At 43.3% G+C, this 140,378-nt stretch overlaps 5 protein-coding genes and 2 long non-coding RNA genes across 12 annotated transcripts; 4 read left to right on the top strand and 3 right to left on the bottom strand.

The window, feature by feature from the left end:
• Window positions 1–36,129: 36,129 nt before the first annotated feature.
• Window positions 36,130–65,250, top strand: rnf17 (ring finger protein 17). The gene is made up of 37 exons (XM_021597738.3): window positions 36,130–36,474; window positions 36,930–37,042; window positions 40,815–40,912; window positions 42,069–42,132; window positions 42,303–42,392; window positions 42,638–42,741; window positions 42,939–43,107; window positions 43,213–43,289; window positions 43,430–43,504; window positions 43,589–44,010; window positions 44,127–44,234; window positions 44,344–44,505; window positions 44,632–44,803; window positions 44,927–45,068; window positions 45,266–45,456; window positions 47,898–48,048; window positions 48,141–48,318; window positions 49,430–49,545; window positions 49,702–49,822; window positions 49,939–50,059; window positions 50,211–50,462; window positions 50,688–50,835; window positions 51,010–51,122; window positions 51,368–51,458; window positions 58,447–58,568; window positions 58,692–58,996; window positions 59,451–59,614; window positions 59,723–59,842; window positions 59,942–60,022; window positions 60,210–60,335; window positions 60,428–60,481; window positions 60,645–60,752; window positions 60,852–60,975; window positions 61,130–61,265; window positions 62,695–62,881; window positions 63,211–63,328; window positions 65,056–65,250. Exons 1-36 carry the CDS (start codon window positions 36,396–36,398, stop codon window positions 63,304–63,306), a joined length of 4,980 nt encoding a protein of 1,659 aa, XP_021453413.3. The 5' UTR covers window positions 36,130–36,395; the 3' UTR covers window positions 63,307–63,328; window positions 65,056–65,250.
• Window positions 65,251–65,296: 46 nt separating this feature from the next.
• LOC118964312 (centrosomal P4.1-associated protein) lies at window positions 65,297–80,719 on the bottom strand. Its single transcript, XM_090230598.1, is given in 19 exon segments — window positions 65,297–65,516; window positions 65,679–65,773; window positions 65,868–65,952; window positions 66,069–66,209; window positions 67,088–67,197; window positions 67,424–67,513; window positions 67,639–67,708; window positions 67,826–68,113; window positions 68,352–68,454; window positions 68,456–68,515; window positions 68,638–68,746; window positions 68,860–68,946; window positions 68,949–69,663; window positions 69,774–70,428; window positions 70,589–70,694; window positions 70,819–70,992; window positions 71,195–71,674; window positions 71,907–72,257; window positions 80,583–80,719. Coding segments are annotated over 13 exon segments (2,220 nt in total). The 5' UTR covers window positions 70,119–70,428; window positions 70,589–70,694; window positions 70,819–70,992; window positions 71,195–71,674; window positions 71,907–72,257; window positions 80,583–80,719; the 3' UTR covers window positions 65,297–65,516; window positions 65,679–65,756.
• A 32-nt stretch (window positions 80,720–80,751) lies between these two features.
• ttf2 (transcription termination factor, RNA polymerase II) lies at window positions 80,752–91,187 on the top strand. Of its 6 annotated transcripts, none has more exons than XM_090230199.1 (24): window positions 80,752–80,897; window positions 81,236–81,350; window positions 81,526–81,612; window positions 81,722–81,791; window positions 81,920–82,933; window positions 83,027–83,147; window positions 83,256–83,432; window positions 83,547–83,704; window positions 83,815–83,896; window positions 84,031–84,147; window positions 84,288–84,438; window positions 84,550–84,655; window positions 84,746–84,930; window positions 85,051–85,204; window positions 85,281–85,372; window positions 85,458–85,537; window positions 85,685–85,824; window positions 86,271–86,444; window positions 86,558–86,616; window positions 87,002–87,155; window positions 87,264–87,346; window positions 87,427–87,501; window positions 87,647–87,801; window positions 89,965–91,187. In XM_090230199.1, exons 1-23 carry the CDS (start codon window positions 80,870–80,872, stop codon window positions 87,789–87,791), a joined length of 3,567 nt encoding a protein of 1,188 aa, XP_090086325.1. In that variant the 5' UTR covers window positions 80,752–80,869; the 3' UTR covers window positions 87,792–87,801; window positions 89,965–91,187. The 6 variants fall into 6 exon arrangements, with proteins under 6 accessions (XP_090086325.1, XP_090086324.1, XP_090086322.1 ...); XM_090230198.1 differs by having other exon boundaries at window positions 87,647–87,836; XM_090230196.1 differs by having other exon boundaries at window positions 85,458–85,546.
• A 12,577-nt stretch (window positions 91,188–103,764) lies between these two features.
• LOC149984685 (uncharacterized) lies at window positions 103,765–110,870 on the bottom strand. Its single transcript, XR_016494816.1, has 2 exons — window positions 110,124–110,870; window positions 103,765–106,792 (listed from the first exon to the last, which is right to left on the bottom strand). It is a non-coding gene; the product is annotated as an uncharacterized LOC149984685 (long non-coding RNA).
• Window positions 110,871–119,109: 8,239 nt separating this feature from the next.
• On the bottom strand, window positions 119,110–126,334 carry LOC149984684 (uncharacterized). The gene is made up of 3 exons (XR_016494815.1): window positions 126,021–126,334; window positions 119,381–119,563; window positions 119,110–119,278 (listed from the first exon to the last, which is right to left on the bottom strand). It is a non-coding gene; the product is annotated as an uncharacterized LOC149984684 (long non-coding RNA).
• LOC110520422 (V-set domain-containing T-cell activation inhibitor 1) lies at window positions 122,650–125,330 on the top strand. Its single transcript, XM_021597734.3, has 5 exons — window positions 122,650–122,872; window positions 123,057–123,121; window positions 123,349–123,726; window positions 123,818–124,072; window positions 124,838–125,330. The coding sequence occupies exons 1-5, from the start codon at window positions 122,841–122,843 to the stop codon at window positions 124,963–124,965; spliced, it is 858 nt and encodes a 285-aa protein (XP_021453409.2). The 5' UTR covers window positions 122,650–122,840; the 3' UTR covers window positions 124,966–125,330.
• Window positions 125,332–130,701, top strand: LOC110520420 (E3 ubiquitin-protein ligase TRIM45). Its single transcript, XM_021597733.3, has 6 exons — window positions 125,332–126,338; window positions 126,559–127,310; window positions 128,460–128,589; window positions 129,583–129,697; window positions 129,798–129,924; window positions 130,254–130,701. The coding sequence occupies exons 1-6, from the start codon at window positions 125,848–125,850 to the stop codon at window positions 130,439–130,441; spliced, it is 1,803 nt and encodes a 600-aa protein (XP_021453408.3). The 5' UTR covers window positions 125,332–125,847; the 3' UTR covers window positions 130,442–130,701.
• The last annotated feature ends 9,677 nt before the right edge of the window (window positions 130,702–140,378 follow it).

Here is a 140,378-nt window from a genome sequence, read left to right as displayed (position 1 = left end):
CACAAAATGCCAATGTAAGTGAAGACAGACAGTATTTGTCTTCTGCTTTGGCACTGTCCACTCTTTTATGCAAGTCACACGTGCTTGACTGAGAGTATGTGATTGTGTCTGTTTATTTGTCTGTCAGGCATTATGTTTATGTGTATGTATGTGTGTGTGTGTGTGTGTCTCCATGTACTGTATGTGCATTGTGCGTGTGTTTACATACATGTTCAGTACTATACAATTCAGAATGGTGCAATGTCTCATGGAACAGGTGCCAGGTTGGACAGCCAGTCTGCTGGCACAGGAACAGGGTAATAAAACACATCCTGTGTCTGGAAACCTGTCTGTCAGCAGGGAAGATTAGGGGATCCCACCGGTGCCTGCCTGCCACCAACACAATGTCAGACTGACAGCCATGGTTATTGAGGTTTAGTGTGGAAACCAAAACACACAGAGGTGCATCCCTGTAGAGTGCAGACTCTCTCTCCCTCCTTAACCTCTCTCCTTACCCCTTCTCTCCCTCCTTTGCTCTGCACCCACCTGTGCGTGCCTCCAGTAAGAGGCTTGTGGAGACGTTTCAGTGAAAAATAGAGGATTAGCTACCACCACTCAGCCAGAGACATTTAGAATGGCTTCAGTCTCATTCACAGGATAAAGCAAATCATCCTGGAGAAACTAAACTAAACAAAACCAAAACAGTGAAAGAATAATCCTGGAGGGCTAATAAGGACTAAGCTGGAAGAAGAAAACGTGCACACTTTATGCAAACCTGTGTGTGAGATGTGTTGAGAGAACGAGGCTGGCTCTATATATAATTCTGTCACACAATAGAGATATTTATGATAGCAGACTTTTGTTAGTGTGTTGTCATGATGCAAACATACACACTGACATTACTTTATACGGTGATGAAGCCAAGGATTCTAACCCTAGAGCCAAGGTCCCCCTGACAACACTGCACAATGAACATGGACGGAAGGTTTGCCAAGACCATCTGAGTATCTGATATTCACTGTTCATAACGTTTCTCAATACGGAATCGTACATTTTAATTTAACTGAAATTAAGCTAGTAAAAATAACAGATCACTTGGCCTTAACCAGTCGTTCTTTCTAGGAGTAATCCTATTTCTGAGAGAGTTGCAAGAGAAAAGATCTGTGCTGGTAAAGAAGGCCATATTTTGATGACATTTGACTGCTCTGTGTATACTGTGTTGATTAAGTAATGTACCATTACTATAAACAAACTCTTATCACAACATGCATATGTTTACGTTCTCCAATTTCAATGGTTCATGAAAGCAATGTGAGTGTGTATGTAAGAATTACACTCCTATCAGCACGCTAAGAGGCAAATGTAACTGTTTGTGTAGTATAGTCATTTATTATGATGGGGATTTTGTCTGCCTTAAGTTTGGACAGAGATTCACTACATGCATGAAATTATGCCTAAAAACTATCCTTACACACACAAAAACATGCATATTTTCTCTCTCATATGCATTGCACACGCATTGGTGCATTTACCAACCCAGTATCACAGATTATTGTGAAATAGACATAAATTGCTTATTGGAATTTTGTGACAGGCACACCAAAAAGTATATATTTTTTGTGTGCAGTACACAATTATGTTTTCAGTTTATTTCAATCACAAATAAAGACTGTATGTTACTTAACACAGAAACGATAGGAGGGAGATTGGGTGGGCATGTAATACGATAGGAGGGAGGTTGGGGGGGCATGTAATGCGATAGGCGGGAGGTTGGGGGGGCAGGTAATGCGATAGGAGGGAGGTTGGGGGGGCATGTAATGCGATAGGAGGGAGGTTGGGGGGGCAGGTAATGCGATAGGAGGGAGATTGGGGGGGCAGGTAATGCGATAGGATAGAGGTTGGGGGGGCATGTAATGCGATAGGAGGGAGGTTGGGGGGGCATGTAATGCGATAGGAGGGATGTTGGGGGGGCATGTAATGCGATAGGAGGGAGGTTGGGTGGGCATGTAATGCGATAGGAGGGAGGTTGGATGGGCATGTAATGCGATAGGGGGGAGGTTGGGTGGACATGTCATGCGATAGGAGGGAGGTTGGGTGGGCGTATAACTCGAAAGTATAGCAACCTAAAGGTTGTGTGTTTGAATCTCACCACGGATAACTTTAGCATTGTCGCTAATTAGCTACTTTGCAACTACTTACTACTTTTGAGCTAACCCTGACCATTTAACCTGTGCCTGTCACAAATTTCGAATAAGTAATTTGTGTCTATTTGACAATAAACTGTGATACTGTGTTGGCATTTACACAACATGCTGATGTGGAGATTTACTTCCAGCTAAACAGTCTTATCATCGAGCAGCAGCAGCATTCTCTCACATCACATTTTAAACAACCACCTTTGCTTCTGTTTTTTTCCACTAATGGGATCATGGCCCATTGAAGCTTCATTAATCCCTAGCAGCCACCTGACAAGTCATGCTAACAATGAGTTTAAAGGGAGTGGGAAAGAATACATCTAATTAGGCATCTGTCTGTCTAGGCCACCCACGGCCCACAGTCACCCCACCACACCGTGTTTTGATTTAAAACTCTTCATGATATTCTCATTATTTTCCCGCAGGAGAACTAGGCCATTAGATAGAGCATGTTCTCAGACCACGGGGTGGTTGTTAGTGTAGCACTAGGCTAGCCGGCCTGATTAGCACATCAGGAGACAGGCAGGCAGGGTTCCAAAGGGTCATCCAGTAAGCTATGCGTTCAATCAGTTGGTTATGCTATAGAACTGTAGTGGGGTTATGAGATGTTTATGTAGCTACAAGAGGAACTATGTTTCTAGAGGTACTATGTTTCTAGAGATTGATTAAAGAACAAGTACACTGAACAGTTGTCTATATGCAGAGATGGGTTGACAATATCTTATGATTCAGGGCTAGACTGTAAAAAAAGATAGAGACACAGCTTTTGGTTAAGCTAGTGACTTACAAAAAATAACAAAACATAACAATTCTTAAAGGAGAAGTTTACCCAAAATACAGAAACTCCCAAGTGATTACATACATTGGAGAGAGCCTGGCATTACATTGAAACTAGTTCAGTGCAGTTCGCCCTCTCCCCCTTTCTGACGGGCCGCCCTCAGGTGGTGAGGGTCGGAAACAACATCTTCACCCCACTGATCCTCAACACTGGGGCCCCACAAGGGTGCGTTCTCAGCCCTCTCCTGTACTCCCTGTTCACCAATGACTGTGTGGCCATGCACGCGTCCAACTCAATCATCAAGTTTGCAGACGACACTACAGTGGTAGGCTTGATTACCAACAACGACGAGACGATCTACAGGGAGGAGGTGAGGGCCCTCGGTGTGTGGTGTCAGGAAAACAACCTCACACTCAACAACAAAAAAACAAAGGAGATGATCGTGGACTTCAGGAAACAGCAGAGGGAGCACCCCCCTATCGACATTGAAGGGACAGTAGTGGAGATGGATAGTTTTAAGTTCCTCGGCGTACACATCACAGACAAACTGAAATGGTCCACCCACACAGACAGTGTGGTGAAGAAGGCGCAACAGCCCCTCTTCAACCTCAGGAGGCTGAAGAAATTTGGCTTGTCACCGAAAACACTCACAAACTTTTACAGATGCACAATCGAGAGCATCCTGTCGGGCTGTATAACCGCCTGGTACGACAACTGCTCCGCCCACAACCCTAAGCATTTCGCAAGCATTTCGCTACACTCGCATTAACATCTGCTAACCATGTGTATGTGACCAATAAAATTTGATTTGATTACATGAAATAAAGGGAGGACGGCACCAAATTTCACAGTTTTCCAGTGAAAGACACATAGAGATGCTGATCTTGTTTTGACGTTTTTGCCTGTCCACGACCATTCTCTTTTTATATTTTATTTATTTATTCTTTATTTAACTAGGCAAACCAGTTAACAAATTCTTATTTTCAGTGACGGCCTAGGATCAGTGAGTTAACTGCCCTGTTCAGGGGCCGAACAACAGATTTTTTCCTTGTCAGCTCGGGGATTCGATCTTGCAACGTTTCAGTTACTAGTCCAACGCTCTAACCACTAAGCTACCTGGCAACCTGCCACCTGATCCTCTTGCCTACTCCTTTTAGATTAATAAACATTGTAAGACTCCAACCATCTGCCTCCTGTATCTGCATCTGGGTCTCGCCTTGTGTCATGATAATCCCTGCATGTGTGAGTAAAGCACTTTAGTGACGATGCATATGAACGAGAAAACCGAAGGATACTTAAACAATAAGGCCCGCCGTGTTGTCTTGTGCCTAAGAACAGCCCTTAGCCGTGGTACAGTATATTGCCCATATACCACAAACACCCTAGGTGCCTTATTGCTATTGGTTATTAACTGGTTACCAACTTAGAGCTGTAAAAATAAATGTTTTATCATACCCATGGTTTAAGGTCTGATAAACCACGGCTTTCAGCCAATCAGCATTCAGGGCTCGAACCACTCAGTTTATAATAAAAGATACAGCTGTTACTACTGTATTTCCATGGACTAGATCTGGTGCAGTGACAAAATACAAAGGTGTGTTTGAGAAGAGAAAACAACAAAGCAAGGGTGCAGAGGTATGTAGCCTGATCCTTGAAGTTCGAGGCATTCTTATTGTGTTATTACCACTGCACCATCATGTAGACATATAGGCCTAGGTGCTCTACAGGTTAGCATATCTTCGCTGTCTGATGATAACCTAGTAACTAAGTTTTGCCTAAAAACTATGTTTTTATTGAAAGCAGTAACTTCCCTCAATGTACTCTGAACATTTCATGACTCTATGCCCAAGGAAATGTATTCAAAATAGCTTCTGTAGTTTCATAAGTGTATGTTTGTTAATGGGAAAATATGGTTATTTAGTTGGCGATAAGAGGTTTTCATCAGACAGCAACGATATGTGCCCTATGCATTTATGACAGGTGGTTGAGAAGACAATTATCAGGTCTGAAGGTAAGACCCAGATGCAGACTGTGTCAAAGTAATAATGTTTATTACAGCAACAGGGGCAGGCAAACAACAGGTCAAGGCAGGAAGGGGTTGATAATCCAGAGTAGTGGGGCAAAGGTACAGGATGGCAGGCAGGCTCAGGGTCAGGCAGACTGGACAAGGCAGGCGGGCTCAGAGACAGGACAGGCAAGGGTCAAAACCAGGAGGGCGAGAAAAAGAGAGACTGGGGAAAAGCAGGAGCTGAGACAAAACGCTGGTTGACTTGACAAACAAGACGAACTGGCAATAGACAAACAGAGAACACAGGTATAAATACACAGGGGATAATGGGGAAGATGGGCGACACCAGAGGGGGGTGGAGACAATCACAAAGACAGGTGAAACGGTGTTGTGTTGAATAAACATAGGCTATATAGTGGTTTGAGATAATGTTAAAACATAAACCCACTAACGGTCCCGCTCATAGAGGTTTATTATAAGCGATCATTCAATGAAGTAAAGTTTAGCTACTTACTCGTTAGTGAACTGCCCATTTGGCACAGCTGGAACAGGGTTGTGTCTCCAATTCCATTTAGGAATATGGAGAAAAAAAAATTGTGGGCAGCAAAATGTATGTGGTTGCAAAAGCAGACTAACTACACGTCATCATCAATAAGTTCCTCCATGTCTGTAAGAATTGTAGTCATATATTCAAATTCTCGGCTGCACAAACATTCCTCATTTGTCAGCATTGGAGTGGAATTGCCAGAACTGCACCACCAGTCTGTATTGATCCTGGGGAAGGGTTGGGGCTCTGGTCCAGCTGTTGCTGTGGCCTCTGTCTCTAAAACTGTGGCTGACATCTGAAGTTCAATTCCCCTCAATTCTTCGTCAGAATAAATAAATAAGGTTCGACAACAATCACTCGCGACTCGTTCGTCGTTAGACATGTTCTTGTTTTTTTTGCAAGAGAACTGTACTGTCTTTAGTATCCTCACTACTTCTACCCCCCAAAATAACTGTAATCTATGCCATCAAGCTCCATATGAGGGCATATCCTGACTTTTCAACGTAGCAAAGTTTCCAATACGAGGGCAATCATGGACACCGTCTCCGCTGCTGTGGAGAGTCAGCTACATAAAATAATAACATAAAATAATGTTTTAGGTGCGAAAGTACACATTACCTGACTCAAAACTGCCAGTACTTTTGACAAAAATAGCTAATTATTCCATACGCTTTCAATAAAACAATGAATTTGTCCACAGTTCGCAGGTTTGTGGATCATGCATTCACTGACAAAGGAGCAGAGTGAGGCCTGCATCCAGCAACGTCACGTGTCATGTGACCAGTTTTTGCAGTTGTCTCAGTTCTGCACTCCAAAGAGAGAGAGAGGGGGAGAGGGAAAACTCGACTGAACTACAGTAGTTTGAATGTATGGAATGACTTGGGAGACTCTGGATTTGGGTAAACTTCTCCTTTAATCTCTAAATCGTGGCCAAACTGGCCCCCAGAGCACATTAAAACCACAGCACACAAAAACAATAGTTGCGGTCTATCAGTGTTGCAATTCCCGTCTCAGTAATTAGGCAGGCCAGGGGTATCAATCCTTCACTCACATGACCATGTTGACATAGTGATGACTGTAAGAGACAGGCGTGATCCTGAGCATGTTGAAAAAATACCACACATGCCTTATCACCCCAGATCCAATGGCAGAAAAACGACAAGTGAAAGGTTAATGTTATTCTTGGAGATGAGTGGTTTTAGCGAAGGCTTGGCAGGTGACCTGACCTCACCTGGGCCGGTCTTCATCAATAACGCTCCAGGAAAACATTCCTGAGTCGTGATTGGGAGGAGGGAAGGAGGGGGGAGGGAGTCAAGGGGTGCAGTCATCCAGTAAGAGACCACACACAAAGCACTGCCGTTCACCTGCCACTGCATGGTATGTTTTTGGGACCAACAACAATGGCGTTTGACTGCCATCTGATTTTGCCCGCCTTGCCGGTCGTTACAGACATTTTACTCTGCACCAATCAGAAAAGAGGATTTTTTTTAAATACGAAAAAAATAGGGTACTTTTCCCACCCCCTTGCAGCTTGCTAAATGAGCCAGTCACACTTCATATGCAATGAATGGGATGATAGCTAGCTAAGTGCACAGACACAATGCACATAACACTAAATCCTCATCTAAGCTAGCTATCTGGCCACTGTAACTAGCAACATTATAAATCAATCACAATGGATTAGTTTCATGAAGCAGCTGCCTGTTAACTGCTGATCGAGTCAGTGGAGTGTCTTTAGCTAGCTAGCTATGTTGTGCTAGCTAGCGAATTACATGCTAACCATTTAGCTAACATTAGCTAGCTAGAAATGTGCCTAGTTGGGCTAACACTGTCAGTATGGGATTATGGAGAGTGGATTAAATTATTTCTTCATCATCTTGCTAGCTAGCTATCTAGCTGTCTGGCTAGTATCAACAAGGGCTTTCTAACACAAGCAGCTAAGTGGTTAGCTGACATTGGCTACCTACAACTAGCAACAATGGGACATGCCAAACAAAGTTTATGAAAGTAATGCTACTGGCAATTTCTGGTTGGGAGTATTTTAACAAACCTGACGGATGATGATCTGTGCGGATCTGTGCTATGTAAAAACCAAAAAGATTTCCGACATTCTGTTCAGAGGTGCTAAGTAGTCCTACTCTCGGCAGGCAGACGCTCAACAATCCTACCGGTCTGAGCCATAAGGTATGCAGTCAATCAGTTGGCTATGCTATGGAACTGTAGTGGGGTTATGACATGTTTATGGAGCTACAGGTCAGTGGTAGTATGTCTCTAAACATTTATTAAAGAACAAATCCACTGAACAGTTGTCTATATGTTGTCTATATGCAAGATGGTTTGACAATACCATTAGTCTATAAAAAGTTGGACAGTTATGGTAAAGTTAGTGACCCCCAAAAAGGTATGAAACAAAACAATCCTTAATCTCTAAATTGTGGTCAAACTGGCCCCCAGAGAACATTAAAACCACAGCACACAAAAACAATAGTTGCGGTCTGTCAGTGTTGAAATCTGTGCCTCAGTGATTAGGAAGGCCAGGGATACGTATCATTCCTTCACTCACATGACCGTGTTGACATGGTGATGACTGAAGGAGATAGGTGTGATCCTGAGCATGTTGAATAAATATCACACATGCCTTATCGCCCCAGATTCAATGTCAGAAAAGCGAAAAGCGAAAGGTTAATATTATTCTTGGAGATAGGCCTAAGTGGTTTAGCGAAGGCTTAGCGCATGTTTAGGGATATCTCTATCTCATCTCTTCTGACCTAATCTTCACACATCTGCTCTCATATGGAGTGGAGGACAAACACATGAAGTGGAGGGCAAACACTGCTCTCGCATGGAGTGGAGGGCAAACACTCTCTGAGGAATCCATGTGTGCACCCCCCTTCATCCCCTTCCACTCACAAACATCTTTCTCTCATTCACCAGGCATGAGCTAGGGCTGAAGTCACACGGGACTGTTGTGCCTATTGCTGGTACAGGGCTCGCAGCAGGCTGGCACTGCCAATAATCATACTGGTTGTAATAATCTAGATATCTGCTTCAGTTTCCAGCACCGGCACCAAGACTGTCTCTCTGTCTCTCTCTCTCTCTCTCTGTGTGTCTCTCTCGTGATGTACTCTAGGAAGAGTACCTGCTGCTTTGTGTTAAATGATCACGGCTCATGCTGCGTTACGAACACCACTGATCCAGCACATAAAATTACAATTAGAACACATTTAATTTTCCATGATCTAGCATGCAATGTACTACCAAAAATCTGAGGGTGACTATAAACCCTAGCGCCTGATGTCGCCAGTAGCCAATAATTCCAATCACCCATGGCCTCTGGAAGCCGACTCCCTGCTTCTGCTCTGACTTCAGTTTCCATTGACCCATATTGTGTTTCATATACAGGCTAATGTCATCCCCTTCAGTTTATCCCTTAGCTTCATGCTGCTAGCGTGTTGCTGACCTAATTCTGAGGCCGTAGACTCATTCCTGTTGGGAATGGCTGATATACAGTATGATGCAGGGTCTCATTGATCTAATTTATAACAGCCATCATCCCGCCGCAAATTAGCCCCTTGTGAGAGAGGCTCTCTGGCTTCTGTGTTAATGGGAGAATTAGCGTCCTCCTCTAATTTGGCTAGCTCGAAGCGTTAAAAACATCACAAATGTCTAAGGATGCACAGATAACTACATAACATCTATTTAAATGTACCCCCCCCCCCCCCTTGTTTGTATACTGCTTCTACTTGTTGTTTATTATCTATGCATAGTCCCTTTACCCCTACCTACATATTCAAATTACCACGACTAACCTGTAGCCCCGAACATTGACTCGTTACCGGTACCCCCTGTATATAGCCTCATTATTATTTTATTTTTTACTTTGTATTTTATTTTTTTCTTTAGTTTATTAAGTAAATATTTTCTTAACTCTGTTTCTTGAACTGCATTGTTGGTTCACGGTAAGGTTGTATTTGGCGTATTTGGTGCATGTGACAAATAAAATGCGATCTGAACATATGCAAAACGAAATTGACATTTGAGTAGCCCACTTTAGTGTGGAAAAGAAACATATGGCTTGTCATCACAATATCTAGTAAATGTCAGAAGAAATTGGTCAGAATATGCTTTTCACCCCAGTTTTGCCGATACTGGGGAAATAATTCAATCCCAATTTACCTTAAATAGCTGAAGCAAAGTTACGTTTGGTCATTGTATGAATAAGAGAGATAAGGAGAAGAGAAGGAAGGGAGCAGTCCTTTTGAGGAATATTGCTTGCTTGCTTGTGTGTGTGTGCGTGTGCGTGTGCGTGTGTGTGTGTGTGTGTGTGTGTGTGTGTGTGTGTAGAGGTTTCTCCATGGCAGGGGCACATAAGCTCAGCCAGCCAGGCATGATGCTGATGATGACGATGACTCAAGTCTGCTTGGAGGGTCAGCCCAGCGCCCAGCACTCCTTCTTTGTCAACTACAATCCTCCTCTCATCCTGCACTCCCTGCTAACACATCACATGGCCTCTTACTCTTCATCTCTGGCTCAATACTCTGGAAATACCGTTTGAGCTGTGCTGTGGCCTATTTCAAAACAACACGGTCAGCAATTCCTCCCTATACAGCAGTACTCACTCAGGCTGACTAAAGTAAACTTGGCCATGAAGACCAAATAAACTGTTGTTTACAGTTTTGAGATGATTGTACTAAAAATCACAAAATGTGTTTGTATTGGTAGTGTGGCAGCACATTCATTACTTTGGATACATTGTGCTGTTTGTTAGACTCTGGCTGGGTCCTGCCCCAGATTCAGCTAGACGCCTCAAACCAAATTAATGAAACGGATAAGATTGGCAATGTATAAATGGGTGACATTAGGCGGTGCCTATCTTGCTCATTCATTTAGGAGGCATAGCTACAAGTACAGCATGGATCTGCACAACAAATGGCATTGGCCGTGGGCTCATCTTAACATTAAACCACTTTTGGGTTTGGAACCATATGAAAAACATAAAGTTTTGACTCAGCTATCACTTTAAATCTAGTTGACATCTTGATGGATACTTCAAAGCATATGAACTTTTCACTCATGAAGAAAAGCATGTGCAACACACTTACTGATACAGTAGTAGGCCTACATATCAAGTATATGTTCAAGCGTATGTTTAGGAGAATATTAGACAGCCAGCACATATTTGACAGTCAACACACTAACCATAACAATATATCTCCCTGACATCACATCATATTTACCATACCTTGATGCACAGTAGAAATGCAGGCCATACAGATGGTGTAGGATCTTCATTTGATCATCCTGTTGCAGGAGAACTTTATTGCAAAGCAGGAAATGTAAAACTTGTAGTGTAGTTTGTAATTTCAACTTTGAAGTTACATACATGAATTTCCCTTATGAAAAATGTATCAAGCCCCCCCAAAAAATGTAATTAATTATAATCCACACGATAATTCACATTTCCTGTTGCTGAAGGATTATGTTCCTGTTGCAGCAAACTGGCTCGAATTAAGATCCTAAAATGAAGATCCTACATCTCTAGCTAAAAGTATTATGATAACGATTCTGTAATGTCTTACTTCAACACTGTCTGTTCTGTAGGACAGATGTACTGCCCTCTGTAGAGACATGAGAATAATGTGATTTATTTGCATGTTTTTTCAAAAGTTTCTTTGATGATTTTGATGTGGACAAGGGGGCACACGCCTCTTGAGACTCTGAGTGTCACGTCCTGACCATAGAGAGCCCCTAATTTCTATGGTAGGGTAGGTCAGGGCGTGACTTGGGGGTTTTCTAGTTATTATTTTCTATGTGGGGTTCTAGTTTAGTTTTTCTATGTTGTTGTTTAGTATGATTCCCAATTAGAGGCAGCTGGCTATCGTTGTCTCTAATTGAGGATCATATTTAAGTAGCATTTTTCCACCTGTGTTTTATGGGATATTGTTTTAAGTTAGTGTATGTTACATCTCTTTGTTATGGTTCGTTGTTTGTTTCGTTCTTTCTTTCTTTGTTGTTTTGTGGTTTTCTATAAAATAATATGTGGAAACCATATTTCTTCACCTTATCCTGCTAGTAGCCAAGCCCCACACATAGGCAATCAAAACAATAGCTACACAATGTGGAGGTCATTAGAAGGAATGAATGACAAACCTCACTGGCAACAATGGGCTGGCACATTGGGCAATGCACCAGGAATGCCTCTGGGACTTGCAGCGAACCCACCACTAAGCTATGTGTGGCACCAGGCCCTTGCTAAAATCAAATCAAATTTTATTGGTCACATACACATGGTTAGCAGATGTTATTGTGAGTGTAGCTAAATGCTTGTGCTTTTAGTTCTGACAGTGTAGCAGTATCTAACAATTCCACAACCACTACCTAATACAAACAAATCTAAGGAATGGAATAAGAATATATACATATAAAATATGGATGAGCAATGACAGAGCGGCATAGGCAAGATGCAATAGATGGTATTCAATACAGTACATACATATGAGATGAGTAATGTAAGATATGTAAACATTATTAAAGTGACCTCATTAAAGTAATTAGTGATCCATTTATTAAAGTGGCCAATGATTTAAAGTCTGTATGTGGGCAGCAGCCTCTCTGTGTTAGTGATGGCTTTTTAACAGTCTGGTGGCCTTGAGATAGAAGCTGTTTTTCCGTCTCTCGGTCTCAGCTTTGATGCACCTGTACTGACCTCGCCTTCTGGATGGTAGCGGGGTGAACAGGCTTGGGTGGTTGTTGTCCTTGATTATCTTTTTGGCCTTCTTGTGACATTGGGTGCTGTAGGTGTCCTGGAGGGCAGGTAGTTTGCAGGTAGTTTGCGTTATGCAGACCCCACCACCTTCTGGAGAGCCTTGCGGTTGTGGACAGGGAGAAATGATGATGGAGACCAAACCCAATCTTAACTATGGTTTCAAGCAAAACATTGCCTGCATGAAGGAAGACATGTTCTATTATGTAATATCCAAGTCACATTCAACAACATCACAAACATTGGTGCTTTCTCCTCATGGAGTAATGGCCTCAGCCATCTGATTGTATTGTTTTACAGAATGGGTTGTGGAGACACCATGAGGGGCAAATACCAACATACATGAATACTAAAAGGGACACAGTGTGAGTCAAACCTCTGAGTCTATATGACAGCAACGGAGGATGATGACATATCTGACTAGCCTAATATAGTAAGCGTAGAAAGACACCTGAGCAGATATCCCACTCCCGTTTTTCAGGGAAATAGAAGTAGAAAATACTGTATCCCTGAAAAGCATAAACTTCTGCTTTCTGCCAACACCGCTATAAATTGTGCTATAAATTCTATATAAGTGCTATAAATTCACAGACAACACAAAGATTCCTTGATGTCCTTCCAGACTCCCTCTGTCTACCCAAGGACATCAGAGGACAAAAATCAGTTAACCACCTAACTGAGGAACTCAATTTAACCTTGCGCAATACCCTAGATGCAGTTGCACCCCTAAAAACTAAAAACATTTGTCATAAGAAACTAGCTCCCTGGTATACAGCAAATACCCGAGCTCTGATGCAAGCTTCCAGAAAATTGGAACGGAAATGGCGCCACACCAAACTGGAAGTCTTCCGACTAGTTTAGAAAGACAGTACCGTGCAGTATCGAAGAGCCCTCACTGCTGCTCGATCATCCTATTTTTCCAACTTAATTGAGGAAAATAAATACAATCCAAAATGTATTTTTGATACTGTCACAAAAATAACTAAAAAGTAGCATTCCCCAAGAGAGGATGGCTTTCACTTCAGCAGTAATAAATTCATGAACTTCTTTGAGGAAAAGATCATGATCATTAGAAAGCAAATTACGGACTCTTTAAATCTGCGTATTCATCCAAAGCTCAGTTGCCCTGGGTCTGCACAACTCTGCCAGGACCTAGGATCAAGAGAGACACTCAAGTGTTTTCGTACTATATCTCTTAACACAATGATGAAAATAATCATGGCCTCTAAACCTTCAAGCTGCATACTGGACCCTATTCCAACTAAACTACTGAAAGAGCTGCTTCCTGTGCTTGGCCCTCCTATGTTGAACATAATAAACGGCTCTCTATCCACCAGATGTGTACCAAACTCACTAAAGGTGGCAGTAATCAAGCCAAACAGTGACCCAGAAAATATAAAAAAACTATCGGCCTATATCGAATCTTCCATTCCTCTCAACATTAGAAAAGACTGTTGCGCAGCAACTCACTGCCTTCCTGAAGACAAACAATGTATATGAAATGCTTCAGTCTGGTTTTAGACCCCATCATAGCACTGAGACTGCACTTGTGAAGGTGGTAAATTACCTTTTAATGGCATCAGACCAAGGCTCTGCATCTGTCCTTGTGCTCCTAGACCTTAGTGCTGCTTTTGATACCATCGATCACCACATTCTTTTGGAGAGGTTGGAAACCCAAATTGGTCTACACGGACAAGTTCTGGCCTGGTTTAGAGCTTATCTGTTCGAAAAATATCAGTTTGTCTCTGTGAATGGTTTGTCCTCTGACAAATCAACTGTACATTTCGGTGTTCCTCAAGGTTCTGTTTTAGGACCACTATTGTTTTCACTATATATTTTACCTCTTGGGGATGTCATTTGACTTAACTTTCACTGCTATGCGGATGACACACAGCTGTACATTTCAATGAAACATGGTGAAGCCCCAAAATTCCCCTCGCTAGAAGCCTGTTTCAGACATAAGGAAGTGGATGGCTGCAAACTTTCTACTTTTAAACGGACAAAACAGAGATGCTTGTTCTAGGTCCCAAGAAACAAAGAGATCTTCTGTTGAATCTGACAGTTAGTCTTAATGTTTGTACAGTCGTCTCAAATAAAACTGTGATGGACCTCGGCATTACTTTGGACCCTGATCTCTCTTTTGACGAACATATCAAGACTGTTTCAAGGACAGCTTTTTTCCATCTACGTAACATTGCAAAAATCAGAAACTTTCTGTCCAAAAATGATGCAGAAAAATTAATCCATGCTTTTGTTACTTCTAGGTTAGACTACTGCAATGCTCTACTTTCCGGCTACCTGGATAAAGCACAAAATAAACTTCAGTTAGTGCTAAATACAGCTGCTAGAATCCTGACTAGAACCCAAAAATTGGATCATATTACTCCAGTGCTAGCCTCCCTACACTGGCTTCTTGTCAAGGAAGGGCTGATTTCAAGGTTTTACTGCTAACCTACAAAGCATTACACGGGCTTGATCCTACCTCTCTCTCTGATTTGGTCCTGCCGTAGATACCTACACAAGACGCAGGCCTCCTAATTGTCCCTAGAATTTCTAAGCAAACAGCTGGAGGCAGTGCTTTCTCCTATAGAGCTCCATGTGAGAGACGCAAACTCAGTCTCAACCTTTAAGTCTTTACTGAAGACTCATTACTTCAGTGGGTCATATGATTGAGTGTAGTCTGGCCCAGGAGTGTGAAGGTGAACAGAAAGGTTCTGGAGCAACGAACCACCCTTGCTGTCTCTGCCTGGCCGGTTCCCCTCTTTCCACTGGGATTCTCTGCCTCTAACCCTATTACAGGGGCTGAGTCACTGGCTTACTGGTGCTCTTTCATGCCGTCTCTAGGAGGGGTGCATCACTTGAGTGGGTTGAGTCACTGATGTGATCTTCCTGTCTGGGTTGGCGCCCCCCGTTGGGTTGTGCCGTGGCTATACTCTAGTGGTGTGGGGGCTGTGCTTTGGCAAAGTGGGTGGGGTTATATCCTTCCTGTTTGGCCCTGTCCGGGGGTATCATCGGTTGGGGCCACAGTGTCTCCTGACCCCTCCTGTCTCAGCCTCCAGTATTTATGCTGCAGTAGTTTATGTGTCGGGGGGATAGGGTCAGTTTGTTATATCTGGAGTACTTCTCCTGTCCTATCCGGTGTCCTGTGTGAATTTAATTATGCTAATTCTCTCTTTCTCTCTCTCGGAGGACCTGAGCCCTAGGACCATGCCTCAGGACTACCTGGCATGATGACTCCTTGCTGTCCCCAGTCCACCTGGCCGTGCTGCTGCTCCAGTTTCAACTGTTCTGCCTGTGATTATTATTATTTGACCATGCTGGTCATTTATGAACATTTGAACATCTTGGCCATGTTCTGTTATAATCTCCACCCGGCACAGCCAGAAGAGGACTGGCCACTCCACATAGCCTGGTTCCTCTCTAGGTTTCTTCCTAGGTTTTGGCCTTTCTAGGGAGTTTTTCCTAGCCACCGTGCTTCTACACCTGCATTGCTGGCTGTTTGGGGTTTTAGGCTGGGTTTCTGTACAGCACTTTGAGACATCAGCTGATATACGAAGGGCTATATAAATACATTTGATTTGACAAACAACCACATATTTCAAATGTGGTATGACTGAGTCCAATATAGGTTTGCCATCATAATGATGATTGCACAACCCCATGCTAACATGTTCATGATGAATGCTATTGTTTTGCAAATAAAAGTGTTATTCACTGCTTCTAAAGGTTTAGGGGTGCTCAGTGCTTATGACAGTGTCGCTCACTTCTTACGAAGGTGCATTGTCTTACGTCAGGTAGCGCAGAGAATCATCTGCACTGATCGGTTGAGGGACGAACATTATGTAGGTGTGACGCTACCTTTCAGAAAAACAATGATGCTTATGGTGTTATGTTGTTTATCTGGTTTTAAATCAAAACATCCTGTGTCAGTTACATTACAAGAGCTATGTCCGTCCCCTAACTACTTGTTTCAGATGCTGTATATGTCTTTCTGTGTACTAAGTAAATATGGCAGAAGCTCTATGACGTAAACAGCATTCCTGCCTCCATATTATTAGCAGTGTTTGTGTGTGAACTGTACTGTGGGTCAACAGGAAGTGGCACTAAGGGATGGACAGTGGGCGCTGAAACATGCTGTTATTTTCCCATCATCCCCCAGCCTGAGTATAAAAACATGTGGCGATCTAACCCCCCTACGGTGCATCTTCTCCTTGGCACAACTGTAAGGACACTAGGTAAATCTATTATGTTTATAGTTTTGTTTCTGTGTGTGTGTGTGTGTGTGTGTGGGTGTGTGTGTGTGTGTGTGTGTGTGTGTGTGTGTGTGTGTGTGTGTGTGTGTGTGTGTGTGTGTGTGTGTGTGTGCATGTTCATGTATTGGGAACAGACGGGGCCAACCCCACTTTTCAATGACTCTATTTAGAAATCTTGCCTCTCCCTATTGCCTCCCAGTATTTTTATTTTATATTATTTTATTGAACCTTTATTTAACTAGGCAAGTCAGTTCAGAAGAAATTCTTATTTACAATGACGGCCTACCAAACGGCAAAAGGCCTTCTGCGGGGATGGGGGCTGGGATTAAAATTGTCAAATTAAATAAAAATATAGGACAAAAGAACACATCACGACAAGAAAGTATCAGTAGCCTACACAACAAAGGGCAAGTGCACCTTCCTTTGCCCTCTCTCCCTGCTGTTACAAAAACCTCCCCTTCAAAACCTAACACATAGCAAACTAAGTGGGAAATTTAATCAGCGGTATGTCCTCCCATTACACAACCAGTACAGGTTGTCACTGGAGAGAGAGAGAGGCAGAGAGGGAGAGGGTTAGAGAAAGAGAGAGAGAGGGAGAGGGTTAGAGAAATAGAGAGAGAGAGAGAGAGAGAGATTGAATTGAGAAAGAGAGAGAAAGGCAGAAAGGAGATCCGCTGGGATGCTTCCTTCCTCAACTAAATGAATTTTAAATGCTGAGGCTCTGTAGCTGAAGCTAGCCTGTGGGTAGGAGTTAGCGAGGCTTAGCGTTACTAAGAGCTATAACCTCCACCTGTCTCCTCTTCCCTCTCCACAACATCCCCTCAGGGACTCTGGCTGCTGCCACTACATGAAAGCAACCTCTGGTCATGCATAAATGTCAGAGGAACATTGTGGAAAATGTGTTGCAGGGGTGGAAAGGTGGAGTTCTGTGGTTTTAAATGTTGAGAAATGTTGTTTGCTTCTGAATGACATTTACCCAAGAGGGAACATGTGCTGCATGAAGTATGGTAAGACTGTTGTTTGTAGATACGTGGTAGATACACATTGATCAGGGCTAGAATAATTTAACGAACATCAGATTGTCTTTGAATAGCCTTTGTCAAAAGGTGAGAGGACCAGGGATGGCATTTTAAAATTAAGTCATTTAGCAGACACTCTTATTCAGAGCGACTAGGGTGAAGTGCCTTGCTCAAGGGCACAGACTAATTGTATTTTCTTACCTAGTCAGCTCTGGGATTTGAACCAGCATCCTTTTGGTTACCGGCCCAATGCTCTTAGCCGCTAGGCTACTTGCCACCCAATTCTAGGGTAAAGTTTTGTAGTAATCTCCTACTACTGAGCCAGGTTGATTGTTTCTCAAAACTCAATTGCATTCACAAGATTAGGTCATAAAAAGAAGGATTAGGTTAGAAAATACTGAATTACATCACATACCACATGGACTGACATATTTTCATAAAAGAGGAGTTTGCCTTGCATCCTGGGAAACAAGAGGATTATGGTCTATTACAATACAGGCCTTTTATTGTTTTGTTTCTTCCATTATGTAACATAGTTTCATGGACCTTTGGATGACAAACAAGGTACATTCTTGGACTACAGAGGCTGCTGGAGAGCATTGTGGAGAGACAGTGCAGGATGGTTTTACACAATATAGCCTATAGCGTTCCTGAGACTTTGTTTGAAACAACCATACAGTATACTGTATGTCAGATAAGAGTAGATGCAACACTGTGTACACACCAACACAGTTCTGTTTCTTGACAGAGACGATGTATGGTGGTGACTAAAGCTATGTATGGTAGCTGAAGGCTTCCCACTGGGCACATACGTCAATTCAACATCTATTCCACGTTAGTTCAACATTAATTTCATTGGAATGACATGGAAACAACGTTGATTCAACCAGTGTGTGCCGAGTAGGTTGTCGTCATTCTCAGTCTTTGCACTTGGTTAACAACAAGATTTAGTAAATGACAAACAGAAAAAGTCCTTTCCAACTTAGAGCAGGCAAACAGCTGGACATGATCTGACCGAAACTGGTATCAAACATCCATCCCCCCACACACACACATTCTATGTCAGTGAAGAGATGTGGTTTGAGTTCTTTCTGAGTTTTGTTTGTCACTTCCAGATGGCAGATGAGGCAACTATTTGGGTCAGTGATGTTTCACATTTGCTTTAATCCAAAAAAGGCAAATTACATCAACACTTGTGGGAGCTCTGAAGGAAGGGGAGGTCTTACAGTGAACTGAATCACACAAACAAACTCTCACAATCACTTTTAACACACTTTCAACATAATATATTTTCACAAAAGATGCCGCCGGCATGGGCCTAGTCACTTAACTAAAGTGTTAACTGTAGATCTGTGAAACTGTGCACGAAATAGACAAGGGATTTTTAGCAGGAGCTACATTTTGCTGCATCTTTTCTTTAAAATCAAGCAACTGTAAGATGATATTTAATCTCCCTCCTTCAATTTAACTTATATTTAAAAGTCTTCGTCGGCATAAAGTTACTGTTTACCAGTACAATCCCTGGACACTACTTTACTGAGGGGCGGAGGTCAGCAGCTGTGTACACAATGACAGCACTGGTCACGTCTTATAACAATTAAGGAAATGGCTGCTGTTATGAATGAACCATTATCATCAGGGTATGGCTATCCTCTTCTTTATAGTTTATTTACTAGTGACAGAGCTTGGCTTTTCCATTTACAGTAATGTGCAACTTGATTGTGCATTTGTATTTGTATTAATTATGGATACCCATCCTGGGGTCAAGGCAGCTATATAATTTTAACAATATACAATACATTCATAATAGATTTCACAACATACTAAGTGTGTGCCCTCAGGCCCCTACTCCACTACCACATATCTACAACACAAAATCCATGTGTACGTGTGTGTATGTTATCATGTGTGTGTAGGCATGTGTCTGTGCCTATGTTTGTATTGCTTCACAGTTCCCGATGTTCCATCTGTTTTTTAAATCCGATTCTACTGCTTGCATCAGTTACCTGATGTGGAATAGAGTTCCATGTAGTCATGGCTCTATGTAGTACTGTGAGCCTCCCATTGTTTGTTCTGGACTTAGGGACCGTGAAGAGACCTCTGGTAGCATGTCTTGTGTGGTATGCATGGGTGTTTTAGCTGTGTGCTAGTCATTTAAACAGACAGCTTTCAACATGTCAAAACCTCTCAGAAATACAAGTAGTGATGAAGTCAATCTCTCCTCCACTTTGAGCCAGGAAAGATTGACATGTATATTATTAATGTTAGCTCTCTGTGTACATCCAAGGGCCAGCCGTGCTGCCCTGTTCTGAGCCAATTGCAATTTTCCTAAGTACCTCTTTGTGGCACCTGACCTCATGACTGAACAGTAGTCCAGGTGCGACAAAACTAGAGCCTGTGGGATCTGCCTTGTTGATAGTGCTGTTAAGAAGGTAGAGTAGCACTTTATTATGGACAGACTTCTCCCTATCTTAGCTACAGTTGTATCAATATGTTTGACCATGACAGTTTACAATCCAGGGTTACTCCAAGCAGTTTAGTCAACTCAACTTGCTCAATTTCCACATTATTTATTACAAGATTTAGTTTAGGTTTAGGGTTTAGTGAATGATTTGTCCCAAATACAATGGTTTGAGTTTTTGAAATATATAGGACTGATTTAGTCATTGCCACCCATTCTGAAACTAACTGCAGCTCTTTGTTAAGTGTTACAGTCATTTCAGTTGCTGTAGTAGCTGACATGTATAGTGTTGAGTCATCCGCATACATAGACACACTGGCTTGACTCATGTCATTAGTAAAGATTGAAAAAAGTAAGGGGCCTAGAGAGCTGCCCTGGGGAATTCCTGATTCTACCTGGATTAGGTTGGAGAGGCTTCCATTAAAGAACACCCTCTGTGTTCTGCTATACAGGTAACTCTTCATCTACAATATAGCATAAAACATGACTATGATCGACAATGTCAAAAGCTGCACTGAAGTCTAACAAAACAGCCCCCACAATATTTTCTCAGCCAATCATCAGTCATTTGTATAAGTGCTGTGCTTGTTGAATGTCGTGCTGAAAGCATGCTGTTGAATAAGCGTGCTGAAAGTCTGTTGTCAATTTGTTTACTGTAAAATAGCATTTTATCTAGTCAAACACTATTTTTTCCAAAACTTTGCTAAGGGTTTGCAACAGGCTGATTGGTTAGCTACTTGAGCCAGTAAAGGAGGCTTCACTATTCTTAGGTAGCGGAATTACTTTTGCTTCACTCCAGGCCTGAGGGCACACACTTTCTAGAAGGCTTAAATTGAAGATATGGCAAATATTGATAACCCATTTAGCTGAATGCGTGCGGTCAAAATAAAAGGCCACCTAGCTTAGACTGCAAGAGAACACCTTTGAATTCCTGAAGTTATATAGACAAGGTTGAACTGGTTCAAACAGAAAGTGTGTGTGTGTGTGTGTGTGTGAGTGTGGGTGGGGGTGGTCAGCCCTCTATGTAGTTCCCACAACAAACAGTCTCCCCTGCCTCCTCTAACCTTAGCACAAAGTGTCATGCAATGGTCTGACACCCATCTAAGGTGTAACTTATACAAGGAATTATGTAAGGTCATTCTATAGCAAACCCTAAACGCCTAGCACAGTCCATAGCACATCTTATCTCTCTCTCTAACTAACTAACTGACACACACACACACACACAGAGGTCTAGTTCAGGTTCAACACAGTGTGATGTGCAGAGTGACGTACACACTGATGAACGTATAGCCCTGTGCACATTGTGTGTGTGTGTGTGTGTGTGTAGGGAATGCACGATGGCTCTCCTTAAGCGATTGAGTAATCCTGTATGGCACACACATGTTGCTGCAGGGCTGAGGAGGCTCCATATGTCTTTATTAAGGCTGTTTCACAGGCTGTCAGTGTTCATTAACACACACACTCACACACGTCCACTCTTTCTCATACACCACCAACACTGCTTTCCAACCTGCGTGTCTTCTTCCCTCTTATTTCCGCTTTATTCACATTTTACACTTCTTCCACCTCTGTCAACCTGACATGTAATCCCTCTTTCACCTCTCCTCTATTCCCTCTTTCATCATACCTATTTTCAGGTTTTAGTCTTTCACTCCACAGTTGCAATGCTTGATCATGTTTTTAAGTGCCCTTAGTCAATAGTGTCAGTTCATCTGTTTAAAGACAAAGTTAATGCAACTGTGGCCATTGGTGTTCAGGGACCTGTCACCAACAAACACACTTCAGCCACAGGCTTGCATGGCTTATGTGTTTTGGCATCACAAATGTAGACAGACCAGTACAGAATGTTCTTCTTTAGTAAACACCAAAATAACATATTTTTTAGGACCACAGGAGTCTTATGTGATACATTTGGGAGACCTGGTTGGAACCGGAACCATACTGCAACTTTGCTAAACCAAAAACAATTGTGTGGTCAAAAACTGATAAATGAAGTCCTGTTATGAAGGAGTAGGCCTACTGTACATGTGTCCTCCACGTTGGTCTGGGAAAGCTTGGAGCATCGATGCTGCGTTGGCAGAGCATTGTGCTGAGGGGGAGGATGCCAAAACATTCTGGAGACGTATGGGGGAATGGTTTAAGATCTTCCCAATGTGTTCTACAATCTCACAAAACATTTTAGAAAAATGCTCAGTGTCGTTATTCTCCGAAAGGAGGGGGGGGGGGGGGATTGTATTAGTATAAAATAATATAATTTCCCCATTTGTCTAGCATACAATATGGCTCAGTATTGGTGTTTTTTGTTCACCTTTATCAAGGGTGACAATAATTGTCACGCCCTGACCTGAGTATTCTTTGTTTTCTTTATATATTTTGGTTAGGTCAGGGTGTGTCATGGGTGATGTATGTGTTTTTGTACTGTCTAGGGGTTTTGTAGGTTTATGGAGTTGTGTACCATCTAGGTGTTTATGTATGTCTATGGTTGCCTAGATTGGTTCTCAATTAGAGGCACCTGTTTATCGTTGTCTCTGATTGGGAACCATATTTAGGCAGCCATCTTCTTTGGGAGTTTTGTGGGTGATTGTCTATGTGATGTTGCATGTTTGCACTTAGTTTTGATAGCGGTCATGTTTGTCTTGTTATTTTGTTTGTTTAGTGTACTTCGTGTTTTTTCGTCTTTCATTAAAAATATGTATTCACATCACGCTGCGCTTTGATCTCCTCACTACGATGATTGTGACAATGTTGGACATGGCTATACCTGCTTTCTGTTATACATATTAAAAAATGACCATCTCTACATAACAGGCATGGAATGCACGTGTGTCACACAACTGTAATGATGAGCTTTGACCAGGTATCTTCTTCACACAGTATTTGAACATTTTGAAAACTAATTCAAATTCCCTGTGTGGAATAGTAATAAACTGAATTCTCAACTGAATACTAAACTGTAGTACTACGCTGAACACCCACTACCCAAAGTATGACAGAGATACTGTATGTATACATCATCCCTATGCGTCCGTGGCACATTCCCCATAATTATAATATTTTTAAAGTGGGTTGCCATTCCTCCTCATATTTCCAATGCATGATGTTAATATTATCACCATCCTGTAAAAAGCTCTGGAACCGGTCAAGCTGGGTCAACAGCGTTTCTGTGTGGGTTTTTTTCTCCTCAGCACATGCAGAGTGAATTTCCACAGAGACTGATAAAAAATAATTTTGGAAATGGTACCATGTGAGAAGCCTGGTACAGGGAGACAGACCACCATGGCATTGTCTGTTTTAGTTAAAGATTGAAGTCTACTCTTATGCAATCTTAATCAGTTAATGCCTCATTGTTCCTGACATTGACTGGGCTGTTCTGCTCTGAGGGAGGTTGACTTTTTGGATGTGGTTCTGGTCCAGCACCAGTCATCCTGGTTAATCAAATCAAATCAACATTTATTTGTCACGTGTGCCGAATACAACAGGTGTAGACCTTACAGTGAAATGCTTACTTACTGGCTCTAACCAATAGTGTAAAAAAGGTATCAGGTGAACAATAGGTAAGTAAAGAAATAAAACAGTAAAAAGACAGGCTATATACAGTAGCGAGGCTACATACAGACATTGGTTAGTCAAGCTGATTGAGGTAGTATGTACATGTAGATATGGTTAAAGTGACTATGCATATATGATGAACAGAAAGTAGCAGTAGCGTAAAAGAGGGGTTGGCAGGTGTTGGGTGGCGCGACACAATGCGGATAACAGAGAGTAGCATCAGCGTAAAAGAGGGGTTGGGGGGGGGGGAATTTGATTACCTGTTCAGGAGTCTTATGGTTTGGGGGTAAAAACTGTTGAGAAGCCTTTTTGTCCTAGACTTGGCACTCCGGTACCACTTGCCATGCGGTAGTAGAGAGAACAGTCTATGACTAGGGTGGCTGGGGTCTTTGACCATTTTTAGGGCCTTCCTCTGACACCGCCTGGTGTAGAGGTCCTGGATGGCAGGCAGCTTAGCCCCAGTGATGCAACCAGTCAGGATGCTCTCGATGTTGCAGCTCTAGAACCTTTGAGGATCTCAGGACCCATGCCAAATCTTTTTAGTTTCCTGAGAGGGAATAGGCTTTGTCATGCTCTCTTCACAACTGTCTTGGTGTGTTTGGACCATTCTAGTTTGTCGTTGATGTGGACACCAAGGAACTTGAAGCTCTCAACTTGCTGCACTAAAGCCCCGTGGATGAGAATGGGGGCATGCTCGGTCCTCCTTTTCCTGTAGTCCACAACCGTCTCCTTAGACTTGGTTACGTTGAGGAATAGGTTGTTATTCTGGCACCACCCGGCCATGTCTCTGACCTCCTCCCTATGGGCTGTCTCGTCGTTGTCGGTGATCAGGCCTACAACTGTTGTGTTGTCTGCAAACTTAATGATGGTGTTGGAGTTGTGCCTGGCCATGCAGTCATTGGTGAACAGGGAGTACGGGAGTGGACTGAGCACGCTCCCCTGGGGAGCTCCAGTGTTGAGGATCAGCGTGGCAGATGTGTTGCTACCTACCCTCACCACCCGGGGGCGGCCTGTCAGGAAGTCCAGTATCCAGTTGCAGAGGGAGGTGTTTAGTCCCAGGATCCTTAGCTTCGTGATGAGCTTTGAGGGCACTATGGTGTTGAACGCTGAGCTCTAGTCAATGAATAGCTTTCTCACAAAAGTGTTCCTTTTGTCTCGGTGGTAAAGGGCAGTGTGGCGTGCAATAGAGATTGCATAATCTGTGGATATGTTTGGGCGGTATGCAAATTGGAGTGGGTCTAGGGTTTCTGGGATAATGGTGTTGATGTGAGCCATTACCAACCTTTCAAAGCACTTCATGGCTACGGACGTGAGTGCTATTGGTATGTAGTCATTTAGGCAGGTTGTCTTTGTGTTCTTGGGCACAGGGACTATGGTGGTCTGCTTTAAACATGTTGGTATTACAGACTCAATCAGGGACATGATGGTCAGCACATGCCCGGAGCACAAGTCCTGGTAATCCGTCTGGCCCTGCAGCCTTGTGAATGTTGACCTGTTTAATGGTCTTACTCACGTCGGCTATGGAGAGCGTGATCACACAGTTGTCTGGAACAGCTGATGCTCTCATGCATGCCTCAGTGTTGCTTCCCTCGAAGCGAGCATAGAAGTGATTTAGCTCGTCTTGTAGGCTCGTGTCACTGGGCAGCTCGTGGCTGTGCTTCCCTTTGTAGTCTGTAATAGTTTGCAAGCCCTGCCACATAAGACGAGCGTCAGAGCCGGTATAGTATGATTCAATCTTACCCCTGTATTGACGCTTTGCCTGTTTGATGGTTGATTGAAACAATCTGTCAAGGTGTCAAGGTCCACTAACCAGGCCCGAACATGAGGCCTGAATCAGGAATATCAGTCACCTGGATCGGCGGACAGCTCTAGGAAGAGTCTTGGTGATTCCAAACTTCTTCCATTTAAGAATGATGGAGGCCTCTTATGTTCTTGGGACCTTGAATGCTGCAAGCATCTAAATTATTCTAAATTATTTCTCCCTAAACCTACCACCCCTCGCATAAATGGAGTAAACTAATGAAATATATTTCCTTCTTTATTATTTTCCCCTAACCCTACCACCCCTCCCCTAATTGCAGTAAACTAACAGACAACAAAACTCTACCAGAGTGTGCAAAGCTGTCATCAAGGCAAAGGGTAGCTACTTTGAAGAATCTCAAATATAAAATATTTTTGATTTGTTTAACACTTTTTTGGATACTACAGATTCCATATGTGTTATTTCATAGTTTTGAAGTCTTCACTATTATTCTACAATGTAGAAAATAGTACAAATAAAGAAAAACCCTTGAATGACTAGGTGTGTCCAAACTTTTGACTGGTACTGTACATTCAAAAGATCTTGCATATCTTAATTCTTTCCCACAATTGCTGAATAATACACATAATAATATTAGTGCCTCTAGGAAGGATTGTTACCCATAACAACAGCCAGTAGTAGGAATTCTACATTTTTGTCAACAGATGTGGGATGCTCACTCACTCACCCACCTCTGCCCATCTCTCCCCTTCCACCCATAGACCGACCTACACCCCCCCCCCCCCCCCCCCCCACACACACACACACACACAACCTCAAATGTTCAACGGTTACTCCATCCCTGAGCCAAACTCAAGAGAAGACATGATGTGTGAATGCGTAAAGTTTTATTTAAAAATGTATATCCCATATCTGTGCAAAAGTGAAGACTATCGCTCTGTCACAACTCCTGCTCGCAGACACATGGGCTCTGGCATTTGCAACCATTTTCCTTACTCACTCACTTAACTCATCACACTTTTCCAATCACACAAAACACACAGGCACCCCCTCATCCTACACACCCGCTCTTCTCTCAGAAATATACCTGTTCATACCCACATACTGTGCCATTTATGTCCTCGGTTTGTAATTTTCCTATTTATACTTTTGTGTTCAAGTTCCTTGTATTTGGGGATTTATTATTTCATGTATTGTCCTATCTTTTATCTATTTATAAATACTATACATAAAAAATAGAATACAAATAATTTTTCAACATTCCCTAACTTGAATAGTATAGTGTATTTATAGTTTCTTTATTAATGGTTGTATTTGATTATTTCTGTTTATTTTTTACTACAATCCCTACCATTAATAGTGTTGGATGTTCCATTTTATTTAGAATAGCCATGGAGTGGTCTTGGTGTCTCAGAAACAGTAGGTTATCAATGTATAGCTTGTCGACTACGAGAGCACTGAGAGCACTGTACATTCTTAACCAAAGACCAAAAGCTACAGCCAACTCCTCTGTGTGTCAATATCCTCAAAGGCTAAATAAACTGGTCCTGATTTCTTCATTGCTGAAGCATACAGTACTGTAAATACATACCTCTAGACAAAGACCATGAGTACAATGGAAGATTTAAGTCAATGGGGCGAAAAATCACGTTGCCACTTCCCCTTTTGTTGAAAGCACATTCCACATATTTCTGGGCATGCTTCCTGAATTTACAGATCGTTTTATTTCAATCTTGAAGTTGAAATGAAGGGATTAAGAAAACTTAAGCATTGGAATGTGGTCGTACAGGAATCAAGTGAATGGGGCAATATATTGACATTATGGTCGGTCTGAAAACGTGTTCTGCTCAACCTTCAGTCCTATTGACCTATTTTCACAGAGGAGAGACCGACAGTGCTGGGGCCAGGCGAATGAGGTATGGCTGGATTCCAATGTGGCCCTCACTCCATCCACACTGTAAAACAAAGCAAAGAAGAAACAACACTCAAATGTTTAGAGTCTCACTCAAGCTTAAGAGCTGTGACTGCAAATTTTCTGATTGGACAGGTTTTTTTCCTCCACTGTTTTTACTGCGTAAATCTGATCCACTTGTGCGACATTGTCTGTTTGACAGGTAGAGCATATAGAACACAAACATTTGAATTCCTTTCATCTCTCACTGAGCCGACTATGGCACTTGTGCAATATCTTAAAACAGCCCAAAAACCCAGTTCACAGTTATGTTGTTGTGCGTAGACCCAAACGTCAATGAAAACCTGTCTTGTTATTATCCTAAATATTGTGCAGACTCGCTGCACGACACCAATGAAATAAAATGATATTTCCAGATTACATTCAGAAAGTGTTAATAAAATCCTGTTCCCCAATAAACTGGGAATACCTCAACACGACATATCGCCATGGTAACCCATTGTTTTACAAGATGGTGGCGGTATCCAACGGGCGAGGTCTTTGGTGTGGGCAGATTAGTTCCACATGTAAATGACTCAAACCCAGTAGGATGGAGAGACATCATCAGTCCTATATCGCATAAACAAAGGGGTGTAGTCCCAGGCTGATGGTCTATGCTTGCATCTGGCTAATATAGTGCAGTAAAATCCCAAGCACACGACATCAGGGTGCAGGGGTAGAGGGAGACATTACAAGAGGCAAAAAGTGGCCTAACAGCCTCACTTAGAGGTATTGTCATCATGACCACCCCTCAAGAGAACGCCTGGTTTGACAAGCACTTCATCAGTCAGTACACACAGAGAACTGTGTCTAGCTACCAAAGTGTGTTAGTGTTGATCTTTTCATTACAGTGACATCCATCCCAGAGTCAGTACTAGTGTGCCTGTGTGTGTGTTCATACGTGCATGTGTCTCCCTGTTTGTTTGAGTGCTAATGCAGCGCTGCGTCACCTAGAGCAGTGTCTTCTCTCATTACGAAGTAGTGTGGAGCCTAGAGCTGAGTGATGGGAGCTAACTCTCTTAACATGAGGGGACGTCCATGGTCATGAGAGTGTTAGCTAGGTTAGTGGTTATGCTAATGCCAGGAAGCCAAAGGGCCATTTAAGGCACCATATGAAATGTGACTAGGGACGAGCGATCAACGACAGTGAAGAGAGACACAGAAGGCAAGATAGGGACAGAGAGAAGAGGGGCGGAAAAGGAGAGATAGAACATCAAAGACTAGAGGGAGTGCCTGCGGAGGGCATCGGAAACCCCGGCAGGGTGAGGGGTATAATAATGATACAACGGGCAAAGGAGTGAGTGTGTGTGTTTGTCTGTTTATGTGTGTGTCCATACGTGCACCTCCAGATATCTGCCAGTCAAACCATCGCTGGGTTGAACCCATGACCTCAATTAGATACGTCTACCAAACATTGTCATTCATTAGAAAATCTACAAACAAACACAAGACTACCAAGCATCCAAACTGTTAGGCCACAAGTGCTGTGCCTTGTGCTCTCCATGCATTTGAGAACAGCACATGTACATGTACATACTACCTCAATCAGCCTGACTAACCGGTGTCTGTATGTAGCTTCGCTACTGTATATAGCCTGTCTTTTTACTGTTGATTTTATTTCTTTACTTACCTATTGTTCACCTAATACCTTTTTTGCACTATTGGTTAGAGCCTGTAAGTAAGGTCTACAGCTGTTGTATTCGGCGCACGTGACAAATAAACATTGATTTGAAGCCCGTGGCGAAATGAATGGAGTGCTAGTCATGTGAGAACACACATCCACTAGTTTTGATAAAGAACTTAAATTTGTCTTAATTGTCATGGAGTCCCCGGTACAGTTGCTCATTCCGTGCACCAGTTTCGGAGGTCTACCTCACTGGCCTGAACTGTGTCATTACGCACACCTGGTCCCCATATTCTCCCCTGATTAGTAATTGTATAAATGTGTCCTTTGGTTCCCATTGGGTTTTCGATTATTGTTTCAATGTCCGTTGTGCCTGTGAGTACCTGTGCTGTGTTGTTTTGGCTTTCGTGCCGTTTGGATGTGCATATATGATTACGGGTCACGTACCGTGATGTATCATTGTGCGCTTGTGTTTTCGGGTCTCATCCCATGTATGTATTCGAGGTACTCCTCGCTCTTTTGTTTCAGTTCAACCCTGTGTTTTGTATACGTGTTTGTTCGGTCTTTGTCCTCGTGCCTGTACATGGCACACTGTAATTTGGGTGGAAATGTTCAAAAACTATTACGCATTCCTGCGCCTGTCTCCCGATCCTTCACACACCGTGACATTAATAAAAAAGTATGTTATCTAATATCTATTTCCACATTATTCCTCATGGTTGGTTTTATATACAAACATGGCATGCCTTTGTAGCTCAAGACAGGGTGTAAGATGTATCTTAAACTGGAGGCAAAGATTCTCCCTAACTAGAGCTGAACTGACTTACAGCATATCTCAGGAAGCTCTTCATTAGAGAGGGCATGGAACCTCTTCCCTGTAGATAAGATTTATCTCTATCCTGAAAAAGACTAGAGAGAGTAGGCCAGGGCTCTACCTTCAAATCAAGTCCAATCAGAATGACTATGATGGAGAAATGTATGGAACCAGTAGAACCAATGCCTTCCTTGAATTTGACATGCTTCAAGAACTATCAAGATGCAGTGGGATTTCTGTTTATAAAAACGTTATAGTGCTTGCATGGCACTTTCCCAGCTAACCAACACGTTGTGTTTTTTTCCATCACCTGAATCAATTAAAATCACCTTGTATTGTTCACATACACATATTTAGCAGACGTTACTGCGGGTGTAGCGAAATGCTTGGAACAAGTGTTTTTGCAACAGAGTACTCCGGTGTTTTTATCATGTGTTGTGTTTGTGATTGACAGGAGGAGGGTTACGCATACACGTGTTTAGCAGATGTTATTGTGGGTGTAATGAAATGCTTGTGTTTCTACCTCCGACAGTGCAGAAATATCTAACAATTAATATCTAACAATTTCACAACATATACCCAATACACAAAAATAAAAGTAAAGGAATGGAATGAAGAGTATATAAATATATGGACTAGCAATGTCAGAGCAGCACAGACTAAGAAACTGTAGAATAAAATACAGTATATACTGTACATATGAGATGAGTAATGCAAAATATGTCAATATTATTAAAGTGACTGGTGTTCCATTTATTAAAGTGGCCAGTGATTTACAGTCTATGTATATAGGCAGCAGCATATAATGTGCTAGTGATGGTTATTTAACAGTCTGATGGCCTTGAGATAGAAGCTGTTTTCAGTCTCTCGGTCCCAGCTTTGATGCACCTGTACTGACCTCGCCTTCTGGATGGTAGCGGGGTGAACAGGCAGTGGCTCGGGTTGTTGTTGTCGTCCTTGATTATATTTTTGGCCTTCTTGTGACATAGGGTGTCCTGGAGGACAGGTAGTTTGCCCCCGGTGATGCATTGGGCAGACCACACCACCCTCTGGAGAGCTCTGCGGTTGCGGGCAGTGCAGTTGCCATACCAGGCAGTGATACAGCCCGACAAGATGCTCTCAATTGTGCATCTGTAAAAGTTTGTGAGGGTTTTAAAGAGGCACTGTTTAAAGAGGCACTGTTGCGCCTTCCACTGTGGGTGGACCATTTCAGTTTGTCAGTCATGTGTATGCCGAGGAACTTAAAGCTTTCCACCTTCTCCACTACAGTCCCGTCAATGTGGACAGGGGGGTGCTCCCTCTGCTGTTTCCTGAAGTCCATGATCATCTCCTTTATTTTGTTGATGTTGAGTGAAAGGTTATTTTTCTGGCACCACACTCCCAGAGCCCTCCCCTCCTCCCTGTAGGCTGTCTCGTCATTGTTGGTAATCAAGCCTACTACTGTTGTGTCATCTGCAAACTTGATGATTGAGTTGGAGGCGTGCTTGGCCACGCAGTCCTGGGTGAATAGGGAGTACTGGAGGGGGCTGAGCACGCACCCTTGTGGGGACCCAGTGTTGAGGATCAGCGAAGTGGAGGTGTTGTTTCCTACCTTCATCACCTGGGTGCGACCCATCAGGAAGTCCAGGACCCAGTTGCAGAGGGAGGTGTTTAGTCCCAGGATCCTTAGTTTAGAGTGTGTGTATGTGGCCTTCTTCCTAGAGACACTGACAACATCTGTTGCATCATTTCTCAAAAGTGTACAGACATCCCATCTCTCTTCATTCAATGACAGAGATAGTGTACAGTAAGGTCTAACCATTCACACTATTTATTTTTTATTTTTATTTCACCTTTATTTAACCAGGTAGGCCAGTTGAGAACAAGTTCTCATTTACAACTGCGACCTGGCCAAGATAAAGCAATGCAGTGCGACAAAAACAACAACACAGAGTTACACATGGGATAAACAAACCTAGTCAATAACACAATAGAAAAATCTGTATACAGTGTGTCCAAATGAAGTAAGGAGGTCAGACATAGTGGCGAAGTTATTACAATTTAGCAATTAACACTGGAGTGATAGATGTGCAGATGAGGATGTGCAAGTAGAAATACTGGTGTGCAAAAGAGCAGAAAAACAAAAACAAATATGGGATGACGTAGGTAGTTGGGTGGATGGGCTATTTACAGATGGGTTGTGTACAGCTGCAGCGATTGGTAAGCTGCTCTGACAGCTGACGCTTAAAGTTAGTGAGGGAGATAGAAGTCTCCAACTTCAGTGATTTTTGCAGTTCGTTCCAGTCATTGGCAGCAGAGAACTGTAAGGAAAGGCGGCCAAAGGAGTAGGGTATGATGTCCAGGGACACTATGATATCCATGGAGTACAGCAGACCAGATAACAGATCTGTCTCACACTCTGACCACATCTATACTGTACATTATTGACTAACAGCAATAATGTAGTGCCAGTAATGCCAAGTGATTAAATTGGATTCATCCAGGTTAAGATTATGATTTGGAGATGATATGTTGATCCTACATCTGTGCCTGAAGGCAACATCTTCCCAGAGCCATGTGAAGAGGTCCAGATCTTCTACTGATGGATCACAGCAGAGAAGCCTTTTCCAATATTCCACTGGGCCATTTTACTTCACAGGCCTAACAGTGAGCCAGAGAACACATATCCCACTTGAGCCTATATCCATTCTCTTCATATCCAGCGGATTTTCCATTCATTTATCTCATCTAGTTTGGCTGGGTCTCCACCAGACCAGGTGTAAGCCTGAGTCACAAGGCACAAGACAGCACACTACACCCCTCTATGAAGAGTCATAATAAACAGTGGTCTAAGTTATATGGACTCCAATCCACTTTGGTTTATAATAGAGCAGAGCTGGGAGCTTTAGTAGACAGTAGGAGAAGGTTTAAGTATAGATTAAAGTGCCAATCTGCGATTGCTATATTCATTTTTTGTATTATTTATACTTCCCTGCATATGTATTTGGACAGTGAAGCTATTAGGCGACAGTACAGAATGTCATCTTTTATTTGAGGGTATTTTCATAAATATCTGTTTTACTGTTATGTATCTAGTCCCCCCATTTGAAGGTGTCATAAGTATTTGAACAAATTCACTTATATTGTATTTAAGTAGTCTAAAGTTGTGAGTGGATATAAGATGTTTCTGAACCCTTATTAATGAATCCCGATAATGTCATGATTAAGATAAATCATGAATGAATCATGAATAATGATGAGTGAGATGTTGTGGGATGGAGTTATCTTTCCAGATGTTTACGGAGTAAATGGAATGGTATCAAACACCTGGTTTCCATGTGTTTGATACCATTCCATTCACTCTATTCCAGCTATTATTATGTGGAGGAGAGACATGTAGGCCAAATGTTCAAGTAGTGAGTCATCATCAATAACACACTGTGGTGTGAAAACCAAATCATGTTCTGTGTCAAACTATATTTATGGACCACAATTACTGGTACACATGAAGAGTTTTGATGTTTGTTACAATATATCTGCCTCTTCCAAGTTTTCTAAATAAATACTTGTCATAATATTGATGTAGTGACTAGTGAGTTATGCATAACAAGGCCTGAGAATGAAATCAAAGAGATTACAAAGACGAACAAAAAAAAATCAAAAATGCCCTATTATGCACTGTTTGACGAAAGTTTGTGTTTCATACAGTACTTATAGTGAATGGAGACCTACAGATAAAACACATATACATACATTCTCGCTCTGTCTCTCTCTCTATATCACTCATTCACCAACACACTGAAACACACTCACTCCTTCACACACACTGGAACCCTCGGTTACGACCCCCGTCTCGCCCTGAGAATGTGTATCAATGCTGAGAAGCAGGTCAAGCATTCTGAAAGTGCAGCAAAGTGAGATAATTGTCACACTGTGATTTACCCAGACAGCTTAGGGCTTACCACTCAAATATACCCCCACCGCTAAAGACCCCACCCTCTGCACCCCCCGGCACAGTACCATTCAAAAGGCCACTGTTTCAAAGGCAATTGTCCCCGATCAGAGGGGGCGGGGGGAGTAATACCTGTTTATGACTGACAGGCCCTGGGATAGTTGGCGACATTGTGATTAGTGCCCTGGCGAACGAAGGCCCTCTGATGTGGCTGTGTGTGATATCCCTGGCTATTAGGGCCTCCGGTCGCTTCTAAATACCCCCTTTAGGTCCGACTGGTACCTCCACCTCCCAGCACTGCTTTGAAGACAGGGTCAATGAAGAGTGGAGGGGATGGGGGAATGGAAGAGGGGATGGGGGGAAAAGGAAAGCCCTGAGAGAGAGAGGACCAGGGCACCTGAGGGTTCACAGAGTAGTATGTGGTGGCATTCACTTCTTGAATTCAAATTAACTTGGAGAACTTAGATCCCAACTTAAAAGAGAGCAATATTTTCCCAAAACTCTCGCATCTAACAATATTATATACTGTACAAAGAATAATAAATAAATGTTGGTTGTTAAGAGCCATATTGGCTTTGAAATTTAAGGACAGATTCCAGGAGCCGTTCTTTAAAGAGAGAAGACCATCTGAAGACAGAAAACCTCTCTATTGAGTTGGCTTATTAATACATGGACCCAATGAGCACATTGAGCAGGATCAGTGTATTGTGGGGGTACAATATGGCCCTCTGTATCTCTCCCATTACCTTTCATGCAATAACGCCATAGGCACAGCTCAGTTCACAAAAAGAGCAATCCTGTTTGTGTCAGCTGACCTAGATTTAATGAGAAGATCTACTGTATGTCTCTATTTTCCCTTTGGGGTAAAATAGGGGGTGTACTTAGTACCAAACCCTGAGTGCGAGTCTCCTGGAGTGTCTGTTGACCTTTTCATGTGTTCCAGAGACACAGGCCTGAGCAGGGAGACAAATGCTGTTGAACACCACACTGTCAATCCGATGAATCCAATTAATTATTGGGAATTTGGTATTGTTGTTAAAAAACATGGAGTATGAAACCAGGGGTGGAGGGAATCACCCGAGGATGAGTATTGACCCACATTTGGGGGGAAAGTTGGGGTATTACCCCGTCGACCACCCCTGGGCAGCCCACCTCATTGGTTCATTACCCGTGGTAAACATGCTTCTCCCCCTGCCAGTCTGCAGCTAGCCCTGGTAAATACCATAGGCCAGATTCCTCCACAGACAGACTCGTACATCTCTTTGCACTCTAGGCATCTGTCTGACAGGCTACAGTCAGTAAGATGAAGCCATGCCTCTTTTTGCCACTTACCCTAGGGCTGTGACGGTCATGGTATTTTGAATGACGTAATTGGTCAGCTAAATGACTGCGGCCAATGTTATAACTGTTCTAATACCAACAACAAATAGTGTTTTAAGATGCTCATTTCCTCCTCTTCTCCGCTCCTGACTACATGTGCTGCTGCCTCAGAGAGGGGGGCATTGCCTAGGCAACTAAAGTATTGTTTGCTACAAAGCCTTGCTTGTTTCTGTAACAAAGGTTCATCCGGTTCTAGAGTCCATGTTACAGCAGAAACAGACTCAACTACACGAATGCCCGGCTGTCCCGTTTTCAGTCTACTGTGCTTTTTTACTGATTGGTTCTCCTCTGTGTCTTTCTCACTCAAACACCCACATGGACAGCCACACACAGTTCACAAGCCTCACCTGGTTGAATGTAGGGCCTACTTTTTTCCTTTACCTCAGACTGGTGGACGCAGGCTGAAGGGCAAAGCTGTTGTATTTGACTGTGTTTACTACATTACCTATGCCGTCTGGCCTCTCTGCTCCTGGTAACCTGTCACTTCCCATTATTCAGCTCCATTGCACAGCTTGTGCTGCCCTTAGGCACCGTGTTTGGAATACTGCAGCTGCATACAGATCGAAGTGATGTCTCCTCAGCCTCATTGCTGCACATTAATGAATGTATACTGTGGGAATCAAACAGTCGGTCACAATTATGAGATTTAAATATATAGACATTAAATCAATTAGGTCAACTTACATGTAAAACTAATTTTAAACTGTTCTTTCTCACTGTCTGCCCCAAAGCACTTGTTTCACCTGTAGGCAATAACATGTACATAATTAACACATTCATACAACCAATTTAAATATTATTACTCATTTTAAACAGAGGGTTTAACATTGCTACCCGAAATGCCGGTATTAAGTAGTTTCATCTTACCGTCAAAAGTGAATCTATGCAGCCGGCTGTACACTCATATCCCCCTTGGACCGATTCGTAAATATAACATTGTCCATTCAGCTGTAAAGGTTTCAATTTCCTCCTTAAACCCATTTAATGGCAAGAAGGTGAAAAAACGGTGGAAATATTCATACTTTCTTTATTATGTTTAAAATTAATTGTTATCATCATGCACTTGAGTGCACAATGGTCAACGTGTTCTTAAGCCTACCTGTCTTGACCACAATACTCACAGACTACATCACTGCCGGGTGCAGGCGGTTCCGGAAGGCCAGGGATTGCTAAAGTATGATATGGCGCCCTCAAGTGGGAATTATGGAGAAAGAAGTTGCCTTTTCTGCGCAGCCTTTTCCATCCATCCTGTCGTGTGCACGGTCCGGCCTTTCCATCTGCTCTTGAGTGCCTTTATGAGCACGTGACATAATTGGAGGCAGAAGACTCAGACAGAACATTCTTTCAATCGATGTGAACCGTAGTCTTCCGTTCAAAAATGTCGGACAGATCGCCTCGAGCCGACAACCCGAACTCTGTGGTTTGTAACATATGCGGTATTGCTTACACTTTACCAGGTAAATTCATTGTAATAATTATAATTTGCCAGTCCACGTATTGTTTAAAGTTTTAGCTATATGGAGCTAACGTTACCTGTCAAATTGCACACCTGTTAGCTAGCTTCGGGCCACGTTGTGGCTACCAAAAGTTATACGGTCCGTTTTCTTCAGTAAACAGGCGAACTGTGTTTATACAGTAACGTTATATCGTAGTTAATAATACATTTTGTTGACTTGAAGAAGCTTATCAAGAGTTTGGTCCGGACACATCATCTCATTCTGCCTATAGACTGCCACAGTGCCAATACGTCTGGACTGGACCATTATGGCCAGAGAGGAAGTATCTTCCGTTAACGTTAACTCTATTATGGCTTAGGAAAAAAAAAATGTTGAAGGTTTAGGCACCTCCTTCCCCCAATCTAAAAACGCATAAAACGTTGTAAAATACATTTTAATGCCATTAATCTTTTCAGAGGACGAAATCGTTGGCAACCTTCCCAATGTCCTCCTGTGTTCCCACATCTTCTGCACCACCTGTCTGCGCTCGTTGGAGTTTAACAATGTCATTCTGTGCCCTGAATGCAAGGTACAGTACAGTACTAGCACCTGGTGTCAGCTATACAACAAACACTACATGAAACTGATGGTCACATACATATTTCAAAAGGGGTAAGGCTGTAAATGCAATGCTGAATGTATACACTTCCCTGTATATGTATAGTCCCTATATTTTCAACATTTTCACATTTACAGTAATATAAATCAAATTCAATTATATTTGTTGCATGTGCCGAACACAACAGGTGTAGTAGACATTACAGGGAAATGCTTACTTACAAGCCCTTAACCAACAATGCAGTTTTTTGAAAATACCTTTTAAAAAAGTAAGAGATAAGAATAACAAATATTTAAAGAGGGGGTACCGGTGTCGAGGTAATTGAGGTAATATGTACATGTAGGTAGAGTTATTAAAGTGACTATACATAGATAACAGAGTAGCAGCAGCGTAGAAGTGGGGGGGTGACAAATAGTCTGGGAAGCCATTTGATTAGACTTTCAGGAGTCTTATGGCGTTGGGGTAGAAGCTGTTTAGAAGCCTCTTGGACCTAGACTTGGCGCTCTGGTACCGCTTGCCATGAGGTAGCAGAGAGAACAGTCTATGACTAGGGCTGGAGTATTTGACAATTTTTAGGGCCTTCCTCTGACACCGCCTGGTATAGAGGTCCTGGATGGCAAGAAGCTTGGCCCCGGTGATGTACTAGGCCATACGCACTACCCAGCTTTGCTGTCAGATGCAGAGCAGTTGCCACACCAGGCAGTGATGCAACCCGTCAGGATGCTCTCGATGGTGCAGCTGTAAAACCTTTTGAGGATCTGGGGACCCATTGCCAAACCTTTTCAGTCTCCCGAGGGGGAATAGGTTTTGTCGTACTCTCTTCACGACTGTCTTCGTGTGCTTGGACCATGTTAGTTTGTTGGTGATGAACCATTTTTACGCGCTTCAGCACTCGGTGGTCCCATTCTGTAAGCTTGTGTGGCCTACCACTTCACGGCTGAGCCGTTGTCGCTCCTAGACGTTTCCACTTCACAATAACAACACTTACAATTGACCTGGGCAGCTCTAGCAGTGCAGAAATTTGACAAACGTACTTTTTGGAAAAGTGTCGTCATATAACGGTGACACGTTGAAAGTTACTGAGCTCCTCAGTAAGGCCATTCTAATGCCAATGTTTGTCTATGGAGATTGCATGGCTGTGCTCGTTTTTATATACAGTGGGGCAAAAAAGTATTTAGTCAGCCACCAATTGTGCAAGTTCTCCCACTTAAAAAGATGAGAGGCCTGTAATTTCATCATAGGTACACTTCACCTATGACAAAATGATTTTTAATGAATTTATTTGCAAATTATGGTGGAAAATAAGTATTTGGTCACCTACAAACAAGCAAGATTTCTGGCTCTCACAGACCTGTAACTTCTTCTTTAGGACGCTCCCCTGTCCTCCACTCATTACCTGTATTAATGGCACCTGTTTGAACTTGTTATCAGTATAAAAGACACTTGTCCACAACCTAAAACAGTCACACTCCAAACTCCACTATGGCCAAGACCAAAGAGCTGTCAAAGGACACCAGAAACAAAATTGTAGACCTGCACCAGGCTGGGAAGACTGAATCTGCAATAGGTAAGCAGTTTGGTTTGAAGAAATCAACTGTGGGAGCAATTATTAGGAAATGGAAGACATACAAGACCACTGATAATCTCCCTCGATCTGGGGCTCTACGCAAGATCTCACCCCGTGGGGTCAAAATGATCACAAGAACGGTGAGCAAAAATCCCAGAACCACACGGGGGGACCTAGTGAATGACCTGCAGAGCGCTGGGACCAAAGTAACAAAGCCTACCGTCAGTAACACACTACGCCGCCAGGGACTCAAATCCTGCAGTGCCAGACGTGTCCCCCTGCTTAAGCCAGTACATGTCCAGGACCGTCTGAAGTTTGCTAGAGAGCATTTGGATGACCCAGAAGAAGATTGGGAGAATGTCATATGGTCAGATGAAACCAAAATATAACTTTTTTGGTAAAAACTCAACTTGTCGTGTTTGGAGGACAAAGAATGCTGAGTTGCATCCAAAGAACACCATACCTACTGTGAAGCATGGGGGTGGAAACATCATCCTTATGGCTGTTTTTCTGCAAAGGGACCAGGACGACTGATCCGTGTAAAGGAAAGAATGAATGGGGTCATGTATCGTGAGATTTTGAGTGAAAACCCCCTTCCATCAGCAAGGGCATTGAAGATGAAACGTGGTTGGGTCTTTCAGCATGACAATGATCCCAAACACACCGCCCGGGCAACGAAGGAGTGGCTTCGTAAGAAGCATTTCAAGGTCCTGGAGTGGCCTAGCCAGTCTCCAGATCTCAACTCCATAGAAAATCTTTGGAGGGAGTTGAAAATCTGTGTTGCCCAGCAACAGCCCCAAAACATCACTGCTCTAGAGGAGATCTGCATGGAGGAATGGGCCAAAATACCAGCAACAGTGTGTGAAAACCTTGTGAAGACTTACAGAAAACGTTTGACCTCATTGCCAACAAAGGGTATATAACAAAGTATTGAGATAAACTTTTGTTATTGACCAAATACTTATTTTCCACCATAATTTGCAAATAAATTCATTAAAAATCCTACAATGTGATTTTCTGGAAAAAAAATGTCTAATTTTGTCTGTGATAGTTGAAGTGTACCTATGATGAAAATTACAGGCCTCTCATCTTTTTAAGTGGGAGAACTTGCACAATTGGTGGCTGACTAAATACTTTTTTGCCCCACTGTACCTGTCAGCTAGAGCTGGGCGATATGACTATATATATATATCGTGTGACAATAGAAAAACGTGAGAGACACAGAGCTCGAACCTAAGAGGGGCTACTTCGGTCGCATGGACATAGTTTGGGTATGAAAAGTCTGGCACAGACCAGAAAACTGTCCTCTGCAAAATATGCTGCAGGCCGTTCCTGACAACAGAATCAAACACCACTAACCTCTTTTACCACCTACGCAAGAATCATGTGAAACAGTACGGAGATAGTCTACAGATGAGACCCAAAAAAGTACAGTCGAGTGCTCAAAACAAACCCCCACCAAACTCGTTGCAAGAGGCTTTTGCCCGCGTGACACCATTTATGGCAAAGAATCACGAAGATGGAAGGAGAGAACAGCTACTGTTACAATTTACATCTGCAAAGACATGGCCCCAATTTACACGGTTGAGAAACGGGGGTTTCGTGAGTTGGTGCTAACTCTCGACCCAAGGTACCAACTGCAAATTGAAATGTGACACGTATTAATTCCCAAAAATGTATATATTTTAAGCCTATATTTATTTTGTTTGCAACTATAGTTGAAATGTTTTCTATTTAACTTTTTTAGATTTTATACATTAATATTTTGTTATGTTACATGCTTAATTGAAAATTTGCACAAAGGTTCTAAATAAAAGGAGAAATAATCAAATATGAGTAAGTACCTTTTTATTTGTTGAGTATAATTCAAAGAGAAATAGGCCTTTTACATGTGGTCATTTTATATAAAGTAGTTATTCATTGAATTTACAGAAAATGTGCTATGTCATATGTATCGTTATCGGGATATGAAATTACCTATATCGGGATATGAGATTTTGGCCATATCGCCCAGCCCTACTGTCAGCAATGGGCGTGGTTGATATAGCCAAATCCACTAATTTGAAGGGGTGTCCACATACTTTTGTGCCAGTTCATACTACTTACCAGCAGGCTAATTGGCTGCAGTGTGAATAAGTAGTGTAGTTGTATGAAATGCAGTGGGTGTTCCTGCAGGTTGAGTCCACTCTTCCTGAAGGAGGGGTGGAAGGACTGCAGGTGGACAGCAGAATCATTGGCCTCATCTACACAGCCAAAATGAACAAAATGAAAAGGTATATAACAGTTTATTTCACATACTTATAAATACACACATGCCAGCCACTATGATTCACTTTGGCAGTTTACAATGCAGAAACTGAATTGCTGTCCAGTTGACCTTACACACATATTAAGAGCATAATTATAAATAGAAAACATTTCAATATTATTTCCCCCTATTCTCATTTTTATTTTCAGTGTCCATTTAGCAGCTAACTCTGAGCGAACACTACCATTCTCCTCAGACCATTATGGGTCCTTTAGTTGGGAATCACAGAGATTCTGTCTCATATCTCAATGATGAACAAACACTCCAAACTAGAAATATAATGCATTTGGAAAGTATTCAGACCCCTACACTTTTTCCACATTTTGTTACATTAGACTTATTCTAAAATGGAGAAAATGTACATTTTTTTCCTCATCATTCTACACACAATACCCCACAATTAAATTTTTGAAAATGTCAAAAAAATAATAAACTAATCTTTATTTACATAGTGCCTTCGTAAAGTATTCATACCCCTTGACTTTTTCTCAAAAATATTACGTTACAGCCTTATTCTAAAATGGATTCAATAGTTTTTTTCCCCCTCATCAATCTACACACAATACTCCATAATGATAAAGCAAAAACAGTTTTTTTTTAAATGTTGCTAATTCAAAATACAAAATCACATTTACATGAGTATTCAGACCCTTTACTCAGTACTTTGTTGAAGTACCTTTGGCTTGGTTTTGCACTGTTAACTGTGGGACCTTTATATAGACAGGTGTGTGTCTTTCCAAATTGTCCAATTAATTTAATTTACCAAAGGTGTACTCCAATCAAGTTGTAGAAACATCTCAAGGATGATCAGTGGAAACAGGATGCACCTGAGCTCAGTTTCGAGTCTCATAGCAAAGGGTCTGAATACTTATATAAATAAGGTATTTCTGTTTTTAATTTTTAATAAATTAGCAAAAATTTCGTAAAACCTGTTTTTGCTTAAGAGGTTTTGTGTGTAGATTAATGAGAGAGAAAAAACTATTTAATCCATTTTAGAATAAGGCTCTAACGTAACAAAATGTGGAAAAGGTCAAGGGACCTGAATACTTTCGGAATGCATTTTATGTAATCGTTCTTATTCTGTAGACAACCTTTATTTTTGTTTATTAAAACTCTGGTAGAGACAGACCGAGGCATCACAGAGTCAAATCCTCATCTTCACCTCTCGAGGAGGACACAAAACAGGTATGGTTTAACGTTAATATAAGTGTGCTTGGCCTGTCTGATCAGTAATATCCAAGCTTCTGGAGTCGGTCAGCCAAACAGAGATGCAGGGCATTATTGAAAGAATGCTGCAGAAATGGAAGAATTTCTGTTGTTTCTATATAGTAGGCAATATATGTATTCTGTTCTAGGGTCCAGATGTAGAGAGAGCACTGAAAGCAGTAGAAGAGGCTCTGTCTCAGGCCTCTGAGAACATGGCCAATCTGGACAACATCCATCAGGTGAGCGACTAAAGTACTGTCCCACATTTCCTGTCCTTCCATCTGTACTGATCCAATAATACTATGGCCTGGTTTCCCAGACAGATTAATTCTCGTCCTGGACTAAAAAAAGCACATTAAATGGAGAATATACATTGTGCATGCTTTGTAGTCCAGGACTAGGCTAAATCTGTGTCTGGTAAATCAGCCCTGTATGAAAGCAAGATGTTACCTGTAGCATACCTGCTGTGTGCTTGGCTCTGCAGACTCTGGTGAAAGGCTTGATGGTGCAGGTGAAGAGAGAGAAGGCCAGACTGCTGATGGAGATAGATGAGGCTATGGGTAGGGCCTTCACCATCCTCAATAGAAGGTACACTACAACCACCTCATACCTTCTTCTCACTAATGGGCTAGTGTGTTATGTATTTGTAGCTTCTGCTACTTATTGTGTGTATTGGGCTTGGCTGTAATGCTTTTTATCAGGGCTGATCAAATGGACGTATACAGTAAGTGGACCCCATTATTTTTCTGGTTTCATGGGGTGAGGTGTAATTCCTACATTGTCAGGAAGGGGGCACTGGTGGCTGAGCTGACCAACATGGAGCAGCACTTCCCGTCCAGCAGGAGGGAACTGGGCCGGGTGGAGGAGAGGATGAGGGCCCTGGACACAGCCATGCAGAAGGCCAAGCAGGTCGGACAGCACCCCTCCCTGGAGAGCTACTGTGACCTGGAGCAGGTACATACATACATACATACATACATACATACATACATTAAGCTGCACCTTCTGGTTGTAGAGTGGCACTTCAAGGAATATGAGGTGTGTTTGTGTGTTGAACAGTTGTTGGAGACCCTGCAGGCTTCTGTGGATGTACAGTCGTTTGACCTGAAGTGTCTGTCTCTGGGCTCTGGACTGAGGTGAGTCAATAAAGTTGACCTGAATTACAATTTGAAACCCTGTAGCTATGTGGCCTGACCTGAATTCTGCTACTGTAATTTGAACTCACATCTGAACCATGGCGTGCGTGCGTGTGTGTGTGTGTGTGTGTGTGTGTTAGCTGCATAGCACAGCAGGATGCGCTGGGCAGGAGTCTGAAGGCGTGTCTGAAGATCAACATTGGGAACGCTAAGATGTACGTACTGTAATTGACTACAGATAGAAAAATATATGTATCTTTGTTTACATGGTTTAACTGACTTTTGAACTCCCCCCTCAGTCTGACAGATGAGCTGATCCACAGAGACAGAGAGAGGCCCCAGGAGCAGGCTGGGCCCAATAGGAAGGCCCCCCTGCTCCCACACTCCCTTAACACCAGAGAGCCCAGCCGCCCCCAGCAGCAGGAGAGCCAAACGATGATGAGGCCTCCCCCGCCCAGCACCAGAGAGCATGTTCCACCTCACCAGGAGCAGGAAAGCCTGAGGATGACTAGGCATACCTGGGGCCCCTCTCCCATCCCTGGCCCTCTGCCCTTACCCAGCTCCAGCCCTGTCTCAGACTCCGGACCCAACGTCATCATAGAGGAGATTATAGAGGAGATTGAACAAGGAGGAGAAGGGAAGGACGAAGTCAGTTTGAAATCCTGCCATCAAGTCACCACAGCCTCATCCAAAACCACTGCATCAGGGTTCTCAGTTGGAGGTTAGTGACAATGTCACAGCAACATTTAGAGCGCACGTCAGTGCATGTCTGCTGAGGTAAACCGCATCCCCATTACCCATAGGATAATAATGGTGTTTCTTGGTTTCTGCTTGTAGTTGTCCCAGCTCACCTGTCTGAGCTGCAGCAGGCCAGTGAGAGACAGAGAGCCCAGAGGAGCAGCAAGAAGAGCCAGGAGGACCTCCCACCTGTCAGTCAGGGGAAAGGTAGAAGAGAGACAGACACACATGTCACATAATAACATGCACAACAGTTATGGTCACATAATCTATAACTTGATGAATAGAGACACATAGAAACTGTGAGTGTGTTCAGTGTTCCAGGAGTGGGTGATGGTGACCCATGTGGTGAACCCTAACCACTTCTACATCCGCCACGTGGCAGAGCAGAGGGCCTGTATTCTGCTGTCCAAGAAGATCAACTCCCTCTGCTCTGGAGAGAGAGGACTGTTTACAGCCAGCGACATACTGGAGACTGGTGAGATCACTGTGTGTGTGTGATACCTTACTGTGGGTATGTCCCTCTCCCTAGGCTTTATGGTGTTTGTGAAATGAAAGCAGTGCGATGTTGCCACTGACTATTGCGCGTGAGTGTCTCCGTCAGGCTCCACAGTGTTTGTGAAGTGGAAGGAGGGGATGTGGTGTCGGGCCACCCTGACAGAACTGTTCCAGAGAGGTCACCTGGACCCGGTCCGCAGCTGTCCTGTTCCTGAACTTCACCGTGTCAGAGTCTACTTCCAAGACTACGGTTTCTGCAAGGGAATAGCCCTGCAGAGGTACAGACGCACACGCACACACGTGAAAAACCTAGTAGGCATAAAAAGGGACAGAACATTGATTTGTTTTTTTCAGTCACCCAGGTCTGTCTTTCTCTTACACCTCTACTTCCCCATTCCCAGTGAGGAGGCAGGTCCAGACCTGTTCATCAGGGACATGAATGAGCGTCTGAGAAGAGTGGACGTGGCCGGCCAATCAGAAATGAGCCGCTGGCTCCCTCAGGCTATCAAGTGTTCCCTCAAGGACATTGTGCCTGCAGACCTGGTAAGTCGATGACATCGTGCCTGCAGATCTTGTAAGGGGCATACATTTGCATATTGTCCATATTCTGACATAACATTTGTGTATGTCGCCATCTATCTTTTTCTTCCAAGTGAAGGGCTTTTGTATAAGTGACTAGGATAAGTTTAGATTTGTTTTCTTTACCTGCATCCCCCTCCTTTTCCTCTCTTCTCTCCCAGACTAAAGGCTGGAGTGCGGAGGCCCAGGATGAGTTTCGCCGCGTGGTGGGCTCAGCCTCAGTAGAGATGCAGGTGTTTGGTCAGGAGAGAGGTGCTCTGCTGGTGGACCTGAAGAAAGCCCCCATGGACAGCGGTTCCAGCAACATGCCCATGTCCCTCCGAGAGTACCTGGTCTTCCTCGAGCTCGCCAGGTACACACATACTCGGGGTTCGTATGGTCATGAAAATCCTGGAAAATTTTTTGAATGGTGTTTTCCAGGCCTGGAAAGGTTTTGGAAAATGATCAAATCTGAAAAGTTGTGGAAAAAGTAATTTCTGTTAATGTAATTTGTTTAGAGACTGTTTTTAAATATTTTATAAATCAAATTAAAATCCACATATCAGCCAGGATCGGAATGACACTTTTGCACAGCTGTGTTTACACGCATCACCTGCATTTGTGAGAAAAGAGTGGGCTGTTGCTGAAGGAGAGCGAGACAGTCAAACATTACATCAGCAGGTAGGCCTCGCCTATAAAATATGTTATACAACGGGTGGGTCTAATGCTGATTGGTTAAAATCGCATTCCAGACTATTACATAAGTTACCACCGGCTAAATCTATGACGTTAAAATGCGTATTTACTCTGTTCCATCTGACTGGGCAACCTGCTGTCTCGTCAGCCAAGCAAATTATCAACTCGATCTCCACTGTAAAAACATCTAGACATTATCTCACATTTCTTTTAGACTAACATTTAGTTTTCAACAGCAGAGATTGGTATAAACCTTGCTGTCTGTCTCCGACATTTGCAACATTGTTTCAATATTCAAATTTGATCTCCAGCTGTCCCATAGTAATGAACGTGACAAGACCGGCAGGCAGCGTTTCTCAGCCAGTCGAAATCATGAATCAGCTGGCATAATTTTTATGGGTATATACAAAGAAATGTCAATTGAAAAAATGTCAAACTAAACGAAGTGCAACTAGTTTGCAGTCTTTTCAGTTTGAAGGGATTGTGTTAGCTGAGTTGTTGGCTAGCTCCTCTGAACATTTTCTATGCCAGCCGAAATCACGCCTTATTAGCTCATTGTTATGGATGTATCCAAATAAATGTCACTAGAAAACAGCTTAAACAAATGCAACTACTTTGCTGTTATTCTGGCTGCACATTTTTATGTGACTGTAAATTAGCTGTAGTTAGTTAGATAGCAAGCAAGGGATAAGAACATTGCCAGCTGGAATTGCAAGTGTGTCTCGTCCATAGATGCAGAACAAAAAGACTGAATGACTGGGTCGCGTCTCTGGCACCCGAACCGATCGAACGAACGAACGACCAGCCTGCTTGGTTAGCAACCTTAGATTTGTGTTGGGACTATATCTTGTGGAAGGATGAAATAGTATGAATATATTCATTAAAAAAAAATTTAATGGAAATATGTCAATGATTATTGTAATATGTTGGTAACACGTTGTATAAAAGTGATAATGCCCTCGAAGCCGGTGTTTGGAGGATATATTGGCACGTTTTACCGGACTTTTTCTCAGGCTGAACAGACTAATAACTTTGTAGCCAATTCAAAACATATCTTGTGCCCTTTAGTTAACTGTTAAGCTATTGTTAGCTTGTATTAATGTTTTCGTCATGTCCAAAACACTTGCGAATAAGGCCATACAAAGTTGATTTACTTTTTTGAACGATTCAGATTATTCATTTTAAACTATTATTTTTTACGAAACGAACAACACATTTCACCATTGTATTAGTTTGGATTTGGTTCAAATGCAGTGAATCAAAATAAGAATTAGTGAATCGTGAACAGTAAATTTAGAAAAAAGGATGGATTAAGTGGCTTCAACTTGTTTTGGTGATACTTTTATAGTTTATTTGGGCATGCAATGTATGGGACATTGCAACTCAATAGATGCTAGTCAGCCTGCAACATAAACACCTCGAAGGTAACTAAAATAAATGAGAAAAGGTACATTTCCTGAAGAAAATGTGTGGGCTTGCTTCAGCTGAATAAAAATAATTGGAGCCTATCAAAGCCATTTGATCTTTTGATATATAAAATGAGCATATTATTTAAAAAGGCATAAAATGTATTTGGTTGTAATGTTGCAATTTTATGCATCAAGGGTGGTCAACTATCCTCCAGGAGAGCTAATGGGTGGGCAGGCTTTTATTCCAGTCCCCCTCAAACAAACCACATTTTAGAAATTAGCTGCTGAACCGAACCTTGATAAACTGTCTCAGTGTTTGAGCGGGGCTTGATCAAAAGCCTGCACACCCAGTAGCTCTCCAGACTGACCTCTTGTTTTGTACAGTTGCCTAACAGGTATTCTACTTTGTGGTGGGGTTAAGTGCTTTGCACAACGACAGGAGTTGGTATCAGAGAGCAGCCTCCCAGGGTTGATACCACATTACATACTGTTTTTATACGTACACACAGACGGCACCAATTATTGGTCATGGAAATTTGGTTAAAAGTCATGAAAAAGTCTTAATTCCATTTGTCAAAATGTGTATGAACCCTGCATACTGTACATATCCAGTGTTTCCCTTATGAGTTTTGCGGAAGGCTGCATCAGTTTCTTCCTTGTTGCTATGGATAATCAGTAGTAATATGTTTGTCCCGTTCTGCTGCTGTAGGTTTTACTCTCCTGTGGCGTGGAATGCCAAGACTGTGCCATGTGGCAGGAGGCCTCTCCAGTTCTACCTTCCTGTCTTCCCTCGTACCAACGTAGAGCTCAACGCTGTGGTGTCCCACATAGACACACCCTCACACTTCTACATCCAACTGGTAGGTCACACACAAACACACACACATGAAAGCATTATCAACTGATATTCCAGTGCCCTCTCTAACTCTTCCCCCTCGCTGATTAAACGCAGGTTGACAACATGGAGTTCCTGCTGCTGACAGCCAAGCTGCAGGAGTGTTACAGCTATGACTGCCCCAGCAGGGGGACCAGAGGAGAGGACCAGGACTTGGAGGTCTACTGTCCTGTCCTGGATCAGGCCTGTGTGGCACGCTTTGACGACAAGGTCTGGTACAGGGCCCATGTCATCGGTCAGTACACTGTCTGTGCGTGGGTACACTTAGGGCAGTTGCGGTGACCGAATTACCGCCACACCGGCAGTCATGAGTCACATAGGCCAACATGAATGCTCTCTGTAGGCCTACATGAATGGCGCTGATGCATAAGGCAGAATAATCAACTGGCTAATGAATGGATTGGTACTCAGCGCCCTGTTGTGAGTCTAATCTGAATGATGAGGATAAATGGTGATGGGAGTTAAGAGGTCCCGTTCCAAAATGGACCCGGGGCTTTCCCAGACGGACACAATATGCACAGTACACTTTTTAACATAGAGACCCGGTCAGGTTCACAACCTTGTATGAGAAAATTCCATTTCTTTTGTGTACTTTATTAACCGGAGTGGAGGAAAGGAGAGGGAGAGCAAGAGAACGAGCATGGCACTAGGGAGAAGGGGCCTGTGGTGTGTGTGTGTGTGCGCAGTGAGTGACACGAGCAGGCACAGAAAGAGAGAGCGACGGCAAGCACTTTTAACTCGCGCTAGCAGACTTCTTGCTTGTTATTTCTCATCATATCTGATTAAATAGTACCAGTCTTGACTGCGTCAAACTGAGAGAAGCTAGCTAGGTAGTTTAATTGAGGCTAGTCTACATAACGTTACTGCGCTTCTTTTCTTCCTTCAGTGTGTGTGCGTACTGTTACAAATAACAACTCCTTTCAGATTATTAAGGAGCAGCCTACCTGTTTGTTTTTGGTCTTTGAGACCGTGAGACTAGCAGTCATTGGCATGACGGTTACCAACTGACAAAATGTAAAGACCGCCACAGCCCCTAGGTACGCTCATTGAGGTCACAATGTGTTTTTACGGTATTGTCCCCTTAGATCAGTGGTTCTCAAACCTCTCCTGGGGGCCCACAACCGTTCCATGTATTTTATCTATTCCAGAACTACCACATCCTGATTTTAAAATAGTCAACTAAGTGAAATCTGGTGAGCTAGTTTAGGGTTACAACAAAATTGTGAAATGTCTGGAAATTCCGAGGAGAGGTTTTAGAACCACTCCCTTAGATAATAAATGATATGCAAACTCCAAAAATGTATGGAAAAGAGTCTACCTAAAGATTAGAATGTTATTGTGTGTAGGTATTCCCGGGGGCAGGAAGGTGGAAGTCCAGTTTGTAGACTTTGGCAACAACAAGATTCTGTCAGTCAACGACCTGAGGAAGATCAAGGATGAGTTCTTTGCCCTCCCAGCCATGGTGAGGTCACACTACACAAGAGTATGTTGGATGGAGAATAAATAAGGCTGACTGTATCCATATACCATCCCAGCATTAACTGCTAGGGTTGGTAGACTGGGCAGGGCACTCCTATTATTCAACTGGCTCTGACAATTACCTCTCCCCCCCACCCAGGCCATCCAGTGCTACCTGGCTGATGTGATTCCTTTGGAAGAGGGTGAGACGTGGAGCAAAGCGTGTATAGAGAAGTTCAAGAGTCTTGCTGACCAGAGACTTGTGACCGCTGTGGCCACAGGTAAGACGGGTAGAACTGGAGTGTTCTCCTTTCACACGGCACTGTCTTGGCATCCTACGACAACCGTGTGACTGTTCTGTAGTTGATTGATTTGTGTGTGTCGTCTGAACCCCCAGAGGCTGGTCGAAGGGGCAGGGGTCTGCCAGTCAGGCTGTTTGAGACCAGTGATTCCAGCGAGCCGTTAGCAAACATTGAAGATCTGCTGGTCAACGACCAACTGGCCTGCTTCAAGAAGGGGTGAGTGTGTGTCTGTCATCTCACAGCAGGATACTTCATGGGTAAAATCAATAACTAATCTTATTTAGACTTTTTGATACCTACACACACAGATGTGGGTATGGTTCCAAAAAGGAGATGTTTTGTTTTACCCCATCTCCCTCTTCCTTAGCATCAAATCTAAGGACACCCAGGCCCCGGTGGTAGACACCACAGTGTGGGACCCCCCACTCGAGGGTCTTCTGGGTGAGTGTGAGCCAGCCCCTACCTCCCTGGGACAGGAGACCCCAGAGCAGGACCAAGAGATCCAGCCCTACCTGATGCTGCCGGCCAACCTGAAAGACCTGAGGGTCAGGTTGACCCACGTGGTCTCACCCGGGAGCTTTTACGTCCAGCTTCTACAGATGGACACCCAGCTCAAGAGGTCAGCCAGTGGAGATGGAGAGGAGGGCAAGGAGGGACAGACAATGGCTTACTGAAGCCTCGCCAAATCCAGCAGAGAATATTGGGCTGTGTTCACACAGGAATCTTGTAACTGTAGAGTGGATGTGTGACTTTAGAATGAGACGCTGATGAGAGGTCTGTGTCATTTAGTTATCGCTCTCTCTCTCTCCCTTTCCCTCTTGCTCTCTCCCCCTCTCTGTTTCAGGGTGTATGAGTTGTTGAAGCAGGAGTATGCCCGTACAGAGCCCCAGGCGATAGAGTGGAAGGCAGACATGTACTGTGCTGCCTACAACAACGGGGTCTGGGAGAGGGGCCAGCTCTGTTCTCCTGTTTCCCTTGACTGCATTGCCGAGGTAACACACGAACACACACACATCTATCCTTTACGAGTCACAGAAGTGGACTAGGAGTGGATTTAGAAGTAATAACATTGTAGCTGATTTGTCATAACTGTTTCATCAGTGACGGATGGATGGGTACATCCAGCTGTAACTGCAGTGTGGTGTTTTGTCTCCACATGGTGTTAGGTAGTACGCTGTGATTTTGGCAACAAGGTGAAACTCCATGTGAACAACCTGAGACCACTGCTGCCCAGTCTGGTTGGCTGTCTGGTGCTGGAGTGTTCCCTCAGTGAAATCAGGTGAACACACACACAAATGCAGGTATACGAAGGGCTGACCTCAAACACTGATCCCTGGCAAAATGTCCTGAATTAGTAGGCCTTTCACAAAAATAGATTCTGACAGGTTTCCTCTGGGCATGAGCTATTTATCACACCTATCCTAATAGTGGAGCAAGGGGCATGCTATTCTCCTTAGACCTCATTTCAAATTTATCACTCTTTCTCTCTCTCTCTCGCTCCATTTCTTTCTCTCTCCCTCTCAGACCTGCAGGCGGTCGTTCCACCTGGACAGCCACGGCGTGTGACTTCATCTCCTACTACCTGACAGGAGCCATGGCCATCATGACCATCAAGGTGATGCCACATCACACACCTTTTCCTAGCCCTACCACTTCCCCTAGTCCCTACCCCTTCCCCACACTTATGTGAACTCCAAGCAAAGAGGGGTGGGGATGGAGCCTAGTCTCTGATGCCACACTGTTTTGTGTTGTGGCATATTTGACCATCCATGTTTTTATATATAAACTTAAATGAGTAGGTGTGTCCAAACGTTTGACTGGTTGTGTGTGTGTGTGTGTGTGTGTATAGATATAGTGGCAGACCAGGGGGTTGGGTGAAAACGTTTACACAGATCAGACACGGACAGAGTAGGTTTAGCTTAGTTTCAAATGTGTTTATTAAAACAATAGTTCAAAAAGAAAAGAATACGTCTCCCCATGAGACCCACGGGATACCGTCTTCTTGGCTCCGGGTCTTGCTGTATCCTGTGGGAATCAAAAACTGAACTCACTCCTGTTACCTCTGCAACCATCCCCAACTATACGGGAGTCCTTTCTTCCCCCACTCTCTCCCCTGTGTGCTGCCCTTCTGGAAGCTTTATGGGACTCGTTCAGCTGGTGAGCAATCAGCCCTTGATTTCTCACCAACTCCCAATCAGCCCCAATTAGTCCTGGCCAGAGAGCCCGTCGAGACCTGGCACGTCCAGCAGATGGAGGCGTCACCTCGTGATGTATACTCTCTGTCAACAGGCCTCGACGAGTCTTCCCCTGTTGGCTGACCTGTTGTATGTGTGATATACATATATATACATATACATATACATACACACACACACACACACACACACACACAGTACCTGTCAAAAGTTTGGACACCTACTCATTCAAATTTATTTAATTTTTTAAAACTATTTTCTACATTGTAGAATAATAGTGAATCAAATCAAATGTATTTGTCACATGCGCCGAATACCTTAGAGTGAAATGCTTACTTTACAAGCCCTTAACTTCTTTGGGATAGGGGGCAGCATTTTCACTTTTGGATGAATAGCGTGCCCAGAGTAAACTGCCTCCTACTCAGTCCCAGTCCTAGATGTCAGCCGTCTTTAGACCGGATGAGAGCTCTTTGAGTCAGTGGTCTGGCAGAGAGCCACGCGCTGGTCACGTGCATTTCACATGAGAGCGACCTGCGTTCCATTGCTTTTCTACAGACAATGGAATTCTCTGGTTGGAACATTTATGATAAAATCATCCTAAAGATTGATTCTATACTTAGTTTGACAAGTTTCTTCGACCTGTAATGTAACTTTTTGAACTTTTCGTCTGACTGGACCTGATTTGTTTACCAAACGCCCTAACAAAAGAAGCTATTTGGACATAAATTATGGACATTATCAAACAAAACAAACAAGCGGAAGAAGGGAAGTGTGGAACCTGCTGGCAGAGAGAGGGGCAATGGCACTCTTTGCTGGAGAAGGATGTGGAGCCACGTCCTCCAATATTCCGACCAAAAGGGCCTGGACCTCAGCTCGACATGACATCAAAATACAGCCCCATGCAACTTTTTCCAATTGTTTTTCACCCCGGCAGTTGTTGATTCCCCGGTGTGTAATACTAACAAGTATGGGGCTAGGAAGCAAGCAGGAAAGAAAGAGGCATGGAAGCCCATTTTCATGTCAAACCTTTTCTGCTACTTTTCACTGGTAATTTACATGGGGCTGGTGAAGTTAAAAACCCTAAAGGATTACTGGAAAACATCCCCACTCACCTGCCCCCCCCCCCGCCCCCCCCCCTGTCATGTCCTCTACAAGGTTTTTAAATATCTCACGGGCGCTTCACATCAGTGACCCAGAAGTTGATGAGGAGAATGACAGGAGGAGAGGCACCGCAAGCTTGGTTGAGGCCTGCAAGATACATTTTCAGCCCGCCCAGAACTTGTCCATAGATGAGAGGATGGTAGCCTCAAAGGCCAGAATTGGCCTAAAACAATACATGCGTAACAAACCAACTAAGTTGGGTTACAAGCTGTTTGTTTTGGCTGATTCTGTGTGTGCATACACATGCAATTTTTTTGTCTATGAGGGGAAGAACACGTGTGCGACTGGTAAAGGACTTAGTTATGACTCTGTAATGGAGTTATTGGATTTTCAACTGCTGGGGAAGGGCTACAAACTCTTTGTGGACAACTTCTACACAAGCCCTACCCTGTTTGCAGACCTGAAAAAGCTGGAGGTGTGGGCATGTGGCACCATTCGGACCAATAGAGTGGGCTTTCCGAAGACCAAGGTAAATGACATGCCTAAGCGGGCTGAGCGGGGGACCATGCGATGGATCCATGAAGATGGCCTGCTGTTTGTGAAGTGGATGGACACCAGAGAGGTGGTGATGTGCTCCACTATCCACAAGTCCTTCAGTGGAGATCACGTCGTCAGGTGTGTGAAGGACGCTACTGGGGCATGGACCACCAAAAATGTCCCCATTCCTGCAGTCATCAAGGACTACAACAAGAGCATGGGAGGTGTGGACCTGTCAGACGCACTTATAGGGTACTACAATGTTCTACCTAAGACAAAGAAATGGTACAAGACATTGTTTTACCATTTCATTGACATTGCTGTGGTGAATTCCTTCATCCTCCAGAAGGAAATGGCCAAGAGCTGTGGACAGCCCCCCATCTCACAGCTAGCCTTCAGGGAGCTGCTCATCCAGGAGCTTGCTGGCTACAGCAAGCAAGTCCACTGCATCACATTCTGCCGCCTCTACCTCTGCCAGCTCTACTCCTGCCTCCAGTGGTGTTCATATGCCACAGTTCATTACTGCAGGCATGACTGTGCCTCAGGGCCAAAAGGGTAAAGCATAGAGGCGTCGTTGTGTTCTTTGTCACATGAAATCCCCCATCACCTGCACCAGTTGTTCAGTTTGCCTCTGCTTTACAGCAGAAAGAGACTGCTATGGGACATGGCACAGGCAACAAAAGATTGTGTAGAGGGCTTCCGAACGGTCTACCCCTGTTTTTTTGTTGTTTTTTTATAATTTTTTTAAAGCATTTTTATATATTTTTTTGTGTTAGAATTGCTTTTTGATATGTTGTATATAGTTATTTGCACTGTTGTATATAGTTATAGGTCATTTCACCAATTTCGGCCACTTGTGTACATTTGGGAAACTTGTGTGGGACACCTGGGTGACTTCATGCTAAATGTCATGTAGCTCACCCATTCCTGAAGTTATCAGTCTGCACTTTGCACACCTACAGTTGCCCTCTTGTGTTATCCATCAAAAGTATCTCCAGCATCCTATCTGACTGTGTGGCTATTCTAGTACATGTGAAAGATGATGCTACAACGATAAAAAACAGAAAACGTATGCTCTTTCTTTCTCTTTTCTTCCACCAGATCTACTGTGTTATATTCTCCTACATTCAATTAACATTTCCACAAACTTCAGAATGTTTCCATTCAAATGATACCAAGAATATGCATATCCTTGCCTCTGGGGCTGAGCTACAGGCAGTTAGATTAGGGTATGTCTTCAGGCGGAAATTGAGAACAAAGGGATACAGCCATAACAGGTTAAGGAGAAGTGTATCTAAAGTTCCATGCATAACACTTGAATTTTCATCAACATTTATAATGAGTATTTCTGTGAATTCATGTGGCTCTGCACAATCATCGCATGTTTTAGAACTACTGAACGTAATAATTTAAAATGAGATTTAAAAAAAATATATATAAATATGCACTTTATCGAACAAAACACATGTATTGTGTAACATGAAGTCCTATGAGTGTCATCTGATGAAGATCATCAAAGGTTAGTGATTCATTTTATCTATTTGTGCTTTTTGTGACTCCTCTCTGTCTGGAAAAATGGCTGGGGTTTTCTGTGGCTTGGTGATGACATAACAAAATCATTTGTGGAGCTTTCGCTGTAAAGCATTTTTGAAATCAGACACTGTGGCTGGATTAATGAGAATTGTATCTTTAAAATGGTGCCTAATACTTGTATGTTGGAGAAATTTGATTTATGAGATTTCTGTTGATTTGTATTTGGCGCCTTGCAATTTCATTGACTGTTGGCAACAGTCCTAGACAGGTTAACCAACAATACAGTGTTAAACAATTCAAAATATATTTAATATTGTAGATTCTTCAAAGTAGTCACCCTTTTCCTTGATGACAGCTTTTCACACACTTGGCGTTCTTTCAACCAGCTTCACCTGGGATGCTTTTCCCACAGTCTTGAAGGAGTTCCCACATATGCTTAGCATTTTTGGGCTGCTTTTCCTTCACTCTGCGGAACAACTCATCCCAAACCATCTCAATTTGGTTGATGTCGAGTGATTGTGGAGGCCAGGTCATCTGATGCAGCACTCCATCACTCTCCTTCTTGCTCCGATAGCCATTACACATCCTGGAGGTGTTTTGGGTCATTGTCCTGTTGAAAAACAAATGATAGTCCCACAAAGCGTAAACCAATTGGGATGGTGTATCGCTGCAGAATGCTGTGGTAGCCATGCCTTGAATTCTAAATTAATCACAGACCGTGTCACCAGCAAAGCACCATCACACCTCTTCGTCCATGCTTCACGGTGGGAACCACACATGCAGAGATCATCCGTTCACCTACTCTGTGTCTCACAAAGACATGGCGGTTGGAACCAAAAATCTCAAATTTGGACAGATTTCCTCCGGTCTAATGTCCATTGCTTGTGTTTCTTGGCCCAAGCAGGTCTCTTCCTCTTATTGGTGTCCTTTAGAATTGGTTTCTTTGCAGCAATTTGAACATGAAGGCCTGATTCATGCAGTTTCCTCTGAACAGTTCATGTTGAGATGTGTCTGTTACGTGAACTCTGTTAAGCATTTATTTAGGCTGCAATTTCTTAGGCTGGTAACTCTAATGAAGTTATCCTCTGCAGCAGAGGTAACTCTGGGTCTTCCGTTCCAGTGGAGGTCCTCATGAGAGCCAGTTTCATCATAGTGCTTGAGGGTTTTTGCAACTGCACTTAACTTTCAAAGTTCTTGAAATTCTCCACATTGGCTGACCTTCTTGTCTTAAAGTAATGATAGACTGGTTTCTCTTTGCTTATTTCAGTTGTTCTTGTCATAATATGGACTTGGTCTTTTACCAAATAGGGCTATCTTCTGTATACCACCCCTACCTTGTCACAACACAACTAATTGGCTCAAATGCATTAAGATGGAAATAAATTCCACAAATGTACTTTTAACAAGGCACACCTGTTAATTGAAATGCATTTCAGGTGACTACCTCATGAAGCTGGTTGAGAGAATGCCAAGAGTGTGCAAAGGGTGGCTACTTTGAAGAATCTCAAATGATGTCTTCACTATTATTCTACAACTTAGAAAATAGTACAAATAAAGAAAAACCCCTGAATGAGTAGGTGTGTCCAAACTTTTGACTGGTACTGTGTGTATATATATTTTTATTGGACAAATAAACACAAATTGCAAATTGAACAGATACATCCTTTTATCCCCCTATACTTATTGAAACACCTCCCTCCCCTTAACATCAAAAGCAGCATACATACAAAAATACATTAAAACATAAATTGGAAATTATATATACACAAAAATAAATAAAAAATATCACTACATACCCTCTTCTCTCACACAATCTCATATCCCCTGTTGGCCAACATTACTCCTGATCAATAGAAGGCAACTGTTCAAAAAAGGAAATTAAAGGCTGCCAGAATAACCTTTCTAATTGTCGAAAACAGATCTTTTAACCAGGCTAATACAGTGGGAGGTTTGGAGGATTTCCAATTAAGCAAGATCTCCCTGCGTGCTATAAGGGAAGCAAACACTACAACGCCGTCTTTACTTTTAGTGAGACTAGGCAACAAAGATGTAACTTCAAATATAGCTATTAGAGGACAAGGCTGCAGGTCGGAGTGATTTGAACATCTATCATGTGTAATTTGTGTCTGGGAGGAATTTACTCTTTGGTGTAGTGAATTCTGTGCAAGACCTTGAACTGAATTAAACTTAACCGAGCACATGAGGATATGGAGTTAACCCTAAGAAGGGCCTCCTCCCACCAGTCATCTGAAAATTAGAGCAAACAAAGTTACGGACTTGAAAATAGGGGAAAAGATTAGCTACACGATCATTAAAATTGGCTAACTTCCCATATAAAAATACATCTTTGAAACATACCAAACCTCCCTGTTGCCACAAAACAAAAGCCTGGTTGAGTTTGGAGGGTTAAAATAAGTGGTTGTTACAAATGGGGCTTAGAGGAGAAGGGGCAGAAAATTGTCTCCAGATCCTCAAAGTAGAGAGCGCATTGGGGTTTCCAGTGTACTTTGAAGGACAGTGGGACACAAGTAAGAGCAGAAAGGGAGGATGATTGGCAGGTGTGTGCTTCTAATGAGCACCAGTTGTTACTTGGAGCATTACACCAGACCACAATCTTTTGAATATTGTCTTTACAATAGTAAAGCAGTATATTTGGATGTGCCAATCCTCCATCTTGTCTCCTTTGAAGTATTGTTCTACGTATCTTAGGTGATTTGCCAGCCCAGATAAAATGACTGAGCCTATCCAACTTGGTAAAAAATTATTTTGGCAGGAAGATCAGAAGACATTGGAAAAAGGTAAAATGGTAAAAATGTAATTTGAACAGATTGGATCTGCCAGCTAAGGACAGAGGCAGACTATCCCAGCGTTTTAAGTCTGTTTTAACTCAACTGACTGGACTTGCGAAGTTAGTTTTATGGAGGGTAGCCAAAGGTGTTATATTCAAACCTAAATAGTAAAAACCAGAGGGCGACAGACGGAAAGGCAGGGCTCCAGGGTGAATTTGCTTGGCAGCGGGGTTGATCGGAAAACATTCACTTTTCTGAATGTTCAATTTGTAACCTGAGAATGATCCAAATGTGTTTAAAATAGGCAGTATGTTATAGACAGGATTTGTGATATATAATCGTAGATCATCTGAATACTGTGATACTTTGTTCTTCACCAGCTCAGTGGAGACCATCCATGGTTTTACTTGAATCTCTCTTTATACCAGCCTTTTCCTCTTCTCTGCAGGAGAACACAGAGCAGCGTCCGGTGCCGGTCTCTCTGTACTGCTCCAACCGGGCCGGGCAAGACGTTAGCATCGCAGACTTCCTGGTTAGTGAGGGCCTCGCTCTGAAAGAGAGGAAGCCACAGTGAGTAACAGAACTGTGTGTGGATATATGTTTCACAGTTGAGTATAATGTGTTTCCTAGGACCCATGTCTTTCTGCTGGCTCTACGTATCTGCCCTCTTTGTCCCTGTGTTCTGTGCTACAGAGCGTCCCCCATGCCTAAACTAGAGGAGTTATCAGACTCTGACTCCAAGTTCAAGGGCCTTCAAAACAGGACACCTAACACAGAAAACCAGCCCCCCACCCCCTCCTCTGACTGGTCAGTCTCTCCCCGACCTGTCTCCACTGCCCCTACGCCGCCCAAACCGGCCCCCCGTACTAACCCCTCCCCAGAGAAGGTGAAGACACAGGCCTACTGCCCCCCTGAGCTGCCCCACTGTGGACGCACTCTGATGACCATCTCTGCCATCGGAGAGGATGGCCTCATCTACGCCATGACGCACCACGCAGGTACTCTCCTTTCTACTCCTGTTTACCCCTGCGCTCCCTCTCACTCACTCTCATTGGCACGCTTGACTCAGTAATCCACCGGTTTCCCTCGTTTAAAATGCATACAAATGAATCCCGTATGTTAACAATAAACTCTTCCAAACATATCAAACAACGTTCCTAATCAATCCTCAGGTACCCTAATATGTAAATAAACGATCAAATTTAAGACGGAGAATCCCGGAGAACATTACCGGATATAAATAACTAAGTGCACGCCCTCACCGGAACACGCAACAAACACTACAGCCAAAATGGGAGCCACTTGTATTGTGTTGTGCTTTGCTGGCATGCATCTAAGAAAAATAATTCAGTGGTCATCATAACAGCCCTAGGTGACACACTCAATATCAGGAAGGTGTTCATAATGTTTTGTACACTCAGTGTACATGCGTAACTACTGTGTGTTTGTCAGGGCGTCAGTTTGAGCAGCTGCGGGAGCGTCTACAGCAGCACATAAAGACCCTTCCCAGGCTGAAGCCCTACACCTGGAAGAGTGTCCTGGGTTGTGCTGTAATGGGCTCTGACATGCTCTGGTACAGAGGAGAGGTGCTGGAGGTCATTGGAGGTCATGTTAAGGTACAGACACGTTTTTTTGTGAACAAATAAATACTGGGATTTTGAACAATTTATACAAATGATGTCTATACAAAACTTACAAGACCCCAACCTGTGTGTGTGTTCCAGGTGCGCTACGTGGACCAGGGTCTAGTGGAGAACATCCCAGTGTGTCACGTCTACCCCACAGTGTTGTGTGAGGATATTCCCCAGCTCTGTATGCCCTGCCAGCTGCACGGAGTCATCCCTGTGAGTGGACTAGATTCAGAATCGTGGTGTTTGTGTTCCATCGCAGTAGCTTCCTCTCCTTTATCTACAGTAGCTCCCCCCTCCCCTCTCTCTGTTCAGGTGGGCAGGACGTGGCAGTGGGATGCTGTGGCTCTGCTGAAAGAGCTGCTGCTAAACCGCTGTGTGGACATGCAAGTTATGGTGAGGTGGATACTACACACACAAAGATGGTATGTTAGTGCTTGGGGGATATGAGGTGATCCTCTCAGTTTGAGTAAGTGTGGGTGTCTCACTATAAGCTGCAGGCAAGGCCCTGTATCAGTTGTGCATGGACTCACTGGCCTGATGTATGATGAAATGTAACAAAAAACATGACTGTGTGTGTTAGGAACTGCCTGAGGATCCTCTGGGCTGTCTGACAGTACAGATTTCTCTGGATGGCATGACTCTAAGCAGAATCATGGTTCACCACCAACACGCCTCTGTAGACCAGGCTATTGCATCCACGCAGGAGGTAGGGAGGTGGGAGTGGGTATTACCCTTGTTCCAATCCTTCAATTTTTGTGGGGATTCAACACAATTGTCTAAATCTGTGATTTTCCTCAGGAGCTGGTGGTGTCATCTCACCTAGATCTAGATGACTGGGACATTGACACAGAGGTACGTTGGTTATTCAGTGCCATCTGTATATAAGATGTTGTTTGAAATTGCTAGTATGCACACTGCGATATAACTTGCCAATTACATTTGTTTATTTATTTATCGAGTGTGAGAATGTCAGTCATCCCCACTGCTCTGCTGTGTTTTCCTGTCTTATGTACAGGGTTTGGAGGACCCAGAGCCAGTACCGAGGGTGTTCTCATACCCAACCCTGCCTGAGAAAGGCGAACGCTTCCGGGTCAGGATCAAACACCTCCGGACCCCCAACGAGGTACCACCACTTCCATACCCAACTGTAATGTCAATTCTGAAATGATTTGTTATGCCTTTTGCAACATTTTCTACTTTTTCTACTGCGTGTGTGTTGCAGGTGTTCCTGTATCCCTTAGATGGCAGTAGTTGTGTGGAGTCTGGTGGGGAGAGTCTGGAGGAAGCACTGAAGAGAGTCCATGACAGGATTGACCGTCTGGCCATGCTCTCGGACTTCGCCATTGGTAAACCACAACACGATCACAAGCACTTTCCATGGACTAAACTTCACACTTAATGCTTTTACTAAAACATTTCCGTAGGGTCTTGTAACAGGGACTTATAACGAGCTAGGTGGTAAAGTGCTGACTTGTTGATCCTGTGTATCCATCTCTCCAGAGGCCCCGTGTCTGGCAGAATACAGTGATGGGAAGTACTACCGGGCCAAGCTGCTGGGCTTCGCTGGCCTCAACCCTGTTAAGATCTTGGTCAGACACGTGGACTTTGGCTCTGACGACACCCTTCCCACACACAAGTAAGACATCTCACTGTTGGCCGAATCCTACTGGAGATTGGAGCATAAGTAAATCCCATTTTCGTGCAGATTGATTGTCTATTATATTGACAAGATAGTCAAGTGACCGCTCTAACAATGGAAATACACATCCTCAAAGATGGAAGGCAGGCAAAAGGAGGCGAGATCAGGTGGGACCATTCTAGCCAATGAGAGGGCATGCGAACAACAGGCAAGAGCAGTGGTTCCCAACCTTTTTCGGTTACTGTACCACCAACTGAATTTTGGTCTGCCCTGATTTACTCGTGCATTTTACCAGTAAGCCTATGGTCTTATGAGTCCTTGTATCCCTGGTTGGGAACCTTTGAGATAGACTACTCATCTTTGTATCTGTGCCATTATAGTGTCTGACAGCATGGTGTCGTGGAAATGTCCTGTATTTACCAAATCATGAGAGCAAACCACACACAAGTCAAGAGTTATCATAAAGTCCATCTTTAATTATATGAGCTCCATCACAACCCTGTGACTCTCAGATCAATTCAGTGTTTATCAATGAATTCTCTGAGAGTCCCTTACACATTGCAACTGAGATCCTTTATAGCAAAGACACACATAGCCAGACAGCATTGGCCATAAATTATTGTTCAGCTTTGTCTCCTAAACTATGTTCTTTTCTCGCTCTCAGAACCATAAAACAAAACCTATCAACAGGCATATATCAAATACCCCCTCCTTGACAAGTTCACAGAGACACAGTGACTGGCACACAGACATTGTGGAGCCAAGAGATACACGCTTGACCTCTCCCCTCTGCGGCCCAAGTAACTTAGTCCTGACAGAGAACAGATGACTGCAAATGGCGAACAGTATTATACAAAAATAGACATTCTGTAGAGAAGTAACTCACAAACATATAATGAAAATAAAACATCTTATCTATGTTACCCAACTAATTCTGATAATTCCCCAACAATGGGCAGTGCCATTGAGGCTGTCTCCATTTTAAGTAGTCAATTGTCTTATTCTTCATTGGCTGATTGCTCCCAATTCATAGGAATCCCCACCCTGTTGACTACTTTAAAATGGTGGAAGTCCTCAACGGCAATGTCCACGCTAAAATGGGTTATAGAGTATCTCTATGACAACAGGCAAAAAGTATTTATTTTTTTCCCAAAGTTGCCGGAATGCCACGTGCGTCCATTTATATCAGTGTATTTGTTTACAACCTAACCATTACAAAACTTCTATTAGATCAAATAAGCCCCACATCGCAAATTTTAAAAATTAAAAAAGTGTTGACCAAATTAGACACACTCATTGACCTCCATACAAAAATGTCTGTCTCATTTTTGTGGACAGATTTTGGGCAGAGTAAAAACCTATCGCTTTGCCTTTTCCTCTCTGGTTAACGGAGGTAATATGGCGTCTTTGTTTTTCTCCCCGTCAGGCTGCGTCAGATCCCGGCCCATCTCCTGCGGTTTCCCTGTAAGGCCATCAAGGTGCGGGTGGCGGGCTTCAGACCACCCCGCCACAACCTGGAGAAGGAGCGCCTGTCCTACCGGCCAGAGTGGAGCCTGAAGGCTGCCCTGGAGATGATTGACCTGCTGCACAGCTGCTGCACCGCATCCGTTACCGTGAGCAACATCTGCCTTAGTTATCCCCGTCATATCAGTGGCAGTCATAAAAAGCTGGACAGACGATGACGACACATTAAGTGTGGTCATGGTTATGATAGTGGATTTTTGGCATTCAGCGTCACTGTGGTCTCTGCTCAACAAGGGCGATAACAGCAGAATTGTTGCATGTGTGTATTGTGGTTATAAACAGTATACTGTTCAAATACCATTCAGCCAATTAGGTCATTGTGAGATGGTAACCTTGGTGCTGTTGGTCATCTCCGCCAATCATGATAATGAAGCTATAGTGTAGTTTTTATGATAATGCTGTTTCCTGGTTGTCTCAGGCCACTGAACCGGAGCTGTCTGTGTTCCTGTATGACGAGGATGGAGCTCTGGTCTACTTGCCTCTGGTGGAGAAAGGGCTGGCTGACTTTGACTAAGACACTACAGCAAGAGACAAAGGTGGGTTTGGCTCTCATTCAGGAGTAGTGTTGCACGGTATACCGGTACCATGGTACCAAAACATCATGATACCAACATTTTTGAATCACGTTGTACAATATGATAGTACCACATTTTTCAGTCCTACCGATCTAAAAGAAATCAGCTGCCACAGTTTATAAAGTCAGTTTTGTTCATAAATTGTTTTCATTAAGCAACAACTACTCTCTTGCGCCAGTCTAGTAATGTTCACTTTCAGGCGCATCTCACTTGTGGCAGCTATAATCAGCCAGCCGCATCCCCTACCAACCTTCACTCACCTGCTTCTCTCTGCATCCCCTACCAGCCTTCACTCACCTGCTTCTCTCTGCATCCCCTACCAGCCTTCACTCACCTGCTTCTCTCTGCATCCCCTACCAGCCTTCACTCACCTGCTTCTCTCTGCATCCCCTACCAGCCTTCACTCACCTGCTTCTCTCTGCATCCCCTACCAGCCTTCACTCACCTGCTTCTCTCTGTCCGCTCAGTTTTTAAAATATAATTTGACTGTGAAGGCGAGAGGATGCAGACCCCGATGAGCCATCCGTTGCTACATCTGTACATTTGATACATTAGAGCAATGAGCAAAGTTGATACATTGTATAATTTCATTGTCTGGTATAACCAAGGTCACAGGCCAGTCTAAGTAGGCGTTGCCATTTCAAGTTCGCTGTCACACAGCCACTGAGCAACAGAGGAAAAATGGAGCGCCGCTTCGCGACAGGCATGCTTGCAGATTTATAGCAGAGAACACTGTGTCTAGCCCAAATGGTTCCAGAAATATGACCCATATTAGCAAAGCTACCTTTTTTTCTTCCAGCATGATTTTACACGCATTTTATATAATTTCACAAACCATGTCACCGGCTGTTTTTAACTAATCCCGGGTTGCTAAACGTTGTCATGTTACCTACCTAGCTAACATTGATACTAGGTCTAAGCAATTTTGATTGGCACAGGAAGAAAGTAAAGGGTCTGCTACTCATGAGATGTGCTTCGAAGGTAAGTGTGGGTAGCTACAGCCCAATATGGTGACCGGAGTATGGGCGAGTTGATGTGTATAGAAAGCAAATCAGCTAATTTTGCGTGGCTGATTGGGCTGCACGACAAGTTGATAAGCCGGGTAACTAACGTGGCCATTTCATTCCTACCATAATTTTATTTCAAATAGGATAGTAGCCCATACAAGAAATAACTAGTATTGCTAACCATACATACTCTACTACTCAATGGGGAGGGCATGAATGGCAACACCGCAACACAGTACTCTTCGCTCCCCCATCACTACTGTCCGGCAACGGCGTGGGAAGTAGCTACCTAGTAGCCAATGTCCGAGCGATAGTCACAGTAAGCACACACATTGGGATACACTACCCCCTTCAAGGTAGGATTCATATAGGCCTAAACTTGCTGTTACAATGACATGCAGGACATTATGTATGTATACATCTTCCGCCATCCATTCTATGCAGTTTTCCATTAGACAATGAAGTGTGAATTTAATTACGTGTTGTAGAAGTGAATGAATGAATATCAGTGACAGGTTTTTTTGCAAAGCACATAACAGGACCCCAGGCATCATATGGTCAGTAACAGTGTTACTGTGGTTTTCAAAGAAAGTGTAATCTGTTTGTTCAAGAGAGCGACATCAAGTCTTTGTAGTCAATACGTTATCAAGTAACCTTTTCTCTCCTTTGACCCCCCCCCAGAGATCTGCTGTGACATTGGACAGGTTCTTCAGTTCCCTGTTCCTTCTGCATTGTAAGAATGCTGCCTTCAATATACAGTACATACAAATCTCAAACATTTTGTTTTGAGCAGAATGTAGCTGAACACTTTATTTTCTATCTGAAATACTGTCTGTATGAAGGGTACAGAAGTATTAAAGTTTTCATTTAAAACTGCTTCAATGTGTCTGACTCTTTAATACACTCCCTAAATGTATGCACAGGGATTTGATAAACGTTTATTTTACAAAATAAATAAATAGACATTAAACTAAACTTCTCGAAACAAATGATTCAGTCCTAGGGCCTGTTGTCCATGACAACGTTGGCGTCCGGTGGTGTAGCGGGTCTCCTGTCTGCCATCTGGGTACTCCCTCCTTTTATAGTCTGCTGTGTGGACCTCCTTCTGGCCTGTGTTGAACCGGATCTCCTTACTGCCATCCCTGGAGGAGAGAACATGAGGACAGTGGTGAAAAATACGAGACTTACTTCAACAAAACCACTGACTTCACGAAAGAGACAGATTGGGAACTCTTCACCAAGAGCTTTTACCTTTCCAGATGCATGTCAGTGTAGAGAACGTGGATAGATAGGTGTGGACTTACAGGTTAACTTGAATGATGGTCCCATCAGTGAGTGTACACTCCTCCGTCCCATCTGGGTACAGGTTCTTAACTGTCTGGTCAGGGTACGTGATCTCCTTACGGCCATCGGGGAAATGCTTCGGGTCAGAACAAAGTGGTGGAGAAGGAGGTAATTAAGTATAATAATGAGATGTTTCCATCAAATCTCACCAGTCTGGTTGTTGGGGAACTGCAGAACCTCGATGCCGTCAGGATAGGTGGTGTGAGGGGTCTGGGCATCAGCATAGTAGTAGATCTGTAAGAGGACCACACACACACCGATCTGGGATTCATGTAAGTTTAATATCCCACTTAAGGTGTTGAGCTAATGCACTAACTAAGGCCAGGGAAGGGTCACTGTCAGTAACCCACCACACTCTGGTCAGCCATAACCTGCTTGATGTCCCTGTTGAAGAAGGTGACATTGGCTGTCAGTCCATCCGCTAACACCTCCTTCCTGGTCCCATTGGGAAAGATGATGAGTCTCTCTCCACAGGCCAGCACCCTCTCCATCTTCAACAGGAACACATACATGCACTTTGAGCTCCTGGAAAAGCACTAAATAAATCCATAAATACAATCCAGAGTCATGTGCACAAAACGTTAGGCACACCTGCTCCTTCCATGATAGACTGACCAGGTTTAAGCTATGGCGGCAGGTAGCCTAGTGGTTACAGCGTTGGGCCAGTAACCGAAAGGTTGCTGGATCGAATTCCCAAGCTGACAAGGTAAAAATCTGTTGTTCTGCCCCTGAACAAGGCAGTTAACCCGCTGTTCCTAGGCAGTCATTGTAAATAAGAATTTGTTCTTAAATGACTGCCTAGTTAAATAATCTGTTAAATCCACTTTAATCAGTGTAGATAAAGGGGAGGAGACGGGTTAAAGAAGGATTTTTAAGCCTTGAGACGGATTGTGTTTGTGTGCCATTCAGAGTGAGTGGGCAAGACAAGATTTGAACGGGGTATGGTACAGTTGTGTCAAGAACTGCAATGCTGCTGTGTTTTTCACACAACAGTTTCCCATTTATCAATAATGGTCCACCAACCAAAGGACATCCAGCCAACTTGACAACTGTGGCACACATTCAACACCTTGAGTCCATGCCCCGACAAATTGATTCTGTTCTGAGTGCAAAAGGAGGTGCAACTCAATATTAGGAAGGTGACTCGGTGTGCAGTATTTAGGAAGCCGGGCCACTGCGATTTCTGTCTGAACGTTCCGAGACTCCACTTTCTCCTCCATAGCCGTTGCTAGTGATAATTGACACTTCTAAAACCTGGCCGAACTCTTAATATAATGTATGGCTCTGAGACAATACCGGCTTTGAGTTAAACTAAATTCAAAATTATTTTCACAGAATTCCCTCCCAATGCTTCTCATCCCCCCCTCACCTTTCCATCAGGGTGAATGATGACATCCTGACTTAGCTCTTGCTGCTTGTTGACCTCTGTGGACGCAGACCTGGAGCCCTCTGTGGGTACATTCAAACACCACAGCAACACTCAACAACAATGGTGGTGTATACACAGAGATCCTATTAAAATGGCATACAGTTATGTAATTTCTCTGGGTGTATAGCAGTGTGGAGCTATGCCATGGAGGTACTTTCATTAAATTATTAAAAAGGCTGGTGATTTATGTCAGATGAAGGCTGTGCGCGTTCCTAACTCACAGGGGATGGGTTGTGTGAGTGGTCGTGGCTCTGTGGTGGGTGGTGACTTCTGGTCAAAGATGGTTGTTCGTCTGAGCTGTAACAGTGGGATCGGGTGCTGCGGCTGCTGTTGGGGCTGACCTCTTTAGGATGCCCCTGATACTGTCTGTTTAAGAGACCACACAATGTAGAACAATACCTCCACATATGAATAAATCAAGAAATTATATTTATTCAACTCCTAGTCTGTGGTAAGTATCATTAGTCCATATGTAGCTGCATTCCTTGTACCTTCAATAGCAGCACTGCCTCTAGAGGAGCTACTGCTCTGTGGTGGGCAACTCCTCACTGTGTCAGGACTCTGAACACACATTGCATTAGTCCAACAGAGAATTTAACAACCTTCGTGGTGAATTCAGAACACAGAATAAAACAGGAAAATCACAAAATGGTGGTAATAGTAAATCTGTAAACTCACTGCCAATTTGAGGCCCCTGGCTCCAAGAGCAATGTTGCTGTCAAATGGCCTGGGTCCCTCCCTCTCTCTCTCATTCTCCCGCCGGTCTTCCTCTCTATCGCTGTCTGTCCCAGTCTTCCTCCAGGTGCCGAGGCTTAGTTTCTCCAGGGTGCGGACCTCGTCTCTCAGGGCACTGTTGTCTGAGCTCAGGGAGTCGATCTGCTGTCGGAGACGCCTGTGTGTGGTGGACCCGTGGCTCTCTCTCCACTTCAGCTCCTTGTGTAGGGAACTCAGCTGCTGCTTCAGGGCCTGGGGGGGACGGGGGCAAGGTCGTTGACGGATACAAGACCTGTCTGTGTGTGTGTGTCTGCGGCAGTTGGCCTAATGGTTAAGAGCATTGGGCCAGTAAGCGAAAGGTCACTGGTTTGAATCCCCGGGCCGACACTGAAAAATCGGTTGATGTGCCCTTGAGCAAAGCAATTAACCCTAATTGCTCCTGTAAGTCGCTCTGGATAAGAGTGTCTACTAAATGACAAAAACATCTCACCTGGATCTCGTCGTGCTCCCTCTTATCTGGTATGGCCCTGGCGGCGGAGGTGTGCTTCTCAAACACCTTGCGTTACTTCTGCAGCTTCTTAGTCTCCTCTCTCGAACTCTTCAAACCTGGCCAGCTCCTCAGCCTTCTGCTGCTCAAACTCTGCCCTCTCCTTCCTGGAATAGAATACCCAATATTAATAATTTTAATATGGGGGTTATTAAATATAATTTTTGTAACAATGCCTTTGAATGAGAGGAAAACCGTCCCATTCCAGGTCAGACCAGATGGTTGTTACCTGAGATATTCCTGGTTATTCTCGTTCTCCAGTCGGAGTCTGGCCAGGGCAGTGTTCTCTGTCCTGAATCGTTCTCTCTCCCTCAGCTGCCTGGAGTGCTGCTGCTGGCCTGACCCCCCACACACACACAGTTTAATGCTGGTGCTACCAACTTTGGAAGGGAAAATAGTTGCTGTTGAGATGCTCCCCTGGGTTAAGAGTGTGTTTGCAACTCTCTCTCACCTGGTCCGTTCTCAGACTTCCTAGGCTCTGGTGGAGGAGGGGCCTGGGTCTTGGGCTTCAGCGAGGGGAACAGCCTGGCCATAAGCTGGGAGGATCTGGCTCCTGGTTGGCTGCTGTGATAATTGACACCCTCTCCAGCTCGGCCCCAGCCACCTTTCTCTTCAGCTTCCTCTCTGGGGGTGAGACGTCGTTCCCTGTTATTGTGGGAGTGTGGCTGTTTCCTGTAGCAGCGCCTTTTGTTCTGATGGGGTCCTCAATGATTCTGCCAGCCACCTCCAGGTCATTCCAGGTGTCATCGTCATCAAACACCAACCGACCCTTGCGGTCCCCCTCTTCTCTGTCTTCCAATAGGGTGGAGTCGTCAAGGTCTCTCTCCCTGCCCCCCTCTCTGTCCTGATATGACCTCTTGTCGCATGGAGGGCTGGATGTGGGGAGCGTGTTTTCCCAGGGGTTGCTGGGAAAAATAGTTTGGTACGGCGGTCGGGCTACTTCCTCCTGATCCCCGAATTCAGAGCTGCTATGGAACGAAATACAGATTTCCTCATGTTTGCGGTCCCTCATTTCATCTTCCTCCTCAGTGGCTTTTCCTTTTTCCCTCATCACAACCTCCTTTGCCCTCACAGCAAATACTCCTGATGATTCAGAGGAGCTGGTTCCTGTTCCTAGGCCACTTTTACTGGTGCCTCTGCTGTGAATACCTTTAGTTGGCAAGGGTTTGGGGTATTTGATTGGAGTGGAGGACAGGCGTAGCGGGTGGTGCCCCCAGCTGCCATGGAGGGGGTGTTGCTGGTCCAGCTGCAGCACCTGTAGGTTTACATTTACTAAGCAATTGTGTAGCATTAAATTTGTGAAACATACAAAAAAATGTTAATGCCATACATGATAAAAAAGACAGGTATAAAAGCATTACAAGCCTTCATGACGAAGGATGAGTTGGAGGAGAAAGAGAGCTCCTCGGCTGCCTGCTCCAGCAGCTCAAACTCTCCTAGCTCCACACACTCCTTGTGACGGTCACAGTCCCAGCGCTGCAACTTCTCCTGAAATGACAGCTCAAAGGAATAGTCTGAAACAACGCCTGGTTTTCCCTCTGCTGCTCCATCTAGTCTCAATGGACCACTTCCATTTCTCTGCAGGGCCCCAGTCCTCTCCTCAAGCCCAAACTGTTTAATTGCAGCTGCAGGAGTTCTACTCACAGGCTGAGAAGTCCCACCCACCTTGTTACTAATCACATTCCTAGGTCTCAGAAGGTCAGGTGCCATGTTCTGTCTGTGGTGACTGCGCCGGACTCCAGGTCTCACTGCCTCTGGCTGCGCTGCCTTGCTGTCTGGACTGCCACTGTCCAGGGGGGGTGAGCAGGGATCTCTGGGTCTATTCGCCTTGTTGAGCACAGCAGTCTTGCACTGTATGGGAGGCCACTGACTGACCCTCTGGGCGGGCTTGGGTTCTGAGGTCCCCTGGGGTTTGGGGTCTCTGTCTGTTGGCTTTGCTTCTATTGGTGAATCTAGAGAGGCCCTCCCCTTGCCTCAGGAAGAACCTTTTGGGAATGGCACCCTCAACTGCCTCTGGGCTCTTTTGGAATGGAGAGAAGAGCTTAGCATTAGCAATGTTGCATGCCCCCCCAAAAAGGGAATGGTACTGTAGCTCCAAAGACCACCATACCTAAATCAACCTCAAACTTGTCACTTGTGTGAGCTCTACAGCCCATATTTAGTGTAGTTTAGTTTCTGACCTGCTGCTGCTGGGTGGTCTTCAGTCTCTGCTCCGCCAGTCTCAGCTCTTCCTCCAGGAGCTCCTCAAATGTTTGCTTCTGCCCCTCTATTCCTTGTTTAATGGGTCTTTAATGAGTAGAGCATAAACACACAGCTAAATCACTTCTTTGTAGTCTGTACTGTCAGCTGACAGAGAATAGTGAAATAAAAAATGTTAAGACATTTATCTCATATTAAATTAAACATTTACCTGTCCTGTGAGTCTAGTTCACTGTCATCTCCTCTAATCTTTGCATTCTTCGATCATAGAGGGAGCAGAATGGGGGGATAACATGACTTCTTCCATCTCCTCATTATCACCCATATGATCAGCATTCCCACTCAGCTGATGTTTGTGTGGACTGCTCCATGCTTCTGTCCCTGTCTGAGTGACAGCGTTTGAGTCAATGCTCATGTAAAAAGCACTTTTAAATGCTTTTAAGCACCGTGGCACATTAGTCATTTAGCAGACGCTCTTATCCAGAGCTACTTACAGTTAGTGCCTCCCTCTTAAGGTATCTAGGTGAGACAACCACATATCACAGTCATGGTAAGTACATTTCCCCCCCAGTAAGCACTTTACCAACCCAGTGTTTGGTCCTGATCCTCTCCCTCCTGCTCCTGGCCCCTTGGAGGCTGTTGGAAGGCAGGCCCCTGTCTACAAAGCTGGGAAGACGCAGGCCCTTGTGGGGGGCCTATAGGGAAGCTCTGGGCTGTTGAGGAACTTTGAGAAAGGGGGGCGTCCCCCGATTAGTTCCCTCTCTCCAGTCTGCTCCCGTCAACCTGGAGGTCTCTATGTAATCTGTGGGAAATCAGTCTTGTCTAAATCAGGGGTGTCAAACTCAAACTGGTGCTTCCTGCTCCATCCAGATTGCTGAGTAATACCACCGGAATAACAACAATGACATGGCAATAACACAGTGTGAGCGTGTTTCAGTATCTGCTCCATCCTGTTGAGCAACATGCACCATGCCGAGTAGCCTCTGTTGCTCCTCCTGGAGATGGACCAGCTCTTCCAGCTGGTGGGCTTTCAGTTGCTCCTGCATGTGTTGCTGCCACTGCCTCAGCTGAAACACGGCACATTACACTACCAATAAGCACTGCTTCCAAATACAGCACACATCAATAATCAGTGCCTCAATTACAACAAAGCATAGGCCTAGATAACAGCACTATGCGCTGCAGTGCTTATGTTCCTGTTGTACAACACTAGACAGGCCTACCTACCTGGAAGTGACAAGCCATTCCAAACAGTTCTCAAATATTTTATGAAGCCATTCAACAATGTTTTTTTCTTACCTGTTCAAGTTTGAGTATCAGGGGTAGGTCCTGAGACTGCTTTACCAACTTTACCATCTCTCCAGGCCTATCCCCAGGTCGCTGGTTCTGTTTGTTCAATTCTGTCCCAGACTCAGCATCATGGACGAGGGAATGTACACTGAGGCAAAGGAATTGAGAGGCGAAGGAATCGACCACGTCCCGGGACCCCCAGACAGAGCTATGTCGAAGAGACTCAGCCAGGTCTAGGTAGTGGTTCAGGATAACCCCGGCACAAGAGCTGCTTGGCATCCATCGGGAGAGGAAGTTTGTTTGGCACTGCTGAGCCTGTAACCCAGCTGGAGATGACATGAAAGTGCTCTCCAGGCAGGGCTAAACCGAGTAAATCATAGTTTAGAGACAGGTCAATAATAAGGCGGCGTGCCTCCTTCAGAATGCACGATCAAGTGGCTAGCGACCTAATATAGCTAGTTATGAATGTCACAATGTAGTTAGGCTTTAGCTACGGCAAAAAGGACTGTTAGCAACAGCTTGCTACCTACAGTTTACCCACTGTGCCTTTTACACTAGTTGCAATAAGTTGTAAATCCCTGAACCGTAAAGTACCTGTAACTACCTTATATTGCGTGCTAAATGACAGATGTGTTTTATAATGTTGGGAACAACAGCTTAGTTAGCAGTTTAATGTTAACGTTAGTGCCTGCCACTCCATTGACAACGCATTGGTTTGACTAGCAAACTAGCTTGCAAGCTTGTGTAGCCGGTGCTATACTACACCGCTGTAACTCTGCGTTGTGTGTGGTTGATAGAGACCATAAACGTGGACTTTGGAGATCAGGTAGTTTTAATCAAGCAGAACTGACTCTCTGCATCTTGCATCTGCATCCAAAAGGAAATAAAACATTTGTAGAGCACATCTGTTCTGAGAATCGTCGCCTCTTTCTCAGTGCATCAAAATGATTTGGAATACAAAAATGAATACACTCTCTCATTATACATAACATATTTTACATTGATAAAACCACATACCTGCATCCAAAAGGAAATAAAACATTTGTAGAGCACATCTGTTCTGAGAATCGTCGCCTCTTTCTACAACAGATGCACAATAGGAGGGACTGGGATCATTCGAGGAGCTAGCCATCGTTCACACATACAATAGCCTGCTAATACCTTAGCTAGCTATTAACCACATGTTGAATTCAGAATATTGATATCATCCTAAAAAGTACAATTACAAGTGCATCTTAACAATACCATCCATTTATGAGTAACCTCTAAATATACATCATTATTCATGAACAAAACATTGTGTGTATGACTTTGTACTTAAAAGAATCAAACTTTTCTGAAGACAGAAAAAGCGTGCCTACCTCTCTCAGTGCATCAAAATGATTTGAGCACGAGCACGCCGGGCAAAACGTAAGTACACACTCCCCTTCTCCCAGGATGCAGGCATGCATAACAAATCAACACAACATATTGATATATGAACCTGGTGAAATTCACATAGTACTTCAACAACTGTTACATTCACCCCTCCTGAATTTCACCAACCTTGTAAAACAACAAAATAACCTACCAAGCTCAAGGCTTAATTCTGAATTCAGCTCAAAGCTACCCATAGGGTTCAGGGCAAGCGAAAGTTGGTCAGGCCTTCAACTGCCCCTAGATGCATAGTGCCTCTTACACTATATCTACATTCTTAGCCTTAAAAAAAAATCCTGTACTAAATCATCTCTGTACTATGTTAAACTTACACCTTCTGGTGGGTTGACTCTATTAGTCTCTTTACTGGTTTAACTACCCTCCCCGCCCTTGTGCGACCTGCCACTGGGCTAGGGGCCATAGTAACTAACGGTGGCTCTGGCCTTAGATCATTGATCAGAGGTGAGTTTGAAGGAATCAGCTCCAGAATCTCAGAGGTGCTTCCCCGGTCATTTTCCTCAAGAAAACAAGGTTCTTCTGGGTCTGACTTTCCATCCGATGTCCAGAGTTCGGAGTAATCGCTTGAATCCTCCGCCAGCCAGGATGCACTTTCCTCCCCAGAGTCCTCCATGTCTTCCCTGTCCAGTCCATCGCCGGAGTGGGTGGCCTCTCCTGCATCTACATTGATTGAAGGCCCTGCAGCATCACTGTCATTGAAGTGTACTGAATCATCAATTTCAAATGGCAGGAAATTCACCTGCAGCAGTAGATTCCTGTGAACCACTTTCTCTCTGCCATAACGATCTTGGATTATGTACGTGTGAGTTTGTGGATTGACTGAAGTCACTGTGAAAATCTCGGGGTTCCACTTGTCAGCCAACTTGCGGCGGCCCCTTTCACCCTTGTTGGCGATGAGGACACGATCCCCCATGGACAAACCGATGCCTTTAACCCGCTTGTCATACTCCCGACCTTGTCGTCTCTGTTGCTTGTCAGTGTGCCTTTGGGCAACACTCATAGCTTCCTTCAGCCCAGTGATCAGAGTCTCGACATACTTGTTGCAATCCACAACACTGGAGTCATCCAAAACATTGCGGAACATAACATCCACTGGTAGCCGAGGGACTCTACCAAACATGAGAAAGAATGGAGCATAGCCCGTAGTCTCGTGAACAGTGGCATTGTAGGCAAATGTTAATGACTGGATTTGTTCAGGCCAATGTTCTTTGGTTTTCAAGGGCAGACTCCTGAGCATGCTACCTAAAGTCCTGTTGAAGCGTTCAGTTTCTCCATTCCCCATTGGGTGATATGCTGTGGTTCTGGACTTTTGGACACCGGAGAGCTTAAGCAGTTCTGCTATTAGCTCACTCTCAAAATTTGCGCCTTGATCAGTATGGATCCTTGATGCAAAGCCGTAGACACAGAAGACATGATCCCACAGTTTACGAGCTACTTGCTTGGCTGTCTGGTTTCTGCATGGCCATGCATGGGCAAGTTTAGTGAAGTGGTCAGTCACCACCAGAACATCAACTGAGTTCTTCTTACTGTCTTCCGCTGTCCAAAAATCCAAACACACCAACTCCATGGGAGAGCAAGTTTTGATGCTCTCTAACGGGGCTCTAGCCGCTGGCTCTGGTGTCTTTGCTAGAACGCATCTCTGGCAGCAGCGCACATACTCCTTGATGTCTCTCTCCATTGCCGGCCAGAAAAATCTCTGCCTGGCCAGAGCTAGAGTTCTAGCTTGGCCTTGATGTCCTGCAAGGTCGTGAATGCCAGTCATCGCTTTGAGTCTCAACACCTCTGGCAAGACATACTGGAACCTTCTCCGGTTTGTGTGACTCTCCTTAATGACACGATACAGAACTCCCTCTCTTAGGATCAAGCGATCCCACTGTTTCATCAGCAACAACACTTTAGAAGAAACACTGTATCGATCTCGTCTGGTGGGCCGTTTCTTATTGAAGACGAAAGGGATGACCTTGGAAGTCAGAGTCTTGCAGCTGGAAATCTCGAAGTTCCTCGTGCGAGAGTTCAGGCAAAGTGTCAATACCAGGAGAAAGCAGCCGTTGGGTGTTGGAACCAAGCTGGATTGCTTGCATCTCCATTGAACATTCCCAGTCAATATGGAGCTGACATATGGCCTTCACTTCAGCAGTGGTCAAAGAGGTTATCTCCTGGGGATAAGAAGCCCAACGGAAGGCATCTTGGACATCATCATTCAGTGTCCCAACAGCCTCAGACAGAAGTGCTAGGTAGGACTCCCTCATCAGTCTCTGCGCGACAGTCACTGCAAAGGGATCGCGGCTCAGTGCATCTGCTACTGTGTTCTTGCTGCCTGGGATACGCTTCAAATCAAAGTTGTACGGTGCCAGCTTGGCAACCCATCTTTGCTCGCAAGCGTCCAGCTTGGGTTTTGTCATGATGTACGTTAACGGGTTACTATCTGTCCAGACAGTGAACTCGTGCCCCTTAAGCCAGTGACTGAATTTCTCACACACACTCCATTTCAGTGCTAGAAATTCAAGTCTGTGTGCCGGGTACCTTCTCTGCGACTTACTCAGTGTCTTGCTCGCAAATGCTATGGGCCTTGCCTTATCTTCACCTTCAGGTACTTGGCAAAGCACAGCCCCAAGACCATCCAAGGAAGCGTCAGTGAAGAGAATGAACGGCCTCTCGAAATCAGGGTGAGCTAGCATGACACAATTCAAAAGAGCATCCTTCAGCTTCTGGAATGCAACGACACACTCCTCAGTCCAATCCGATAGCGTCAGCTTCCGGAAAATCCCACTGTTGCCCTTCTTCCCATCTCTTCCTCTTCTCTTTTGACCCCCAGTGAGTGCAAACAAAGGTCTGGCTATAGCAGAACAGTCAGGAATGAAGTGCTGGTAATATAATACCATACCCAAGAAGGATTTCAGCCTCCGAGCAGAGGGAGTGCATCCATCTGCCTCCATCAGCTGAGCTTGGCTCATCTTGGCAATGGCCTCCACCTTCTCAGGATCCACTGACACACCGTCCTCTTTAATGATATGTCCGAGGAATTTCACTGTTCTTCGTAGAAAGTGGCATTTTTTGGGTGCTAGCTTGAGATTGTTGGCTCTTAGACGGCTAAACACAACTTCAAGTCGCTGTAGAGCCTGTTCCTCGGTGGGTGCAAAGACCAACAAGTCATCTAAGTAACAAAGGAGATTTGAGAAGTTTAGGTCCCCAAATATACTCAACATCATTCTCATGAAAGAGGCCGGGCTGTTACACAGACCTTGTGGCATGCGATTGTACTCATAAAGTCCCATTGGTGTGGTAAAGGCTGTGTACTTCTTGTCCTCTTCGTGAACTGGAATGTTATAAAATCCTGAGGTCAAGTCCATGGTGCTGAAAAATGCACTGCCACCAAGGGCTGCGAGGCAATCTGCTTGATGAGGAAGGGGATGAGCGTCCTTCACCGTTCGTGCATTCATCCACCTGAAGTCAGTGCATAACCTCAGACTCCCGTCTTTCTTCCATACCATGACTAAAGGGGAGGCATACTCACTAACTGACTTGCGTATAAGACCTACTTCTTCCATATCTGTCAATACCTTCCTCAGCTTCAGGTAATGAGCAGGCGGAACTCTTCTGTATGGTAGCCGGAAGGGTCTGTCATCAACCAGGTGGATACGGTGAACATAACCCCTGGCTTCTCCGCAGTCCAGATTATGTCTTGAGAAGATGTCTTCATATTTTGTGATGGTATTCACAAGCTTTTCCTTCCACTGGTCAGCTACCTGGCATCCATCAATGTCAATGTCTACTAATCCTAGATCAGACAGTCTTTGTTTCAGATTGTGGCAGCCATTGTCATCCTGCTTCTGTTCCATTGGGGTTTTCCTCACCTCATGAAGGCCCTGAAATATTGTTGCATCCTCAACAGCCAAGCATGTAGACACATCTGCCAACTTCATGTTACGTCTTAGGGTGAGATGTTTGTCAGAACAGTTTACTACCTTTAAAGGCACCCAGCCATCTCCCCACATGGGTGTAATAACTCTACCCACGAGTATGTTTCTGGGCATGACCTTTGACCTGGTAGGTTCGACTATTACAGTGCTGCCTGGAGACAATGCCACATTTTTAGGAAGTTTACCCCAAACTAAGTGTTCAGTCTTGGGCGAAAGAGTCACAGCTTGAGTGAGCTTCACTGTCCCAATCTTGCCATCGACTTGCTGTCCCTTCCATCTTGTGACACTTGTCATCATCTGCAGAAACTGCTCACCCTCTGGTGAGTGGGTCTGGCCATCCATGTTGTTGACGAGCTTCCAGTATTCATCCGTGCCTTTCATCTCATGCAATAGATGCTTAATGACATTCGATCCCAGGATGAGATCATCACGCTGTCCAGGAACAACTAGAGTGGGCACTTTAACATCAATCCCATAGATTTGCATCTCCAAATCATAGAAACACTTTGTTGAGGTCTTCTTCCCCCCACACCCCACTAATACTAACTCTGTGGGAGGCTGATAATGCTGAGGAAGGGCACCTGCTTCCAAAAGTCTCTGCTCCGCATGTTCACTTAATGTACAGGCCATAGACCCAGTGTCAAGCATGCCCTTAAGCTGCACTTTCCCATGTACAGACACAGAGGTGTAAAACAAATCTGAAAAAGCCTCAACTTCTTGTGAACCTAACATAACAATTTTCTCTCCTTCTTTCGCATCAGAGCACAAAATCTCATACGTTTTCTCAAGATCATCAAATTCTTTCTTGGGGGTAGACAGTTGAACACCCACATTTCCCCCCTTCACCTGTGGGCGTGTCAGTTTAACGGTTGCTGCTGTGGTGGTGAGTTTCTCTGCTGTTGTGGTGGGCGTCTTTCACCACCGGGATTGGCATAGCGTTCCCCCGGTTTAGGACAATTTGACTTCCAATGATCTGGGGAAAAGCACAGGAGGCACAGGTTCTCATGTCTACAGTGCATCACAGTGGAGTGATCTGTTGAGCCACAAACCCTGCATTCCCTACGCCTGAAGGTCTGGGTGGGGAAAGATGGTGCCTTGGCCTGTGTCTGTGAAACCATAACGGGTGGTATGCTCTTCTCTAAGGTACGTTCAAGCAGGTGAATGAGTCTCTCGATACTTGCACTCTGCCCATCTTGTTTGGCGCTTGATGTGAGAGAAGTGTCACTGCACGTACCAGCATTGACCCCGCCTTCACATGGAGTTATCTGGGGATGTACTGTTACTTGCTTTGAGGATACAGCGGTAGATTGACACATGGTGGCCTTCCTGCGGCGTTCATGTTCATAGATTCTCTCCTGTACTTCACTCGCAGTCCATTTCTCAGCAGACTTGTATTGGAATACTGCTGCCAGTTTGGGGTCAGGGCAGTATGTTACAAACATCCTAACGACATCAGAGTTGGAGCTGTCAATCTTCTGTCCTTGTCTCTTAAGGCCCTCGTCAGCGACATCTACAGCCTTGTTCAATCGAACCCAGTACTCCATAACAGCCTCTCCGGGTACAGGTTTAGTATTGTAAAAATCAGCCAAGGGCATGCACGAATAGGCCAATTCACTGAAATTCTGTTTCAGAATGTCAAATACAATCTCTGGCTTCTCTGTAGGATCAACTGTTGTCTCATTGCGTAAATTTATCTTTACCATGTCTCTTGCTTTGCCAGATAATCGACTAATCAACTCATCTGATTGTTCCCCAACAAGACAACCCTTTCTCCTCAAGTATATTCTCATCAACTCCTCCCATTCATGAATGGAGCATTTGTCTGTACCATCTCCTCTATATGTAGGAGGTTCCTTTATGTCTGATTGCATGATGAACTTAATTTGACTGAGATCTACATATCCTACTGAGTCTGAATGATGATCACTTATCTTTTCTGTACTTACTGGTGGCTCATAAGTACTGGACCTGCCACTCTGTAGTTCTTCCCTAATGGAGCTCCCTATTTCCCGGGCTAGCTGAGTGACCAGCTCAGCTAGACCATCTACAGGGGCATTTGGATTAACACTAGATGAAGGGCTTTCATCCAATTTTTTTGTGGAGCAAAACATGGGGGAACCTCCTGCACCTACACACTTTACCGGGGTTTGATCAGAGTATGAGAAAAACCTCCCCCTCCCAGCAGTGAATTTGGGTTCATCACCATTATAAGATGCCATGCCACTAAAGTTACGTTAAAATGTCTGTTGATGAACACACTTCTATGTTGGTTAACGATAAACAGCGCTCTCAATACATCGTTGTCAGAAAAAAGAAAAGAAAAAAAAAACTGTAGTTCCGATTTCTGCCACAAGGCGGCAAGAGTACCTCAATGATATTTTTAGTCTCTAGAGCAGCAGCGCCGCGGTGATTGAGCTGACGTCGATCAACGATGAATCCGGGTCACGGCACCAATGTAGCCGGTGCTATACTACACCGCTGTAACTCTGCGTTGTGTGTGGTTGATAGAGACCATAAACGTGGACTTTGGAGATCAGGTAGTTTTAATCAAGCAGAACTGACTCTCTGCATCTTGCATCTGCATCCAAAAGGAAATAAAACATTTGTAGAGCACATCTGTTCTGAGAATCGTCGCCTCTTTCTCTCTCAGTGCATCAAAATGATTTGGAATACAAAAATGAATACACTCTCTCCTTATTATACATAACATATTTTACATTGATAAAACCACATACCTGCATCCAAAAGGAAATAAAACATTTGTAGAGCACATCTGTTCTGAGAATCGTCGCCTCTTTCTACAACAGATGCACAATAGGAGGGACTGGGATCATTCGAGGAGCTAGCCATCGTTCACACATACAATAGCCTGCTAATACCTTAGCTAGCTATTAACCACATGTTGAATTCAGAATATTGATATCATCCTAAAAAGTACAATTACAAGTGCATCTTAACAATACCATCCATTTATGAGTAACCTCTAAATATACATCATTATTCATGAACAAAACATTGTGTGTATGACTTTGTACTTAAAAGAATCAAACTTTTCTGAAGACAGAAAAAGCGTGCCTACCTCTCTCAGTGCATCAAAATGATTTGAGCACGAGCACGCCGGGCAAAACGTAAGTACACACTCCCCTTCTCCCAGGATGCAGGCATGCATAACAAATCAACACAACATATTGATATATGAACCTGGTGAAATTCACATAGTACTTCAACAACTGTTACATTTGCAACAAAGTCTTACCATGGCAGGCAAGTAAGACAACATTTGTGCTTCAATTATATAATGATGGATACAAAGCGAACTTACATAACGTACCTTGTTTACATGCGACAAGTACACGTATTCAGGGTATTTTTGTTGTGAAGACAACGAATGGGAGTTTCGAGATTTCGAAGTGTTCCGCAACACTGAAACAAAGCCCGCGAGAGAGAGAAAAAAATGGGTCGCATTGCAATTTGGGTAATGTAGTAATTAACGTTAAATAATTGACTCGGAAGTGACTTTCAAACACAATTCCCATTGGTCAATTGAAAGTTTCAAGAAGTTCAAACGCATTTTTACTTTTGGACGAATTTGATCATTATCTTAAACTTTTCTTGATAATGGAGATTGTACTATGCAATACCCACGGTAAATGTGTTTATTTTTGCATTGACATAGTCAAAGTGTTGCATTATCATAATTATTATATTGTTATTCGTGCCTGTTGAAACGAGGTGCTTTTCTGAAACGTATGCTAGCTTGCTATTGTAGCCATCTAACGTTAGCAGGTTGGGAACATAGCTCAATGGTGTTTTCTTTATCTCTCGAGGCAGAATATGATGCTAGCCACCTGCCTAATAATAATATTAACATAATTGAGACATCATATCAACCAATAGGGGTGATAACGTTAGTAATGCAAGGACGTGTTTTACTGAATATGAACTCATGTTTTCATCTATTTGACTTGTATTTACACTAACCAGGCAGCACATGCATGCTGAAGACGGGAGTGAAAGAAGGGCCAAATAAGGGTAAAAGCTTCTACTTGTGCGGGGAGCGTCAACTGGGGTCTCCCTGTGATTTCACCAAAGTGGCAGGGTAGGTTGGTCTCTCTTGTCAGTTCATTAATGCATGTTTCTCGTTTCATGAAGAGCACTAGCTCTATCCTAACTGGTATCTGACCGTGGCATTCTCAAAAGCCATCTAACAAAGTACAGGACTTATGCAATAGTAATTTACTGATATGACTGATCTGTTTTATGGCTTTCATTAGGATCCCGGCCTCACACTGCCTGCTTCATGAGGATTCTATGGTGGAACTCCAGACTCTCATCCGCAGTCAGCAGCAGCAGGGCTACAGGTCTGTCTGTGTGCATGTGTGTGGATGCTTCCTCTAACTCTAGCTATGATCAATGGTTTGTGTTCAGGTGCATTATCATACTCTGTCTCACTCTCTTTTCTCTTCTCAGGTTGTACTACCGGTGTGTTTTGGGGAAGAACGCAGGTCAGAGGTGGTGTGGCAATGTTCCCTGGACAGCGGTAAGCACCTCCTAACTACTGGTAATGATAAATACAGTATACATTGCCTAATTCATAGCCTATTACTGTCATGGCAAGCACTCGTTGAATGTGTTTCAAAATGGCTGACTAGTGCTCCACCCCTGCAGCCAGAGGCAGAGAAACGCAGCCCACTGTCTGACAGACAGCTGCAGCCCTCCAGCCTGCCCCCAGAGAGAAATCCATTCAAGGCCCCAGGCAAGACTGACCAGACGTCAGAGTGGAAGAGACTCCAAGATGGGGGGAGACTGGAGGAAGAGAGCAAAGGAAAGAATGAGAAAGGTGGAGAGAAGGAGAGGCTTCACAAGAGTGTAGGTAAAGAAAGCGAACACGGGCGAGGTATGGAGGAGGAGGAGAGGGGGATGTCAAGTCCCTCAGAGTCTTGGAGAGACAAACAGCTTCCAGCAGGGATGAAGATAAAGAAGAGAGTATCAGGTGAGGAGAATAAGGAAAGTTCTGAAACATCACCTGAGGAAAAGGAAAAGACTGTCAAGGAGATGAAAGACAAAAACAAGAACTCAAACAAAGACAGCCAGAGAGAGGCTGAGAAAAGCAACAACTCTAGCCCGAAACCCCAGGATACAGAGGACCCACACAAAGCCTCAAAGGGTCGTCATGGATACTACCCACGAGAGCCACCAACCAATAGCCTAAAAGAGTCTGGAAAGCATGCTGGGAAAAAGCCAAGCACAGATAGGATGAAGAGCAACCCCTCCGACCCAAATGGCACTACCTCTAAAGACGCCCAAGCACCTAAGAGCACAGAGAAGACCAAAACCCCAATCCCACAATCTGATAAACCAGCGCAGCGACTTTCCACTCCAACAACTGAACAGGATAAGGAGGCAGAGAAAATGACTGCTTCATCATCACAGCAGAACCAGGACAAGTCCCATTGTGGGAACCAATTTGGAGAGTGGCGTTGTGATGAAGATGATGATGATGATGTCCAGTTTGTTTCAGTTCAGCCAGGTACACAGACGACGTCTCTAGTACCAGTGCCCCTGGTCCAGAGAGCCCTGACATCCTTCCCAGGGTTCCAGCCTGCCTCTCAGGTCAAAGGTCAGCGGGAGGACCCCAGGGCCCTGCACAGCCAGCTCACTGCTCAGCTCAAACAGAAGAAGGTAAGGGACACCCCTGTGTGTGTGTGTGTGTGTGTGTGTCAGAATGTACACTGAAATAAATAGTTAATATTTAACTCTCCTTCCCTTTCTCAGGCCACTCTGTCGGTGGTGAATATGTCTGCTCTGCCCGATAAAGGGGAGAGGTTGAAGAGTCAGGTCAAAGACCTGGAGGAGACTCTGGAGTCTCTCTGCCTCACCACTTCCACTGAGCCAGGTAAGACCCTAGCAGGATACTGGACTGTTTGGCTAACCACAACATTGCCTACTGTATTGTCATTGTAGGTACTTCAAGCACAAACTCAATTTAATGTTCTGTTTTTAGAGCCTCAGGGTGACGAAGGTAATGCCAAACCGAAGCCCACTCCCAGCCAGTACAACCCATTTAGCCTCCCGGGAGGCACCGTCCTACTGCCCATTGCTCCTGCCCCCCTCCAGTACCAGGCCTCCACCAGCTCAATGGGGCTGCAGCTCAGCCAGGGATACACTCAGATGTATGGAGGTATGGAACAGGGCTACACACACACTTGGTATTCTTGTAACCTGCTTTAGTCAGATATAATCGTATCTCCGTGATCACCGTCAGTAAATCCTCTGTCTTTCCCTGATTGTCCAGTGAACCCCCAGAGCCAAGCGTTCTATGGAGGCAGGATGACAGACAACCGTCTGCTAGCGGTGAAGAACGCCACCTCTGAGGCCATTGACCACCTCCACAGCTCCCTGGAGTCCTGCCCCGACCCCGATGCTGAGGTTACGGACCCGAAAGGCATCAAGGCAAGACCTCCTTGTACACTACTCAATGCCTCAACCCTTCTAAACCTCATATTGTACATGGGTATGGTACCCTAATCTACTGTGGTGTTGTGGTCATTCTCATTGGTCAGGTGCCTCTACTGGCCCATCAGAGACGAGCTCTGGCCTGGCTGCTGTGGAGAGAGACCCAGAAACCCTGTGGAGGGATCCTGGGTAAGGTCAACCAGCCTGTCTGTGTAGTTGCTTTGATTGCAGCAGCCCCAGGGGTTTTGTAAGGAGTTGAATGGCCAGAGTATTTCAAAAACCTTCAGAAAATGCATTAACGACATTTCTCCCCTAATCCTCAGCTGATGACATGGGCCTGGGGAAAACCCTCACCATGATCGCTCTCATTCTGGCCCAGAAGAAGAAGCAAAAGGAGGAGGAGAAAGACACTAAATTGGAAGGCTGGATCTCCAGAAATGGTAATATCAAATGGCAACTTCTCATGTAATTATTAACTTGTATTATGATATATTTGGTCATGTATGTGAACAATGTGTATATATAATGTATTTAGTAACTTGTGTATGATATATTTGTTATACCCTGTATTGTGTTGCAGACTCTAGCCTGGCAGTGTCTCAGGGCACTTTGATCATCTGCCCTGCCTCTTTGGTTCATCACTGGAAGAAGGAGATCGAGAGACACGTCAAGAGCAGCCGACTCAGTATCTACCTGTACCACGGGCCCAACCGCCAGAAGAACGCCAAAGTGTAAGACACACACACCTGAGTCATCTGTTTCCCTGAGTTTAACACACTTGTGTCACCTGAAAGACTTTTGACACGTGTTTTATTTGTTTTCTATCTCCTGCTCTCTGATAGTCTGGCTGAGCATGATGTGGTGGTGACCACCTACAGCCTTGTCTCCAAGGAGATCCCAGTCCCGAAGGACGACGCAGAGAAACCTAGCAAGGACCCTGAGGATGTGGTAAGAATAAACACAGAGAGAGAAACGGTGTGTAATGTATTGATGGTGCTAATGATGCTACGACTTTGTCCCCTCGCTCCCTTTCCCCAGCCATCAGCCCTCCCTCCTCTGCTGCGGGTGGCTTGGGCCCGCATTGTGCTGGACGAGGCCCACAACATCAAGAATCCCAAGGTGCAGACCTCCTTGGCTGTGTGTAAGCTGAGGGCCAAGGCCAGGTGGGCTGTTACCGGGACCCCCATCCAGAACAACCTACTGGATATATACGCCCTGCTCAAGTAAGTCCATCAATATCTTACTCTACCCTTATATTACACATATCATACCACATGTCCAGTAACAATACACCCCCCAAAACCACAGAATCCTCTGCTAAAGTCTTTGCCTGTGTTTGTCAGGTTTCTGCGCTGCGCCCCATTTGATGAGTTCAAGCTTTGGAAAACCCAGGTAGACAACGGCTCTAAGAGAGGAGGAGAGCGACTTAACATTCTGACCAGAACTCTGCTGCTCCGACGCACCAAAGACCAGATGGACTCTACCGGAAAACCTCTGGTACATGACACACAGACACACACACATTAGCATATGTGGATTATTAGCTGATTTGATTTCCTTCTTAATTTTCCAGGTGAATCTGCCAGATCGGACCTGTGAGGTGCATCGCCTGAAGCTGTCTGAAGAGGAGCAGTCTGTTTACGATGTGGTGTTTGCACAGTCCAGGTAACAGCTATGTCTGATTGGTATCTGAAACTTCCCTCTCTGGGTCTACGGCTTAATGACTGATTCTTTAAACTTTTTCTCCTAGGTCCACTCTGCAGAACTATCTGAAGAGACATGAGGGAGACAATGGTAAAAAGGGAGACGACTCCAATCCCTTCGACAAGGGTAAGGGAGGTAAACTTTCTGTTAAAAAATAATAATAATAATCTGTTTGAATTCATGTGTCTTTTTCTCCAGAGGCGTGTGAATTTGGACAGGATACCAATGTGACACCTTAGTGTCTGTCTCTCTCCCCCCCCCCCCCCCCCCCAGTGGCTCGTGAGTTTGGAGTGTCCCAGGCGGACTCTGTGTCCTCCTCCCAGCAGACCCAGGGCCCCACCAGCACTGTTCACATCCTGTCTCTATTGCTCCGACTCAGACAGAGCTGCTGCCATCTGTCTCTGTTGAAGAAGGTACAAACACACTTCTACCTTTAAAAAACAAAACTATTTTTAACCTTTTATTTAACTACGCAAGTCAGTTAAGAACACATTCTTATTTACAATGATGGCCTACCCGATCCAAACCCTAACCCGGACGACGCTGGGCCAATTGTGCGCCGCCCTGTGGGACTACCAATCACGGCCGGTTGTGATACAGCCTGGAATCGAACCAGGGTCTGTAGTGGGGCCTCTAGCACTGAGATGCAGTGCCTTAGAACGCTGCGCCAATCAGGAGCCAGACCTGTGGAGAGGGCCTGACCTGCGCTCCTCTCTTTTTTCTTTATCTCTGGGGTCTATGGAACAGGCATCTGTTTGGTTTTTTACCTGCTGCTCTTCTCTGTGTGTCTTGCTCCACAGACTATGGGTAAGTTTGGTCTGTCTTTACCTGGCGTTCTCTTTGTGTGTCTTCTTCAAAGACCCTGGATCCGTCTGAGCTGCAGGGGGATGGGATCTCTCTCTCCCTTGAGGAGCAGCTCAATGCCCTGTGCCTCTCCTCCGAGCCCTCGGGCCCCGACCCCAAAGCCACCGTGTCCCTCAATGGGAGCCGATTCGCCTCCGATCTCTTTGAGGACACCCACGAGAGCACCAAGGTGACGTCAACTGCCTCCATGTATACTAAAATGTTTCTGTTTTTATACGGCTATCTGGTGCATCTTTATACGCTACTACCTGCTTGATTTTCTTAATGTTCTTGTTGTTTCAGATCGCTGCCATTCTCACAGAGCTGAAGGATATCAGGCAGCAGAGTGAGGCTCAGAAAAGGTAATTCCACACACCTAAATGTAGCCCATTCAAACTACAAATGTTTGGTGTCATCTGGATGATGTAGTCCTGGCAGACAGATATAGAGGAGTTTGATAGACAACTAAAGTCCATGACAAATAAAGGATTATTGGTAATAGAACATGTTTCCCTCATAGTAGGGTGGAAATGCAAAATGGGTCAACTTTGAGCACCTCTATCTCTTGAATGTTTTGGGTTCAAAAAATCATTTTCTGACCACTTCTACCATGGGCAAACACGTCTGGAAGGCTTCGTTCAAATCTAAAGAGGTGCAGTCAGAAAGTGATTGAATGCATGTGTCGTTATGTTGCATTTTGATTGTACAGTAATCATATATGATAATCATCCATTGTCTGTCTGTCAGTGTGATAGTGTCCCAGTGGACCAGCATGCTTCACATCGTGGCCGTTCACCTGAGGAGAATGGGCCTGAGCTTTGCTGTCATCGACGGCACTGTCAACCCCAAACGCCGCATGGACCTGGTCGAAGAGTTCAACACCAACCCTAAAGGACCACAGGTATCGTATGGACAACCGTGACCATAAAATATTGATATGCTCTACCTATTTTCAGCTTTGGATACAGTGTAGTTGGTAGAGTTTAGACAAGGTGTTTTGTGTTTCTAGGTGATGCTTGTGTCTCTGTGTGCTGGAGGAGTGGGCATTAACCTTATTGGAGGGAATCACCTCTTCCTCATGGACATGCACTGGTGAGACTCACAACACACACACACCCATCCACCACTACCATCTGAGTGTTCTTTATTGATTTATACTGTGGTTCTGACAGGAACCCAGCTCTAGAGGACCAGGCCTGTGACCGCATCTACAGAGTGGGTCAGCACCGAGACGTCACCATCCACAGGTAAGCGCATGCTTGGGTGCAGAGATACTGTAGGAGAATCTCACTGACATATTTTGAGGTTGTGCCCTGTTGGATAAAGACATTGTATAAATCTGATTGCTGATGTGAGTGCTTACACAGAGCATGTGTGTCCCTATCCCTGCAGGTTTGTGTGTGAGGGCACAGTGGAGGATAAGATCTCCATTCTGCAGGAGAAGAAGAAGGATCTCGCACAGAAGGTGCTGTCAGGGACTGGAGCCTCCTTTACCAAGCTCTCCCTGGCTGACCTCCGGGTCATCTTTGGGGTCTGACGACCAGGAAGTAAGGGTGGTGGGGGCAGCCAGACTGAGGACCAGGTAGTAGCGGGGCCAGCCATACTTAAACAATTAGTGTTGTGTATGAATCTGGTTGATAACCCCCTTTGCTCTTGTTGGTTACTGTGCACAACAGTACATATTGGCACATAGTGTGGCTAATGTGGTTGGCACTACTTTGCTGTTATGCGCTTGAATGCTTTGCTGCTACTTTTCTCCACATGGTCTTCTGGCAGGTTGCAGAGCCTCAGGCCTACTAGCTGTGTACTGTTGTATTTCCCATATCCAGCACTCTGTTTCACACTATTCCATGTGTTACGACAACGACCGTGTTTCTCCTGGTCAGGTCACATGGTCTTTTCATTGAATACATTTTAAGTGTAATTTATAAGACTGATTTATCTCTGCTGGGTCATGTTATTTCTAATCCTAAATACTTTTACCTCTTATGCTGCGTTTGATTATTAGGTCTTCCTCAAGGCTGTTGGATGTTTTTTAATAAAATATTATTTATTACAGTTGATCAACCCGCTTATTCTGAGAATGAAAAGTTGCATGAATTCCGTAAGAACAATCACTGCAGTGGGTGAAAATATGTTTAGATTTTGGATTAATAATGAAATCTACATAAACAAAGAGTTTCTGTTTTAACAGAAAGCATCCTAAATGACCCGGGTCTTCATAAGTGGTTATTAAGAGAATCATTTAAAGTGGCAAATAGCAGATAATGATCCATCTGACCGTTGAGAACCCAGTATTGTTATGAGTAATAAAGACTACAATCAGTAATCATACAATGTACTGCCAGATGTATTACAAAAGTGGGTGTTATGTTGTTTGTGAAAGTATTCTGGTTAAAACCATACCCAGTTCAGAGTTTTTCAAATGTGAGATGATGGAATGATTGTCCCACTGAGAGAAAGTCCCTAAACCACCAGTCACATGGTTTAGAATAAAACTCAGGCAAGTACATACAGGGGAGGGGTTATGGAGTAATGTTAACACCACTATAAATATACACATTGCTCAAACTAAAATGTTCAGTAGCATTAGGCTACATGCAATATTAATCAATTTGCTGATGTTAAGCTGTGTAGATTCTTATGCTTAAAATTTTAGGAGTTGCCTTTTTCTATGGAGGTTGCTGACAGATATTGTTAATGCTCAACCACTTTGCAAAATCAGTGGTTATTCACAAACAATCTCTTCCACTGGCAAAAATATTTTGTAAGGAAACTTGATATGCTAATAATGTAATTGACTTTAATTTATCCTTGTAATGAGAACATTCCTCTTCTGACCTTTCAGTAGAGGAGTCTTCCGGAGGTTCTGTCCCGTCATAATAGTTCTCCGGATCAGTCGAATGTTGATTCATCTGAACATCCATGTTGATCTTGATGCTCCAAGCCTCCAATCTGAACATCCATGTTGATCTTGATGCTCCAAGCCTCCAATCTGAACATCCATGTTGATCTTGATGCTCCAAGCCTACAATCTGAACATCCATGTTGATCTTGATGCTCCAAGCCTCCAATCTGAACATACATGTTGATCTTGATGCTCCAAGCCTCCAATCTGAACATCCATGTTGATCTTGATGCTCCAAGCCTCCAATCTGAACATCCATGTTGATCTTGATGCTCCAAGCCTAAAATCTGAACATCCATGTTGATCTTGATGCTCCAAGCCTCCAATCTGAACATCCATGTTGATCTTGATGCTCCAAGCCTCCAATCTGAGGTCCTCCATTAATGCTTTCTCCACTCTGAGGTCGTCCACTCTGTGTGTGGGCGACATTAGACTGTGAGTGTTCTGATTCAAACCCACAGAGCCAAGATAACTGTCAAAGTCAATCCTAATGTCTGAAAGTAATGAGGATATTTGTGATTAGAAAATTATTTCCCATAATAAGTACATTAATTAAATAGGTTATATACCCGAGAACACATTACTTGGAGACAGAATGTTGCTGCTTCTTTTGTCCTCGGATGGGGCCACAGTGTCTCCTGACCCCTCCTGTCTCAGCCTCCAGTATTTATGCTGCAGTAGTTTGTGTCGGGGGGCTAGGGTCAGTTTGTTATATCTGGAGTACTTCTCCTGTCCTATTCGGTGTCCTGTGTGAATTTAAGTGAGCTCTCTCTAATTCTCTCTTTCTCTCTCTCTTTCGGAGGACCTGAGCCCTAGGACCATGCCTCAGGACTACCTAACATGACGACTCCTTGCTGTCCCCAGTCCATCTGGCCGTGCTGCTGCTCCAGTTTCAACTGTTCTGCCTTATTATTATTGGACCATGCTGGTCATTTATGAACATTTGAACATCTTGGCCATGTTCTGTAATGATCTCCACCCGGCACAGCCAGAAGAGGACTGGCCACCCCACATAGCCTGGTTCCTCTCTAGGTTTCTTCCTAGGTTTTGGCCTTTCTAGGGAGTTTTTCCTAGCCACCGTGCTTCTACACCTGCATTGCTTGCTGTTTGGGGTTTTAGGCTGGGTTTCTGTACAGCACTTTGAGATATCAGCTGATGTACGAAGAGCTATATAAATACATTTGATTTGGTCTAGTCTTTTTGATCTTTGCATGATAGTTGCTCTTTGGGGTTTGTGGATCGGAGACACACAAACCAGTCTCCATCAATGAGCGCTGTTATTACCCATAAAAGTCCAGCTGAAAATGACCTCAAGAAAAACATGCAACAATGAACAGAACTGCATTCCCCCCCTACAGATTTTCATGAACTGTGGGTCCATCATCATCAGGACAAAACACAGTATAAGGCAAGGCCACGCCATATAAACTAAGCAAGCTATTTTCTTATAATACGGCTGACAAGGACAGGTGAAGTCCAGTTTGAAAATGTACTGGAAAATTATGAAAAAGGCAACAATGGCAAAAGCACTGTAGCCTGTAGCAAACAACTTCATCAAGAATTCAGAGTTTAGGGCTGGGTGATTGGCATGTGCTGGCATATCAGCTCAAATAAGAACACCTCCCCTTGGTCAAAATGATGTATGGAGTGGTGCTCTGTGATTGTATCATGTGCTGGTTGTCTTTTTATAACTATCTTAAAAAGGTGGGGTTACTGAGGTCATATTTCCCCTTATGGAAACTGCCCTAAGACATTTTGATACAGCCCACAGGTTTCACATACTTGTTGCCAGTAGTATTCATTATTCTCACCTGAAGTATGTTTGTTAGTGTGCATCCCATCCAGATTCATTTCAATGTTTTTTTGTTTTTACAGAGCAACACTCAGTTTTACTTTCTTTTTGAATGCTTGATTAACTTTTCTCTGTTTTTATAGTGAAATATTACATCACACAACAAATGGCCAATCCCAACTAACTGCAGTTGAGAACATTAAAAGTACATACCCTATGCATAGTGCAAGTGATCAATGCTGTTTGAGATTCTTTATTATAACAATTTTGAACATCTCCAGAGACACATGACCGTTGCTTGCTATCTTGAACATGCATGCTTTCTATGATCACATTAGAGAACATTAGTTACCGTAACCAAGGTTGCCATCGGTGTGTTACTCTTTAGGCCATTTAATGTATTACTGAATTGTGTTTGGTTGAGAACGCAACCAAATACAAATCTTTAAAGGAGATGCATCTACTGCTTGGATAGTTTCTTCTGAGCCACTGGCTTAATGTTCTTCAACTTTTATTTTTGGTTGAGTTGGAGACGTAAATCCAACAATCTGTTAACTTGTCGGCAGGCTAATTACAGGCTAATCAGGTTAACAGGCTATTTACAGGCTAATCAGGTTAACAGGCTAATCACAAAAGTGATTTGGAAATGTGTTTTGTTAACAATGCAACCAAATATCTTCTACTTGGATAGTTCCATCTGTGCCACTGACTTGTCTGGCTTTAATTACAGTTTCTCTATAAATGAATAATTGATATGTTGGATTCACGTCTCCATATCAACCAAAAATCTAAGTTACAGAATAGGACTAAATCACACTTTTTCTATGAGATATGGGTTTATGTACAGAGCAATTCAGTAGAGCAATTCTTGTTGACCTATCAGTGCAACGTAATGTAGTGTGACCTAGGTTATTCTGAATGTTTGAGACAGAAATCACTGTTATGGTATAGACTTCACACAGTCTCATCATTATTAGTTTCACAATATATCACTTGCTTTTCTACAGTCTAGCCACCTTTTGGAAGTTTTGTTTCAATCTGATTATTTTATACAGTGAGGTCCACAAGTATTTGGACTGTGACACGAGGTTTTTGGGGGCTCTGTACTCCAGCACTTTGGATTTGAAATGATAACATGACTATGAGGTTAAACTGCATACTGTTTGCGTTAATTTGAGGGTATTTTCATCCATATCAGGTAAACCGTTTAGAAGTAACAGCACTTTTAGCATAGCAGCCCCTTTACTTTCAGTGCAACAAACTCTCCAGAAGTTCAGTGAGGATCTCTGAATGATCCAATGTTGGCCTAAATGACTAATGATGATAAATACAATCCACCTGTGTGTAATCAAGTCTCCGTATAAATGCACCTGCACTGCGATAGTCTCAGAGGTCTGTTAAAAGCGCAGAGAGCATCATGAAGAACAAGGAACACACCAGGCAGGTCCGAGATACTGTTGTGAAGAAGTTTAAAGCCAGATTTGGATACAAAAAGATTTCCCAAGCTTTAAACATCCCAAGGAGCACTGTGCAAGCGATAATATTGAAATGGAAGGAGTATCAGACCACTGCAAATCTACCAAGACCTGGCCGTCCCTCTAAACTTTCAGCTCATACAAGGAGAAGACTGATCAGAGATGCAGCCAAGAGGCCCATGATCACTCTGGATGAACTACAGAGATCTACAGCTGATGTGGGAGACTCTGTCCATAGGACAACAATCAGTCGTATATTGCACAAATCTGGACGTTATGGAAGAGTGGCAAGAAGAAAGCCATTTCTTAAAGATATCCATAAAAAGTGTCGTTTAAAGTTTGCCACAAGCCACCTGGGAGACACACCAAACATGTGGAAGAAGGTGCTCTGGTCAGATGAAACCAAAATTGAACTTTTTGGCAACAATGCAAAACGTTATGTTTGGCGTAAAAGCAACACAGCTGAACACACCATCCCCACTGTCAAACATGGTGGTGGCAGCATCATGGTTTGGGCCTGCTTTTCTTCAGCAGGGACAAGGAAGATGGTTAAAATTGATGGGAAGATGGATGGAGCCAAATACAGGACCATTCTGGAAGAACCTGATGGAGTCTGCAAAAGACCTGAGACTGGGACGGAGATTTGTCTTCCAACAAGACAATGATCCAAAACAGAAAGCAAAATCTACAATGGAATGGTTCAAAAATAAACATATCCAGGTGTTAGAATGGCCAAGTCAAAGTCCAGACCTGAATCCAATCGAGAATCTGTGGAAAGAACTGAAAACTGCTGTTCACAAATGCTCTCCATCCAACCTCACTGAGCTCGAGCTGTTTTGCAAGGAGGAATGGAAAAAAATGTCAGTCTCTCGATGTGCAAAACTGATAGAGACATACCCCAAGCGACTTACAGCTGTAATCGCAGCAAAAGGTGGCGCTACAAAGTATTAACTTAAGGGGGCTGAATAATTTTGCACGCCCAATTTTTCAGTTTTTGATTTGTTTAAAAAGTTTGAAATATCCAATAAATGTCGTTCCACTTCATGATTGTGTCCCACTTGTTGTTGATTCTTCACAAAAAAATACAGTTTTATATCTTTATGTTTGAAGCCTGAAATGTGGCAAAAGGTCACAAAGTTCAAGGGGGCTGAATACTTTCGCAAGGCACTGTATGTAAAGAAAAAAGTATTTAATAATATTTCATTCATTCAGATCTAGGATGTGTAATTTTAGTGTTCCCTTTATTTTTTTGAGCATTGTATATTAATGACAATTACAACAATACTGAATGAACAATGAACACTTAATTTAACTGAATATAATACATAAATAAAATCAATTTAGTCATTTAAATAATGAAACATGTTCAATTTGGTTTAAATAATTTAAAAACACAGTTTTGGAGAAGACAGTAAAAGTGCAATATGTGCCATGTAAGAAAGCTACAACGGAATCAATACTAAAAGTGTATAACCATGTACTCAATATAACAGTTGCTAAAGGATAAAATGAGAGACCTGCTTAATATTTTGTTCGCCTAGACATTTTTATGTTACATAGGGTTTTCCAGTTACAAGTGTTTACGGACCCTGCCCTTAATCATCTAACAGGTTTTTCACTTATGACCAAACAGTTGTTAGAGAGGCGTCTGTGAGGGAGGGCCATGTGTTTAGGTGTCATATTGAGAATGATGTTATAAGGATTTATAAGGTTCCAGTTTATTGTCTTTCATGTTTTTATTATTTTTCTTGTATTCTACAGAAATGAGAACCTCAGGCAAGGCAAAGAAATGCGTGTGCATGCTTTTACATTATGTTAAAGGACAATTGACTTGATGAGGGATCTTTTACTTCTTTCTAGCTATATGTGAAAGGAGATGTTTGGTCCTGACTCCCCAGTATGGAAGAGAAAGTAAAGCAAAGGTTAATAAGGTGAAAGGGAGGCAGATTGTCTCCTTAGCAACAGAGAAGTTGCTTCCCTTCTCACTTCTACTGGAACAAACTTTAAGACTTAGTAAGCCCCAGAGGAGGAATATATTGGACATTTTCCAGTACATATGTGCACATTATACAGCTTAGAGTAGTAAGCAGAATCATTACAAGCCATATGTGTCTGGGCCATCAAACATAGACCCTGAATCCACTAATCAATAGGTCATTAGGTTAAGGAACGGCATATGTGTCTGGGCCATCAAACATGGACCCTGAATCCACTAATCAATAGGTCATTAGGTTAAGGAATGGCATATGTGTCTGGGTCATTAGACATGGACCCTGAATCCACTAATCAATAGGTCATTAGGTTAAGGAATGGCATATGTGTCTGGGTCATTAGACATGGACCCTGAATCCATTAATCAATAGGCCATTAGGTTAAGGAATGGCACATGTGTCTGGGTCATTAGACATGGATCCTGAATCCAATAATCAATAGGTCATTAGGTTAAGGGATGGCATATGTGTCTGGGTCATTAGGCTAAGGGAAACCAATAATCAATAGGTCATTAGGTTAAGGGATGGCATATGTGTCTGGGTCATTAGGCTAAGGGAAACCAATAATCAATAGGCCATTAGGATAAGGGGAGCCATTACCTAGTCCCACGAGGTTCATTAGATGTGCATTAGGAGCATAGGTTTGTATTACTGAAAGGGCCATTAGACATGCACCTACATTAGGAGTGTGTGTGTCTGTTTCTTTTTGTATCTTTGCTATGGATACGCCACCAATAGAATCTATGGTCTGTAGACCCTAAGTTCTGTGCCAAACAAGAAAATAGAAACCAAGCTGAAATGAGTGCAAGGCAAAAAGATAATGGTGGCTGAATGCCCAAGGAGATGAATCATTAACTTAAAGAGGAGTGACAGTGTGTGACGTAAGGATGAAAACTGTATAAAAAGCGTGTGCCGAGGCTGGAAAGGCAGTTGATCCATGGACCAGCCCGGCTTGTTACATCGTAATCATGTCTATTTGAATTCACAAGTTCCGGTATCTGAGAAATATTATTGAGCAAATATTTTTACGAAAAAATCAAGGCCAGGGTGGACTAACCAAATTTAGACGACTTTTCAATGTCTATGGGCGTCCGGTGCTCAGTGGGAGAAGAGTGAAAGGATTTTATTCAACAAGCTACCTAGTACGGTTCTTTTGGATAAGCCTTTTGTTGTGGTGCAATAACTATTCTGATTAAAACGAAACAAGTTATGTTTATATAGCATGAATGAGATCAACTTTAATCAATACATAATTGTAAGAGTAAATACTGCCACCTAGAGGAGATAAATAACTAATGAATTAAGACAGGAAATGTTGGTACGGACAGTGGAGACACACCATTCAGGGCAGGTGGGGCAGAGCCCAACCTGTTTTGAGCCCCACATTTTAAGACAAAAAATAATACACTTTTTTTGGGGGGGGGCTTGCCTGTTTTATTTTGGCATTACGTGTCACATATCAGTTTGCAAACTATGTCAAAACATTTTTTTAATGAGTTAATAAAGCCGCATACAAACATGATCTCTTTTTTGTTTCCTTGAGTGAGGCAACTCCAAAATGCAGGTGTTTCCACCCTGCTCACTGCTTTCTGGTGGGGCAAGCCAACAGAAGATACGGAGCGTTGCACTGTGATTGGCTCAGTGTTCTGTCACTCATGGGGAAACTACGTCACCTCGAAGTCTAAGGGGAGACCTCAAATTCTAGCCCTTTGGGTGCTGAAATAGAGTTATATTAGAAGTGCCCATCCAAGAAGGCTCAAGGTCGTTGGCCACGTCAAATCACATTATATGTACAGTAGCTTTGATTGGACTGATCATGTCAACATACTTAAAAAATCTTAGCTAGCAGTCATCATCATGAATCAAGTCGACAATATACTGGCAAATCCTTTGTAATTCTTGTCATATGAAGAGAAATATTGAAGAGAAATGATAGATAAAACGTATCGATGCTCATCGGCCATTGGACATAAACATTACACAACAAGTTGGAAATCGCAAATTCAACAATGAGTGGTTTGGAAGGAGGTGAGCACAGCATAACAATGTGAGTCCAAAAATGTATTGTATGCTGCTGCATAAATTATGTAATATGCCAGGGAGATATGTATAGTGTATCTAAGAAAGTAATACTAAGATGTTGTGTAGTAAGCTGTTAGTAGCCCATGTGCCTCACCCTAATAATTTGGTCCCTTTTCTCCTCGTAATTTAGCCAACAGTTCTGGCTTGATGGTGCACATATAGCCTGTAGCCTGTTTTAGAGAAATGGTATCATCAAATATTGTAATAGCTTTCACTCTCTGCTGATATTCCCCCATTATTTATCAAATGGTTCTGACTTGGTGTACAGGGAGAATACTGTAAGAACATCCCATGTTCTGTATTCTGTCAAAAGTGATGAACAAATAGTTATATTGACGTCCGTCGTAGCTTGCTCATTAATGTCTTAATCGAAATGTATGGATTGCCTCTTATCCGCTTGTCATTCCCTTATGTTATAGTTTGTACATCTCAATTGTCAGTAGAAACCATATTTGTTAGAACAAGCCAGCCATATCAGCTGTTTTTTTTAAAGGCAGTAAATGTAAAAAAGCAAATGGTGGTTATTTGAAGAATCTCAAATATAAAATATATTTGGATTTGTTTAACACTTTTTGGTTACTACATGATTCCATATGTGTTATTTCATAGTTTTGATGTCTTCGCTATTATTCTATAAGGTTTTTTTTTTTTTGTACTATTTTATACATTGTAGAATAATAGCGAAGACATCAACACTATGAAATAACACATATGGAATCAATCTCTCATATATATATATATATACACTACCGTTCAAAAGTTTGGTGTCACTTAGAAATGTCCTTGTTTTTGAAAGAAAAGCAAAAGTTTTTGTCCATTTAAAATATCATCAAATTGATCAGAAATTACAGTGGAGACATTGTTAATATTGTAAATGACTATTGTGGCTGGAAACAGCAGATTTTGTTTTATGGAGTATCTACAGTCATGGCCAAAAGTTTTGAGAATGACACAAATATTAATTTTCACAAAGTCTGCTGCCTCAGTTTGTATGATGGCAATTTGCATATACTCCAGAATGTTATGAAGAGTGATCAGATGAATTGCAATTAATTGCAAAGTCCCTCTTTGCAAGGCACACATCCACACATCATGCCACAAAAGGACCAGCTGACATCATGTCAGTGATTATCTTGTTAACACAGGTGTGAGTGTTGACGAGGACAAGGCTGGAGATCATTCTGTCATGCTGATTGAGTTTGAATAACAGACTGGAAGCTTCAAAAGGAAGGTGGTGCTTGAAATCATTGATCTTCCTCTGTCATCCATGGTTATCTACAAGGAAACACGTACCGTCCTCATTGCTTTGCACAAAAAGGGCTTCACAGGCAAGGATATTGCTGCCAGTAAGTTTGCACCTACATCAACCATTTATCAGATCATCAAGAACTTCAAGGAGAGCAGTTCAATTGTTGTGAAGAAGGCTTCAGGGCGCCCAAGAAAGTCCAGCAAGCGCCAGGACCGTCTCCTAAAGTTGATTCAGCTGCGGGATCGGGGTACCACCAGTACAGAGCTTGCTTGGGAATGGCAGCAGGCAGGTGTGAGTGCATCTGCACGCACAGTGAGGTAAAGACTTTTGGAGGATGGCCTGGTGTCATGAAGGGCAGCAAAGAAGCCACTTCTCTCCAGGAAAAACATCATGGACAGACTGATATTCTGCAAAAGGTACAGGGATATATTTGTTATTTATAGCAGAAACACCATACAAGAACGATAAACAGACAATGATAACATATCAACAAATGACAGATTATACAAAGACCTTGATTGATTGTATTGATTGTTTTAACAGCTTCTTATTAGAAGAATGTAGAATGGTCTTAATGTACTGTTCTTTTTACGTTTCTTTCAGTAATGATTCGCAGGGTAATACTTATGGATCATTCTGAAAGAGACCTATTTGACCAGGTATATTTTGTGTGGGGAATTTGTTCTTTCAACCTGCATGACCAATAGCATGTTGCACTGCTTATTCTGCTGTTCTGCTTATTCACTGATGATCATTTCAAAGATCTCAGTGACATTACATTTAGACAACAATGATGTGAAACTTACTTGCTATGTACTTTTGAAATTACTTTGTAATTACTTCATAACTCCCCTTACACTGTGTACAAGACAGTAGTTTTGGAATTGTTAGTTAGATTACTTGTTATTACTGCATTGTCGGAACTAGAAGCACAAGCATTTCGCTACACTCGCACTAACATCTGCTAACCATGTGTATGTGACAAATAAATTTGATTTGATTTTTGATTTTGATTTGATAACCCTACACTTTTATCCAGTAATTACATTCACATGCTTTGACAAACCATAATGTATTGTTTTTGTATTGCTTTAATACTGCTTAGCCAAAAATACAATTGCAATAAGGTTTTTGTGAAGTCTTTCATTATATTACAAAGGGAGGTAAAGAATCATAATAGACAGAAATTACATTTTAGTAAGGCCTTAGAGAAGGAAAGAATATTTGTGCCATTATGGCTTCTATGACATCTATGGCCACTAGATGGCAGTGATATAGCTTTCAAACCATTTACAAACCATAGGTTGCTATTTGAAGACGAAAATGCTCTGATCATTAGCTGATCGCTCCCACCCACAGGAATCCCCAACCAGTAGACTAATGGTGGAAGCCCTCAATTGAAATGTCCATGCTAATACAAGTTATATCCATGTTAAGTCCTCAACTAGCTCTATGAGCAAGGCCATTTCAGTATAATTGAAGGCACACTTACCCAGTATACACACACACCTCCTGTCCAAAGAACATCCCAAAAAGATCATAAATTGAGGAGTATCAATACATTTTTAGAAAATGAGCATTCATATTGTTCTTTTCTTTTCAGGCAAACATAAATCAACCTATGAAAAGCACATATTTTGAATTACAAAACTTATTTGAATACAAATGATGTAGCAAAAAGGTTACCAGTACAGAATAGTACCTAAAGTGCTTAACAAGCAAAAGAGTAAAAGCAATACCTGCAGTTGCATATACTGGTGGTCATACACCTTTCTGACATTGAGGGTGTCATTTGGCCCTCACCCCCCCTGTGGTCCCCATGAGGATGAGGGAGAGAGGGGGTGTGGGGGGGGGGGGGGGGGGGGGGGTCGATGCCCAGAAGCTGGCGTGTGGACGAATCCCAGGCCCATCCAAACTCCAGCCTGCTGCACAGACACGGGTACTCCCTGTCTGCCCAACACACCCAGTCCACCGCCCTCCTCACCGCCTCCCAGCGCTCACCCCTGGGAGAACACACACAGTAAACACATTTAGTAAAGTACACACACACACACACAAACACACACACACAGAAATGCAACAAAGAAAACGAAGCAACAAGAATTTGTTCTTAAAACTGACTTGCCTTGTCAAATAAAGGTTAAAGTAAAAAATATATATAATTTGAGGACTTGATGATTAGTTGACAAGTTGAATCAGGTGTGCTTGTCCAATAAGAATGTGTCCTGTTGGGGGGGTACCCAACCCTTATCCCAAGAAAAACAGGCACATGAACCATATTAACTTTCTCAAGTTCTAATTTAGACTGTGAACCAGAGAGACCTAGAGCCATCTATATGTGGTGGACCAGAGAAATAGAACCATCTATATGTGGTGGACCAGAGAGAGAGAACCATCTATATGTGGTGGACCAGAGAAATAGAACCATCTATATGTGGTGGACCAGAGAAATAGAACCATCTATATGTGGTGGACCAGAGAAATAGAATCATCTACAGTGCCTTGCGAAAGTACTGAACTTGAACTTTGCGACCTTTTGCCACATTTCAGGCTTCAAACATAAAGATATACAACTGTATTTTTTTGTGAAGAATCAACAACAAGTGGGACACAATCATGAAGTGGAACGACATTTATTGGATATTTCAAACTTTTTTTAACAAATCAAAAACTGAAAAATTGGGCGTGCAAAATTATTCAGCCCCTTTACTTTCAGTGCAGCAAACTCTCTCCAGAAGTTCAGTGAGGATCTCTGAATGATCCAATGTTGACCTAAATGACTAATGATGATAAATACAATCCACCTGTGTGTAATCAAGTCTCCGTATAAATGCACCTGCACTGTGATAGTCTCAGAGGTCCGTTAAAAGCGCAGAGAGCATCATGAAGAACAAGGAACACACCAGGCAGGTCCGAGATACTGCTGTGAAGAAGATTAAAGCCGGATTTGGATACAAAAAGATTTCCCAAGCTTTAAACATCCCAAGGAGCACTGTGCAAGCGATAATATTGAAATGGAAGGAGTATCAGACCACTGCAAATCTACCAAGACCTGGCCGTCCCTCTAAACTTTCAGCTCATACAAGGAGAAGACTGATCAGAGATGCAGCCAAGAGGCCCATGATCACTCTGGATGAACTGCAGAGATCTACAGCTGAGGTGGGAGACTCTGTCCATAGGACAACAATCAGTCGTATATTGCACAAATCTGGCCTTTATGGAAGAGTGGCAAGAAGAAAGCCATTTCTTAAAGATATCCATAAAAAGTGTTGTTTAAAGTTTGCCACAAGCCACCTGGGAGACACACCAAACATGTGGAAGAAGGTGCTCTGGTCAGATGAAACCAAAATTGAACTTTTTGTCAACAATGAATGACGTTATGTTCGGCGTAAAAGCAACACAGCTCATCACCCTGAACACACCATCCCCACTGTCAAACATGGTGGTGGCAGCATCATGGTTTGGGCCTGCTTTTCTTCAGCAGGGACAGGGAAGATGGTTAAAATTGATGGGAAGATGGACGGAGCCAAATACAGGACCATTCTGGAAGAAAACCTGATGGAGTCTGCAAAAGACCTCAGACTGGGACGGAGATTTGTCTTCCAACAAGACAATGATCCAAAACAGAAAGCAAAATCTACAATGGAATGGTTCAAAAATAAACATATCCAGGTGTTAGAATGGTCAAGTCAAAGTCCAGACCTGAATCCAATCGAGAATCTGTGGAAAGAACTGAAAACTGCTGTTCACAAATGCTCTCCATCCAACCTCACTGAGCTCGAGCTGTTTTGCAAGGAGGAATGGGAAAAAATGTCAGTCTCTCAATGTGCAAAACTGATAGAGACATACCCCAAGCGACTTACAGCTGTAATCGCAGCAAAAGGTGGCGCTACAAAGTATTAACTTAAGGGGGCTGAATAATTTTGCACGCCCAATTTTTCAGTTTTTGATTTGTTAAAAAAGTTTGAAATATCCAATAAATGTCGTTCCACTTCATGATTGTGTCCCACTTGTTGTTGATTCTTCACAAAAAAGTACAGTTTTCTATCTTTATGTTTGAAGCCTGAAATGTGGCAAAAGGTCGCAAAGTTCAAGGGGGCCGAATACTTTCGCAAGGCACTGTAAATGACACATGATGTATGTGCACTAAAAAGAGCAGTTGGACCTATAACCCTGATGTAAAGACTTACCTATAACCCTGATGTAAAGACCAGGGGTCGGGAGTAACTGATTAGACATCATCCTTTACAAAAGAACAGTAACTGTAATCTGTTATGGTGGCTTGCAAGCCGAAGAACACCATCCCAACCGTGAAGCACGGGGTGGCAGCATCATGTTGTGGGGGTGCTTTGCTGCAGGAGGGACTGGTGCACTTCACAAAATAGATGGCATCATGAGGAAGATAAATTAGGTTGATGTATTGAAGCAACATCTCAAGTTAAAGCTTAGTCGCAAATGGGTCTTCCAAATGGATAATGACCCCAAGCATACTTCCAAAGTTGTGGCAAAATGGCTTAAGGACAACAAAGTCAAGGTATTGGAGTGGCCATCACAAAGCCCTGACCTCAATCCCATCAAAAATCTGTGGACAGAACTGAAAAAGTGTGTGCAGGCAAGGAGGCCTACAAACCTGACTCAGTTACACCAGCTCTGTCAGGACGGATGGGCCAAAATTCACCCAACTTATGGTTGGAAGCTTTTGGAAGGCTACCCGAAACGTTTGACCCAAGTTAAACAATTTGAAGGCAATGCTACCAAATACTAATTGAGTGTATGTAACCTTCTGACCCACTGGGAATGTGATGAAAGAAATTAAAGCTGAAATAAATCACTCTCTCTACTTTTATTCTGATATTTCACATTCTTAAAATATAGTGGTGATTCTAACTGACCTAAGAATTGTGAAAAACGGAGTTTAAATCTTTTTTGCATGCATATATACATATATACATACATACATACATCAATTGAAGAATATAACTTATAAATGTCTCATGAGCTTAGTTCAACTGTCACACTCCTTGAGAACCCAAAATATAAGCTTGTTTTTCTCCAATGTTTGTAATGTTGTAAATGTAAACAAACACTGTATAGCCTCATAACATGGTTAAAACAATACTTTTTATATCATGGATGGTCAGTCCTTGCATCCATAGCTCTTTCTATTAATCTGGTTACATTTATTCAGGCCCATCCCTCAGCTTTATACCAAAACAGAGGCGGGGCGAAGATTTTGTTATTGTTTCATCTGTGGATTTACACTTTAAACAGCAGCATATTTTCAAGATATCAATGTGTCACCAATGTGTCACCAACAGACAGCAAATAGATTTTTCTATAGCAAAAGGCATTTAGATTTCACATGTAAATAGCACTTTCAGTAGCTCTAAAAGCATGAGCACAGCATTTATTTTTCAATTAGAATTAATGAGGCCCATGGGGCCCAATCAGTCCTCCATGACAACGAAATCATAAACAACAGAGCTGACTAATAAGACCTGAGCATAACCACAAAACCATTTGGTAGTTACTGTCTTGTCTCTGTCTGCAACCGTACGGACTCGGGAGAGGCGAAGGTCGAAAGCCATGCGTCCTCCGAAACACAACCAAGCCGCACTGCTTTTTGACCCAGAAGCCAGCCACACCAATGTGTTGGAGGAAACACTGTACACCTAGCAACCTGGTCAGCGAGCACTGCGCCCGGCCCACCACAGGAGTCACTAGTGCACGATGAGACAAGGATATCCCTGCAGGCCAAACCCTCCCTAACCCGGACAAGTTTTAACATTGATTTACCCTGCAATAGATGTCATTCAATTGGTAACATACATTTGTGTCTTCTTCTAATGCCTCTTAAGGGCAGATTACATTACTGAGTTTGGGTAATCCAAAAGTTGTTACTGATTAATATTTTGGACAGGTAACTAGTAATAGAATACATTTAGAAAGTAACCTACTTTTGTAACCAACCCCTGTCCCTTTGTCTCAGTGATATAATGAAAAACTTCACAAAAACCTTATTGCAATTTTATTTTTGACTAAGCAACCTTAAAATCAATACAAAAACACATTATGGTTTATCAAAACATTTGGTAATAAAATGGTAGGATTATGACGATACAAAGTAATTTCCAAAGTACATACAGTGGCAAGAAGAAGAATGTGAACCCTTTGGAATTACCTGGATTTCTGCATAAATTGGTCATCAAATTTCTGATCTTCATCGAAATCACAACAATAGACAAACACAGTTCTTAATTAACTGATAACACACAAACAATGATACGTTTTCATGTGTCATGTTTCATAAAGACGCCATGTAAACATTCATAGTGCAGGGTAGGAAAAGCATGTGAACCCTTGGATTTAATAACTGGTTGACCCTCCTTTGACAGCAATAACTTCAACCAAATAGAATACGGTTTCAGTTCAGCAATATTCTTGGGATGTCTGTGAACCACTCGAGGTCATACCACAGCATCTCGATCAGGTTGAGGTCAGGACTGACTGGGCCACTCCAGGAGGTGTATTTTCTTCTGTTGAAGCCATTCTGTTGTTGATTTACTTCTGTGTTTTGGGTTGTTGTCCTGTTGCATCACCCAACTTCTGTTGAGTTTCAATTGGCAGACAGACCACCTTACATTCTCCTACAAAATGTCTTGATAAAAATGTATTCCCAAGTTTCCGTTGATGATAGCAAGCTGTGCAGGCCCTGAGGCAGCAAAGCAGCCCCAGACCATGATGCTCCCTCCACCATACTTTACATAGTGTTGTGTGTTCCTTAAAAACAACTCAACTTAAGTTTCATCTGCCCACAGAATATTTTGCCAGTTGCACTATGGAACATCCAGGTGCTCTTTTGTGAACTTCAGATGTGCAGCAACGTTTTTTTTTGGACAGCAGTGGCTTATTAGTTCAAGCACACTGTTTTTCTATTGTTGTGACTTAGAAAAAGATCAGATCAAATTTTAGGACCAAGTTATGCAGAAATCCAGGTAATTCCAACGGGTTCACATACTTTTTCTAGCCAGTAGGTTTTACATCAGTGACAGTGTTGTCTAAATGTAATGTCATTGAGATCTTTGAAATAATCACCAGTGGTGAATAAGCAGAGTAGCATGCTACAGTATTGGTCATATAACAATTTCCCCAAACACCTTGAGAGCCTTTCTAATAATATATAACACTGTTAGTGTGTCACATGAATAAAGACGGACAGCAACACTTGAACTTGGCACTTCTGTTCCTACATGACCTGTTTTAACACATTAGCTATTTATCTCCTCCAAGTGGCAGTATTTACTCTACAATTATGTATTGATTAAAGTTTCTCTTTAATGCTGTATAAACATAGTTTATTAAGCTTGAATCAGAATGGTTATTGCAGCACACAAGAAATGCTAATCAAGAAGAACCTGACTAAGTATCTTTTTGAATAAAACCCTTACACTCTTCTCCCACTGAGCACCAACCGATGCCATGGACGTTGAAAAGTAGTTGGAATTTGGTCGTTCCACCCTGGCCTTGATTTGGCCAACGTTCACAGACGTCATATTTTTGGTCCGGTCAGGACCGGCCTTAATTTGGCCCCTTTTCGGTTCAGATTTGGTCTGGTCCAGACTGGCTTTTATTTAGCCAAAACAGAGGTCTATGATTGGTTCATATTTGGTCCAGTGACTGGCCTTGATTTGTCCCAAACATAGATGTCTATGATTGGTTCTGATTTGCACCAGATCTGAAGCATTCATAGACCTCCATTTCACAGGTTTGGACAGCACAGTACAGCAGAGCAGAGCACAGTACATAACATTATCATAGACATATGTTTCACAAGTTTGGACAGTGCAGTACATTAAAGTAAAGTAGAGTATAGTTGAGTAGAGTACAGCTCAGTACACTACAGTATGGTAAAGTAGAGCACAGTATAATGTACTATATTGTGCTATACTGGTCTGTGCTGTCCAAACCTGTGAAACAGATGTCTATAACCCTTTTCCCATAACGTTACTGAGTGAATTAAGAAGGAAAGTTTATGTAACTTGTAACAACGTAAGAAGTAAACACTGGAAAAGGCTACTGAGGATGGGGTCGCAATCCCAAGTGTTCATTTCTACTTTTACGTAATTCAGCAGACATTCTTATCCAGAGTCAGTGCATTCAACCACATATCTGAATCATAGCAAATAAAACGTTTTTGTAACTGTTACTGAGAATGTTGTGGTAGTGTATGTTCTGTTGGTTGTGTCAGGAAATGTTGAATATGATTACTTTCAGTCCTGAAGCTTTCGAAAAGACTAACATAAGTGTGAGTGATAAATGTGAATAATAAAATAATCTATACTGCAATATTCACTATGTTATTGAAAATAAAACTTTTGAGCGTGACATAAGGCTTTCTTCAGTAATATTTAAAGGGAAAAACTATGTACAATTGAAATTTGGCTATAGAATTTTTTTTGACAACAAATATGTATTTTCAACGTCTGTAGAAGACGTAATTTCAAGTTTCATTTAGAACTGAAAATGAATGTTATTCCATGTATGTAAAATACATATTTTCAACATCTGGAAAATTTGCATTTTTAATTTTCATTCAGAACCGAAAAATGTACATCATTTCAACATTAATTTCAACCCAATTTTTTTTTTTTTAAATATCTTTTAAAAATCATAACACTCACTGGGCTGAGTCTTCAGTAACCTATTGAATGAGATGACTCTTCTGTGCCCACTGACTCCTGATATTGGTCTGACAAAAAGAAATCAGAGTTTGAAATATCTTGCCATGAATTCCCAGGATCCCCTCTCCTGATGAACTGAAGGGGCCGAAGACAGATCCTCCCGGCCCTCTCTTTCGCAATTTCCTGCAGTTCATTCTTCAAATGATTGTTTACCTCCTCTGAAAGAATTTCTTCATACAACCTTTCATAATATGGTTGATCAAGATGGCAGCGGTTGTTTGTTCTTTTGAGACAGGTGAAGCAGCACTCACACATGTGCCAGAAAACAAGGCCCAGGGTAACCAGAGGCAAGCCAATGACCTGGGAAAGAAAGAAGACAAACGCTGAAGAACATCTGCACATCCAGGTACTTTCCACAGGTGCTGGAGATGTAGGCAAACAGAAAGGAAACGCCGCACACTGCTGCTCATGCTCCCAAGTGATATTTATTCACAACGTTTCGACCCCTAGGTCTTCATCGGGGATCCATATCCCAGGTGGGGGTGGAAGGTCCTATATATAGGGGCAGTACTCAGTGACATCACTTCCTGAAACAGGAGGTATAAATCTATAACATAATTTCACAATATTAACATTCAATGTATCAAAATATATGATCATACACAGAATGTGATCAATATTTATAGTAATATACATACAATATTCAAATTAGGATGAAAAAAAACACAATTTAGAATTATTGAAACTATAAAAACGGTTTCAAGTCCATGCCTGATGAAGACCTAAGGGTGAAAGTGTTGTAAATAAAGATAATCTGGGAGCATGAGCAGCAGTGTGCAGTTTTCCTTTATGTTTTCAAAAAAAGTAGATAGCTACTGACAAATTTGACTAGGTTTGCATCCAATTGGCACATATTTCCAAGTGAATATTGCTAGAGGTTAGATGGCTAGTTAACACCGCTGATGGCAGTAGCCAGCATATTTAGCCTATTCCACCGTTTGTAGAATGCATACTGGTATTTGAATATAGCGCAGGAATAGGGAATCTGGACATGTTAGACACATTTAAATATAGGTCTAGGTGCATGAACCTTTCGGAATTCGATGATCAGAGCGCGATGATCAGACTACTAAAGCCTACCACACATTTTATAATATAGGATAAGCATATGTGGTTTAGCTGCACCAATCAAAGCAAGACTTCGTCAAAACAATTCATCTCAGGGCAACAGGGGCAGCAGGGTTGTAAAATGCAATCATATCAAGCAATTGTACCATTTATATTTTTTATACAGGCGAGCCAAAAGCATAAAATTGTTAATGTTCTGGTTAAAAAATATATTCAAAAAGGTGGAGGGGCAAAAGCACAAGTTTGCACCCCCTATTTTAATTTGATCCATGGCTCAGGCGGCTAAGTCTAGGCTAACGCAAAAAACTATTTGGACCAGTCGTGACTCAAGAAGAGGAAGAACTTTGCAGATGTTTCTGATCAATAAACAATGCCATGCTGGTGGGTGGTAACATTCCAATAAAACACAGCCCTGAAAAGAGTCAGACTGAAACTATTAGCACGTCATATCGTAAGGGAAACAGTCCCGACTTCAAGCCCAAATATTGCATTCTTTACTTAAACAATGACTTGACGTCAATCGTTTTGCAACATCATGGGTAAGCTCTGGGCATTGTCTTTCAGTTGAAAAAAAAGAAGGAATTTCTGCTCATGTACCATTTAGGTTTCCATGTAGGCCTACCGAATAAAAATCAGAAGTTCAATGCGTTTCCATCCAACTCTACCAACGGTTTTGACACAAACTATTGCAATTAATACAAAACTTGCCCAATCTGGTTGTGGTGCATTTTAAGAAGACAACAGTTCGCTGATAAACCATTATTAGGTACACCTGGACTTCATCACTACCCGAATTACTCCACCTTTATTTAGCCCTCAGTTCTTAAGTGTTATTGTTTTTTCTTACGTTTATGTTCATTTGCATCAGTTCATTATTAAATTCACATTCTGCACATAATTTCTGACTCCCAGCGTATTCGTTACAGGTAGGTTATAGGATGAGGGGTATGGATAATAGCAATATAATTTTTATTTGATCATTGGGAGCCAAGCATTCATCATGTCACCAGCTTTCAAATAAAACTAAATATTTATTGGAAATTTGCATCAAGCTCATCACCATCCATCACTTAAAGATAGACTCAGCAATATGACATTAATGCATATTTCCTCAACAACTACGCTGTTTTGGTTCCCTGCCGTGGAGGCGGAACCCAAACCGGCTGTGCCTGTGCGCCATCGTGCATACATTTTTTTTTTTATTTATTTATTTATTTTTTATTATTTTTTTTATTTTACCAGGCAAGTCAGTTAAGAACAAATTCTTCTTTTCAATGACGGCCTGGGAACAGTGGGTTAACTGCCTGTTCAGGGGCAGAACGACAGATTTGTACCTTGTCAGCTGGGGGTTTGAACTCGCAACCTTCCGGTTACTAATCCAACGCTCTAACCACTAGGCTACCCTGCCGCCCCATACATGTATTTTGTCCCACCACACCAAACGCGATCACGACACGCAGGTGAAAATATCAAAACAAACTCTGAACCAATTATATTAATTTGGTGACAGGTCGAAACGCATTAAACATTTATGCCAATTTAGCTAGTTAGCTTGCACTTGCTATTTATCCTATTTATTTGTCCTAGGAAGATAAACATTGTGTTGTTATTTTACCTGAAATGCACAATGTCCTCTACTCCGCCAATTAACCCACATAAAACTGTCAACCAAATAGTTTCTAGTCATCTCTCTCCCTTCCAGGCTTTTTCTTCTAACCAATAACCAATGAGGAGATGGCACGTGGGTACCAGCTTCTATAAACAAATGAGGAGATGGGAGAGGCAGGACTTTCAGCGCGATCTGCGTCAGAAATAGAAAGGACTTCTATTTTCACACTGTAAACTGCGCGAAGCGAACCTGTGTACATGTGCGGATACTGCGGTGCTGCTTGTGGTCATTTCACCAAGTCTACCTTTAAAGCTGGAATCCTTAATGGTGAAACAGCCACGTCCATTTGCAATATTACAAAAACAAAGAAGTTACTGCAAACAAGGAACGAATTGTTTCCCCCTCGACATCATTGCACGTGCGACAGAAGAGCACAATATGTAGCCTAGGTCTACTGCATTTTTTATTTACCTTGTTGCACAATGCTCCTCAGCCTGGCAATATAAACAGTGGTGAGGGCAACCAGTGGCCGTTCCGCGGATTCCAACTTTAACCAATGTGAAATTTATAATAGTTGATATGACATTTGTACAGACATTTTATGTTTTCATCACACCTGTCGTGATATTTGTTTTATAAGGCAAACATGACAATATAAACTGTGGATGAAAATGTGGTTATTGAAAAGATCTGATCCAAATCCCATATATTTTAAAATGACAGTTGGTTATATAGACACTTTTCATCCATCCCTGGGCAGTCTAAATATTTACACTATCAAATTTTAAACCTAAACACACATTCACATGCCTAATTAATGGCAGGGATATTTATTAGTATTCAATATATAATTTATTGCATCTAATTTGTGATGCATTTGTCAGTAACATATTTACAGCCTTTTTTGCATGATCATTTTTTTCCATTCTGAACATAATATAAACCAATACTTACAACTGAGTCAGTCTTGTAATCAGTGAGGACAAGTCTCTCGTCATAGGTCAGGTTTTTCGTTTCTTTACAGGGAATTCCAACTTGTTTTGGATGGTTGTTGGTCTGATAGCACACATACCATTCTCCATCTATGAAAACAGCAGCTATCCAGTAGAATACTACAGACAGAAATGTGATCCCGAGTTTGGTAAGTGAAAAGAAACAATTGCAGAAGTTATAATTTGTGCAGCACCCACTGCATCTCTTGCTGGAAAACGTCTTCTGGTACATCTTATCAACTAGCATGATAGCACAAGTTATTATAGTGGGTGGGCACAGTATGTACAGTAAGCCATGAGGGCCTATATGTAGTGGGCTTTCCCATGCAGGCCTGCAGAAGCATGGAAAGTTCAAGTTCAATATGTACTCCAGAATGAAGACAGCCAGGAGAACAAAAACACCTGCAGCTTTGGTCAGCATGGAGAGAAGTCTCTGAGGAACGTCAAAACTGTGGAGATTCGCCATGGTGGCTTACCAAATGTGAAAATGCCACAAGGAAGTTATTAAAATTGCAGATTTTTATTCTATAAAGGCCTGAGGGGCAGTTATGTTCATTTCTTGAATGTCTGAGAAAGAATATTGTATTCCTGCTGATGGTCTGAGACGGAATTACTGGAGTTACCGAGATTCAAACAAAGAAAAGGTACTTGATCTCTTCAAAAAGTCAAAAATGTTCAATGGTGATATCTTGTCCGAGAGCTTTTATTCAGAATACTTTAACCCAAGTTCCCTCTGGAAAGCACACACATCGTTTCACTTCACCTTCTAGAGCTGTCATATTACATTATAGAAACTGCATCAGCATCTGAAGCTGGGGATTTTTTTAAACATTTTTTATTTCTGTCACGGATTCATGAAAACACTTGTCTACTATCATTATTTGATTTGACATGGTAATATGATACCATCAGTTTCTAATACATTTCTGTGACACTTTGGTCAACTGGTACTGTTAGCTGACAAAAAAATAAGTGGCAAGTGAAAATATTGACTCAAGGATCAGTGTCCATGCCTTTCTATGAGTGTTCCTCTCTTTCCATCAGTGACATACTGTATTTGTATTTATTAAGGATCACTATTAGCTGCATCCAAGGCAACAGCTACTCTTCCTGGGGTCCAGCAACATTAAGGCAGTTACAATATATACAATTTCAAATATTGCATGAGGTTACATTTAATAACACTTTTCACAACACATTGAGTTCCCTCAGGCCACTATTCTACTACCACATTACTACAATACAAAATCTATGTGTGTGTAGAGTATGTGTCTTATCATATGTATGTGTAAGTGTGTTTGTGCTTGTGTGTGTGTCTCTTCACAGTCCCCGCTGTTCTATAAGGTGTATTTTTATCAGTTTTTTTTTATCTGATTCTACTGCTTGCATCAGTTACCTGATGTGGAATAGAGTTCCATATAGCCAAGGCTCTATGAGTCTATGTAGTACTGTGCGCCTCCCATAGTCTGTTCTTGACTTGGGGATTGTGAAGAGACCTCTGGTCTTGTGAGGTATGCATCGGAGTCTGAGTTGTGTGCTAGTAGTTTAAACAGACACCTCGGTTTATTCAGCATGTCATGTAATGTGGTTATGGATCAACAATTGATGATTATACTGTTGGTGACACATAAATAAAAAAAATGGCACCGAAGAACGTGGCTGACGTTTTACATTCTCCCAACCAATTGTGCAATTTTGTTATTTCTTTTGCGTTTTGTGTAACTTATTTTTTTACTTATTGTGTACACAATGTTGCTGCTACCGTCTCTTATGACCGAAAATAACTTCTGGACATCAGAACAGTGATTACTCACCGCGGACTGGAAGAAACTTTTTCCTTTAACAAGTCCGACGAGAAGGATATCCTGCTTTCACTGGAACAGGCCCAGGTCCATGACTTTTGTGTGAAGAAAAGACGCCGGAAAAGGGGACACAAATCGTGGATCCTTCTGAGTATCCTAAGGCGAGCGAGTAAACTCCCAATGCCTTCCATTCTTCTTGCTAACGTGCAATCATTAGAAAATAAAATTGATGACCTAATATTAAGATTATCCTACCAACGGGACATTAAAAACTGCAACATCTTATGTTTCCCAGAGACGTGGCTGAACGAAGAAATTAACAATACAGAGCTGGCAGGATTTTCCATGCACCGGCAGAACAGAGATGCTACCTCTGGTAAGACGAGGGGTGGGGGTGTGTGTCTTTTTGTCAATAACAGCTGTCGTCTATGGACCAGTTTATGCCAAAGTCTATGTCTGTTGCAAAACAAGGCCAAATTGATATTGCATTGGCTAAAATGATTGCAGACGATTTCCAGCCATTTTTGATCGTGGAGGACGGAGGTTTTAGAAATAATAGCAATAGTCTAAATCCAATGTACACAATTTCAAGCGGGAAAACCCTTTCAAAATCACTTATTCCACAACTGTACGAAAGCACACAGGCTTCAGTGCGGGAAAGAGTTTAAAAAGCTACTGCAGTTTGCCTTACCACTGACTGCTGGACATCAAGGGTAACCACTTCTTACATGTCGGTTACATGTCACATCATTGAAGATTTTTCGATGTCTAGCTGTCTTCTGGACTGCTTTGAGTTCAGCAACAGACACACCTCAGAGAACTTGGAAGAAGAACTGTTGAGAGTGGCCAGAGAATGGCAAGTAGATGAAAAAGGGGTCTGTTGTGTTAGCGACAATGCAGCTAACATAACCAAAGCCATGAACATTTTAAAATGGTCCCATCATCCATGTCTTGCCCACACAATCAACCTGATTGTAAGAGATGCTCTGAAGGTGATGAAGCCCACTGTGGACAAAGTGAAAACAGCTGTGGAATAATTCCACAGGAGCACAGTAGGTGCTGAAAAACTAAAGTCTACGCAACACTACAAGGCTAAACAAGACTTCACTACAAGGTGGAATTCAACATGTTATATGTTGAAGCGGTTTCTTGAGTCAAAGGATGCCATCATCTCTACCCTGGCCATTGTCAATGCACCTGTTGATGCTCTGACCCAAGAGGAATGGGAGGTGGTGGAGGAGATGTGCAGAGTCCTGGAACCATTTGAGCAGGTCAATGTGGAGATCAGTGGAGAGAGGTACAGTAAGCAGTTATTACTACATCATTATTTAATCCAGTATTATATATGTATATGAGCAGTAGATGAGAATGTAGTATCAGTGGACACAACATGAACCTGAACTAATATGTTACTGTTCTCTCTTTTCAGCTATGTGACAGCCTCAAAAATTATACTCCTGTGTAAGGGTCTGCAGCGAATCACAGCCAGCCGCCAGAAAGAAGCAAATGTAACCACAGGACATGTGACAGAGTTGATGGACACCCTATGTTCATCAATGGACAGAAATTTCCACAGAATGGAATAGAATCACGTGCAATCAGAAACCGCTGCACTTGACCCCAGGTTTAAGAAGTTAGCCTTCAGTGATGCTAGAGTGATTGATGAGGCTCTTCAAATAATAACATCAGCAGCAGGGAGGGATAGCCCCAGCAGTCAGCTGGCTCAGGCACCAGGGCAACAGGAAGAAGAGGGATCATATGGAGCAGAAGCACTAGCAGTAGTGCCACAAACATCTGCTGTTTGAATGCTGTTTGACGAGAGAGCACCTGGGGATGCAACACGAAGGAATCCCTCAGCAGATCAAATAATGGAGGTCCGATCCTATTTGCAGGAGCTCTAAAGATCCTCTGAGCTGGTGGAAGAACAAGGCCTCTGTCTACCCACGGCTTACTAAAGTCATGACAGGGAGACTCTGCATAGTGGCCACATCCGTTCTGTCTGAGAGGGTCTTCTCGAAAACGGGACAAATAATTACTGAGAGAAGAAACCGCATCAGCTCCTCGAAAGTGAGGCAGCTTGCATTTCTGAATGCAAATCTCTCATAAAAGCAAAATATGGTCAGCATTGCTGTGTGCTGTTGGTTAAAACATGGCAATAAAGAAGAGAGAGAAAAGAGGGACCAGTTTAATGTTTTAAGTGGGATGCTTCTGTTTTGCACATTGTTATTTTTTATTTGATATGGTGCAATATTCTATTATGCTGTTCAGATTGTATTTATATCCACTTTGTTAATATACATTAAAAAGTTATACTTTAAACGCAAATGTTTAATAGCATTATTTTTCATAACAAACCAATGCATTTTTAAATACATCGCGGTTAAGGTAGAGTATGATTTAATTTAATAATTCAATTAGAATTGCTTTAACACCAAACATAGTCAAACTATTGCAAACTGTTTGACTTGAAAAAACACAAAACATGTTTTTTTTAAAGAGCCTTTTTGGAGCCAAAAGAGACGGCTCATTTTGGTGAGCTGAGCCGAACGAGCCGGCTCACTGAAAAGAGCTGGAATGCCCATCACTGGCTGGCACTAAGACTGCTCTCAACCAACTCTATAAGGCCATAAGCAAAGAAGAAAATGCTCACCCAGAAGCGGTGCTCCTAGCAGCCGGGGACTTTAATGCAGGAAAACTTAAATCATGTTTTACCACATTTTTACCAGCATGTCACATGTGCAACCATGGGGGAAAAAATCCTAGATCACCTTTACTCCACACACAGAGATGCATACAAAGCTCTCCCCCACCCTCCATTTGTCAAATATGACCATAATTCTATCCTCCAAGCAAAAACTAAAGCAGGATGCACCAGTGACTCGCTCAATGCGGAAGTGGTCAGATGACGCAGATGCTACACTACAGGACTGTTTTGCTAGCACAGACTGAAATATGTTTCGGGATTCATCCAATAGCATTGAGGAATACACCACCTCAGTCATCGGCTTCATCAATAAGTGCATCGATGACGTCGTCCCCACAGTGACTATACGTACATATCCCAAACAGAAGCCATGGATTACAGGCAACATCCACATCAAGCTAAAGGCTAGAGCTTCCTCTTTCAAAGAGCGGGAGACTAATCCGGACGCTTATAAGAAATCCCGCTATGCCCTCTGATGAACCACCAGACAAGCAAAGTGTCAACACAGGATTAAGATTGAATCGTACTACACCGGCTCTGACGCTCGTCGGATGTGGCAGGGCCTGAAAACTATTATGGACTACAAAGGGAAACCCAGATGCAAGCTGCCCAGTGACACGAGCCTACCAGATGAGCTAAATGCCTTTTATGCTCGCTTCAAGGCAAGCAACACTGAAGCATGCACGAGAGCACTAGCTGCTCTGGATGACTGTGTGATAACAATTTCGGTAGCCGATGTGAACAATACCTTTAAACAGGTCAACATTCACAAAGCTGCTGGGCCATAAGGATTACCAGGAAGGGTACTCAAAGCATGCGTGGACCAACTGTCAAGTGTCTTCACTGACATTTTCAACTTCTCCCTGGCCGAGTCTGTAATACCTACATGTTTCAAGCAGACCCTGTGCCCAAGGAAGCGAAGGTAACCTGCCTAAATGATTACCGCCCCGTGGCACTCACGTCAGTAGCCATGAAGTGCTTTGAAAAGCTGGTCATGGCTCACATCAACAGCATCCTCCCGGACACCCTAGACCCACTCCAATTCGCATACCGCTCCAACAGATACACAGATGACGTAATCTCATTCACACTCCACACTGCCCTTTCTGCGTGGCCAAACACAACTCCAACACCATCATTAAGTTTGCTGATGACACAACAGTGGTAGGCCTGATCGCCGACAACGATGAGACGGCCTACAAGGAGGAGGTTAGAGAACTGGCAGTGTGGTGCCAGGACAACAACCTCTCCCTCAATGTGAGCAAGACAAAGGAGCTGATCGTGAACTACAGGAAAAGGAGAGCTGAACAGGCCCCCATTAACATCAACGGGGCTGTAGTGGAGCGGGTCGAGTTTCAAGTTCCTTGGTGTCCACATCACCAACAAACTATCATGGCTCAAACATACCAAGACAGTCTTGAAGAGGGCACGACAAAACCTTTTCCACCTCGGGTGACTGAAAAGATTTGTCATGGGTCCCCAGATCCTCAAAATGTTCTACAGCTGCACCATCGAGAGCATGCTGACCGGTTGCATCACCACCTGGTATGGCAACTGCTCGGCATCTGACCGTAAGGCACTACAGAGGGTAGTGTGAACGGCCCAGTACATCACTGGGGCCAAGCTTCCTGCCATCCAGGACCAGTTTACATTGACCCCCCCCCCCCCCCTTGTACACTGCTGCTACTCACTGTTTGTTTGTCACTTCACCCCCACCTACATGTACAGATTACCTCAACTAGCCTGTACCCCTGCACACTGACTCTGTACTGGTGCCCCCTGTATATAGCCTCGTTATTGTTATTCTATTTGTGTTACTTTTTAATATTACTTTTTATTTTAGCCTACTTGGTAAATATTTTCTTCTCGTTGAATTACACTGTTGGTTAAGGGCTTGTAAGTAAGCATTTCACAGTAAATTCTACACTTGTTTTCGGCGCATGCGGCAAAGTTTGATTTGATTTGATAAGAAGGTAGACTCTGGTAAGAGGAGCAACTAGACCTATCCATAACCCTGCTAAGAAAGACACAGCAACCAAGAAACCATGGCTTCATGTGGAAAGGTCATCTTCTGGAAGTGAGGCCTCTGTTCAATGTGTTTTTACCTGGAAAAATAGGGTGGTCGTTATTCAAGGCCAGCGATCACCAACAAGGGCGTGGTATAATTGGATTATCATTGGAAATTGTGATGCTCAATTGACTTGGAAAATTCTAAATTGATTTTGATTTTTTTTTAAATCCATCTTCATTTGCAGCACTATCGTCCTTATCATAATAATAACTGGACTCATCATCCTCATCTTATTGCTACGGATCACAGGAGGAAATGTTTTGATTATAGGTTGATGTGTGCAACTGTTGAGGCTCTCTAGGGAGAACGTGGTGGATAGATGTTATCCCTATTTTCTACCCAAATTGTGTTCCCCTCTGGCAAAAGATAAGGAGCGACTGGAACTAACTATAACCCCACTGCTGAGAAAGACACATCTACCAAGAAACCATGGCTTCACATAAAAAAGTATTCTGGTAGAGGTAAAGCAATGGCTACGATGTTTTTCCAGAAAAAATATTGTGGTTGCTATTCAAGGCCAGCGATAGCTGTGCTTTCAAGTGCATAGTGTGACAAACTTATTGTGATGCTCAAATTACTTGGATAGCATGATCGTCCTTACTTTCTTGTTAACTGGACTCATCATTATCAGTGGTGCTGAGGTTCAGAGGTCAACATGTCTAGATTATGGGTTGCTGTGTTCAGCTGTTGGAACTCTAAATAACATGGTCATATTTCAGTTCCCTCTGGAAAGCACCTACGTTATTTCAAAAGCTGTCATGTGATCTTGGTTTGCACCCCATCCTCTACCAAAATAAAAACTGGGTGAGGTCTGTGACTCCACAATTATTGTCTTTGTAATTTTTTAGATTGCACCAGTTGATGAAGACAGCATGATATTAGCAGGAATGCACTGACACATCAAAATCAACATTCTACTGGAATACCGAACTGTGGCAATAACGGCATTAAAGGGAAGTGGAGCTCAGTAAAAGGGAAGTGGAGCTCAGTAAAAGGGAAGTGGAGCTCATTAAAGGCATTTCATAATGTAACCAAACGTTGTGCCACTTCAAGGATGTTTTAATATAAATCTGTAGATCTATTAAAATCACAGCATCAATTTCTGTAATAGATTCATGGAGAATGTGGTGCGTAAATGATATCCAGGATTGGGGGAAAAGCCACTGCTGTCCAAAAAAAACATTGCGGCACCTCTGAAGTTCGCACCTGGATGTTCCACAGCACTACTGGCAAAATATTCTGTGGACAGATGAAACTCCAGTTGAGATGTTTGGAAGGAACAATGTAGAAAAAAAAGGCACAGCACACCAACATCAAAACCTCATCCCAACTGTAAACTGTGGTGGAGGGATCATTGTCACGCTTGTGTAAAGGATTGAGAGAGGCGCATGAATACATCTGAGTTTAATACACCCAAAACAAACACTCATACAAAACACTGGGATGTACCCAAACAAAAGAGCGATGATGAACCTTGTAGAACGACACAGGACGAGACCCGTAATACACAAAACATGCAGCACAGGCTGAGACAACACATAGGTACTCACACGACCAACGGACATGGGAACAATAATCGACAGCCCAATGGGGAAACAAAGGGCATATTTATACAAACAACCAGTAAGGAATTGGAACCAGGTGTGTGTAATGACACAGTTTTGCTGCCTCAGGGCCTGGACAGCTTGGTATAATCGACATAAAAATGTATTCCCAAGTTTATCAAGACATTTTGCAGGAGAATGTAAGGCCATCTGTCCGCCAATTGAAGCTCAGAAGTTAGGTGCAACAGGACAACAACCAAAAAGGTAGAAGTAATTCAACAACAGAATGGCTTCAACAGAAGAAAAACACCTTCTGGAGTGGCCCAGTCAGTCCTGACCTCAACCCGATTGAGATGCTGTGGCAAGACCTCAAGAGAGCGGTTCACACCAGACATCCCAAGAATATTGTGGAACTGAGACAGTTTTGTAAGGAGAAATGGTCCAAAATGCCTCTTGACCGTTGTGCAGGTCTGATCCGCAACTACAAAAAAAAGTTTGGTGGAGGTTATTGCTTCCAAAGGAGGGTCAACCTGTTATTAAATTCAAGGGTTCACATACTTTCCAACCTGCACTGTGAATGTTTACCAGGTGTATTCAATACAGACATGAAACATAATTAGTTTAAGCAGACTGTGTTTGTCAATTGTTGTGACTTAGATCAGACAAAAATGGTATGACCAATTTATGCAGAAATCCAAGTAATTCTAAAGGGTACACATACTTTTTCTTCCCACTGTACATATAGTTGAAGTCAGAAGTTTACATACACTTAGGTTGTGTCACGATTCTTCAAAATCGAACCCAGAAGCAGATCAGGACAAGGAGAGTAGGAAGAAGGTGAGTATTTATTTACAAGTGAATGTGAATGGGTAGATATATCCAGGTGGTGTAGCGGGTAGCGGTGATGAGTTGATGGGAGTAAATAGGTGGATCCAATGGGGAAGCGGAATCCTCTGACGACCAGGCGGGAATGGGGTAAATGATCCGGGTGAGTAACTGAAGACAGAACAAACAGAGGTAAGTTCAAGGCAAGCAATACGTAACAAACAACAAAACAAATTCTATCCAACTTGAGGCTGATACTCTGGCACAACATACTGTTCATGGCTAACGATCCGGCAGGGAATGGATGTCAGGTCAGAGCTTTTGAAGGGGAGAGGTGATGATCAGGACAGGTGTGCAGATTACTGATGGGATACAGGTGCGGGTGAACATCGATCTCCCAAGAAGCTAATTCGCCCGGCAACCAGACAGGGTGCGTTCCAGGACACCGGAAACACACTCCAGGACAGAAACACAGGCAAACACAGACTCAGGAAGCGGGATTCGTGACAGGTTGGAGTCATTTAAACTCGTTTTCAACCACTCCACAAATTTCTTGTTAACAAACTGTAGTTTTGGCAGGTTGGTTAGGACATCTACTTTGTGCATGACACAAGTCATTTTTCCAATAATTGTTTACAGACAGATTATTTCACTTATAATTCACTAATATCACTAATTCACTATAATTCACTAATATAATATCACAATTCCAGTGGGTCAGAAGTTTACATACACTAAGTTGACTGTGCCTTTAAACAGCTTGGAAAAGTCCAGAAAATTATGTCATGGCTTTCGAAGTTTCTGATAGGCTAATTGACATCATTTGAGTCAATTGGAGGTGTACCTGTGGATGTATTTCAAGGCCTACCTTCAAACTCATTGCCTCTTTGCTTGCCATCAAAAAAATCAGCCAAGACCTCAGAAAAAAATTGTAGACCTCCACAAGTCTGGTTCATCCTTGGGAGCAATTTCCAAACGCCTGAAGGTATGACGTTCATCTGTACAAACAATATTGAGTTTGAGTTTATTTTATTTTTATAGGGACAGTACACATTAATCAACGTTTCAGTAAAAGTGCCGGTTTTAGCCAGCCGGCTAATTTTCAACCGCAGTCCCTGGGCAGGTATAAACACCATGGGACCACGCAGCCATCATACCACTCAGGAAGTGACCCATTCTGTCTCCTAGAGATGAACGTACTTTGGTGAGAAAAGTACAAATCAATCCCAGAACAACAGCAAAAAGCTAGACTACGGTTTGCAACTGCACATGGGGACAAAGATCGTAGTTTTTGGAGAAATGTCCTCTGGTCTGAGGAAACAAAAATATAACTGTTTGGCCATAATCACCATTGTTATGTTTGGAGGGAAAAAGGGGCACGCTAAAAAGCCGAAGAACACCATCCCAACCGTGAAGCACGGGGGTGGCAGCATCATGTTGTGGGGGTGCTCTGCTGCAGGAAGGACTGGTGCATTTCACAAAATAGATGGCATCACAAGGAAGGAAAATTATGTGAAATATATTGAAGCAACATCTCAAGACATCAGTCTCAAGTTAAAGCTTGGTCGCAAATGGGTCTTCCAAATGGACAATGACCCCAAGCATACTTCCAAAGTTGTGGCAAAATGGCTTAAGGACAACAAAGTCAAGGTATTGGAGTGTCCATCACAAAGCCCTGACCTCAATCCTATAGAAAATGTGTGGGCAGAACTGAAAAAGTGTGTGCGAGCAAGGAGGCCTACAAACCTGACTCAGTTACAACAGCTCTGTCAGGAGGAATGGGACAAAATTCACCCAACTTATTGTGGAAGGCTACCCAAAACATTTGACCCAAGTTAAAAAATGTAAAGGCAATGCTATAAAATATTAATTGAGTGTATGTAAACCTCCTACCCACTGGGAATGAGAAATAAAAGCTGAAAGAAATTATCCTCTACTATTATTTTGACATTTCACATTCTTAAAATATAGTGGGGATCCTAACTGACCTAAGATAGGGAATTTTTACTAGGATTAAATGTCAGGAATTGTGAAAAATTTAGTTTAAATGTATTTGGCTAAGGTGTATGTAAACTTCAGAGTTCAACTGTAGGTCAGCGATCTCTAAGGTACAGGGTAGTGTAGAGGGTGATAGCCGGCTAGTGACAGTGTCTGAGGTTCAGGGCAGGGTACTGGGTGTAGGCCGGCTAGTGGTGACTGTTTAACAGTCTGATGGCCTGCAGATACACTATAAGCTGTTTATCAGTTTCTGTCCCAGCTTTGATGCACCTGTACTGCCTCCTCCTTATAGATGTTGTGGAGGGCAGGCAGTGTGCCCCCGATGAGGCGTTGGGGTGACCGCACCACCCTCTGTAGAGCCCTGCAATTGCCGTACCAGGTGATGATACAGCCTGACAGGATGCTCTCAATGGGGCATATGTAGAATTTTGTGAGGGTCTTCGGGGCAAAGCCTAATTTTCAGCCTCCTGAGTTTGAAGAGGTGCTGGCATCAAATTTGTCACCAACAGGCTCCTCAACAGCTTCTTTCCCCAAACCATAAGACTGTTAAATAGCTAAACAAATGGCTACACAGACTATCTGAGTTGACCCTTTTATTTTATTTTTGACTTGTCTCTATGCACACTCAAAGGGCCCTACACACTCACACACACACTGGCACTCACTTCATATTTTGCTCACACACACACATAATATGCAAATACATTTATACTGACTCTACACACGCACACCCACTCACATATAATCATCATATACGCTGCCGCTACTCTGTTTATCATATTTATCATAGAACCTTATGCCTTGTCACCTTACCCCTATACATATCTACCTCTATCACTTCAGTATCCCTGCACATTGTAAATATGGTACTGGAACTTACTTTCTTGTGTGTTTTTGTTCTACTGTATGTTATTTTTAGTATTATGTTGTTATTAATTACTGCATTGTTGGGTCTAGAGATTGCAAGGAAGGCATTTCACTGTACTTGTGCACGTGACATTAAAACTTGAAGGGACCATTTCAGGTCGTCAGTAATGTGCATGCTGCGGAACTTGAAGCTTTTGTGACCCTCCACTGCGGCCCCGTCAATGTGGATGGGGGCTTGCTCTCTCTGTTGTCTCCTGCAGTCTGATCAGCACCTTCGATTTGTTGACATTGAGGGAGAGGTTATTTTCCTGGCACCACTCCACCAAGGCACTCACCTCTGCCCTGTAGGCTATCTTTTCGTTGTAGGTAATCAGGCCTACCGCTGTTGTGTCGTCAGCAAACTTTGTGATTGAGTTGGAGACGTGCGTGGCCACGCAGTCCTGGGTGAACATGGATTACAGGAGGGGGCTGAGCATGCACCCCAGTGGGGCCCCCGTGTTGAAGATCAGTCAATGGTCTACGCTCCTATGGAGCCAAGGGCTTAAGCCAAGTAAGTCTGCTTATATCCCTATTTCTTCCCTCTGGTTAAAAATGTTAATGGTAAGTCAGTAAGCAGTGCACACATACCTAAGTGACAATATTTACTCAGGGAGAGTCCCTCTCTTTCCTGAGTACAGGGTTTGATATTACATGAATGACATACAGTGGGTGAGGACTTCCGATGTGGAGCTACAGTCGATCTCATACAGTATGTAGCTGCTGCAGACGACACATCACATGGATACTGTATGTGGACTCTGGTAAAGGGAGCAGCTGGAACTATCATAACCCTGCTAAAAAAAAAAAAGCCAGCTACCATTGAGGAGCCATGGCCTCATTTGGACAGATAATCTTGTGGGGGTGAGGACACAATGTGTTTAAAATATATATATATATATATATGGTTGTTGTTGTTTGAGGCCCAGCAACAGCTGTGCTTTTTATCACCAACAAATGCATAGTGAGATTAATTCATCATTGGATATTGTGATGTTCAATTGACTTGGAAAGTTCTTGATAGTTTCAACCCCATCTCCTTTTGCAGCTTGATAGTCAGTATCTTCGTAACTGCTGGACTCATCATTCTCATCTTGTCTGTGTCATTTTCAGGTACGTAGTGAGCATATATATTGACTTGTGTCACTATCATTGTCAATATTCATGTGATGTCTCTGTTAACATGTATTTGAGCATATGTGAGATTGCATGTGTACCTGTGTGCGTTTGCCAGTGTGTGTGTGTTTGTGTGTAACTATAGTTCCTATGAACTGCACACATCTCTATGTATGGAAATTAAGCTTCCTGTATGTTGTGTTCTGCTGTGTGCTGTCCTCTAGGTCAGGGCTTAGGGGGTTCCAAGGGCACTGTGGATAGCATTGACAAGTGGCCCATCGGGTACTTGGGAGAGGATGTCATCTTGAGCTGCAAGTTCAAGACTTCCACTAACAGCAGGGAATCGACCAGTCAGGTGTCAATCACCTGGACGAAGGAGGGGCTAAGTGAAGTGGTGTACAAGTATGATAAAGGCGCAGTCCAGCTGACGGAGCAAAACCCCCAGTTTAAAAATAGAACCCTGCTGTTCTCAGATGCCATAGGTGGAGGCAATGCCTCCCTGTTGCTGAGGGACATAAAAGTGGGAGACAATGGGGTGTACTACTGCAGTGTGAGCACTCCTAGTTGCTCGGGAAATGCCAGTGTTAACCTCAGAGCTGCAGGTAAGGAGCCATGTTAGACATTCTCAATATTTCACACTGAATATTGAACTGCACACAAAGTAGCCTACTCTGAAAATATGCTTCACTTCAGCTTTCTCAGCCCCCAAATTCAAGCGGGTAAACTCTACCCTAACGGCAGAGGCAGAGAGATGGTTCCCCAAACCAAACATCACCTGGTTGGACGTCAATGACAACGTCCTGAACGAGAGTGAAACTAGCTTCTTCAACAACTCCGCCGGGATAACTCGATTCATCAGCTCCCTTCAGCCAATCAAATTGTATGGCAGCTACACCTGCATCATCCAAAACCCTCTGGTGAAGGCTATCTCCCAGGCAACCATCAAAGGTCCAGTAAACACCTTTCAGAGAAAATACAATTTTATACTGAGAAAATACTTGGATGAGAACTGCATGTTAGACAACTCTCATTCAGTTTAAAAACACTTACACAAGTTAAGTCACTCACTCAGAGGACACCTACACACTCTTCAGTCTATTTCACCACAACAACCCGGCCAAACATGACAACTAAATAAAGATGCAATTAAAGTGGCGTTTAACCCTACCAATGACTGGGAGCTCTCTAGGACATAACTAACAGAAGTAATTGAGTATACAAAACATTAAAAACACCTGCTCTTTCCATGACATAGACTGACCAGGTGAATTCAGGTGAAAGTTATCATCCCATATTGATGTCACTTTAAAGGAGGATTTTTAATGCTTTAAGACATGGCCTGTGTATGGGTGCCATTCAGAGGGCGAATGGGCAGGACAAAACCTTTAAGTGCCTTTGAACGGTGTATGGTAGCAGGTGCCAGGCACACCAGTTTGTGTCAAGAAACGCTGCTGCAGGGTATTTCACAGTCAACTGTTTCCCGTGTGTATCAAGAATTGTCCACCACCCAAAGGACATGCAGCCAATTTAACAACTGTGGAAAGCATCAGGAGTCAACATGGGCCAGCATCCCTATGGAATGATTTCAACACCTTGTAGAGTCCATGTCCTGACTAATTTAGGCTGTTCTGGGGGGGTCCTAATGTTTGGTATACTCAGTGTATGTTTGGCAGTGTGCATACTGTACAGTCAGCATCTTTTTTTAAATTACAGATACAGAGATATCAGCAAAGACTTTCTTCTCCTTCAATACTTCAGCTGCACCACCCATACTACTACCTCAATGGCACGTTCTCGCAGCTACGGCCAGTGTTTTTCTCTGGATCTACCAGCTAACCTGATAAACACATTGACACCAACTGTTCCTCATAGCCTACAGTCAAGGTTACTAAAAGTACTGTGGTAAAGTGAACTAGTCTGGTACTATCCACTAGCCTTGGGCTGCCTGGAGTCTGATGGAATTTATGTTGGGTATAACAAGTGGAGATACAGTGTGTGTGCGTGCGTGTGTGGCTATAGGTTATCTAATAAGTGGTGAAATTATAGTTACATACAGCAGCAATACTGTAATTACATAATAATAACAATTACTTTTGGTTTCTATGGGATTCACTGTGGCAATCAGTCTACTGGGCTATCAGTGTAACACGTGAATCTATAGGTCTATAGTTTATTTTTTTTACAATAAAATGTAAATTATTTTAAATTGTTTGAGTTTGGTGCTTGTTGAAGTTCATTCTGTGTTAGCTGCATGGGTCATGCATGGTCTTTCAAACCAGTAGATGGGGCCTGCGGGAAGGATATTCTGTCTCTGCTGAGTTGAGGGGCCTGGACGTCGTTTAGTTCTCTGCTTCAGATCGCGAACAACTTCAAACCACGCCTGGGGGTGCAAAGGCTGTTTTTCATTGGACTGGAGAAGAGGGTTTCATGTTTCAAGGAAGAGAACGTACCTAGTGTGGAGTATTACGGAAGAAAAGTTGAGGGTGTAGGAAACAGCGTAACAATAGTTATAGGCCTATACAGTCCTACACGGAATGTTATTTTGGTGTTACGGTATTATGCTGGGGTTTTCTGTTGCATACTAACGTTAACTGTAACCTAGGCTACTGATATAGTTGCAAATTGGTAGCCTAGGTCGATTTCTGACACCGGTATTTTTTATTCTTAAACAAAATCCGGTAACAAATTGTTTTTAAAGAAACGAGACAATACTATAAAACACAATGTCACACTGTGACCAAATTTTGGAAAAAGATGTGGATTCCTCGCCAAGCGCGACCACAAACTCGAGCTCTAAAAACGGAGATAACGGGGGCGTCGTGATCAATGCGAGGGCAGTGTGCCGCGTTTGTAAATGTTTATATCGCGAGCCTAAAATTATGCAGTGTTTACACACCTTCTGCGCAGACTGCGTTCGTCAACTGGAACCATTTTCGGTGTCTTCGGGAGTACACAATGGTAAAGCGGTCCCTCTGGCAGGCGAGCCGCCCTCTGCCGTCACCGTTCTCTGTCCGGAGTGTGACTCCGAGGTGGACATCCCGTTGTCCGGAGTGGACGGGCTGACCACTGACCACTTGGCCCTGGACGAAGTGTTTCTGGAGACGCTGATGAGCAAGAACTCTGTGGTATGCGACCTGTGCAGCGACGGGGACGCAGAGAAGCGTTGTGAGGTGTGCAGTGTCAACCTGTGTGAGTTTTGTATTCAAGCACACAGGTGAGTGCATAAAAAATATTTATAACTCATGTTCAATGTTTCAACATTGTTGCAAGTTAACTAGTCTAGGATTATGGTTGGTTCCCGACTTACATTTAAGCTTTGAGCTGGCCACTTGCCTTTTATTACATGATAACTGTAGGCAGGTAGGCTACATGCAATTACAGTGTAATCAAGTGGAACCTATGAGTTCACAATCTCCACCTTCTTTCCTCCCCAGGAGACAGAAGAGGACGTCGTCTCACACCGTCCAGTGTCTGGAGGACCTGAAGACCCAGGGTTGTCTCTCTCGGCCCGTCCTGTGCTCCCTCCACCCTGCCCAGGAGCTGCGTCTCTTCTGTGAGCCCTGTGACCTACCTGTCTGCCTGGAGTGTGCCGCCACCTTCCACCGCGACCACCGCTGCCTCCCCACACGTGATGTCATCGATCGCCATGGGGGCCGTATCCGGGATTTGGTTACCGGGCGCCTGCGGCCACGGCTGGACCAGCTGGAGGAGTCACTGCGGAAGGTGGACCTATCCCAGGAGACCTTGCAGACCAGGGTGGATGCGGCGGTGGACGAGGTGCGTTCCTTCGCACGAGGCTATGCTAGCGCTGTGGAATCGCACTGCCTGTTGCTGCTACGGCGCTTAGAGGAGCTGGGTCTGCAGCGCAGGAGTCATCTTCATCTGCAGAGGGCGCAGCTGCAGCAGGCCCTGTCGGACACCCGCGGGGGGGTGGAGTTTGCCGAGCGACTGCTGACGTGCGGGTCGGACGCAGAAATCCTCAGTGCTAAGGACGTGACCCTCCGCAGGCTGGCTGTCCTGATGGAGACGGGTTACAACCCCCCCCCAGAAGCCGTCTGCCCTGATGAAGGGAGCAGTATTTGCTTCCTGCCACAGGAGAGTGCAGGCGAGATGGCGGGGTACCCGATGGTGGGGGTGATCCACACCAAGACCCTGGAGCTCAGCAGGTGCACCATTGAAGGGGAAGGTGAGACCCAACCAAGGTCCCGTCCAGAAACAACCCTTAGCCCCTATGCCATATTTTCCCTAGCCCCTAATTCTGAGGCAGTTCTCCTGTCCCACTTTGAACAACCCTGAAGGCAACCTCTTTAACTATATTTAGGAGATGCTCTTTTACAACAGACCTACAAACAAACAAACAAACAAACAAACAAACAAACAAACAAACAAACAAACAAACAAACAAACAAACAAACAAAGAAACAAACAAACAAACAAACAGAGACCTTAGGCAATTATACAGTATGTAAAGGATAAGTAGTAGATGACATTCCTGGTCTTTATGGAAACATTTCAAGTGGCAGGTATTTGCTTTGTCAAAACACAGGTATTTGAGATATACCCCTCTCTTTTGTGGTACACACTCACACACACACACACACCGCTCTGTAGCAGCATGCCCACTGTGATAGTACAAAGAGCTATTCCCTGCTGTGGCTAATGTTTGCCTGCAGAGCTGGAGATGCATGGCTTCAGCAAATAGAGACTCTCTGTGTCAAAGTCAACTGCCCCTAGTTGTATTCATTTAAATATATGGACAGATGTCAATCCATAAAGCAGGTGTGTGTGTTTTGTCTGTGCCTACTACAGGGCCTTGGAGAGTGTTTGTGATAAGAGTTGAAAAAGAGAACCTGCAGCCCATGTCACTGTTTCTTTACTTCCCCAGTTTCTGGGCTTAAGGATAATGATGTTATAGAATTAGTGCCAGGAAATAGTCAAGAAATACAGGCTTAAGCCACTCTTATCAATAATACAGTATTTACAAATGTGTGCCCATGTTAAAACCACACAGGCTCTGCGATTAAATGATTGAAGTCAGGGGTTTGGCCCACTGTAGTGTAGGACAAGCAGTAAATTGTGTGTTAAGAGCAACAGCTGCTGGTGCAGTGTGACAGCGTGCATGGCTGTCACCAGAACACACACACAAAGCCACACCACCAGTGTCTAGATCAGAGTGGCTTTATGTGCTTATGTATATACAGAGCCTTCTACTCAAGTGTTATCCAAAAAGGTGTTTCAGGGGAAAACAACCTTTGTCAGCGCTGAGAGGGAAGTAATACGAACGTGTGTGTGTGAGTGAAAGAGAGACTGACCTTTAACCTGTCCCTGCCCCCAGGTCTGCAGCGTGGCAGGGAAGGCCAGAGAGGGGAGTTCACCCTGGTGTGTAGAGACTTTGCTGGGGAGCAGATGGGTCGTGGAGGGGAAGCTGTCCTGGTCAGTATGGTCCACAAGGAGAAGAAAGACTGGTGAGGAACCAGATCATCTGCAGCACACACATCTACCAAGTTCTCTGTACTACTGGGTGTGCCGGGGGTGCCGGGTTTCTGATCTGATTGAGCTAATCTTGATGGTCATTTGTTATTTAGTCCGGATCATTATGAGATGATGCTGTAATAAAGGAGTCATACATGCTTTGTAAGTGGTACCATGCGTTATAACTACATCATCAAATATATCTGCTGCGTGCCTCCCGGGTGGCGCAGTAGTCTAGTGCACTGCATTGCAGTGCTAGCTGTGCCACCAGAGACTCTGGGTTCACGCCCAGGCTCTGTCGCATCCAGCCGCGGCCGGGAGGTTCATGGGGCGACGCACAATTAGTCTAGCGTCGTCCGAGTTAGGGAGGGTTTGGACGGTAGGGATATCCTTGTCTCATCGCGCACTAGCGACTCCTGTGGCGGGCCGAGCGCAGTGCACGCTAACCAGGTCGCCGCTAGGTGCAGTGTTTCCTCCAACACATTGGTGCGGCTGGCTTCCGGGTTGGATGCGCGCTGTGTTAAAGAGTGCGACTTGGTCACGGTAGCTTTGCTTTTCTTCGTCTCTCCCGAGCCCGCACGGGAGTTGTAGCGATGAGTCAAGATGGTAACTACTAACAATTGGATACCACGAAATTGGGGAGAAAAGGGGGTAAAATGTAAAAAATATATATACTGTATCTGCTGCTGTTAATTCGTCTTTCGGATGGGACGTTAAACCGGTGTCCTGACTCTCAGGTCATTAAAGATCCCATAGCACGTATCGTAAGAGTAAGGGTGTTAACCCCGGCGTCTTGGCTAAATTCCCAATCTGGCCCTCAAACCATCACGGTCACCTAATAATCCCCAGTTTACAATTGGTTCATTCATCCCCCTCCTCTCCCCTGTAACTATTTCCCAGGTCGTTGCTGCAAATGAGAACGCGTTTTCAGTCAACTTACCTGGTAAAATAACAGATAAATAAATCATTACTTGTGTCCTCTGTAGCAGAGTGGAGGCGGCGGTGGTGGATAACAATGATGGCTCCTATTCTGTCTCCTACACCCCCATGGAGCCAGGGCCCTACTCTGTGTGGGTGTGTGTCAAGGCCCTACACGTTAAGGTACTGTACAGTATTTGATAATGACGATAATCATGACAATCAGGATTTAGTAATAATACTATGCTTACTTAATGACCCTGGCAATCGCTTCACCCTCCAGGGTTCCCCCTTTGTCCTGAATGTGAGGAGACAGGTCCGGTGGCACCGTGGAACGTTCCACTGCTGTTCCTTCTGCTCCAGTGGGGGTTCTAAAGAGGCCCGTTGTGGCTGCATGGGAACCATGCCAGGTAGGTACAGCAGACTACAGGGTACAGGGACAGTATGCCAAGTATGTGCAGCAGAGTAAAGGCTACTAAAGGACCGGTACGCTAAGTATGTGCAGAATGGGAAATGTCACATCAGGTAACAGTAACTCGTTACGGCTCTGTGTCTGTCATTATGTCCCCCATGACATTATGCACCAGCCAGATTTACTAAGCGTTTGCAAATGTGCACCTGCTATTTTCCAAAGTGAATAAACACAGACGGTCACGGTAGCTTTGCTTTTCTTCTCTTACTCTGAAAATATCAGGTACAATGTATGAATAGTACTCTCGCTTTTTGTGTGTGTGCGCAGGAGGGTTCCAGGGCTGTGGTCACGGCCATAAGGGTCACCCCGGTAAGCCCCACTGGTCGTGCTGTGGAAGTACGGTGGAGGCCTCAGAGTGCCTGCCACAGAGTGTCATAACGGCAGTGGGTGGAACAATAACAGCAGTGGGGGGGACAGGCTCGCCTCGGGGCCACCTTAGGACAGTGGAGCTCTGAGGGACAGGGCCAGGACACCCCTATCCCCACCAGATATCATGGGTCTACAAATCAACCCTTTCAGAATTTCTATTTATTTCTATTTTCAAGATGTAGATTTTATACACAAAACAATATTTGTTGTGATCCGCTACTGTAGCTAACTATTCTGTCGTTTCTATTGTTTTGCATGTGCATGTTACATCACAAGACTGATTTAGTGCCTTTCATGTATTTGAAAGACCATTATTTTTATTCTGAAATAAATAACACTGGAATAACTTAATGTGTCGTACAATATTAACAGTTATGAGGTTTCTATCCTGAATACAAAGCATAACATACAGTTGAAGTTGGAAGTTTACATACACCTTAGCCAAATACATTTAAACTTAGTTTTTCACAATTTCTGACATTTAATCCTAGTAAAAATTCCCTGTCTTAGGTCAGTTAGGATCACCACTTTATTTTAAGAATGTGAAATGTCAGAATAATAGTAGAGAATTTATTTCAGCTTTTATTTCTTTCATCACATTCCCTGTGGGTCAGAAGTTTACATACACTCAAATAGTATTTGGTAGCACTGCCTTTAAATTGTTCAACTTGGGTCAAATGTTTTGGGTATTCTTCCACAAGCTTTCCACAAATAAGTTGGGTGAATTTTGACCCATTTCTCCTGACAGAGCTGGTGTAACTGAGTCAGGTTTGTAGGCCTCCTTGCTCGCACACATTTTTTCAGTTCTGCCCACACATTTTCTATAGGATTGAGGTCAGGGCTTTGTGATGGCTACTCCAATACCTTGACTTTGTTGTCCTTAAGCCATTTTGCCCCAACTTTGGAAGTATGCTTGGGGTCATTGTCCATTTGGAAGACCCATTTGCGACCAAGCTTTAACTTCCTGACTGATGTCTTGAGATGTTGCTTCAATACATCAACCTAATTTATCTTCCTCATGATGCCATCTATTTTGAAGTGCACCAGTCCCTCCTGCTGCCCTTCCACAACAAGATGCTGCCACCCCCCTTTTTCCTCCAAACATAACGATAGTCATTATGGCCAAACAGTTCTATTTTTGTTTCATCAGACCAGAGGACATTTCTCCAAAAGTACGATCTTTGTCCCCATGTGCAGTTGCAAACCGAAGTCTAGCTTTTTTTATGGCGGTTTTGGAGCAGTGGCTTCTTCCTTGCTGAGCGGCCTTTCAGGTTATGTCAATATAGGACTTTTTTTACATTGGATATTGATACTTTTGTGCCTGTTTCCTCCAGCATCTTCACAAGGCCCTTTGCTGTTGTTCTGGGATTGATTTGCACTTTTTGTACCAAAGTACGTTCATCTCTAGGAGACAGAACGCGTCTCCTTCCGGAGCGATATGACGGCTGCGTGGTCCCATGGTGTTTATACTTTCATACTATTGTTTGTACAGATGAACATGGTACCATCAGGCGTTTGGAAATTGCTCCCAAGGATGAACTGGACTTGTGTAGGTCTACAATTATTTTTCTGAGGTCTTGGCTGATTTCTTTTGATTTTTCTGTGATGTCAAGCAAAGAGGCACTGAGTTTGAATGTAGACCTTGAAATACATCCACAGGTACACCTCAAGTTGACTCAAATGATGTCAATTAGCCTATCAGAAGCTTCTAAAGTCATGACATCATTTTAAAGGCACAGTCAACTTAGTGTATGTACACGTTTGACCCACTGGAATTGTGATACAGTGAATTAATTATAAGTTAAATAATCTGTCTGTAAACAATTGTTCGAAAAATGACTTGTGTCATGCACAAAGTAGATGTCCTAACCGACTTGCCAAAATAATAGTTTGTTGACAAGACATTTGTGGAGTGGATGAAAAACAAGTTTTAATGACTCCAACCTAAGTGTATGTAAACTTCCGACTTCAAATGTATATACTTCCTAATACATTTAGTCGTTTAGAATACACAACAGGGTGATGTTTAGTTGTCACTGCGGTTCCTCTCTCCGCCACTGTATGGCAGTAGTGGGCTATTCACTCCTACTTCAGCCCATCATACCATCTCAGTATTGGAAATATTCCATTAAATACAAGCTACTTGGAGAATCCTTATTAGTGGGTACAGTGCCTAATCAAGTGCAATACCTTTTTAATTACGCTATATTGGAATTGAGTAATAGTGCACTGACTGTTCTAACCAGATGTAATGTTTAGCTGGTTGTACAGTTGCTGCCTATGTGGAAGCTGTACCACTCACTGCTGGTTGGTTGAAACGCTGTTTGACTACTGGTGTTACACTTAACAAAATGCATTCTCACCCTCCCTGAGGGAGCTGAACCTCCTCTGTATAGTTGTTTAGTGGGGGCAGGGAGGGGTTAAAGATCATTGGAGATGATGATGATGAAGGTTTGGATCAAAAACAGACCTCTGCTACCTGATCTCTCTGAACAACTGCCCCCACCTCTTACATAAGAACACACACCCACCAAGTGTTGACAGTGGACCAGTGGTGTCAAGTACTGAAGTAAAAATACTTTAATGTACTACTTAAGTAGTTTTTTGGGATATCTGTACTTAACTTTACTAACTATATTTTTGGCAACTTTTACTCCACTTACATTCCTAAAGAAAATCATGTCATTTTTACTCCATACATTTTCCTTGACAACCAAAAGTCCTCGTTACATTTTGAATGCTTAGCAAGACAGGAAAATGGTCTGAGTGTTGGAGTGTGCCCCTGGCTATCCCTAAATTTAAAAAATAAGAAAATTGTGCCGTCTGGTTTGCCCAATATAAGGAATTTGAAATTATTTATACTTTTACTTTTGATACTTAAGTGTATATATTAGCAATTACATTGACTTTTGATACTTAAGTATTTTAAAAACCAAGTAGTGGATTTTACTTGAGTCATTTTCTATTAAGTTATCTTTACTTTTACTCAAGTATGACAATTGGGTACTTTTTCCACCACTGCAGTGGACTATTAAACCATAGTTTTAGGACTGCAAAGTGGACCCAGGAGAGAAGAGGTTTATGTCATCCCACATTAAACTCTTTAACCCCATGATTGAGAACTGAAGTAACGTGTCTTGTAAGCTTAAGAACCTCTTGTAATACAACAACAGAAATGTGAACGGAAAATAACTCTTATTATTCCTCTTCCCTCTATCCCTCTCCCCTCCCTCTCTGTCTTTCTCCCTGTATTTGTATTCCTTCTCTCACAAGGAATCTCTGTTTCATTCACTCACTCCCTCACTCCCTTTCTCTTGGCGTGCTGGGCTGACAATCATACTCCTGTCTTTCTCATCACTCCTGTGTGTGTGCGTTTCTGAGATGATGACTTCATCTTTATCCCTCTCCTGGCAAGAGCTCGCCAAGTCACATCACCACGACAACTGTGTTATGACATTGTCTGACATCCCACTCTGATAGGCTATTCATCTCAGGGCTCCAAGAGATGAGCTGCAATGTTCTTCATCATTGCAGAGGTTGAAATAGAGGTAATTTAAAAGAACATGAACCCAGAGCAGTTTGTAATTATAAATTTACAGTGATGGAATGCCAATGCCTTGTAGAGTCTGACCATGCTGAACTTTGAATAATTTAGTTTAATTCGTTTATATTAGTTCAACCTCAATTATTCATGTGCATCGCAGGACCCACTTTCTAGCCCAAAAATGCGTAATATATTAGTCAATTCCCTTTGGACTAGATAGATACAGCACGCAGTCCAGATAGGAGGAATCCACTGCATTGTAGCTACTGCTCCATGGTGCAGAGTCAGAGGTGATTTTCTCTGTGTTTGTGACACATAAAGACTCCGACTATGGGTCACTCTGAACACAGTGTAACCTGATTTCACACAGGGGCCAGAGCCATAGCCATCACACTAATGTAGTTACATAGCTCTAAATGGACCCTACATCACACAGGAGAGTGGAGTGCCCAATGGTTATCTCCAGGCAATAATGTGAACTTGGCCATACAGGATGTAACGTAATCAGAAATCTTGGGCTTAAAAGAGGTGTGTGTGTATACAGAGTTCCTGAATACTACACAGTTTAATTACCCCCACAAACACTGTTCTGACTGAGTCTCCCTCAGCGTATTTTCTGCTGCAGCGTGGGAGCTCATCCTCTTACCCTTGTCCCGGCCCAGATCCCCAGGGTGGTATGATGGTACTCTACGCTGTTGACTGGGTTTAAACTGTCGTAATTCACCCTCCCGTTCACACGGCGCTCCAAAGACAGATGCTGTTTCATTATGTTTACCTGCTGGATGTTGGTGTTTCATTTGCTGCACCAAGGCCTTATCTTTCTAAATCTTTATCTCCCTCACCACCAACCATCTCTTTGTCTCATTTGTTCTCTCTTTGTTTCTTTTTCCCTCTCCACTCTTTTTTCCTCTCTTGAAGTATTTGTAATGAGCACTTTGTCTTTGCTGCATTGTTTTATTGGGCTTGAAGTTCACCATGAATCCTCTCCAAGCCATTGATCCATAACCCTCTGACATTGATAACCAGAGATGCAGTGAAGCAAATGGTCCCCCTCCCTCCGGAACTTGGCTCAGCTTTAAAAAAGCGTCAGTCCTTTTGTATTTTAGGCAGAGAGCCACCCGTGTTTAAAATGTACAGTTTTTTGAGCGAGCGTTCGTGACTTACCTGATCCGTCTTCAAAAAGGACTCTACATTGATTATGGCACACTCTGTGGAAAAAGTACCCAATTGTCATATGGCACCACACCACTAATTCACTCAGTGAGGGGTGTCACATAAATCAGCCCAGTGGCCCTGTGGTGTGGACTGCAGAGTTGGGCCCGAGCTAATGGCAGCTCAAGGACCCACTGACGGACTCGGGCTCCCCTGACTCAGCAGGACGTGACCGCATTTCAAGATGGATTGACTTCATGTGTCAAGAAATGCTTACTCCGGCCCTCTCATTGACATACTGTAAAATAGGCAGACATAACAACACTAATGACAACACAACCATTATAACAACTTATACTGTCACTAGGCACAGTGTGAATAGATAGTTTCAGACTTGGGAGAAACATTGAGCAGAAAACACATTTTGACTGGTAGTCGGGACAAAAGTTGCACTCTGTAAACTGACAAATGATTAGGCTAATTGTTTCCAAACAAAATGTATTTCTACAAAATTTAAATGTAAAAAAAACATCCACTTTCCCATAATTTTTCCTAGGCTTAAATGCTCCCGTACCTTAATTTAAGACCTTGCATAGTAGTCTCGGAAATCACAGACCTAGGCCAACATTGTTTGTGTTCCCCTGCTCAGAATTTGCATGCATCAACCAATGATTGCATGCCACATCATCGACTTGGCCATCAGGTACAAAATTACTATACTATATGATGTGGTTAGCAGATACGTAAAATACCTATCCAGGCGTTGTAAGATCTGGCATATGTCAGCAAAGATTGAGCAGGGAAACATGACCATTGTTAACATTGTAATAGGCAACCCTTCAACCTAGTGTAGTGAGATTACTAAAGAAATAATTGCTGGATCCATACATTGAGTGTAGAATACATTAAGAAGACCCGCTCTCTCCATGACCAGGTGAAAGCTTGAATCCTTTATTGATGTCACTTGTTAAATCCACTTCAATCAGTGTAGATGAAGGGGAGGAGACAGGTTAAAGAAGGATTGTTAAGCCTTGAGACAAAAAAACCTTGGTTCCATGCATGTTAACATCAGAAGCCTCCTCCCTAAGTTTGTTTTACTCACTGCTTGAGCACACTCCACCAACCCTGATGTCCTTGCCGTGTCTGAATCCTGGTTTAGGAAGGCCACCAAAAATACTGAGATTTCCATCCCCAACTACAACATTTTCCATCAAGATAGAACTGCCAAAGGGGGAAGAGTTGCAATCTACTGCAGAGATAGCCTGCAATGTTCTGTCATACTTTCCAGGTCTATGCCCAAACAGTTCGAGCTTCTAATTTTAAAAATGAATCTCTCTAGAAATAAGTCTCTTACTGTTGCCGCCTGTTATAGACCCCCCTCAGCTCCCAGCTGTGCCCTGGACACCATATGTGAATTGATTACCCCCTACCTATCTTCATAGTTCGTTCTGTAAGATGACCTAAACTGGTATATGCTTAACACCCCGGCAGTCCTACAATCGAAGCTTGATGCCCTCAATCTCACACAAACTATCAAGGAATCCACCCGGTACAACCCTAAATCCGTAAACATGGGCACCCTCATCGATATTATCCTGACCAACTTGCCCTCAAAATACACCTCTACTGTTTTCCTTCAGAATCTCAGTGATCACTGCCTCATTGACCTGCATCCGCTATGGGTCCGCGGTCAAACGACCAGCCCTCATCACTGTCAAACGCTCCCTAAAACAATTCTGCGAGCAGGCCTTTCTAATCGACCTGGCTCGGGTATCCTAGAAGGATATTGACCTCCCGTCAGTCGAGGATGCCTGGTAGTTCTTTAAAAATAATTTCCTCACCATCTTAAATAAGCATGCCCCTTTCAAAAAATGGAGAACTAAGAACAGATATAGCCCTTGGTTCACTCCAGACCTGACTGCCCTCAACCAGCACAAAAACATCCTGTGGCGGACTGCACTAGCATCGAATAGTCCCCGCGATATGCAACTTTTCAGGGAAGTCAGAAACAAATACTCGCAGTCAGTCAGGAAAGCAAAGACTAGCTTTTTCAAACAGAAATCTGCATCCTGTATCACAAACTCCAAAATGTTTTGGGACACTGTAAAGTCCATGGAGAATAAGAGCACCTCCTCCCAGCTGCCCGCTGAACTGAGGCTAGGTAACACTGTCACCACTGATAAATCCTCAATAATCGAGAATTTCAATAAGCATTTCTCCACGGCTGGCCATGCTTTTCTCCTGGCTACCTCAACCGCGGCCAACAGCTCTGTACCCCCCGCAGCATCTTGCCCAAGCCTCCCCAGCTTCTCCTTCACCCAAATCCAGATAGCAGATGTTCTGAAAGAACTGCAAACATGGACCCGTACAAATCAGCTGGGCTACACAATCTGGACCCTCTTTCTAAAATTATCCGCCGCCATTGTTGAAACCCCTATTACCAGTCTGTTCAACCTCTCTTCCGTATCATTCGAGATCCCTAAAGATTGGAAAGCTTCTGCAGTCATCCCCCTCTTCAAAGGGGGTGACACTCTAGACTCAAACTGTTATAGACCTATATCCATCTTGCCCTGCCTTTCTAAAGTCTTCGAAAGCCAAGTTAATAAACAGATCACTGACCATTTCGAATCCCACCGTACCTTCTCCGCTGTGCAATCTGGTTTCTGAGCTGGTCACGGGTGCACCTCAGCCACACACAAGGTACTAAACGATATCATAACCGCCATCGATAAAATACAGTACTGTGCACCCATCTTCATCGACCTGGCCAAGGCTTTCGACTCTGTCAATCACCGTATTCCTATCGGCAGACTCAACAGCCTTGGTTTCTCAAATGACTGCCTCGCATGGTTCACCAACTACTTCTCAGATAGAGTTCAGTGTGAAATCGGAGGTCCTGTTGTCCGGACCTCTGGCAGTCTCTATGGGGGGTACCACAGGATTCAATTCTCGGGCCGACTCTTTTCTCTGCATAGATATCAACGTTGTCGCTCTTGCTGCGCAAGATTCCCTGATCCACCTCTACGCAGACGACACCATTCTGTATACTTCTGGCCGTTCTTTGGACACTGTGTAAACAAACCTCCAAACAAGCTTCAATGCCATACAACACTCCTTCGGTGGCCTCCAACTGCTCTTAAACGCTAATAAAACTAAATGCATGCTTTTCAACCATTCGCTGCCCGCACCCAACCGCCAGACTAGCATCACTACCCTGGATGGTTCTGATGTAGAGTATGTGGACAACTATAAATACCTACAGTGGGGAGAACAAGTATTTGATACACTGCCAATTTTGCAGGTTTTCCTACTTACAAAGCATGTAGAGGTCTTTAATTTTTTATCATAGGTGCACTTCAACTGTGAGAGACTGAATCTAAAACAATAATCCAGAAAATCACATTGTATGATTTTTAAGTAATTATTTTGCATTTTATTGCATGACATAAGTTTGATCACCTACCAAACAGTAAGAAATCTGGCTCTCACAGACCTGTTAGTTTTTCGTTAAGAAGCCCCCCCTGTTCTCCACTCATTACCTGTATTAACTGCACCTGTTTGAACTTGTTACCTGTATAAAAGACACCTGTCCACACACTCAATCAAACAGACTCCAACATCTCCACAATGGCCAAGAGCAGAGAGCTGTGTAAGGACATCAGGGATAGAATTGTAGACGTGCACAAGGCTGGGATGGGCTACAGGACAATAGGCAAGCAGCTTGGTGAGAAGGCAACAACTGTTGGCGCAATTATTAGAAAATGGAAGTTCAAGATGACGGTCAATCACCCTCGGTCTGGGGCTCCATGCAAGATCTCACCTTGTGGGGCATCAATGATCATGAGGAAGGTGAGGGATCAGCCCAGAACTACACGGCAGGACCTGGTCAATGACCTGAAGAGAGCTGGGACCAGTCTCAAAGAAAACGATTAGTAACACACTACGCCGTCATGGATTAAAATCCTGTACCTATCATAGGTACAGTTGAAGTGTACCTATGATAACAATTACAGACCTCTACATGCTTTGTATGTAGGAAAATCGGCAGTGTAACAAATACTTGTTCTCCCCACTGTAGGTGTCTGGCTAGACTGTAAACTCTCCTTTCAGACTCATATTAAACATCTCCAATCCAAAATTAAATCTAGAATCAGCTTCCTATTTCGCAACAAAGCCCCCTTCACTCACGGCGCCAAACATACCCTTGTAAAACTGACTATCCTACCGATCCTCGACTTCGGCGATGTCATTTACAAAATAGCCTCCAACACTACTCAGCATGCAGTCTATCACAGTGCCGTCTGTTTTGTCACCAAAGCCCCATATACTACCCACCACTGCGACCCGTATGCTCTGGTCGGCTGGCCCTCGCTACATATTCATTGCCAGACCCACAGGCTCCAGGTCATCTATAGGTCTATGCTAGGTAAAGCTCCGCCTTATCTCAGCTCACTGGTCACGATAACAACACCCACCCGTAGCACACGCTCCAGCAGGTGTATCTCACTGGTCATCCCCAAAGCCAACGCCTACTTTGGCCGCCTTTCCCTCCAGTTCTCTGCTGCCAATGACTGGAACGAATTGCAAAAATCGCTTAAGCTGGAGACTTATATTTCCCTCACTAACTTTTAACATCAGCTATCTGAGCAGCTAACCGATCGCTGCAGCTGTAAATAGCCCATCTGTAAATAGCCCATCCAATCTGCCTACCTCATCTCCATATTGTTTTTACTGACTTTTCTGCTCTTTTCCATACCAGTGTTTCCACTTGCACATGATCATCTGGACATCTATCACTCCAGTGTTAATTTGCTAAATTGTAATTACTTAGCTACTATGGCCTATTTATTGCCTTACCTCCTCACACCATTTGCACACACTGTATATATACTTTCTTTTTTTTCTATTGTGTTATTGACTGTACGCTTGTTAATTCCATGTGTAACTCTGTGTTGTTGTTTGTGTCACACTGCTTTGCTTTATCTTGGCCAGGTCGCAATTGTAAATGAGAACTTGTTCTCAACTTGCCTACCTGGTGAAATAAAGGTGAAATAAAAATAAAATAAAAACATGGATTGTTTGTTTGTGCCATTTAGGGAGTGAATGGTCAAGACAAAATATGTAAGTTCCACGTTTGTGTCAAGAACTGCAACGCTGCTGTTTGTTTCACACTCAACAGTTTCTGTGTGTCTCAATAATGATCCACCAGCCAATTTGACACAACTTTGTGAAGCATTGAAGTCAACATTGGCCAGCATCCCTGTGAAATGCTTTCTTTTGACCAATCACATCTGATCTGATTATCAAAACACCTATTAGTGAAAAAA

Source organism: Oncorhynchus mykiss, chromosome 3, assembly GCF_057628025.1.
Source record: "Oncorhynchus mykiss isolate SJ-2025 chromosome 3, ASM5762802v1, whole genome shotgun sequence".
NCBI classification, from domain to species: Eukaryota; Metazoa; Chordata; class Actinopteri; order Salmoniformes; family Salmonidae; genus Oncorhynchus; species Oncorhynchus mykiss.
The sequence above is the reverse complement of the archived record's forward strand: the minus strand, read 5'-3'. Positions and strand labels throughout refer to the sequence as shown.

Bases quoted from the DNA above. Each gene is read 5' to 3' on its own strand.
- rnf17 (XM_021597738.3), top strand. From the start codon at position 36,396: ATGTCGGACAGATCGCCTCGAGCCGACAACCCGAACTCTGTGGTTTGT. The intron at 43,505-43,588 runs GTACGTACTGTA...CTCCCCCCTCAG, and splicing joins AACATTGGGAACGCTAAGAT to TCTGACAGATGAGCTGATCC. The intron at 45,457-47,897 runs GTACACACATAC...CTGCTGCTGTAG, and splicing joins GTCTTCCTCGAGCTCGCCAG to GTTTTACTCTCCTGTGGCGT.
- ttf2 (XM_090230196.1), top strand. From the start codon at position 80,870: ATGGAGATTGTACTATGCAATACCCACG. The intron at 82,934-83,026 runs GTAAGGGACACC...TCCCTTTCTCAG, and splicing joins CTCAGCTCAAACAGAAGAAG to GCCACTCTGTCGGTGGTGAA. The intron at 87,156-87,263 runs GTATCGTATGGA...TTGTGTTTCTAG, and splicing joins CCAACCCTAAAGGACCACAG to GTGATGCTTGTGTCTCTGTG.
- LOC110520422 (XM_021597734.3), top strand. From the start codon at position 122,841: ATGGCCTCATTTGGACAGATAATCTTGTGGGG. The intron at 122,873-123,056 runs GTGAGGACACAA...CTCCTTTTGCAG, and splicing joins GGACAGATAATCTTGTGGGG to CTTGATAGTCAGTATCTTCG. The intron at 124,073-124,837 runs GTCCAGTAAACA...TTTAAATTACAG, and splicing joins CTCCCAGGCAACCATCAAAG to ATACAGAGATATCAGCAAAG.
- LOC110520420 (XM_021597733.3), top strand. From the start codon at position 125,848: ATGTCACACTGTGACCAAATTTTGGAAAAAGATGTGGATTCCTCGCCA. The intron at 127,311-128,459 runs GTGAGACCCAAC...CCCTGCCCCCAG, and splicing joins GTGCACCATTGAAGGGGAAG to GTCTGCAGCGTGGCAGGGAA. The intron at 129,698-129,797 runs GTACTGTACAGT...TTCACCCTCCAG, and splicing joins TCAAGGCCCTACACGTTAAG to GGTTCCCCCTTTGTCCTGAA.